Source organism: Ictidomys tridecemlineatus, chromosome 3, assembly GCF_052094955.1.
Source record: "Ictidomys tridecemlineatus isolate mIctTri1 chromosome 3, mIctTri1.hap1, whole genome shotgun sequence".
Lineage (NCBI taxonomy): Eukaryota > Metazoa > Chordata > Mammalia > Rodentia > Sciuridae > Ictidomys > Ictidomys tridecemlineatus.
In genome coordinates this window covers 97,596,003-97,718,358 of record NC_135479.1, presented here as the reverse complement: position 1 = coordinate 97,718,358, position 122,356 = coordinate 97,596,003, and the positions used below count along the sequence as shown (strand labels likewise).

At 39.7% G+C, this 122,356-nt stretch overlaps 2 protein-coding genes and 1 long non-coding RNA gene across 5 annotated transcripts; 2 read left to right on the top strand and 1 right to left on the bottom strand.

Annotated features, from left to right (window-relative positions):
- Nucleotides 1-4,345: 4,345 nt before the first annotated feature.
- On the bottom strand, nt 4,346-26,271 carry Slc33a1 (solute carrier family 33 member 1). 3 transcript variants are annotated; one of them, XM_005325697.5, is made up of 6 exons: nt 25,086-26,266; nt 14,840-15,030; nt 10,908-11,092; nt 10,553-10,670; nt 6,977-7,192; nt 4,346-6,167 (listed from the first exon to the last, which is right to left on the bottom strand). In XM_005325697.5, the coding sequence occupies exons 1-6, from the start codon at nt 25,858-25,860 to the stop codon at nt 6,000-6,002; spliced, it is 1,653 nt and encodes a 550-aa protein (XP_005325754.1). In that variant the 5' UTR covers nt 25,861-26,266; the 3' UTR covers nt 4,346-5,999. The 3 variants fall into 3 exon arrangements, with proteins under 3 accessions (XP_005325754.1, XP_040125894.2, XP_040125893.1); XM_040269960.2 differs by lacking the exon at nt 14,840-15,030 and having other exon boundaries at nt 25,086-25,367; XM_040269959.2 differs by lacking the exons at nt 10,553-10,670; nt 14,840-15,030 and having other exon boundaries at nt 25,086-26,271.
- Nucleotides 26,272-51,455: 25,184 nt separating this feature from the next.
- Nucleotides 51,456-57,050, top strand: LOC144376294 (uncharacterized). Its single transcript, XR_013436590.1, has 2 exons — nt 51,456-51,494; nt 54,455-57,050. It is a non-coding gene; the product is annotated as an uncharacterized LOC144376294 (long non-coding RNA).
- A 4,356-nt stretch (nt 57,051-61,406) lies between these two features.
- On the top strand, nt 61,407-106,388 carry Gmps (guanine monophosphate synthase). Its single transcript, XM_078043526.1, has 16 exons — nt 61,407-61,610; nt 70,027-70,208; nt 72,740-72,854; nt 80,227-80,324; nt 82,179-82,282; nt 84,820-85,013; nt 85,236-85,401; nt 88,224-88,375; nt 88,827-89,000; nt 91,542-91,647; nt 93,668-93,783; nt 98,505-98,630; nt 99,371-99,486; nt 104,128-104,258; nt 105,129-105,301; nt 106,266-106,388. The coding sequence occupies exons 1-16, from the start codon at nt 61,584-61,586 to the stop codon at nt 106,365-106,367; spliced, it is 2,082 nt and encodes a 693-aa protein (XP_077899652.1). The 5' UTR covers nt 61,407-61,583; the 3' UTR covers nt 106,368-106,388.
- The last annotated feature ends 15,968 nt before the right edge of the window (nt 106,389-122,356 follow it).

Sequence of the window (122,356 nt, the reverse complement as noted above, 5' to 3'; positions counted from 1 at the left end):
CCCTGTAGATGGAGATAAAGCCTCTAAGGGGTAATTAGGGTAGGGCTCTAACTTGATACAACTGTTGTAAGAAAAGAGATACCACCAGAGATACGAACATACTGAGGAAGGGTAAGGTGAGGACAATGAAAAGGCAGTCTTCTCCAAACCACCGGGCGGGCTCAGGAGAAACCCAACCTGCTGACACTGACACCATAATCTTGGATTTCCAGCTCCAGAAAAAAAATTTCCATAGTTTCAGCCACCTGGTCTATCATATTTTGTTTTGGCAGCCCTAGCAAATGAATTCGTTCTGGATTGTTTTATTTATTCAGTCATAATCTAACTTCAAAGACCTTTCTTTCAGCACAGGTCCTTAAATTAAAATTTGCTTAGAAAGCTAACTATAGAAATATATTTTCTCGGGGCTGGGGATGTGGCTCAAGCGGTAGCGCGCTCGCCTAGCATGCGTGCGGCCCGGGTTCGATCCTCAGCAGCACCACATACCAACAAAGATGTTGTGTCCGCCAAGAACTAAGAAAAAATAAATAAATGTTAAAATTCTCTCTCTCTCTCTCTGTCCCCCTCTCTCACTCTCTCTTTAAAAAAAAAAAAAAAAAAAAGAAATATATTTTCTCTGCATTTCCACACTTTCCTTTAAAATTGTAATCAAGGAGCCAATACAAATATAAATGTTTCAAAAATAAAAGATTTTGTAGTAAAATACCTCAGTGAAATTCTTCATAAAACCAAATTACCCATGTATCATCTCCTCTTAAAGGGAAGTGTCATATATCTACCTGCCCTCCATTTGCTCAGGTTATAAATGACACATAATAAACAACCGCTGAGGATGGCTTCATAAGAAAAAAAAAAAGGAAAAAATGATGGTTAACTGTATATCACTTGAAATTACTGTAGTTGGTCCTAATTAAATAATGCCAATCTACAGTAATTTTAACATAAATAAAGGTAAACTTAGCTATTACTTACAAATAAAAACAACATATTAATGTTTTATTTTTTAAAAAATTTTTTTAGTTGTAATTGGACAGAATACTTTTATTTATTTATTTAACATGGTGCAGAGGATCGAACCCAACTCCTTGCACATACTAGGCAAGCACTCTAATGCTGAGCCCCAGCCCCTAATGTTTTATTTTTAGAGACTGATTGTGAACAATCATTTTGAACATTTAAATAATCTTTCATGTAAAAAATCTTGAGAATTTACTCCAAATACTAAAATACTGCATAAATATCAAAGTTTAATGCATGATCTTTTATTAAATCAACCAAACATAATAATATTTCACATATACTCAAAACACTTAAAAAGCAATACAAGATTATTGAGACTAATGCTAGATCATCCCAAAATGATAATACAAACGGTTGTGTGCTACACATTTTATTCAAACTCTACAAGGGTGCAACTATTTTATAAAGGTTTCAATAATGACAGCCTTCAATATTATTTTTCTTTTTGGAGTCTTTTCTTTTCTTTTCTTTTTTTTTTTTTTTTTTTTTTTGATGTGTGTGTGGTACTGAGGATCAAATCCAGAACCTTGAGCATGCTAGGCAATGCCATACTTCTGAGCTATACCCTCAGCCCTTATATTAATTCTTGCAAGACAATGTCTGAGGACAATAGATACATATATTCTGTTAGTGATTGATTCACTGTAACTGAAAAGGGTATCAAGTTTTAAGAGACTTACAACAATTCCCTATGAAATGTACTGATACCTTCTCCTTGTTCCTGTCACCAAGACTGCTTTGTGGTTAATCATTATTTTTCACAAAAAAATTATAATAAAGTTGTATTGCCTATATTTTTTTAAGAGAGAGAGAGAGAGAATTTTAATATTTATTTATTTATTAGTTTTTTTGGCGGACACAACATCTTTGTTTGTATGTGGTGCTGAGAATTGAACCCGGGCTGCATGTATGCCAGGCGAGCGCGCTACCGCTTGAGCCACATCCCCAGCCCCTGTACTGCCTATATTGACAATAAAAAGCTATTCAACATTTCTTCTTCTTTAGTATACTGGGGATTGAACCCACTGAGTACACTCCTACCCTTGTTACTTTGTATTTTGGGACAGACAAGGTCTTGCTAAATTGCCCAGGCTCGCCTTAAACTTATGATCCCTCCTGCCTTAGTCTCCCAAGTAGTGGGATTACAGATGTGTGCCAAGGAACCTTTTTCTAAATGATGCAAAACATCATGAGTTGCGCAAATTAACAATGCTAATATTTTAACATTTCTTTAATTATATACTTGGGCAAAAACTTTTTAAAGAGTGTATATAATTATTACAAGTTTTCAGTCTACTACATAAATCTATTTTCTCTTATATACTGTTTACTCCCCTCCTCTACAATAAAACAAACAGATCTCCTAAAGGCAACTTTTATAACCCAATAATTAAACAAATTTCCTATTTGATTAAGGAAGAGTTCTGCACATTAATCTGTTCTTATTATAGAACCTGCTTCCACCAGAACAGAATTCTTGGAACAAATATTAGCTCTCTTTGCCTATTCTATCTTTGCTAACAAATTAGTGGAGTAAAATGAACATCCTAACATCAGTTTTTACTTGTATTAAGTGGAAGTCCCAAATCAAACAGTGATTGCATTAAAAATTTAGCACTGTCAATTCAAGCATATAAACTGAAATGAAACAGAATACTATGCTGTATTATAGCATCTCATATCTTCTAATAGGATATTGTGCCTTGTTATCTAATAAAAACATGGGGTTTAAAAAAAGTCCCAGTAGCCACAATGTACAATATCACCTTTTATGTAACTAAAATGGTTTTTATTAAATATGTTGATCCTACTTATAATGGAACTATTTTAAAGTTTATTTTCTTTCTCTAATACTATGGTAAAAAATACTTTGGAAATCTGCATGGGACGTTCCCAAGAGGTTGTTTCTTCTTCTTCTTTTTTTTAATATTTATTTTTTGATATAGATGGACACAACACAATGCATTTTATTTTTATGTGGTGCTGAGGACTGAACCCGGGTACCACCTGTGCTAGCCGAGCGCTCTACCGCTGAGCCACAATCCCAGCCCGTTTCTTCATTTTTAGCAGGGCCTGTGCTTCACAGCTTTACTCACTCTTCTAACTACTTGGGAATACATGATTCCCCAAAATGCAAAAACAAATTTGATCATCTGCTATGTGAAACAATGATTCAATCATTTAATATACAGCAACATGCAAAAAAGGGGAAAGGCTAGGAGATGCATTGTGGGACATCATCCACCACTGTGTCCTTTCTTCCAGCGGCAGTGCCTCATCTGCTCTCAGCCTTTCAAGGTTCAAGTTCAGCACTACCCATGCAGCCACCTTCCGGTTTTCATCACAGCTCTTCTCTTAATATTCTTTTCAAGATGATTTAAGCAACTTCACAGCTATTACTCCAGTTTTATGATTGTGCTTCACAGTACAGCCCACAATCAAGGCCAACACTATTACACATTTTTGGACTGCAGCCCATTCAAGATTTTAACAAAAGTTCTATCCATGAAAATTAAAAACTACACATTCAGACATTTGTAACCAATTCAAGGGTTTCAGGGCTCCACTGACATCTGTTTAGGGTAAAAACCCCTGCAAGAAATGGATAAAATCCAATAGGAGTTTTAGATTGCAGATGAGATTTCAAAAGTTTAATATAAAAAAGTTCTAGAGAAATCTGCTGAGGTGTTAAACTTTTTGCAACTGATAAGCCAAAAATTAAAATATTCACAATGGACAGAGTTTTTCAGTTTTAGTTTTAGCTAATTTATAAGAATTTTTCAAATTCAGTTGTATTCAGATTGTAAGCAATGCACATATGGAGATACTGACAAAAAGAGAGATCTATTCAATCCACAGTTAGCCAGTCAACATATAATGCACCAGCTGGAGGGTGTAATGTCCAGATTTGAAAGCAGGATCTGATTAGCAGGATCAACCAATCAAAAACCACACATAAAAATAAGGTAGCATTTTCTAGTACTATTCATTTACAATGAGATTCAGGTAGATCATTTATTTTAAAATGCTATTTGTGATCAATGTACACAACACAGTTGTTAATAGTTATGTGACTATTAATGAATCATTTTTGGTATACGTTACAAACATGTACCCAAATTATCCAAGACTATAATTCAAAATAATTTTTTGTTCATTTCTAGAACAAATGCAATCAATGGCTTTCACCTTATAAAGGTTTAAGATGTTTTAAAACTTCAAGTCATTAAAGATATATGAAAGTGTGTGTATGTAAAACAATATGAATATTAAGAAATCTGAGCTTCTTAATCCACAAATTAAAAATTAAAATACATTTCACATGTGATAGTTAAGTGGATTTTTCTTTATTCAAGTAAACATTTTGATTATAATACATAATAATGGACAACCATGTCACAAAGTACTGTCTGTAGTCCATGGCTTTGTGTAGCCTTCTTGCCTCCAGGGTGAGTATTTTTCCGGGTGATTCTTCAGGATCTGACTGTGATGCCCAATACAGGCTTTCCAATGGCAATGCATGCATTCTAGAGGCCACCGCCCCATCTTTCTTCAGCGTGAGCTGTTTTATCCCACCCAGTTTATCCTCCATTACTTATAAAAACCCCTTTCTAAAATTCAACCTATGTCATAAAATTAACAAAATCAGGAGTTAGTATATATTTTCCTACTAACATAAAAGTATTAAGATTTATAACCCAATCTATTTGCCCTAACCTTTAAAGAAATTTTGTAATTTCTAAAGAGTTAGAGTATCAACCCAACACGAAATATGCAAAGACCCTTATCACTGGGTGCACATTATAGATTGGAAATCACTAATGTACTTAGAGCTTAATTCTTCTGGAATAGCAACTCTCCACTGGTAACTATAGTGCACAAATAAGACTTTAATAAATGAAAATACAGTACCTGATTTGGCATAAAGTAATTATGAGATATTTTTTATTAGTAAAGTGCTTAAGAAACATTCAATTTTCTCCTACCACATTGTCAAAGGTACAAAATGTCTCTGTCTCTTTAAAACATATTACTCATTTAAATTTCAGTTAAGTGTAAAGTTTTACTGTCTTTCCCCCTCTTGCTAATTAAAAAAAAAAAACCACTGGAACAATAATATTTAATTTTTATTTCAAAACTTTGCCATGAACATACAAACAAGACTAAACTTGATCCCCTCAATAGCTGTCTGTGTGCCTTGAAGCACTTGTGACAAACAAAAATATTTAATTTTTAGGGTAAAAGTTAACAAGGAATCAAAATATTTCCCCCCAAATCAGGGTAGGAACAGGAGAAATCAATAAATTAAAAATCATAGCTTTCATTTTATAAAAAATAGTCTGAATAATCTTATAAATCTTTAATGCTTACAAAAGCAGAAAATACATTTAAAATAGTCTTTTTAACACAGATTCATTTGAACAATATGGATATGGTAAGGACAAAAAAAACCAAATTAAATAATGTTTCAGCAGTCTATATTCTCAGCAAATTCCACATAAAACTTAACCAATTTATAATTCCAAGTAAGACTTTAACTGCCAACAAATCAAACTAATTGTAGCTAGAACCTGAATACCAAGTTCTCTTCCATCTAATATGTTATACTGTGGTTTTAAATACAGCTCAATGACAGGTACTGAGAACAATACTTGACTGCATGGTTTCCACCGAAGACTACTGCATTGTAGTTTAAAACATGCTTTGGTCAGTAAATTAAAAAGACATAGATCAAATAAAAAAGGCCAGAGTAGCTGTTTCCCAACCAATTTCCTGACCTTAAGAAAACTTTAAATACATTGAAAAGACAAGGAAAAAAATAATCATACATAAAGTTACTACTTTTCAACATTTGGCATTTTATATTAATAATTTCCTTGCTTAAAATATTATTTTATACTCCTGTGCACTGATTATCATAGCTCTCTGAATTAAAACTAAACTATGGTTACCTTCTAGAATGTCCAATAGCATGTGCATTAATTGCCTCTTTTGCACTTCCATGAAGATGGTGCTTCATCCTGTAACTTTTTAAATTTTGGACCAAGAAAGAACCACCAACCAAATCCAATAAGAACACAAATAACGGATTCCACATAATAACCATCCAGGGTTGTAACACATGAGCCGCCAAGTTTTTTGCAAAGCTGTTAAAAAAGAAATAATCATGAGTGTTCCACAATTTCAAAATGGAAGGAAGCCAGTAATTAAAGTTTCTACTTTTTAATTAAAAGGATTAATCAGAATACATTTTGATAAATATGCTAATGTAACAGGATTAAAAACAATTTTCAGTTCTTGCTGTAAGCAATTCTTATTTTCAAAATGAAGTTTTTCATATCTGGAAATGTGAAGAAATTTTCAATGAACTTACTCTAGAAGTTGACTAATGCTACTTTGAAATAGTTTATCAACAAACCACTCACCATTCAGTTTTAGCTACAATTGTTATATGAATACCCAGTGAATTTTTCCCTTTCTTATTATTATAAAACTTAGCTATTACTTATGCATTTACTCAACATCTACTGTATAGGATCATTACCCTCATGGTGGGGAGAAGGAGAGAGATCGTCCCTTCTTTGCTGAAAAGCATCTTTAAAGTGATCTAGTCTGGCTGTCAGAAATTGTTATATAAGTTGTGACAGATGAACTATAGGCAAATTTCCTTTTTTTTTTTTGGTACCAAGGATTGAACCCAGGGCACTTAACCACATCCCCAGCCCATTTTTATTTTGAGATGGGGTCTTGCTAAGTTGCTTAGGGCCTCACTGTGTTGCTGAGATTGGCTTTGAACTTGGGATCCTCCTGCCTCAGCCTCCATTTACATTTTCTAGAAACTACATGCAAACGTGATTTTTCAAAAAGGATGTAGTACACAGTACTTCTAGAGGAAAATGAGAAAGTTATGTCTTAATATTAGTTTAATATTATCTAAAAATCAAAACATACTTACCTCAACAGCATCAGGTGTTCGACAATTCTGATTTGATGCTCCTACACACTCTTTCACTGTGAGGGGATCCACCAACCAAAGAGCAACTGTAGAGGGCCAATTTCCTCCCAAATTGGACACAGTGTTTAAAAGGGTCATGTATGTTCCTCCAATAAGTGGATCACTAACCTTTGCATTGAAAGCCATTATAGAAACATACATGCTGTACAATGTAATCTAGGGAAAAAAGTAAAACTTTTCAGTATATTGGGGATTGAGCCCAGAGCCTCCAACATGCTAAGCACATGCTCTACCTCTACACAGCACCCATATTTCCTATAATTTTACTTATAAAGCTATGATCCAAATTAAAGACATCAAAATCAGGCTAGAAATATAACTCAATGGTAGATTGCTTAGCTAGCATGTGTAAGGCCCTGAGTCCCATCCCTAGTGCCGTACACACATCCCCATATATGTATTTATGCACATACATGTATTATATAGGTAAACACTCAAAGAAACATAGTTTTTTTTATCCTATACACATACAGAAGGAAAACAGCAAAACCAAACCAAACACCATCAAAATCACGATCCTGAAAACTAATTTTCATTATCTTTATTGAACTCAATTCAACAAACATTTATTGAGCACATACTATAAGCCAGGCTTTAAGACTATGGCAATACAAGTAAGAAACAGTCCTTTTCTGCCTGAAGAATGTATGACAGATGAGAAAACGGAATCAACAGCTGTGGTAAGGTGCAGTGTTGTACACAGAAGTGCACACGTGGTACCACTAGGGTACAAACATGAGAGATTAACTCCACCATGAGCAGTCCAGGAAGCACAACACAGAAAGTGATGGGTGCACTGAAGGATGCATACAGCAAAATGTCATTTCTGTACCTAAATGCATACTATTTTGTTATGCGTGTGCATATATGTATTTATGCACATACATGTATTATATAGGTAAACACTCAAAGAAACATAGTTTTTTTTATCCTATACACATACAGAAGGAAAACAGCATTTCAAAATTTGTATAAAAAACTAAAGAGAGGGCTGGGGTTGTAGCTTAGTGGTAAAGCATTTGCCTAGCAAGTGCGAGACCCTGGGTTCGATCCTCAGCATCACATTTAAAAAATTAAATTAAATTAAAGGTATTGTGTCCATCTACAACTATATATAAAAAAACATATTAAAAAAAAAACTAAAGAGGAAAACCTTCCTAAAAGAAAAAAGAACTTAAAAGGCTTAAATAAACCCTCTATTTAGGAAGATGGAAACATTGTTTCTAAGAATATTCCTTGAAACACTGAGACACATTACATTATTCATTTATTCATTTATTCATTCATTCATTCATTCATTCATCTGTACTGGGGATTAACCCCAGTGTGCTTTGCCATTAAGCTACATCCCTAGCCCTTTTTCTTTTTTAAGATAGTTGCTAAAGCTGGTCTCAAACTTAGGCTCTTCCTACCTCTGCCTCTGTCACTTGAATTACAGGCAGGTGCTGCCACATCCAGCAAGTTACACGACATTTAAAAGGTTCCTTTCACTGCAGGCTTTCTGATTGTCATTAGGACATAACTTCCTTAAGGGCAAGATTTTGGCATGATTTTCTTAGCTATATTCAGTATTAAGAATTGTTCCTAGGCCAGGTGCAGTGGCACATGCCTGTAATCCCAGCAGTTTGAGAGGCTGAGGCAGGAGGATCTTGAGTTCAAAGCCAGCCTCAGCAAAGCGAGGCACTAAGCAACTCTGTGAGACCCTATCTCTAAATAAAATACAAAATAGGGATGGGGATGTGACTCAGTGGTCAGGTGCCCCTGAGTTCAATCCCTAGTACTAGAAAAAAAAAAAAAAAAACAAAGAATTGTTCCTGGCATGGATTCAGTGATCACTTAATATTTGTTGAAGGATGAGTAAGGCACTATTTACTACAGAATTGGTATGCATCATTTCTTGAACTTACTTGGTCTTGTACCTTTTTTCCCAAAAAGCATCTGGTTATCTGAATTTCTTTGACTACATTTGGGGAAAGTTTCTAATGAAATCTAAAGTCAAACAAATAATTTTGGGATGGTAACAACATAGGTTTTCTTTATCTGCACAGTGAAGCATTGACTGAGTTAAAACACTTCTTTTTGGAGATAGGAGGTACTAGGAATTAAACACAGGCGTCCTTCACCAATGAGCTGTATCTCTAGCTCTGTTTTATTTTTTGAAATAGGGTCTCATTAAGTTGCTGAGGCTGGCCTCAAATTGTGATCCTCCTACGTCAGTCTCCCACGTCACTGGGATTACAGGTGTGTACCACCACACCCAGGTTAAAACACTTCTTTTGGGCTGGGGATATAATTCAGTTGGTACCGAGTGCTTGCCTTGCATGCACAAGGCCCTGGGTTCAATCCCCAGCACCACAAAACAAATAAGCCACTTCTTTTAAAATACATATGTGCCTAGTATTAACTAAGTATGGGCAAACACACCCATACACAAAAAAAAGTGTAGCCAGATCTCAATGATTTAGCAAACTATCTGACACGATCCACTACTGGAATTCTCCTAAATGATTTAACTGTGTTCAAAAAGCAACACTACTGAGATTAATTGGTAGCCATATTTTTAGGTGTTTGTTAAAAACTACATTAAGAACTTAGTAAATATAACTTTGAAAGGGTTTAGACAAGGTAACAACGACTTTGAAATATATATTAGCAATAACTGTGTTGAATTCCAAAGTTACTGCTGGGGCTCTGCCATTTACTTGAATCACTTGCATCCAGAACAAAATATTTCATTCTGCAACAGAAGCTTAGGCAAGGCTAGAGCAAAGAGGAGATAGCTTCTTTTAGGGATTACAAACACAAGTAAGCAAGAAAACCAAGCTCAACATGCAGCTTCCAAAATCACATAGTAAACAGTAACTTTCAATACAGAATCTAAACCATAGCCTAGTGCCTTTAATTGAGTGACCATCATTAGTTTTCAATACTTTCAGAAAAAAAAGATATTATAAATTGAAGAAAGAAAGAACCCAAATCTAGGGATAGACAGGAATACTTAAGAGTAAAATTAACTGGCTTTGGAATCAGATCCAAAATGTCGTACATCATTTCTCAAATTTATCTGGCCTTGTGCCTTTTTCCCCATTAAAGTGTCTGGTTATCTGAATTTCTTTGACTACACTTTAGGAAACTCTCTAATAAAATATAAAGTCAAACAACATCTTTCTTAAAAGATAAATGAATGAATCAATGAATAAATAAGAAGCTCCTTATCATGAACAGAACTCTCATTACATCAAAAGCTATCAGTTATGTTGTTTTGTTTTGTTTTATTTATGGTGCTGGGAGTTGAACCCAGGGCCTTGTGCATGCAAGGCAAGCATTCTACCAACTGAGCTATATCCCCAGCAAAAAAAAACTTTAAGTTTTAAAATTCACAATCAACTAATTTTTTCAGTGTGAAACCTATGCTGAAATAATACCATGTATTATATTTTAAGGCAGCTAAAGAAAAATACTTTCTTTATTTGGCACAGAACAGCTCACCTCCAGGGAAAACCACAGAAAGCTCACCTGGTGTAAGGCGTAACTCAGCAGCACTATGACGTAGTAATACAGAGGGAATCCTCCCTGGTGCTCTACTTTAGGAGTCCACCACACCAGGAGCGCATACTCCAATCCTAGCAGCAATCTATAAAAAAGGAGCATTGAGTTGACTTCCATTTAAGATTAAAAAACACAAACAAAAATCCATGTGCCTATCATATGGAAGACGGCTGTATCTGAAACCCGTTGAAGAGATGAAAGTGCATATACATGACACTGACATGAAAGATGCTTTTCAAGCTTTTCCCACACATGCTAAATTCATATCAGTGATACTGATGAATGCTCCCACTTTAACCTTTACAAAGGTTTTCATTTTTACCTGTAGGGCATGGCCTTGTAAAATACATTTAGTGGTTGTGGACCTGCAGTATATTTGCTGATAATCAGAGGCAATATTATCTGTAAAGGAACCATTGGAACTGCCAGTAGAGCTAAATGTTCTTTGGGTACTCCCTCTTCTACCAATTTCAGTCCAGTTACTGCATCTGCTGCTGAAAAACCAATCTGGGGAGGAAAAAAAAAAAAAGTTACATAAGACACAGTTGATCTTATGTTTTACTAATAATATTTAATAAAAACAACAGAAAATTTAGTATCTGTAGTAATTATACATGGCTCTGATTATAATTAAGTCTCCACTTCAAAAAAGTCCAATCTGTTACAATAAACAGTATGAAAAATTCACACTTGGGCTGAGGATGTGGCTCAAGCGGTAGCGCGCTCTCCTGGCATGCGTGCGGCCTGGGTTCGATTCTCAGCACCACATACAAACAAAGATGTTGTGTCTGCCGAGAACTAAAAAATAAAATAAATAAAAAAACACCTCTCTCTCTCTCTTAAAAAAAAAAGTTTAAAAAAATAAAGAAAAGAAAAATTCACACTTACTGAATTGTATATTTTAAGTTTAAAAGAAAGACCTTTAACTCCAAGAAGTCCAGTTGAAATGAGGTGTTGCTGCCACATGTGTATATTTTTGATGATTTCTAATAGATCACAACAAAGCTTCTAAGGACATCTAATGTTTCACTGTAATGTCATTGAGAGAGTGAATAAAATTGGGGGGGGGGCGGTGATGCAGTTAGATTCTTTTTTTTTTTTTTTTTTTTTTAGAGAGAGTGAGAGAGGAGAGAGAGAATTTTTTTTTTTAATATTTATTTTTTAGTTCTCGGCGGACACAACATCTTTGTTGATACGTGGTGCTGAGGATCGAATCCGGGCCGCACGCATGCCAGGCCTGCGCGCTACCGCTTGAGCCACATCCCCAGCCCTAGATTAATTCTTAAAAACAACAACAACAAAGACAGGCGTAGAGGTGCACACCTGAAATCTCAGTGACTTGGATGGCTGAGGCAGGATGATCGAAAGTTCAAGGCCAGCCTGGGTAATTTTGTGCAACCCCGGCTCAAAATAAAAGATAAAAAGGGCTGGGAAGAGTTCAGTGGTAAAGGATCCTTCTTCAATTCCCAGTATAAAAAATAAATGAATATTAATGATAAACTGCACATATTGCACTATTGTGTTGCGCTGAAGAACACTAGCATTAGACGTGAGGCTACACATTGTATAGTCTATTTATATATACAACTTAAAAGCAAGAAAAATAAATCTATGATTTTAAAGCAACTCCTTACACATAGCTAGGCACAGTAAAAATTAGTACAACCTTCTGCAAAGCAGTTGAGTAATCACATTCTCTGACCTACTAGCTGCCCATTGAAGAATATTAGAAAAAATATTCAGAACACTAAATAAAAAGAAACACAAAAATGGTGCATTTTATAATTAAAAAAACATAAACAAACTGAATATATAACAGAAAAATGACTGAGTGGATTAGGGCAAACTGATATCACTATAGCCATTCTGTAGCTATAAAAAGCATGCTTTCAAAAACCACTTAATGATACTGTAATATATTTTGAATAGATTAAAAAATTACAATGATCCAATTCTACTTTTAAAGTATATGTGTAAACATATATATGAAACTTATTTATACACCCATATGTGTACACACATATGGAGAAAGAAAAAAAGGAGGGCTAAAAGAAAACATGCCAAAAATATTTATTTAGGACCCACGATTGAACCCAGGGGCACACCCAAGGAGCCACACCCCTAGCTTTTTTGTATTTTATTTATAGACAGAGTCTTGCTGAATTGCTTATGGTCTTGCTGAGTTGCTGAAGCTGGCTTTGAACTTTTGATCTTCCTGCCTCAACCTCCTGAGCCACTGGATTACAGATATGCACAGTAATATTAATTTCTAAATGATTACTTAGGTAATGTTATCTTGCTTGAACTTTTCAGCATTTTCTAAACTTTCTTTCCCTATCACTAAAGAGGAGAAAAAACTCACTATTTAAAATAAAAGTATTTTGACTGGCATGAGATGAAATCTTGAAGAGTAGTTTTGATTTGCATTTCTCTAATTACTAGAGATATTGAATTTTTTTTCGTATATTTGTTGATCAATTGTATAGCTTCTTCTGAGAAGTATCTTTTCATCTCCTTAGTCCATTTATTTGGTGTTAAGTTTTCCAGTTCTTTATATATCCTGGAGAGTAGTGCTCTATCTGATGTGCATGTGGCAAAAATTTGCTCACAAAATATAGGTTCTCTCTTCACTTCATTGATTGTTTCTTTTGCTAAGAAGCTTTTTAGTTTGAGTCCATCCCATTATTTATTCTTGATTTTATTTCTTGCACTTTAGGAGTCTTTTGTTAAGGAAGTCACAATTATCAAGAATACAGACAACAATAAATGTTGGTGAGGATGTTGGGGAAAAGGCACATTCATACATTCCTGGTGGGACTATAAATTGGTGCAACCAATCTAGAAAACAGTATGGAGATTCCTTAGAAAACTTTGAATGGAACCACCATTTGGCCTAGCTATCCCATTCCTCCACCTACACCTAAAGGACTTAAAATCAGCATACTATAAGAATGCAGCCACATTAATGTTTATAGCAGCTCAATTCACAATAGCTAAACTGAGGGAAAAAAAAACTAGATGCCTTTCAATAGACGAATGGATAAAGAAACCGTGGTATGTATGTATGTATGTATGTATGTGTGTATGTGTGTATATAGACACACACACACACACACACTATGGAATATTACTCAGCATAAAAAGAAAATAAAATTATGGCATTGTAGGTAGATGAAGTTGGAGAATATCATACTAAGCAAGGTAAGCCAATCCCAAAAAACCAAAGGCCAAATGTTCTCTCTGATAAGAGGATGCTGATCCATAAAGGGAATGGAGCATGGGAAAATTAGAGGAACTTTGGGCAAAAGAGAGGGATAGATAGGGAGGAGTTATGGGGGCAGAAAAGATGGTGGAATGAAATGGATATCATTACCCTAGGTACATATGACTGCACATATGGTGTGACACTACATTGTGTACAACCAGAGAAATGAAAAGTTGTGCTGCAATTGTGTACAATGAATAAAACTGCATTCTGCTATCATGTGTACCTAATTAGACAAATTTTTAAAAAGTCGTCACATTACTAATCCCTTCAGTAGCAAAGCTCCCTCCAATAAACTATACTTACCTTTCTTTTAACATGTCATAAAAATATTTCAGAACTATAAAACAGAGACATTTAACAGACTAAGTCACCAGTAATCAATCTCATGTATTTTATGATTATTTCTTTTCAATATTTTAAAAAACAATCCAATGGATTTTTAAACAGGCTTCTAATATTCAAACACTTCCACACCTTTGTAAAACACTCAGTTAATAATTTCACTACCCGAGAATTAATGGTATACTTGTTATAACAGTACAGAACTATTGCTGTTTTTCAAATATATATATTTTTAGTTGTAGGTGAACACAATATCTTTATTTTAGTTTGAGGTGGTGCTGAGAATCAAACCCAGTGACTCATGCGTGCTAAGCAAGCGCTCTACCACTGAGCCACAACCTCAGCCCAACTATTGCTTTTTTAAGGCATTCATTTCTACTCCCAGCATTAATGTTGTTAATTAAATAAATCAGCAGTTCTTTACACTGACATAAATCTTTTCAAGATCCCAAAACATTTATCTTACTTTGAAATTATATTTGATAACCTCGTTAAGTCATTTAAAATACATTTAATAAAAATGTTCTTTTTTGTTGTTAAATTATAATGGCAGTGAAAAGGAACTTATATGAAAAGTTATTGAAACTATTCCCTGATATTGGTAATTATAACAGAATGATACATTTGCTTTATCAGTTTCTTACCTTTGAAGTTAGAATCAGAAGGCAAAATGTCAGAACTGCTGGCATTTTTATAATTGTAAAAAGCAGCTTGTAAGTATCTGTGATCCCTTGTGTTTCTTCTTTTACTACCGATACTTCTTTGTTTTCTTTTTTCAGAAAGGCAACTAATGTCGTCGTTATTAAAAATATAGTTCCCCAGAAAAAAAGAAAATCTGAAATTAAGAATGTTTTAAATCTGTAATTAACTTTTGAAATGACATAACTTCATTGATGCTAAATAATTCTGTTTACAACTTTTCCTCAACTAAAAAAAAATTTTTTGATTTTTTAAAAAATCAAGTGATATAGGTGCCTATCTATTAGGCCCCACATGAGGCACAACAAGTAACAGTCCTACTTCTGCTAAATCTGCATTAAAATACCCAGATCCAGAATAGGCATGCAAGACTTTACCATGGAAAAAGCTTGACTGAGTTGAATAAAACAAGGACAGGGCTGGGGGTAGGAGATGTTCTTCATATCCCAGAAGATTCATCAGTTATACTTACACACACCATTTCAGCTCTTTATTACATTACAACAATGCAGACAATAAGTAACTGATGATTATTTATATTAGATTTTTCGTTTCTAAACTGTCCAATGTTTTTGATGTTTATTATTATATTGTGTGCATGTATGAATATGTAACAATAAATCCCATCATTGTGTACAACTATAATACACTAATAAAAAATGTGGGGAAAAATAAATTAAAAATTTTTAAAAATCTTCTTAAGGCTTGATGGAACATACTTATAATCCCAGAGAAAGAAGGATCATAAATTAAAGGCCAACCTGGGTAATTTAGAGAGACCCAGTCTCAAAATAAGCCGGGCACAGTGGAGCACACCTGTAATCCCAGCAATTCAGAAGCTGTTAAGTTCTGAAAAAAATACATAAAAATTCTCTGTGACTAGAAATTCCAATTAGTAATTTCTATATAAATCTTTAAAAATGTTTTCCAGGGCTGGGGATATAGCTCAGTTGGTAGAGTACTTGCCTTGCATGCACAAGGTCCTGGGTTCAATCCCCCATACCACATACACACACAAAAAAAAATTTGGCAAGTCTTACTGTATGTTAATTGTACCTCAATAAAATTGACATAAAAATTGTTTAAAAAATGTTTTCCAGTTATATACTACTTTAAGAGTTCTATTTCTCTAGGGGAAATAAACACCTCCTCCTCCTCTCTTCTTTTTGTTTTCTTTTGGCAGTACCGAGAACTAATCTAGGGCCTCACATATACTAGGCAAGCACTCTACCATTAAGCTACATCCTCAGCCCTTTTTTAGTTTGAGACAAGGTTCTGCTAAATTGCTCAGGTTGGCTTTGAACTTGTGATTTTTCTGCCTCTGCTCCCAAGTAGCTTGGATTACAGATGTGGAATAAGATCAAACAGGTTTCAGTAAAGCTTGCAGCTAAATTTATTCTTAATTTCTTTGTGCTATGAGGAAAAAATATCAGTACACACAAAAGGAGTACTGACGACAATGGATCATTTAGAGCCCAAATTCAAGGGCTTTCCATACCTCATACAAACAAGAGCAAAAAAAACAATAGCCAATGAACAGTTTAGCCTCTCCCAGAAGTTTATGAATATATTTATTTTAAATAATGACCACTAGATTATTTATTTTAAAATTCATGTATTTCTCCTTTCATTTATTGATTCCTTTTGTGGTGCTGGGGATGGAATCCAGGGCCTCCCAAATGCTAGGCAAATGCTCTACCACTGAACTATATATACCACCAACACTTTTTATTTTGAGACAGGGTTTCACTAAGTTGCCCAGGCTGCCTGTAAATTTGGGATCCTCTTCCCAAGTGGCTGGGATTAAAGACGTGCATCGCTGTGCCCAGCAAATCATTATTTATTCATATTACTTTGATGTTAGAGAACATCCATAGAATGATATAACAATCACTGTAAAGACATATCATTATTAAAAATACATAAATACTGCATCATTAACAATTTGGTTAATTTTGATACATGCATTTTATCAGCAAAAACATTGATATATAAACATATGATCAAGATGTCAAAGCTGATGATGTTCAAGTTTCATAAATATGATTTTTAAACAAAGACCTATAAAGTAGCTATAAGATCTTACCTAGTATACCCACCAATGCAAAAATTAAGAGCATGTAACATTCATCAGAGACCAAAAACATACAAAAACTAGCATCTGAGTGTCTATTAAATAAACACTGGGAAAAACAAGGATATCTCATTTAAATTTTAGAAACCTCTGACCAAGACAGACAATATATTATTCCTACTTTGTAAACAAACAAGATCATGAACCATACGTGCCAGAGGTGTGATTCAAACTCAGGTCTAGTCTCAAAACAAGAATGTTTCCATTACTTGACCAGATGCTCAGATATACCCACAGCAAGGAGACTCTTTTCTACCAGCCAGATACCCTTAAAAGAACAGGTATACATTTTAGTTAATTCAACCATGAGGTCTGGAACATGGATGCTACCGAACTTCTATAAACTGGCTACTTGTACCACACCCCCCCATCTCTTCCTCTCCATATGGTGGTGTGCCAAAGGGAATGCCAATCCATAGAATAAACAAACTTCCTAAAGAATTCATTCTATTTGTTTGTGTGGGTGGGAATACTGGGGATTGATTCCAGGAGGCACTCCCATCCCTTTTTATTATTTGAGAACAGAGTCTTGCTAAATTGCTGGGCTAACCTGGAACTTGAGATCCTCCTACCTCAGCCTCCACAGTATTACAGGCATGAGCTACCAAACCCACATGTAGCTTTCTCAATATTTATAGGGAAATACTGCAATAACAATATATTGGAAAAGGAAAATTTCCAAGATTTATGATAAAACATTATACTTTGAAAAAACTTTAAAGTTTTAAAGGCTTTCATTGAGAACTTTGGACTTTTGTGGTGTAGAATCACTCTTCCACCATTGGAAGAGAGAAAAAATAAGCAGCACTGACTGATACAACTGCCTTGGCTCAGGTCAGGTTCCTTCCCTGCAGCTCTAACAATTCGGAAATTAACTTCAGTCCCTCAGAAGCCAATGGTAGGAAAGCAACCTGATAACTTCTGATCTAAATAAACAGTTAGGCATTCCTTTCACTTTCTTGGTTTTGGTAACGTTCTACTCCACCAGTCAGGGCATGAAGGGTCTGGATACCCACCCAGTTCAAGGCTCTCATTTTCACAGCAGAGAAAACTGAAGCAGTAATATTATAGTCTGACCGTGGGCCCTCACCTGAAATTTAGCAGAAATAGACCTTTCTTTTATTCCACAAATCTCTCCCTTAAACATTGCTCAAAATAGCCAAGCCACTGAAGAGAACTCACACAAAACATTGTTTGGCTTGGGGCTTGAGATATAGCTCAGTTGGCAGAGTGCTTGCCTTGCATGCACAAGGCCCTGGGTTCGATCCCCAACACCAAACAAATAAACAAACAACACACTGTTTTGCTTATACAACGTACTCTTCTTACTTGAGGGGTTAGGTTTCTAAAAGTCAGCATGTATCTCAAATAAAGGGTAAATACAAGGTTAATTTGGAAATCATCCCAATTTCTTATATTTCTTAATCCAGCAGGAAGGTACAACTTATGCAATCACATGTTATTTCATTAATTCCAAGAATGTCGGGTTTTCCTCCAGAGGTAGAAGAGATTGTTATTTCATTAGTCAAGCACCAACTGAAGCAGCTGGCTTTCAATTAAGGGGCATGTTATTCCACTAGACTCAAACTCAGCCTACCACATAGGACTGAGGCTAAGAGGCCAATATACTCAATGCTTCCAAGTCACCTTAACTCTGGTGCTTTTATTACTGAATACATATCAGTAAATCACTGTTCTGGCCAGACACAAAATTCATTTATCTAAAAACATACATATCTATTCTGAAGCTATGACAGGAGGTTCTTGCATCAACTTTTACAACCTTTGTACAATATGACATCCCTCAATCTTTTGAGCTGAAGTTAGAGTTATAAAACTGTTGGCACTCACATCACATCAAGATTCAAGGTTGAAATCAGCAGTTGCAGTTTGGCAACTTCATCCTCTTCAGACAGTATTCATGTAATTATTCCAGTATTTTATTTTATTTTTTTATTTTTTTTAGTTGTAGATGGAAACAATACTTTATTTATTCATCTTATGTGGTACTGAGGATCGAACCCAGTGCCTCACACATGTGAAACAACTGCTCTACCATTGAGCTATAACCCCAGACCCTCCAGTATTTTATTACAACTTATATTGTGCTATAAAATTAACAGACTATGTAACTATCAGACCAACTAAAAGAAAAAACAAGAACACCAATGCTGGCAAGAATGGAAAGAAACTGGATCACTCATTCATTGCTGGCAGGAAGATTAAATGGCACGGTTACTATGAAAAATAGTTTGGCAAGGCCTTTCAAAACTAAAAATGGACTTTCCATACAACCCAGAACTTGTTATCTTAGAGATTTTTCCCAGGGAAAGGAAGACTTATTTTTAGATAGTAGAGTCAAAAACTAGAAAGAACTCCTTCAATAGATCTGTTACTAACTGAACTGAACTCCTTCAATAAATGTGTTACTAAAAAAAAACTGTGGCAAATACTAACAAATACTTCTGCAGGACTTGGTTGTGCATGCCTGAAACCCCAGCTACATGGGAGGCTAAGGTAGGAGGATCAATGAGTTCAAGGACAGCCTGGACAATTTAATGAGACTTTGCCTCAAAAAAGTTAAAGAGACAAAGGCTGGGGATGTTTTTCAGAGGTAAAACACTACTGAGTTCAACTTCAAGTACTGTTAAAAAAAAAAAAAAAAGTAAATAAAATTCTTTTCAGAAATAAAAAGAAACCATTAATACATACGACTTCGAGAAGCCTCAAAGAAATGATGCCAAATGAAGAGAGTCAGTTTCCAAAGGATACTGAATGATTTAATTTAAGAAATGACAATTATAAAGATGAAAAACAGATTAATAGCTACCAAGATTTAGGGATGGGTGGAGAGGAAGAGATGGATAGTTACAGAGGCAACATAAAGGAATCCTATAAGGAACCATCACAGCTGAGTATCGTTGGGACATGGGATGAAATTGCTCAAAACTACACACTTAAACACACACATACACACATACACACACACACACACACACCACTAGTGTATACATACTTAACTTGTGAAATCTGAACCAGGTCTACAGATTGTATCCACATCAATTTATTGGTTTTGATGTTATACTCTAGGTGTGTAAGATGTTGACAAGAAGAAGCAAGAAGGGTACATAAGATTTTCTAAAACACTTCTTTACAATTTCTGGTGAATCTATAATTATTTGAATATAAGTTTTAAAAAATATGTGGAAAGTTTATATAGGTGAAAGTTCTAAGACTGTGCTAGAATTCAAACAAAAAAGTTAGAAATCTCTAGGCATGTTGCAATCACCTATTCTACAGTTTAATGAATGACCATTGAATTTTAGCCAGTAGATGCAGTATTCCCAAAAAGAAGGAAAACAATGAAATTAAAGAACAAGTATAAAATGCAAGATTTATTCACAATTGTGTCTAAAGAATGGTAAAATTAGGGATTTTACATTTCACATTTTTAATTCTCTAGAAACAGAACAGCTCTTTGTATTAGGTAAGTCTATTTTGCCTTCTCAGATTATAGTTTTTTAGTACACTAAACATGAAAGTAGGATACTGCTTATAATTAGTCACTGTGATTCTTACACTGATAAAGTTATATAGTAAAGGCTAATACAATTGGCCTCTAAATAATTCTCAACATTAGAAGTGAAATTCAAACTAAGATATAAGACAAATAATTTTTAAATTTACAGTGTATTTTGTAAATGAATTAACCACACAAAAGCATTTTCTAGTTCTTTACTTGATCAAGAAAACACACAAGGGCTGGGGATGTGGCTCAAGCGGTAGTGCGCTCGCCTGGCTTGTATGCGGCCCGGATTCGATCCTCAGCACCACATGCAAACAGGGATGTTGTGTCTACCAAAGACTAAAAAAATAAATATTAAAATTCTCTCTCTCTAAAAAATAAATGAATAAAATATTTTTTAAAAATCAAAAAAAAAAAAGAAAAAGAAAACACACAATATCATTTCTTCTTTTCTTTGTATTTAAACAAAAAAAGTTTTAAGACTTTCCTTCTGGGTGTGGATTTTTGGTTTCTAATATCTAATTTCCCCTGAGTCTAACCCCAGCACTCCTCCATTTATCTCACTTTACCACTTAGGCCCCAAGATTTGAAAATAAGTTCAAAAAGATCCACCAGATTGATTACCTTGTTCCATTGAAGACAAAAAGGGAGCTAAACACAAGAGTTTTATATCATCATACTTTGAATGACATTAGCTTTTAAGATAATGAATTGTTTTCTAAATGTTTTAAAAAATAAATGTTACTTTTAAACTGTTATACATTAAAGTTGAACTTTTGCCAGGCGCAGTGGTGCATGCATGTAATACTAGAGGCTTGGAAGGCTGAAGCAGGTGGATCATGAGTTCAAAGCCAGCCTCAGCACTAAGAAACTCAGTGACACCCTGCCTCTAAATAAAATACAAAATAGGGCTGGGGATGTGGTTCAGTGGTCCAGTGCCCATGAGTTCAATTCCCGGTCCCAAATAAATAAATAAATAACTTAAAGATTGAACTTTTAGGTGTTTAGCTGTGTGAGTTTTAACACATGCAGAGATTTCAAATCACTACCACCATAATCAAGATACAGAAGAGGCCAGGTATAGTGGTGCACAACCATAATCTAGCTACCTCAGAGGCTGAGGTAGGAGAATCACAAGTAGGAGTTCAGCCTGGACAATTTACAGACACCACCCCCACCCCACTCCTGTCTCAAAATACCAAAAACAAAAAACATAAAAACCAAGGCTGGGATGTAGCTCAGTGTACAGTACCCCTAGGTTCATTCCCCAGTATGGGGGGTGGGGGAGATACAATTTCATCACCTCCCAAACTCCCTCATGCTATCCATTAATACTTACCTAACTTCTCCCCACCCACAACCCTAAGCTAAAAACTACAGATCTGTTCTCCATTTGTATATTTTTACCTTTTTGAGAACATAAGGTAAGGTTGTTTTTTTATTTATTTATTTATTTTTAAAGAGAGAGTGAGAGAGAGAGAGGGGCACAGAGAGAGAGAATTTCAATATTTATTTATTTTTTCTTAGTTTTCGGCGGACACAACATCTTTGTTTGTATGTGGTGCTGAGGATCGAACCCGGGCCGCACGCATGCTAGGCAAGCGCGCTACCGCTTGAGCCACATCCCCAGCCCATAAGGTAAGGTTTTAACCTTAGATGTGGATGCTAAATGATGTACTTCCATATATATAACTGGTCTATTTAGTAATGGGCCAATTAGTCCTGCCTCAATTCTAAAAAGAAGGCCTAGTTGCATAAAGGGAATTTCCAGCTTTTCTTGAATATATATATAAGATCTAGTAATCCTGGGATCCTACTGCCACAAGAAAACAATTTATTGGAATTGAAACTCTTACCTTTATAGGGGCATGGGTTTTCATGTCATCATTGTCCCCTCCAATTCATAAACTCTCGCACCAACTCAGTTGACTCATTTACATTATCCATTTACCCACTTCATCATTTTGGTTCACAAATCTTCACTATAAACTGAGTTCCTTGGGAACAGAAAATTCCCGGGGTTTATTAAATCATAACACCTACCACCTGGATAGCACCAAACTGGCATTTAGTGCTGAGTAAATGGCCTAGACAGTTAAAAAAAATTAACACAAAAACTTCAATCTGTCATTTCTGGAATAAGGCACTCCACAGCAGGTTGTTTAGACATCAGGACTTACAGTGTTTAGACATCAGGAATTACAGTGTTGCTTTTCTCTGGTAGGAACGTCCAGTCAGCAAATGATTATGTTTAGGTTTCAAGGTTTTTCCTAATGCCTATCCTACCAACTATAGGAAAAGCACCAGATAAGGACTCAGAAAACAAACTACCAGTACATGTCTATCTCTAATCAGTTGACTTCAGTTTCCATATATATTTCCATATATATATATATATTTATATATATATATATATAAAAGAATGAAATATATGAACTTTTCAAGTAATAAAACTTTACGTTCTTCTGGATTACTTTCATCATTTCTTGCAGCTTGAAAGGTCTCTCTTTGCCTCTAAGGATTCTTGAAAACCAGAAAGCCTATTTCTTTCTTTCTTTTTTTTTTTTTTTAACAAATAGCTTAAGTATTTTATTTGCAACTAAGCTTGTTGACACTATATAATGAAAATGTACAAAGAATAATGTTGCAGTTTTTGGTTAAATTTACGTCAGACATTCATTAATAAGGAATCTTGAATGTGAATATTCCAGAAATTTCTCTAAGCCATCTGATCAGAACAATTGTCTCTGAATATTACCTTACTTTGAAAGGTATTGGCATATTTGAATTAAACTCAAAAATTTTCAAAATAAGCTATAATTTAAAAAAACCTATTCTATGTTCAAACAAAACAAATTTAATAGAACTTTCCTTTCCAGAAACAATAAAGGAAACAAGGCATTTTGTAAAATGTGGTCCTGAACAAGTCACAGTAAAAAATAAATGTATACTTAACTCCACCTCCTCAAAACAGAGTCTACTTTCTGCTCTGCAGCCTTGAAACAAGGTGAAGAACAGCCTATAAGCAACTTCCGGTAGGGGGTTGCCAAAACAAAGCTCAAGCAGTTGAACATGGACACCTCAGAAGAATTTGGGGGAACCTGACCAAAGAATCTGAATTGTATTTTTAATAACTAATACAAAGGTGAAGTGGTTCCTCCCAAATAGCAGTGCTGCTGAGGTCTGGCCCAGTCCCTTGCTCAACTATACTATGCTCCCCAGGAAACCCCAATGCTTCTGCTCCAGGAGAGACTGTTTCCCTTTAGAGGTTCAGTGTCCAGGGAGCTCTTTGATTGTATGAATGAGTTGAGCAGCGACTCCAAGGGGTATTTTAACCAGAAAGCCTATTTCTTAAGTTCAGGATTATCCTGGATCCCTGAAGGTACAAAAAATGCCAATCTCAGCCTAATAAGGCTTTGTGTCTAAAGGATTCTACTCTCATCTTAGCTTTTCTGTTCTAAATTTACTTTTTCAAGTACTTCTTTGTAATCACAGAACATATTCAAAATTTTAAAAAATTATGCCTCCTTTTAATAGATTTTCTAAACAGTGCCTGTATGTTTAACTCTTCTTTAATTATCTAAACAATTTCATTTGTTTCATGATTTTTTCTTGTTAAGTTCCTCAAAATGATTGGTTACAGCAATGGACTTAGCTCAGTGGTACAGCACTTGCCTAGCAGTGTAAACCCTGTCCCCTGCCCCCCCCCCCAAAAAAAAAATCCACTGAAAAAAATTTGAAGAATAAAACTAAAATGTTTAAACCCCAAAATAGAAGCCCGCTAGAGGTAATCAAAAAGTAAACTATTTTTAGAATCTACTGGAGAAAAAAGTTCAAATTCCATAGTTACTAAAACAGCTATTCAAAAGATTAAGTAAATCTAAGCAAAAAATCCAGCAAAGAACAAAATAACTGCTATCTGCAATGCAATGCCCAACTCCAGCAGGCAGTCAATGGCTGGCAACTCTAGGCTCCCCCAGATGGACCATCTCTCCATTCCTTGGCACAGGGACTGTGTCTTATTCACAGGAGGCCCTTTGAATCCTGTCACATGAGAGACTCAATGATGTGTGAATGAATTAACCACCCTGCTCCATTCACCAGAAGGCTAGATGAGGTCAACCGGCACAAGACTGGGGTGGGGATGGATCTGAATGGAGCTGGAAATCTCAATCCCACAAAACCCAAAGGTAAAAATGTGAGCCCACGAGCTAGCTTTAAAAAAAAAAAAATGTGCATCTGAGACTCAAGCAAGTGCCCGTGGGTCCCTAAACTGAGAGTTTTGTTATTTTCTGGGTTGCTTCTCCCTATTCACTGTAGGGTACTGATCAACTACCACTGCTGTACAGCAGTCGTTCGGCTTTATTGTACTTTCAAAGCCCGCTTTAACCGGACAGAAAACACACCTCGAGTAATCTACTGCGAAGATTTCCAGCAAATTAAATGAGCTTCCCCGCGACGTCAAACACACTGTCCGAGGGACCCAGACACCTAAGATAAACTTAGCAGCGAAATGGTTTAAATACACTACCTGAAAGAGTAACAATTCCCCTTGGTTGAGGCTGAAACCGCAAATATTTGTTACAAAAGTCGGCTGATTCAAGGGCCAAAAACAAAACATTGCCCAAAAAGTAGCCAGCGGTTTGGCCCACGGAATTGCACGTGGAAGCATAGCCCACGTTTTCTCGGGATAACATAGTTAATGCCCAGCCATCCACCGCGATGTCCTGAGTGGCGGCCAAGAATTCAAACAAAAAGAACGTCACGGTGAGAGTGACCACGTCGGGGGTCCTACCGTCCGTATTCCCGAGCAAACGGTCCACCTGGGTGGACAAGTAGATCATGAAGAGTCCTAATATGTACTGTGTAGGGACCAGCCAGGATTTGCGCCGACCGAAGTTCTTAAAGTAGACCGCGTCCACCAACGGGGCCCAGAGCAACTTGAGACTGAAGGGCCAAAAGACGAAGCTGAAGAAGGCCTGGTCCGTGTAGCTGACGTTTTTGCTCTGCAGGATGAGCGGGATGCTGCCTGCCAGGCCCAGCGGAATGCCCTGGAGCACGTAGAGGAACAGCAGCAGCAAAATGCTGCTGAGCTCGGCCCGGCAGCCGCGCGGGGCTTTGGGGAAGTCCACGGGGTTGGGGTCCCTCAGGAGGGCCTCCCGGTCCCCCTCCCCGCCTGCTGAGGCCGGGTGGCTGTCCTCCCAGCTGCCCGGCGGCAGGGGGCCGCTCTTCATGTCCAGAGTGTGGTTGAAAGTCCCTGGCCGCCGCTGCCGACTGTTGTCCTTGTGGGAGAGAGTGGGCGACATGTCAGAGACGAGGCAGAGCCCCGCCTGCGGCGGGCCCGGGCTGAGCGTGTTGGCTCCGTCGGGTCCCAGGTCCAAGGCGGGCGCTGTGGACCCGGGCCTCGGGCTTCCAGGAGAGGCGGGGGTCCTTCCCACTGCGGTCCCGATCGCTCAAGAGCGCAGCCAGTCCCCGAGCCGGCACCGACGCCTGGGGACGCGCCCCTCGGAGCCGCTTCAGGGATCCCAGAGGAGCCCCCTGGGCGGCCGCACCGGGCTCGGGGCTGGAGGAGGCGGCCGTGGTGCTGTGTGGACAGACGGTCGGCACCCCGCCACTTCCAGCCCTTGCCGTCACCAGTGCGGCAGAGAAGACTTTCTCCACAGGACTCCCAAGAACAGATAACTTCCTGCCTCAAGCTTCAGGAAGCGGTCCCTCTCTCAAATAGGTCCCCTCCCCGCCTCCAGAACTAGCCAATCAGGACACGCTCCCGCGACCTAGCTCGGAAACAATGCTCCGTGGGAACCCTTATTCCCTGCGGTCCGGACCTTCGAGGGGCACTAACACCGGCGTACCGCGGCGGCTCTGTGAGCGCATGCGGCTGTCTGGACTGCGTGGGCCTCGCTCATTGGGTTGCGCCGCCACGTGACTGGCACGCCGGGCACGGGCAGAGCTGGCCAGCGATGGCCGCGGGGCGGTACTCTTGGCAGCATTTAAGGCTCCGTGGGTGTAGTTAAGTTCGCTGTGGGACTTCGCGCTGTGGGGTCTGCTGCTGTGTGGGCCAGTAGGGGGAGAGGACCCGAGGGTACAAGTCAGGACGCCAGGTTGCTCCGTGCCCTAGAGCAGTGGTAAGAAGCCTGGCCGAGTGGCCTTTATGGAGTGACCGCAACTGCCAGAAGACGCCAGGCTTGCCTGCAGCTTCGGGTGCGATGGAAGGAATATGTGAACCCTGATGATCGTCCCCAGCCCCCGCGGGCTGGGGCGGTCTGGTTCTGAGACATATCACACCTCTCCATGTGCCACTGTGGAAGATCCTGTGAGCTGTCACCATTGGCATCCTTGATTGTGCATTCTAAGTGGCTCCCCTTTCTTAGAATTCTTGGCAAAGCATAACAAGATCTTGGAAGTGGAGATACCGAGAAATCAGATTTAATAGTTGAGTGATGCCCAAGAATTTTATTAAATCCCCGATTGTGTAATTTTCAGACATCGCTTAACCTGTATTAATAATACATTGTTTTTCCACTTTAATACTTTACATTTTTACCTTAACGATTGTAATTGTATACATATGCTGCCCGTACATGTGCGCTTCCAACCATAGATGATTCCCCTTAACTGTTTTGCTGTTTACCCCACAGGAATTTGAGAGTCTCTTTTTTTTTTTTAAGCAGAAAATGACAACTATAAAATCTTCTAAATTTTGTCAAAGAAAAGAATAGCTTATGGTGTCATATAAGTGAGACCAATCAGGATTGAGTTTAAAAACCCATAAGTGGAGTATACAACATTATGGACTCAAATGCTATCTCTAAGAGTAACTGTGCCGTGGACGAATTACTTATCTTACTCTCAATTTCAAGGAATATGAGTTTATAATATTTACAAGACATCAGGAGGATTAAAGGAAGCAACATATGAGACCATGAATAGTCAGCAGATGGTTTTGTTTTCAAAGATAAGAAAATATTTAATAAGCTAGTGTTTCTTGCCCCTCACCCAACTCCTTATTATTTTAATAAACCTAGACTCTCAGAATATTGCAAATGTAGCAGAATTCCATGTACCCTTCACCTAGCTTCCCCTAGGACAACACCTTATATAACTACAGGACAATAAACTCAGGAAGTGATCTCTGTAAAACATTAACTAGACTAATAACTAGCTTTATTTAAATTGCACCAATTTTTACATGCACTGGTTGGTGTGTATGCCCCTTATGCTGTATTTAAAAAAAAAATTAGTTGTAGACAGTCACAATACATTCATTTAATTTATTTATTTTTATATGGATGGAACCCAGTGTCTCACACATGCCAAGCAAGTGCTCTACCACTGAGCCACAACCCTAGCCCCTTATGCTGTTTTTAAGTGCTGTGCCTTTATGGTGCCACACCTTTATAGTTGGACCAAAATGTTCCCATTCTTTGGAAATCACTAATCTGTTCCATTTTTTTAAAGTTGTAGATTTTAAATTATGGATGGATGCCAAGGTCTCGGCTTGGCACCAGAATCACGAGCCACCACACACCTTTGTAGGTTCAAGCAGCAATTCTTTATTCCCAATCTCACACCGCCTCCACACAGGTCCAGGGGCAATCGCGTTCTGCCGTCTGCCCGCACAATTCACCTACTCCACGGCTATCTCCAAATCCCATTTTAATCTCATGAGAACTCAACGGGAACAAGCAGCAGGAACACCCTAATCCCAGCAATAATCTTCAACCTCCAACTTCCCTAAAACCCATTGTCTTAAACTGGCAACGCCTTAAACTCAAGGAGCCGGTTACTTCCTCAAACCTGATCAGCTCTAAACCTGGATCCGCCTTGGTCCTTGAGCAAGGTCACCTTATTAAAGCATGCATGCAATGTCCCATCGAATGTCCTCTAAGCAGCATGGGGTACGCTTGACAAGGAAATTTCGATGCGTCATTTTTACTTGGTAATGGCCCTCAGCAGATGGACACAATGCCTTTATTTTATTTATGTATTTTTAATGTGGTGCTGAGAGTTGAACCTTGTGCCTCATATGTGCTAGGCAAACATTCTAACACTGAGCCACAACTCCAGCCCTAATCTGTTCCATTTTGTTCTTTGAATATGTTGCCTAAGTTGGGTGTAATGGTGCATGCTTGTCATGTTCCTGGCGACAAAAACACTCAGGGTCACTCCAGGGGAACTGTGCTGCATAAATAACCACACATGAGACAGAGATACTTTTTTCTTTGGGGGTCCTGTGAAGGCTCCTCTGATCTTAAGGGTCGGGGCGGGGGGAGAGCGAGTGAGTGCTGACCCCTTAAATTGAGGAGAAGCCATTCAAATGAGGCAAGTGGTCAGGTTTCAAGGGATTGAATCTAGCTTCATGATGTTTGCTGTCAGCAGGTTGACTGACATCCAGGAAGGCCACACCCAAAGGCAGAGCAAGAGAAGGGGACACACAAAGGGCATTTCCATGGAACATTCTGTCCCAAACAGAGCCAAGGGGTACTTATCACAAAGGACAGGCAAGTGTAGCTCGACCCATGGGATTGTAGGAATGCATGTCTATGCATGAAGACACATTTGGCTGCATTTTTAGTACCCTTAAGATCGGGGCTACTGTCTTCAGCCACTTAAAAGTAGCCAGATCACCCGGAGTGACCGACAGTGCCTCAAACCGATCAGGAGGGGAAAATGCTAGTCACATGAGATGGTGGCCTCCCACACATGCTTGTAATCCCAGCCACACAGGAGGCTGAGGCAGAAGGATCACAAGTTCCAGGCTAGACTGATCAACTTAGCAAGAACTGTCTCAAAATAAAAAGGGCTGGGGATGTAGCCCAGTGGCAGGGCACCCCTGGATTCAGTCTCAGTACAGGAAAGAAAAAAATATATATACAAGTAGAATCACATAGTGTGTGACCTCTGGAAGTAGCTTTTTCTTTTATGTCTTTAATATATTTGTATCAATTAATGTCCATTGTCCTTTTAAATTGTGTATTAGTAGACCTTTTGATGATGCATATCCATGTTGTAAATAAAGAATCTCTTGCTAGGTATGGTAGTGTACACTTGTAATGCCAGCTGCTCGGGAGGCTGAGGCAGGACGATCTTGATTTCAAAGTCAGCCTCAGCAATGATGAGGCTCTGAGCAACTCAGTGAGACCCTGTCTCCAAATAAAATACAAAATAGGGTTGGTGATGTGGCTCAGTGGTCAAGTGCCTCTGAGTTCAACCCCCAATAACCCCCCCATCTCTTTTTTTCAAATATTTCTCTTTACATAGAAGAATGCTCCATCTTTGGTGGTTAAATCTCTGGGTCCAAGTCGGCCAAAATTACAAATAATAAGATAAGTTACTAAAGCTAAATATTGGAAAAATTTTCATGCATTTACCCAAGTTAATGTGTATATATTATTCAATGATAAGGGAGAAAAAATTTAGGGACAAATAACATTATCTGTAATGCACAGAAAATACATCACCTATAGCAGGGCACCGTGTCGAATGCATGTAATCCCAGCAGCTCTGGAGGCTGAGACAGGAGGATAACAAGTTCAAAGCAAGACTCAGCAATGGCAAGGTGCTAAGCAACTCAGTGAGACCCTGTCTCAAAATAAAATAGAAAATACTAGATAAATTTATCTAGTATTTATCTAGTATTTAAAATAGGGCTGGGGATTTAGCTCAGTGGTCAAATGCACCTGAGGTCAATCCCTGGTACCAATAAATAAAACATCACCTATATAAGTCTTATATATAGGGCTGGGGATGTGGCTCAAGCGGTAGCGTGCTCGCCTGGCATGCGCCACTACACCTGGCACCCGGCTCTCTGTTATGTGTTTTTTGTTGTTGTTGTTGTTGTTGTTTTTGTTTTGTCTTTTTTTTTAAGTTGTAGATGAACACAATATTTTTACTTATTTATTTCTATGTGGTGTTCAGGATCGAACCCAGGGCCTCACGTGCTGGAGGTAAGTGCTCTACCACTGAGCTACAACCTCAGCCCCTCTGTTATGTTTTATAAGGGCACCGATATTCATAAGAGCTTCACCCTCATAACCTAATTGCCTCCAAATACCATTAGATTTCAAGATGTGAGTTTGAGGTACACAAACATTTAATCTAATGATTGCACCCTGACCCCTTTTTCACATGCAAAATGCATCATAATAGCCCCCAAAGTCAACTTGTTCCAGCATCACCTTTAAGTCTATAAGGCTAAAAGCAAATATCTAAATCTAATTTGGGTAAAATTCAAGTGATCATTCATTCTGAGGCAAATTGCTCTTCAGCTGTGAATCTAGGAGACCAAGCATGTTAATGTGCTTCCAAAATATGTCAGTGGGACAGGCATAAGGTAGATATTTACAATCCCTCAGGAATAGGAAAAGGGAAAGGGGTGACAGGGCCCAAGTAAAACTAAATACAAGGCAGATTACATGAGATTTTTTTTTTTTTAAGAGAGAGAGAGCATTTTTATATTTATTTATTTATTTATTTTTTGGTTTTCGGCGGACACAACATCTTTGTTTGAATGTGGTGCTGAGGATCAAACCCGGGCCACACGCATGCCAGGCGAGCGTGCTACCGCTTGAGCCACATCCCCAGCCCAGATTACATGAGATCTTTATCCTTGGCATTTAGAATTTTTACCACGATATATGAAGGGATGAATGTATATGCTTTTCTGTTAATTTTGTTAAACTTTTATTAGACTGTTGAGAGCCACAACCAAGTCAAGATGGTGCCTGGCATTTTGCCAGAAGGAGTGGGTGAGAAGTAACGCCAGCAAGCCATTAAGATGATGATAATTAAGTTAAGCTGTGTATAATTATTAAGATAATGACTGATTGCTGTAACTGGATGATGCTAAATTGAAACAAGCTGTGTATTCAGTTGTGTATATAAATCTCTGCTGTCCGGCAATAAGGCGGTTCCTGCTACCTCAGGTGCCCGCTACTTTTGAGTTCTTGCGGAGTTCCCGTAGATGCTGGAATAAAGTTCGTTCCTCCTGGAATCTACAAGTGGCTCATGACCTCCCAGTTATTTGTGCCCAGCCAGACTGCAGCATTAGACCATTTTTGAAGAAAGTTCCCAATCTTTCTTGAACTTAGGGAAAATTTTTAAAATAATATATTCCCCCACCCCCCGCTTATTTTTTGAGGGGGATGCTGGGGATTGAACCCAGGGCCTTGTGTGTGTGAGGCAAACACTGTACCAACCAAGCTATATCTCCAGCCCTTCCCCCTTTTTTTTGTTACTGAAAATCCTAGTAAGCTTATATTTTGTTTACTGGAGAATCTTACTGAAGCATAGTGATGGCCTCCCAGAATCAGTGGAAGGCCAGGACACCTGACTTGGTCAGAATACAGATGCCAAGGAGCTATAGGCAACATGGCAGGAGTGTCAGCTATGGGTTTACAAGAAATTTTCCAGAACAGGTCTCCAATGCTGCTGTGAATGCTCTCCTGGCCTTTATTACAAGCTCCAATGCCACCATCTAGTGGCTCACTCCTGTACTTAGGTCCGGTTTGATATTTCCCCCTAAATCCAAGATCACCTGAACTATATCTATAATTCTAAACTATTAACTTCCTTATAATTTTTATTATGCTTGTATTAGTGCATTATAATTATACATAATTTGGAGGTTTATTTTGACATGACCATACATGTCTGAAATTTGATTTGCTCCATTTCAGTCCCCGGTGCCTCTTCTCTCTCTTACTTCCTCCCTTCCTCTCTTCCTCTGTTTTCCTTCCTCTGCTCTAGTAGTCTTCCTTCTAGTTATTTATCTATTTATTTTTAATTGCTGGTATATAGATATACATAAAGGTGGAATTCACTGTGATATATTTATACATGCATATCAAGTGATTTTGTCAAATTCATTCTGCATTTTCTCCCTCCCCCTCAGCCTCCTTCTATTGTACTGATCTTCCCTCTATTCTCATGATCCCTGACCTCCCTGCCCTCTTCCCTTTATTTTGTTCTAGTTTCTGCATATGAGAGAAAACATTTGACTATTTATTTTATTTTATTTATTTATTTTGGTACCTGAGGATTGAACCCTGGGGCACTTAACCACTGAGCCACACCCCCAGCCCTTTTTTGTATTTTATTTAGAGACAGGGATCTCACTGAGTTTTTTAGGGCCTCATTAAGTTGCTGAGGCTGGCTTTGAACTAGCAATTTGCCTGCCTCAGTCTCCCAAGCCGCTGGCATGACAGGAGTGGGCCACTGTTCCTTGCTCAACTGTTGATTTGATTTTTTTTTTTTGGAGGGGGTGCTGGGGATTGAACCCAGGGCCTTGTGCATTCGAGGGAAATACTACCAACTGAGCTATATCTTCAGCCCTTTGACTCTATCTTAATTATTTTTTGTTTTCTACTGATTTGGGCATTATTTTGTTCTTCCTTTTCTAAGGCCTTGAGGTATAGCATTAGATTACTTATTTGGGAATCTTTCTACTTTTTTTAAATGAAGGCACTAAATGGTGTAAACTTTCCTCCTAGAACTTTCATACTGTCCCAGAGATTTTTATATGCTACATCTTTGTTCTCAGTTTCTCTAAGAATATCTTGATTTCTAATTTCTTCAATGATCCCTTCTTTATTTAAAAGAATATTGTTCAATCTTTATGTGTTTATGAGCTTTCTATAATTTTTCTTGCTGTTGATTTCTAGTCACAAAAAAATAATTTTCTTGTGTTTGCTAAGCCTTCCATTGTGACCTAAAATATAGTCTATTTAGGAAAATTCCCATGAGCTGCTGAGAAGAAAGGGAATTCAGCTGTTTTGGGGTGAAATATTCTATAAATGTCTGTTAGACCCATTTGATTCATAGTATTATTTTGGTTGGAAATCTTTTTATTAATTTTATGTTTGGACGACCTGTCTACTGGCGAAAGGGATGTGTTGAAATCACCTAGTATTATTGTGTTGGGGTCTATCAAGGACTTAATGTCAAGAAGTATTTTTAAAAATGTAATTAGGGGGCTGGGGATGTGGCTCTAGCGGTAGTGCGCTTTCCTGGCATGCGTGTGGCCCAGGTTCGATTCTCAGCACCACATACAAAGATGTTGTGTCCGCCAATAACTAAAAAATAAATATTAAAATTCTCTCTCTCTCTTTCTCTCTCTCCCTCTCTCACTCTCTCTTTAAAAAAAATGTAATTAGGTGCACTGACAGTTGGGACATAAATATTTACTCTCATTATATCTTCTTTGGATTATTCCCTGTATCAGTATATAGTGGCCTTCTTTGTCTCTTCTGATTAATTTTGGCTTGAAATATGCTTTGTCAGATATGAGAATAGTTACTCCTGCTTGTTTCAGACTGTGTGGAATGTTTTTTGTCATCTTTTTATTTTAACTTGTGAGTGTCCTTGCATAAGATATTAGTCTCTTGTAAATACCATACAGCTGGATCTTGTTTTTTTTTTTTTAACCCATCTGCCAATCTATATTTTTTAATTGGGAAGTTGAGACAATTTACATTTAGTGTTATCATAGATAGATATTTATAATGTCCTGACATTTGGTTTGTTTGCTGTATTTAATTTGGTCTTGATTTTCTTGTATTTAATTGCTCTATAGTGAGCATCACTTGGGAAGTATGGGATTTGTTTTTTACTTTTTATGTATGTAGTACAGACCTTTAAGTATTCTTCGTGGTCATGAATTTTTTTTAGTTTATCCTTATCATGGAAAGTTTTCATTTCATCATTGATTCTGAAAAATAGCTTGGCAAGATACATCAATTTTGGCTGTCAATTGTTCACTTTTAAAGCTTGGAATATCTCATTGTAAGCCCTCCGTGATTTTAAGGTCTGATTTGAGAATTCAGAATTATTGTTTTTCCTGTAAATGTGACCTGACATTTTTTTCTTGTAACTTTTAATATTTTTTACTTATTTTTGATGTTAGACATTTGGATTATGATGTGTCTTAGGTTCTTTTTTTGATTTTTGTCTATTTGGGGTTCTGCATTGCCAATGTCTTGGCTGGGCACAGAATCACGAGCCACCACACACCTTGTAGATTCAAACAGCAATTCTTTATTCCCGAACTCACACCGGCCTCCACACACGTTCAGGGGAAATCTCAGTTCTGCCAGCAGGAAAGCCCTATTCCCAGCAGCAATAAACTTAAACCTGGAACTTCCTTAAAACCCATATAGTCTTAAACCGGGAACGCCTTAAGACCAAGGACAGGATACTCTCTAAAACCTGATCAGCTCTAAACCCAGATCCGCCCTGGTCCTTGAGCAAGGTCACCTTACTAAAGCATACATGCAATGTCCCAGCGAATGTCCTCTAAGCAACATGGGGTACGCTGGCAAGGAAATTTCGATGCGTCAATCCTACTTGGCAATGGCCCTCAGCACTGCATGTATAATACATGTGAAAGTCGATCTCATTTTTAAAGTTAGGAAAATTTTCTGCTATTATTTCTCTGAAAAGTTTCTTAATGCCATTAGCTTATATCTCCATGTTATACCAGTGACTCTCAGGTTTGGTCTCTGGTGTTGTCCCAAAGTTCTTGTATATTCTTATCATGATCATCATCTTATTCAGATAACTAGATTGTTATAGCAAAACATCATCTTTTTAGACACATTTACATCTATAGGTGGCCCATTCAAGCCAAGATCATTCCCAAGAAACAATCTATAATATCAACACACTATTGCCCATGTCTTAAAAGTCCAGAAACAGATACAAACAAAAATACAATGACAGACAAACGGAGAGAATCTCCAATCTATGACTGACAGATGGGAAACTTTAAAATAGACCAGATGGGGGAAAAAAAATCTCCCCAAGTTCCCAACTCCCATTTAATTATGACTCCTACACCAATGGGCACTACGGATGTCCCCACAAAAGGCATAGATTCTCTGGTTCAGTCAGACCTCAGGCACAATCGTCTGTCTCCTAACTTTCCAGTAGTCAGCTCTCAAAAAAGTTCATCTTTCATTGTTGGCATCTACATATAAGTGCTCAAAGTGCTAAGCCTCCCCAAGAAAGCGGAGTGGGGGATGCTCTAGAGTCCCACCTGGGATGTCAAAATTTGTAACCAAAAGCTTGGTCCCTGTCCCCAAAGTCAATTAATGCCAATTTAATAAGGAGAACACAGTTTTGAGAAAAAGAAAAAAGAAGGTTTATTACTTTGCTAGCAAAGGAGAAACACAAGAGACTCTTGTCAAAAAGGCTGTGACTCTCTTGATCAGGAGGGACAAGGGGTTTCAAAGAATTTTTCAAGAGTTACGTTTCAGTAAGGGTTCCCAGGGCACCCTAATGGCATGTTAGGATTCACTTGTTAATTTGGAAGATATTTATTTCCTAGGTCCCCAGCAGGTATCAGCAGGTCCCCAATACCCAGCCACAGCTCTGGAGCTTCCAATAGAGAACTCTGCCCAGCTGGCTGCAGGGTACATCATGTGCCAGCCCCCATCTGTCCTATCCTGCTCTGGGAGCTGGAAGCTGAGAGCTACCACAACCAGCTCTGGCCCCTGCCCACCAGGTCTGGCAGGTTGCATAAAGAATGGGACTCGACAAACCCTAGTCCTTGGTCCCAGGGTTACAGAGCCCAAAACAAAACAAAGGAAGGCCCTAAAACATAAGCCATGCACAGCCGTCCTTGCCAACAGTTTGACTCCACAGTGGAAACAAGCCCTTTGTTCCTCATTAAGAATTTTTTTCTGGGCTGGGGATGTGGCTCAAGCGGTAGCTCGCCCGCCTAGCGTGCGTGTGGCCCCTGTTCGATCCTCAGCACCACATACAAACGAAGATGTTGTGTCCGCTGAGAACTAAGAAAAAATAAATAAATGTTAAAATTCTCTCTCTCTCTGTCCCCCTCTCTCTCTCACTCTCTCTTTAAAAAAAAAAAAAAAAGAATTTTTTCCTAATCCCCCTTTTCCTTTTTTAACTTATTAATTTTTAATTTTCTATTTTTTAAACTTTTTTCCAATCTGCCTGATTTTGTGACACGTGTGTGTATGTGTGTGTGCGTGTGTGTGTAATATAGATCTTTTTGCATATAATTTTTCTTTTATTTGCTGACTTCATCACCTGTTTACTATTTGGCCTTGATTTGACTTTGGTGGGGTAAAATTTTAGTTGGGTTTAATTGGTTTTGATCTTATATTTGTACCTTGTTTTTTGTTCTTTTTATTGCCCTTCATCACTCTCTTCCCCACTAATATTCAAATGTTCTTGTTCCATCTTCCTCTCCTGCTTTATTTTGTTACTTTCAGTTAATTTTTATTCATCCACCTTTTTTTTTTTTTTTTTGGTACCAAGGATTGTACTCAGGAACACTCAACCACTGAGTCACATCCTCAGTCCTATTTTTTGTATTTTTTATCAAGAGACAGGGTCTCACTGAGCTGTGTAGCACCTCATCATTGCTGAGGCTGAATTTGAATTCACAATCCTCTGTCTCAGCCTTGGAGCCTCTGGGATTACAGGCATGTGCCATGTGTCAGACTACTCCTCCATCTTTATAGCTATCATCTGCTACCTTTTTCCTGCCTCTCCTCTACTTTTTTAAATATTTCAAACTATCTCTTGCCTTCATACTCTATTTTCTCTTCACTTGAGAAGCTATAATTCCACTATCTGATAGAATTATGTAGTTGATGTAATTTCTACCCAATCGTACTGTGATTATTAATACAGTGGACTGCACAGCAGACACCTGCTAATTCATGATCTAGTTCATGGTGGCATAGTGTTGGTGCTGCTGTTAACTGCTAACCCCACCATTCCATTAAAGGTGGTATTTAGTGTCATAGATTGTGGGGAGTCACTCTGAATGGCCACGCCTTCTATTCCTGATGCACAAGGCAATGACCAACCACTACATTCCTTGTGGCTTGGGTGTAGACCCATCACAGATAGCAAGGCCATCTTCTTTATATGCATACCCCTGGGGTTGGGCTACGCTCAAGTTCCCTGGAGAGTGACTCCCATGAAAACTCAGCTGACTCTTAACATTAGAAACAAAAGAAAGTTTGACTTGCTTCATCTTAACACCTAGCAAAACCAGTTAAAATCAAAATACAGCCACTCCTGGGCATTTAAAGATAAATAATAATAGTTAAATATAACTTAAGAAATACATTTATGTTTGCCCCCCAAAATAATTAAGACTGGAGGCTACAAAGAGAGATTCTTAGGAAGGAATGGCCTGATAATTTTTAAGTGAAACTGCCAAGTCAGAAGTTTTGATCAGTTTAAGGTCTATAGCTCTTCCTAACCTCCTACACACGTAGGATCAATATTTGCTAACATAATTATCTAACCCCAAGTAACAGAAATAACCAAAGGGTTATGTACTAGAAACTGAGGTCATACCAGTAAAAATTTTACAAGATCAGATAACATTGAGTAGCTTAACTACATCTCATGGGGATGGACATCTGCAATGTTAAAAGTGAAATGTTGTGTTTGTGTTCCTGATAACTCTAAAGATGTTAAAGATTTACATTCCTATATAAAGATCTTGTTCCCTCTGGCCTTATTATGGGGACAGCTTCTCAGTCTTCATATCTCCTGGTGAGAAAATATTAACTTCCATCGGATTCATGATATTCATTGACATGTTCTGGAGGCTGCAATATTTATTTAGTATTCATGTTTTTTGTTTCTCTCTCATGGAAGCACCCATCCCCAGAGACTTTACAACCTGTTCTTCACCAACCAGACTTCAATCCAACCTGACTTCTAAAAGGGAACTATAAACTTCTTGCCTTTTCTCACATCACCACCTCTCAGCTCTGAAGCAGCCAGAACAGTCATCACTCCTTTTCCTTAGGGTAGTAGAAAATTCCCAAAATTAGAAAGGAGGAAATAAAACTATAATTAGATGGACAGACAGTATAGATGATAGGTAGATTGAATCAGGTCAGATCCAGGAGGCCAATTTTTGGAGATTTTCCCCTGAGGGATTAAAATTCCTTTAGAGCTTGTCCTCCACCCTATGAAAGATTTGAAAGGGACACATAAGACAAGGGGAGAATGATGAACCCAGCCTAATTCCATCTCAAGATTGGGAGTCATCTTATCACAAAGTCATGAAAAGTTAATTTCTGTTTTACTATAAATTACTACAATTTCTAAACTTGTTTGGAATTCCTGCCCATGCCTTGAACTCACCTGGCTCCCCCGAGCAGATAACAACCCTCTCTGAAACCTTAGCAGTGCCTCATAAATTCTGATGTTGGGATCTGAATTTACTCCTTACCTTGAAATGTCATGCCATTTAAATCATTAATCTGCTATCTGCCTTTGTATTATGCTTGTCAAAACGCTGTTATCTGTAAGTTCTCAAGATACCCCCCCTTTGCAACTTTTTGTGCTATGAAACCATGTTTCTGGAGAGCTGGGATCTAGCCCGGGATTTTGGGAGAGACAGTCCTGGCCAGCTCCTGTATACACAAATACAAGCTTGCTTTAGTTTGATGCAGAATTAGAGTTGATGGTCTTTTTTTACTTTGTGGTTAAACAAATTGCAAATTTTATTGGGGATTTATTTATATCATTTAAAGTTCTGTAAGTAGACCTGAATCTTATGTTACTTTTTACACTGGGGTAAGAATGTAAATATTTCTAAAAAAAATGAAAGCCTGATCTGTTCACATGTTAATTTTGTGAAACTTGAAAGCATTTTTCTACTTTTCCACACAAAAGGAAAGTCAAAAGCTCTCTCAGCCTTTCTTTGATTCATGCTTTAAATGTAATGTTGTGTTAGCTCACATTCATATACACTCAGGAAGCAATATATACTAACTTTGCAAAATGACATTTAAGAAAGGGGCAAATATTAGCTTCAGAACTAGAATATTTTACCTAAGATTTGTCAAGAGCCCCACCTTACCTGAGATAAGGCTCTCTCTCCCACCTTACTGCATGTTAGAATGCCTCCAAAATAGGCCAGACTTCAGCTCATTTAAAGTTGTGTTCAAAAGAATGATGTTTGTTGTAAAAATTACTGTGATCTCAAACAGGGTTACAATGTACAACTCATTCAAAATTCAAGACAGCTGTTACATAAACTAAATATGTTTTTACTTTTGTTAATTTCATTTTGTATTTTCCTTATAAAATTCATAACTGTTTCCTGTTAATGTTTTGCAGAGATACTGCTTCAAGAACACACAATCTGGGTTAATTTGAGATAATAAGCCATCACCTATAGGACAGATAGGATATAAGACTAATTTCTAGTACTAATACAGACCCAGTTAATTATAAGGGGTAAATGACTGTAAGGTTATGGACTTTGAATTTAAAACCCAGTACTCTTTAAGACTGCTGATATTGGCTTGATGGATGTTTAAGGCCAAGGCTTAAAGATTAAGGTTAAAATAAAAGGGCCAAGAAAACCAATATTTAATTCTTGCCCTCTGAGTCAGCCTGAACCCAGGGAACAAGAGAACTTCTCTAAAGGGCTTTACAACACTGGGCCACATGACTTCCTGGTTAGGGAGATTAATGAGACCACTGGAGAATGGAAAACTAATCAGTGCATCTGCTGCAAAAAGGCAGGTCATTGGAGAAGGGAGACACCCCGATGTTTCCAAAGGAATTCACCTCATCAAGGAGACTCTACCTAGCAGATAGCACTGAAAGAGTAAGAAGCTGCTCTCAAGTTCCTTAAGAGTGACCCCTGTGGAAACTCAGCTGACTCTTAACAGTAGATAGGAACAAGGTCAATTTGACCAGCTTGGTCTTGAACACCTAGCACAGTTATAAAATACAGCCATACCAGGGCATTTGAGAAGAAAAACAATAGTTCTAAATAGAATTTAAGATGTCCATTTGTGTCAGTCCCACAGCCCTGATACCCCCAAATTTCTGAGTTTTTTTCTTTGCAAGGCTCAAATTTATCCTTGCCTACCAAAATTAAACTGGCCTGTGTACCTTATTTTTCCTTACTCCTCTAACTGACATTTAACCCCACAACCGAAGCCTAGAGTCCCCCCACCCCAATTATTCTCTTACTCATAAGGCTGAAAACATCCACTTGGATTACCACAGGAGCAGCAGGATTATGACCTTGTATTCACTATAAAAATAGCACTGGTTATTGTAGCAGTCCAACAGGTCATCCATCCATTTGGTACTGATTTTATGAATCAATTGGACTCCCTGGCCTCTGTCGTCTTGCAAAACCAGTTGGGGAAGAATGCTATTTCTACGTAAATCAATCAGGGTGGTAAAAGACAAGGTTAAATGGCTCGAGCACCACCTGGAATAGGGAAAATAGATCAATTTACTATTTCTGTTAACAGGTTTATCATATTGATTCTCATAATAGTCACAACTATGAACATGGCTAATGGCACAGAGATTTATTGGGTAAATATTCCACAGCCTTCTATTGCTCACACAGTAACATGGTTTAATAGTCCCCCTTCAATATATCTTAATTCAACCACCTTTTTGCCTGGTCCTTTGTTACCTACTGGTCTACCCAACAATTTTTGTTTAATTACTCAGGATTGTCCTCCAAACTCCACTTTGTATTTCTCTCAATAACTCATATTGCTACCACACCAAGCCTCAAGCCTGGCCTCATCATGTCCCTAATCAACAGGATCAAGAGGCCAGGCTTACATTTCTCTCTGGCTCTTTTTGGGCCAGTTAAGGACTCCATGTTGTAAGTAGGTTTAACTCAGGAGCTTTTTCAGGTCTACAATGGTGAATCACAATATGATAAATCAAAAACTGTTAACTTTAACTTTTTCCTTCAAAAAGAATTCCACCTCACAGCAATGTATATTAAATCCATATGTTTCATTATCTGAGCCCATTCAAATACAGTATAATACCTCACAAAATATATATTATGTTAAATGTGAAAACTGTATGTTGCAGCATTGTGTCAATCAAACCATATGGCAGAGCCCAGGACAAACTATTATGATTCTGAAAAGGCCAGTAAGCCACCTGGCTCCCTGTAAAATTAAAAGAACTGTGGCAGGAAACACCTTCAGTAGCATTTATGCAAGAGTTGCTAAGACATTTAAAGCACTGGACTAAATGATTGACGGATGGTTAATAGCTGGCGGTTGTTTGGTTGGCATCATTGTTTCTGCCTCCATAGCAGACGTGGCCTTACACCAAACAACTCATTATTTTCAGCAACTCCATAAGAATTACACTGAAATACGGCAAACTCAAGTACATATTGATCATGAAATGCTGAGCAAGGTCCAGCAACTAAAAGATTCTGTTACATGGCTAGGAGAACAAGTACAAGATTTACAGTGGGCTCAGAGACACCAGTGCCATTATAATATTACCCACTTTTGTGTTACTAGAGTTTCATACAATGACATTGAGATTCAATGGCAAAGCATATGCAATCATCTCACGTGACTTGATCCTTTTCATAATGCTTCTTTGGATGTGTTAAAATTATAGTCTCAGGTCCTGGTGATGGTTAATGCCAAAATACTTACTTTTGATAATTAAGACATTCGGAGAAGTTCAGCTGAAGGACTTTCTTCCCTTAACCCTTTTAAATACTTTCCTACAAATATAGCTGGGTTACTAGCTATAACTGTACTGTTATTGTATCCTGGGTCTTATTTTACATTATCTGTCAAGCAGGGTGGAAACTATTAAACCATCAGAAAAGTATAATTCCAAGATTAATCATGCTTGCTATGTTTCAAAGGAACCGGATCCCTGAAATCATGGGGAGAACACCCTAAATTTGATTGGGCCTTAATTGAAAATAATAGAATCCTTAGCTATATCACATGTCAAAATCATTTTCCTAACACTAATAAACTAGTTAATCTTCGCCTTTCATGTTAAAATTATTCTCCTAACACTAGTAAGCTAATTAGTTTTTATTTTATATGCTACAATTGTTTCCCTCACCTGGCAAACCAGTTAATCTTTATGTTGTTATAATATCTTTTCTTCTAGTTTCAGTTTTACAGTTTCTTAATAAAGTGATTAGCTCAGCCACAACTGCTGGGAAACATCTCAAAACATCTGTCCTTCCACTACTCACTGCCTGATCTTCTGGACCCTCACGAAAAGAATTGACATTGCTTGCACCTCCCCCTCTGCTTGCACCCCATGTTTACTTCCAGGACTCTGAAAGAAGGGCCCCCTTAAGTCACTCCCTCCCAGCAGGAAGCAACCAGAGATCTCACCTACTCAATTCAATATCCCTGTCAGAGTCTGGAGTGTTGAATATGGAAAATGACAAACCTCAAAATAGTGTGGCCTGGGAAGAGGGAGTGAAGAGGAAAGCAGCACATTGATGGCATGGATACTTTCCCAGTGATAGAACAATCCCTAGAAAGGAAGCCAAAGCATTGATCCTTCCCCAAAGAAATCCTTTCCTAGTGACATATAATGGGACCCTGAAGGGAAAGACTTATGTCACTGAACACTGACCCCAGACTCTCCTTTCTTCTCCAAGTAAAAATATTGGCCAATAAGAACAAATTTTCAAATTCTCACAAACCTGTTTCCTGAGTGCACAAATTGACTGCTCACCCTGGATTCCCCATCTCACCCAATGAAACAAACCCTAAATTCCTAAGTGCCCCAAACTGACAAGCTTTTTCATTGTCACCTCTCAGTGTAACCTATGTAAGCATAGACTCCCCTTGGGCTGATAGCTCATTTTCCACCAGGAAATTGGGTCCCTCGAAGGCATGATTCTGTTCCTGAATAAAGATTTTGGCTGATCTGTGAAGTCTGCATCCAGCCAGGGCTTTGGTGCTAATACCTGCTGTTCTAGCCCAGGTGTCAGAGGTGTGGCTATGTTAGCCTGGAGGCAATCCCAGCTCCCTGCTAGCGAGTCATTCCAGCTGAGGCCTGGTGAGCCAGGTTGTGGATGTACCAGCTGCCAGGCTATGGATGTACACCGCATAGAGAAGCTGCCCCTGCTGAACTCTGTCCAAATTTCAGCCAAATATTTTTGCTGTTTTAAGCCATGGATTTAGAGGTGGTTGTTGCAGAGCTATAGATTACTGGAACCATGACCGGCCAGTTATTTTGTGGGATTTACCTCCATTTGGATGTGCCTGAGGTTTGCTCATTAGATTCAGGCTATGCATTTTGGGCAGAGAACTGAAAGGGTAAAGTTTCTAAACTGGAAAGCTTGAATTAAAATGTAAAAGATTAGGTATTATTAAGTTCCGCTGTTATACCCAGATTCCTGAGATAGTTAAGACAACGCCCTACTGGCCATTCAGCCTACGGCCCTGTGCAGTTTGTCACAGGGCCCGAACCAATCAGTTTGAATGTGTATCCCGCTTAGGAGTGACCAATCACCCCCGCCCACCCTGTTCCCGCCAATAAATGTACTAATCCCGTCTCAGAGTTGTTGTTCAATTTTCCGGTGCCTCATGATGATTTGTTCTGATGTATGCAAAGCCCACTGCCCTCTCCAGAAAGTGTACTTAAGCTCTGCTTGACCTCTGCTCTGGGCTCTGGGCTGCTCTCCCTTCTTGAGTGAGCACGGGGCCCCAGCGCGCTGGAATGGATCCCCAATAAATCCCCTTTTGCCAATTGCATGGAGCCAGTCTCTTGTGTGGTCTCTCCCTCCCATGCTCCGCCAGACCCCTTTACATACCTAATTTTAAATCTGGCTTCACTGTGAGATAATGTAAATAAAACCTGTTCCTCATCCCACTTTCATTCACTTATTTTACCAGTTTACTAATTTCATTGATGTTCTTGCCTGAATTTATTATTATTTTTTTCCTAATTTATTATTATTTTTTTCCTAATTTATTATTATTATTATCATTTTCAGTGCTGGGGATTGAATCCAGGGTCTCGATCACATTAGGCAAGCACTCTACCACTGAGCTACAGCCCCAATCTTTTTTATTTTATTTTGAGGCAAAGTCTTACTAAATTGGTCATGAACTTGTTATCCTCCTGCCTCAGCCCTTGGGTAGCTGGGATTATAAGTGTGTGCCACTGTGCTGGCCTAAATGTATTGTTTTCATTTAAGTTTTTGAGGTGCTGGCAACTGAACCCAGGGTCTTGTTCTTGCTGGGCTGGTGTTCTATACTCCAGCCCCAAACTTTTTTTGTGATGGTTGCAAAATGATGATTCTCTAGCTCATTTATTCTCTCTGTCTTTGTTAGCTGACATTCCAGTATAAGAAAAAGCTTTCACTCCTTTTAATCATTCATTTATTTATGTGGACATAAACTGAAAGGGTGAAGTTTCTAAGCTGCAAAGCCTGAGTTAAAATGTAAAGGACCAGGCATTGTAAACCTGCTTCTAAACTGCAAAGCATGGGTTAAATTCCTGAGGCAGTTAAGACAAGTCCCTACTGGCCATTTAGTTGATTTATGGCCTGGGATCCTGTGTAACTCCTCACGTAAGCATTCAAGACCCTGTGCTGCTTGTCACGTAGACATTCAGGGCCCGAACCAATCAGTTTAAATGTAACCCCCTCCTTAGGAAAGACCTATCACTCCAGCCAGCCCTGTTCAACCCCTGCTCTGGGCTCTGGGCTGCTCTCCCTTCCTGAGTGAGCCTGGAGCCTCAGCGTGCTGAATCGGATCCACAATAAAAATCCCCTTCTGCTTATTGCATGAAGTCAGTCTTTTGGCGGTCTCTTCCTCCGACGTTTCGCCGGTCCCTTACAAACTAATGGATTCCTAATGAATTCAGTGGATATTAATTACTGTTTATCTTGTTATATTATCTCAGATTTGATCAGCAAAAAACTCTTTTCAGCTGACTTCTGTGTCCTTTGACATATCCCCATCATTTTTTGGCATTTTCTTACTTCCTGGTACAACAGATCTTCCCTTGGTCACTTTGTCCCTGACTTGGTCTTTGATTCTGCCATTTCTCCAAGAAGCCCTGGTTTCTCTTACTAGAGAGTAGTATTTAGAAATGGGCATCTGGGTTCTGATTTTGCTTATTGCTGCTGGAGTGATAGAGCACTGTTTCCAGGGTCTGTCTGTGGCCAGAGACAAGTGAACACAGCAGCAGACACTGATGAACAAAAACGCTGGGGAAAGACTATGGGAGCACAGAGAGGGAAGAGACATGTAACCCAAGAAGTTGGGGTTGTGGGAAGGCAAATAAATGTGTCCCAGAGACAAAGTATTTATGGCAAAAGACCTGAGTCAAGAGAACATATCACAATTAAGGAACCAAAGTAGTGTAAAGTGGCTAGAAGCTGGAGTGAGGGGGCACTGGTAATAGAGCAGGCTTCAGGGCAAACAGGGACAGTGGATCCAAGTACCCAATGAGCGCTGTCAGATGTCTGGAGTTCACCCTGAGAGCAGTGGGGAGCCATTCAAAAGGCTTTCAGCAGAGGTGAGATCTGTGGTTATCTTCAATAAAAAACTTATAGACTCCCCTAAAAGAATTTTGAAAAATCACATATGTCCTTCCACATTTTAAGTTAATATCTAATATCTTTCTGTAAGGATCATCTGCCATAGACATGTTGGGACATGCTGGGACTCACAATTGCTGGCTGTAAAGAACAGCAGCCACAGGCAGGCTTAGTCATGGCTGGATGCAATTGATAAGGACCATCATCTATATACAGACAGAACAATTCTGGAGAGTGATAACAATGAGCACCAACTGGGAACTGCATATAAACCACTTGTCCTGCCACATCAGAGAGCTTCCCTCCAAGGACATCAGTGAGACTGGAGCCCTTACTGTATGTCCCCAGGTCGACTCCACCATTCCCTGACGTCTACCCGTTGACTGGAGAGAACCACTGGACAATGATAACACTTGCTTTTTGGCTAAAAAAGCCACGTGGCATTAGAGGTACTTTGGGGCTCGTGTTGCCCTAGGATTGTTATTTGCTGGTAGTGTTTAATTGCCACAGGATTATGTGATTTGCTTATAATGTTTAATTAATGTGCATTAAATGCTAGTTGGGGTGATCCAGCACACCCAACACTTTTTGCATTAATTGTTTGTGTTTGATGATTGGTGCGACCAATATACACTTGCATTTAAAGACAATCACCTCGGAGTAATTCATGATGATGCTTTCGTAAGTTGAAAAGATGTTAACTTATTTTTGGTTAATGGGAGATTGAAAATGTTAAGCATTTTGAAAGATGAAATAAAATTACTATGAGTTATATCTGAAATAAATATTTTATGATATGGTACAAATCTGAAGAGTCTTGTAAAAGTTTTATCTGTGGGATTTATTAAATGTATCTCGAAAAATGTTAGCATCCCATGGCTACCTTTATGAGTAACTCCATTGGACTGGGAATGTAGTAGAGTACTTGTCTAGCATGCACAATGCCCTGGTTCAATCTCCAGCATCACACACACACACACACACACACACACACACACAGCATTACTATTGTATGCTGCCTAACTTGAATTGTTCTGAATTCATCCCAATTCTCACTTTTAAATTTATCTACATAGTTGAACTGTTTTCATGACTAAGGAAAAAATTACTTAAGTAATATATAAATGACTAACCCACTTATAATCTTCTGGCTTCTTTATGATCAATAACTATGAATCTCAGTCCTAAAAAAATATCTACATGGCAGGTAAGGGAAGGAGAAACTTATACATTTAAAATGTTTCAAATCATTCTTTTTCTTTTTTTGGTACTGGGGAAACTCAGGGGTGCTCAAGCACTGAACTATATCCCCAGCCCTTTTTCATATTTTATTTAGAGACAGGGTCTTACTGAGTTGCAAGTGGCTTGCTAAGATGCTGAGGCTGGCTTTGAACTTGTGAGCCTTCTATCTCAGCCTCCCTAGTCGCTGGAATTACAGGCGTGCGCCACCACACCCGGCTCAATTAACTATTAAAAGAGATTTCCAGACTTCTGTGAAAATGTAATAACAGGGACTGGATTTACCCTCCTGGCTAAAACAACCAACTCATGTCACAGGAAAGCAGGGAGCTGAAACTCCAAACCTTGGCTCTTGTGTTCCCATGACAGAATATTTAAAGTCAGACACCAAAAGTCATGCAAGAGAACTTTATTAGAAGTGAAATTGAGGGGAAAATAAAGTAAAAAGAAAAGTGAAGCTTATGCAAAAAGCATCTTAAGGGGGCCATCTCCAAGCGGATTAGGACCCAGAGACAAGGGGTCCCCAATTTTATTACTGTTTGATGTTGTAAGGTGTCCCGTCCGGCAGGACACATCAACGTGGGCAGCGAACCTAGATGGGGAGGAATGAAGGGACAAGAGACACGAAAGGTGACAGCAAGATAAAAGTTCTGATCAAGCTGCAAACTTTTATTGTTCACACAGGGGTATTTATATGCTGGGGATGGGGAAGCTCTTCGCAATTGCTGGATGTGGGTGGGTAAAACTGCCAGCTGCAAGATGTCTGATGATCAGGGTGTTCCAGGGAGATAGGTAGCTGCAGGATGCCTTTAGGGCAGAATGTCTCCCAGGGGGCTGTCAGGCTAATCTTTGAAGGAGAATGTCCTTCTAGTTCCCGACAGTAAGGGTCCGGCGGAGCGTTGGAGAAAGAGACCACACAAGAGACTGGCTCTATGCAATTGGCAAAAGGGGATTTATTAATTCAGCATGCCGAGGTTCCAGGCTCACTCAGGAAAATAGAGCAGCCCAGAGCCCAGAGCAGAGGTCAAGCAGAGCTTAAGTACACTTTTTGGAGAGGGGGCGGGGGGGCTTTGCATACATCAGAACAAATCATCATGAGGCGCGGGGAAAATTGAACAACAACTCTGAGACAGGATTAGTACATTCATTGGCGGGAACAGTCTGGGCAGGGGTGATTGGTCACTCCTAAGTGGGGTATACATTTAAAGTGATTGGTTTTGGGACCTGGATGCTTACGTGCCGAGCTACTTGGAGCCCTTAGCTATTAAACAACCAGGGAACCAGGAGAAATATTTACTGGGCAGTTCAGGTATTGTCCTAACAGCTACAGGGATTATAGGTTCCGGGGATAGCAGAGGAATTTTAACAATACCTGGTCTTTTACTCTTTAGCCCAGGCCTTGCAATTTAGAGACTTTACAATGCCCAGTCTTTTACACTTTAACTCAGGCTTTTGCAGCTTAGAATCAGCTTAGAAATTTTACCTTTACAATGTTTACCAGGAGAACTGGGGACACCTTCTGTACTCTTTGCTCTTTGTTTATCTCCCTCTTCACCTTGGGTGGTGGAATTTTCGACTTTAGTTGGTCCTCTCTGGAACTGTCAGGGTGGCCATCCTACTTAGGGAACTTCTTCTACAAGTCAACCCATGTTAGTGTGGGTACTGGGGTCAATTGCTGGTCAGAAGTTACCTTAGTGACCTGTGCTACTAAAGGAATCTTTCTTCCCAGACAAAGGAGACACCTTTAGCCATAATTCCTAGCTTCATACCAACCTCAGTGGATTCTGTCAAGAATTAGTCCCATGAATCCTTTCTCTTGATGTGCCTTCCACATTAGCTTCTTTGCTTCTGTTTGTTTTCTACAAATTAACTACTACACTTTGCTTTCTCATTTACTTTGTGAGTAATTTAAAGAAGATCCTAAAAGAACCCTTAAAGAATACTTGTGACCTTGCCTGCATTTCACTGCTCATTGCTAGCTATTACCTAACATTCAGACAAAATATATGGAACAATGGTTTCAAGGTATTGAACAATAGGCAACAAAAGACAGCAATCCCTGGAAGGAAATAAAAAAGGAGAGCATACCTGGTACGGTGGCTCTGGAGGCTGAAGCAGAAGGATCGAGATTTCAAAGCCAGTCTCAGCAATGATGAGGCACTAAGCAACTCAGTGAGACCCTTTCTCTAAATAAAATGCAAAATAGGGCTGGGGATGTGGCTTAGTGATGGAGTGCCCCTGAGTTCAATCTCTGGTACAAAAAAAAAAAAAAAGGAGAGCACTTTGATTGCCCCAGCTGACTTCCTCAACAGTCTCCAGAGCACAAACATAACCCTTATTATATCAGTAATCATGTTAAATATAAATGGTCTTAACATGCCAATTAAAAGAAATTGACAGATAGGTTGAAAACAAGACCCAACTATATACTGCCTATAAGAAACACTTTAACCATAAAGATGCAAACAAGTTAAAGGAATGCAAAAGATACACTAAGCCAATAGTAGTCAAGAAAGCACAGCCTGGTGTGGTAGCCACCTAGGAGACTGTAGCAAAAGGACTACAAATTCAAGGCCAGTCTCAGCAATTTAGTGAGACCCTGTCTCAAAATGAAGAGGGTTGGGGAGGTAGCTTGTTTGCATAGCATATGGCATGTTCCATACCCAGAACAGGATCCAAAAAAAAAAAAAAAAGCAGGCATTGCTATTTTAATATTGAATAAAGTAGATATTAGAATAAATAATATTACCAGGGGTCAAGAACATCATTTCTTGATGATAACATGGTCAACAACAATGTTGAACATTTAGGATGCTAATAACAAAGGTTCAAAATAAATCAAACAAAAGTTGATAAGAAAAGTCACAATTACAGCTGGAGATGTGAACACTTCTCTCTAACCAATGAGTAGAACAAATGAACAGAAAGTCAGCATCTATTTTGAGCAGCATCATTAACCAAGTCAATGATGTTCTTGACCCCTGGTAATATTATTTATCTTTTGATTTCCAAAGATTTGGAGATTTTCCAGCTATATCTATATGTCATTCATTTCTAATTTATTTCTGCTGTGATCATAGAATATATTTTATACAACTTGAACCCTTTAAATATCTTGAGCCTTATTTCATGGCTTGTAATCCAGCTGATTTTGACAAAGGTACTTGAGAAGAATGTGCATCATACTGTTGTCTGGGATGTTCAATGAATGGTGAATGGATTGAACAACAACTCTCAAACATGATTAGTCCATTCATTGGTGGGAACAGGTCGGGCGGGGGTGATAGGTCAGTCCTAAGGAGAGGGGTACATTGAAACTGATTGGTTTGGGCGCTGAGATGCCTACGTGCCAAGCTGCACAGGGTCCAGGTTATTAAACAACTAAATGGTCAGTACCGGCCATTGTCTTAACTGCCTCAGGAATTTCAGGTTCTGTGTGCAGTTCAGAAACTTTACAATACCTAGTCCTTTACATTTTAACTCAGGCTTTGCAGCTTAGAAACTTTACCCTTTCACTGCTTATATCCATCTTGGATATAAGTACTCTGGTGAGTCCCGAATTCGAGCATAACAGATACACATTCAAGGGAGTGTGTGGGCTGTCTTGAGAGTGAGAAGCACCCCTCACTTGGACTGAGTGATAAACCCAACCTGAACTTTTATTAAAATTGGAAGCCATCTTGCCACAAAGCCATGAAAAGCTAATTTCGGCTTTACTATAAATTACTGCAAATTCTGAACCTGCTTGGAATGCCTGCCCGTGCCTTGAACTCACCCATGCCTGGCTCTCTGACCAGATAGCAGTCCTCTCTGAAACTTTAGTGACACCTCATAAATATGGGCCTTCCCTGGCCAGACAACGACCCTCTCAGAGGCTCTAATGGTCCTCATAAATTCTGATGTCGGGGCCAGCAAAAAATGTAAACTACCATTAGTGTGATGCTTGTCAGAGTTCTGTTATCTGTAACCCCCCCCCTTTGTGTAACTTTCTGGGCTATAAAGCTGGGCTGTAGGAAAGGTGGAGCGGCTGTTTTGTTCCCGCCGTTTTGGGAGGGAAAGGCAGCCCGGCCGGTTGAAATAATAAGCTTGCTTTAATTTGATTTTAATTGGAGTCAGTGGTCTTTTCTTTCCTCCTGGTCTAACATTTTGGAGTTCCCCAGCGAGATGACCCTGCCCAACCAGATCACAAGACCAGACTGCTGGAAATTCTGAAGCCGGCCTTCTCTCCAGGGCTCCGGGCTGGAGAGCCACTCTAGGGGGTGCGCAACTTGAGACGTTCCAAGGCCTTGGGGTGAGCCCTCAGTCCCCGGAACCCTGCAGTGAACTGCTGCACTAAAACTATTAGTAAGCACCTGGTGGAGGAGGCCTCCATAGGTAAGTGGTGCCTTTATAACATCTGATATCCGGTTAAGGGAGATCTCTTCTGATGACAGAGAGGTGGCCTGGCGAGGCTCACATATACTCCTGTCCGGACAGTAATGAGAAATCGTTCTGTTTTCTGTTCTGTTCTGTAGGGAATTCCTCTGGAAGGGTAGAGAGGTGCCGATGGGCATGCAGCACGCACTCCTACCCCGGAGCTTTAGCAAGACGTTGCATTGCTCCTCTGTTTTTCTGTTTCGGTGCCGGGTTTCTGTTTTCTTGTTTTTGTTCTGTGTTCTATATGTTTTTTGTTTGTTTGTTTTTGTTTGTTTTTGTGTGTTTTGTTGTGTGATTTCTGTGGTGAAAACTTAAGGATATTGAACGTGAATATGGGTAATAAAGCAAGGAAGCCTGACATCCCTTTGGACTGTGTTTTAAGGAACTGCGATGAACTTTATCCCCCTTTGTTAAGCAGGAGGAGAGAAGCCCCTGGCTGGCTGCTGGAGCACACCCACTGCAGAGGGCAATGCCTGCTGGGGATCTAAGAACTGAGTATCTCCCAGGTTAACAAGTGAGACTCCTTTAAAACCCCTTGTCCCTCCAGATCAAGAGAGTCACAACCTTTGGGCAGAGTCCCCGGTGTTTCTCCTTTGTTAGCAAAGCAATAAAACTCCCTTTTTCTTTTTCTCAAAACCCTGTCCTCATTATTAAATTGGCATTAATTGGCTCTAAGGTCAGGAACCGAACTTTCAGTTACAAATTTTGATACCCCCCCCCCGAACTTTTTGAGAGCTGACTACTGAAATGTTAGGAGATGGAGTGTGCTTGGGGTGGAATCCTGTAAGTAATAGGAGGGACTGAGGGACTCCCAGCAGCTGCTGAAGCCCTGTTGCTTCAGGGATTCCCTCCTTCTTTCCCTGCACTGTAAGGATTATGCCACCTCTATCTTCTTGAAAAGAGAAAAAGAGGGGCTGGGGATGTGGCTCAAGCGGTAGCGCGCTCGCCTAGCATGCGTGCGGCCCGGGTTCGATCCTCAGCAGCACCACATACCAACAAAGATGTTGTGTCCGCCAAGAACTAAGAAAAAATAAATAAATGTTAAAATTCTCTCTCTCTCTCTCTGTCCCCCTCTCTCTCACTCTCTCTTAAAAAAAAAAAAAAAAAAAAAAAAATGTCTTCCTGGGAAGGTTTTAAAAAAAAAAAAAAAAAAAAAAAAAAGAGAAAAAGAAAAAGGAGACACTTAATGCAGTAAAGTCGCCATGGAGACCCTTGATTTTATATTTCAGGTTCCCCCTCTGTGAAAACATCTGGTTCCCTTGTGGGGACATCTATGATGCCACTGGTGTAGGAGATTTTTCTCTTATCTGCTCTGTTTTAAAGGTTTCTGTCTGTCAGCCATAGTCTGGAGCTCCTCTCTGTCTGTCCTGTGTCTTTGTTTCTGACCCTTTAAGACATGTGCAATAGTGTGTTGATATTATAAATTGTTTCTTGGGAATGATCTTGGCTGAATGTGTGTCTAAAAGATGATGTTTTATTGTAACAATCTGGTATCTGAATGGGTTTTTGATGCATTGCACAATGCTGCAGTTAAAAGTTGGGTTTAGGTAATTGTTTAGTTTATGATTTCAGATAATTCATGCCAGATAACTTAAATACTTAGGATGGAAAACTAAAGAACTCTACTTCCAAGTTGGCAAGTAACTTTCCAATCATTCAGTCTTTTTTTCACCAATTTTGAATTGGGTAGCCTGGGAAAATGTTACTGTGTGTACCAGTGCATTAATTTGGACAAGGATAGTAAATCATAGTATGGTATCTGTTGACAAAACAAGTTGTAAAGATATAAAATTTTGTGAATTGTATCTTAAACTTGTATCATAATTTTCAACATTCGAACCTGAAAATTATGAGTTATAGTTAAAATGCCTTAGGCCTGAGGTGTCTGCTCAGAATAGCAGTTTTTCCCTGTTCTTTCCAGACCTCAGCCAGGACTTATGTTGAAATGCAAAGGAAAGAAGCCTGCAAGCTCAGTAGGAGACTGATCTGAGACCTAAGGAAAAAAAAAAAGTAAATTGTATGGTATTTACTAATTACTGGCCAGTCATTTTTACTAGGACTCTTGTTTTTTTCCTTAGATTCTGTATTTTTTTGAGCTCATGATTTTGTCCCTACAGACCTAGGTTAATGTTTTTCTGATCAGTCCTATCTTTGACCAACTGTGGAGTTTTTGAAACATTGCAATGGAGATTTCACCTGCGAAAAGCTACTAAGGCCTTTACTATTGTTATATGTGCACACTTTTGTTATGTGTTGTATGTCTATATATACACATGTCCGTATATTATATATATGATATACAAATTAACATATATAAGGAGCGCTCATAAAAACAAATTTAAAAAAATGGATCCAAAGATCTTTAATTCATGTGATTTAAATGGTTCAATTTAAATTGGATAAACAGATAAAAATAAATGTCTTTAAAATTTAAGCTTACAAGTTTTTCTAGGTGTTCAAAAACCTCATAAAATATTAATGTCTATAAAATGTCTAATATGCCTTGGTTCTATGACTTTTCCTTCAACAAAAAATGGTTTACACTGTTCAATACATTTGTCTAATATTTTGATAAATAAGTAAAGTAAATTTGATATGGGATTACTCATGAGTACTTTTGTTGGATATCTGATTGATTTACTAAGGTCTGTATAAGTTTGTACTAAAGTCTGTATAAGATTGTAAAAATCAGTCATGTGTTAAAGAGACAAAAACTTCGTAAAACATAAGTTTACCCATAGCATTGTGTTTATTAAGTTTTATTTTTTCTAGAGCAAGCAACCATAAAAATTAAACAAATGGTTAAATAAGAACTGTCATTTTAGAGCACTGTACTGCCATTTCTTTAAAAGCTAAACTTGGTTAATGTAGAAACATCAATGTAATTGTGATGCTATTAATGTGCTCATATCTTCCAGGTATACAAGTCTGTAAGGTAGAAACTTTGAAAGAGCATTATATCAAGCTGGTGTTCGGAAGTTGTATGGTAAAAAATATATTGAGGATTTATTTACCTGTTATCAATAAGATATGTAAAGTTTTGTTACTTCTTACATTGGGGAATAATTTAAATGTATTTTTAAGTTAATGAGAGCCTAATCTATGTAAAGGTTAAAAACTTTCAGCCTTTCTTTAATTCATGTTTTAAATGTGATATCATATGGTGTTAGCTAATGTTCATGTTACCTCAAACAATTTATGTAAACTTTGTAAAATGATATTTAAAAATACAAAGATCAGCTTTAGAACTAAAACACTTAAGATTTATAAAGAGCCCTGCCTTACCTGAGATGAGGCTCTGTGTCCCATCTTACTACATGTGAGAATGACTATGAAAGCAGTAGGCCAGATTTTAGTTCATTTAAAGTTATGTTCAAAAGTTTGGGGTTTTTTTTTTGTTTTTTTTTCTGTCAAGATTACTAGGATCTCAAACAGGGGATATAAAGTATAACTCAGCCAAAAATTCAGGGTAGCTGTTACACGAACTAAGTGTTTTTACTCTTGTTAATTTTATTTTGTAATTTCCTTATAAGTGATCTAAAGATTCCCTGTTAGTGTTTTACAGAAGTGTTGCTTTAAGAACACAACATGGGTTAGTTTGAGATAATAAGCCATCACCTACAAGACAGATAGGATAATACAGATCCCAATTAATAAAAAGAAGAATAATTATAAAGTTATAGACATTAAAGCCCAGTACTCTTAATATAAGGCTGTTAAAATTTATTTGCTGGATGTTTAAGATTAAGTTTTAAAATTAAAGTTAAATTAAAAGGGCCAGAAAAACCAATATTTGGCTCTTGCCCTCTGAGTCAGTCTGAATCCAGGGAACAGGGGACTTCTCTAAAGAGCTTTGCAACTCTGGGCCACATAACCTCCCGATCAGGGAGACTAATGAGACCACTGGAGAACAGAAAGCCAATCAGTGCATTTGCTATGAAGAGGAGAGTCATCAGAGAAGGGAGACATCCCTGGTGCTTCCGAGGGAAGCCACATGGTCAAGCAAGACCTAGACCCATCCTAGTGCAAATGGCACTAGCAGAACTGAGAAGTTTCCCCAGGAATGACTCCCATAAAAGCTCAGCTGACTGTTAACAATAGATAGAAACAAAAGTCAGTTTGACTGCTTCATCTTAAACACTTAGCAAAGACAGTTAAAACCAAAATACAGCCATTCCTGGGCATTTTAAATAATAATAATGATGATAATAATAATAATAATTATTATTATTTAAGGTATACACTTTATGTTAGCCTCCCAAAATAAGTAAGACTGGAGACTACAAAGAAGGATTCTCAGACAGAAATGCCTGATAACTATAAAAAGAGACTATCAAGAGGAGCTGCCAGAGACAGAAGTTTTTAGTTTAAGGCCTACAGTTATTCCTAACCTACACAGGTAGGCTTCGTGTTTGCTAGTATGATTATCCAGCCCTGAGTAACAGAATTTACTATTTATTTATTTTTAAGGTTTCTCTACTAGACACAGAGCTCATACTAGTAAAAGAATTTTGCAAGATCAAATGACATTAAATTATTAAACTGTATCTTATGGGGAAGGACATCTGTAACACTAAAAGTTAAATGTTATGCTTACAGTCCTGATAACTGTTAAAGCCTGGTGAGGAAACTTCTATACAGTGACACGTTCCAGCTGCTGCAACATTTACTCAGTACTCATGGTTTTTGTTTCTCTCATAGAAGCACCATTCCCAGATGACTTTACAACCTGTTGTTCCCCAACCAGACTTCAAATCGAACTGACTTCTAAAAGGCAACTCATGTCCCTCACGCTGTGCCCCCTCACGTCACCCTCTCTCAGCTCAGAAGAAGCCAAAATGAGTGACGCCTCTCTTCTTACAACAATGGAGCCAAAAATAAATAGATTATCAATATAAGTAATTAATTAAGTCAGATAAAATCAGGGAGACTGGTTTTGGGTGAGTTCTAAAAATTTGGAGACTGTTACCTGAGGGATTAAAATTCCCTCAGTGCTCTTCCCCTACCCTATCAAAGATTTGAAAGGGACACATAAGAAAAGGGGGGAATGATAGACCCAACCTGATCTTTTATTAAAATTGGAAGCCATCTTGCCACAAAGCCATGAAAAGCTAATTTCGGCTTTACTATAAATTACTGCAAATTCTGGACCTGCTTGGAATGCCTGCCCGTGCCTTGAACTCACCCATGCCTGGCTCTCTGACCAGATAGCAGCCCTCTCTGAAACTTTAGTGACACCTCATAAATATGGGCCTTCCCTGGCCAGACAACGACCCTCTCAGAGGCTCTAATGGTCCTCATAAATTCTGATGTTGGGGCCAGCAAAAAATGTAAACTACCATTAGTGTGATGCTTGTCAGAGTTCTGTTATCTGTAACCCCCCCTTTGTGTAACTTTCTGGGCTATAAAGCTGGGCTGTAGGAAAGGTGGGGTGGCTGTCTTGTTCCTGCTATTTTGGGAGGGAAAGGCAGCCCGGCCGGTTGAAATAATAAGCTTGCTTTAATTTGATTTTAATTGGAGTCAGTGGTCTTTTCTTGCGTCCTGGTCTAACACTGAGGATCCAATATTTATAGAAGGGTATACCAGGGGCTGACCAGAGGTGGATCCAAGGTAGAACTGCACAATTCTGCCAGTTTTCCCTTGCCGTTCTGTATTTTCCTCATTTTAAAAGGGCATGGGCCAAGGGCTTCTTGCTCAAGATTTAGAACTATGCTTTCTGCTTATAGGTGTTTCTTTTTTTTTTTTTAGTTGTCAATGGACCTTTATGATTTAATTTATTTATAGGTGGTGCAGAGAATCGACCCCAGTGTCTCACACATGCTAGGCAAGTGCTCTACAACTGAGCTCTAGCCCCAGCCCCTGATCCTTTAAGATTTCCTATTTCTCTTTCTTTATCTTAAATCCCTATCTCAGGCCCAACATAGACTGACCCTCTGAAACCCTAAGCCAAAATAAATTTTTCCCCTCAAAGTTATTCTTGTCAGGTATTTTGTCACAGTGACAAAAAATTGACTTACACAATTGTAGATGCAAAAATTCAAAACCAGAATTTTAGCAAATTAAGTCCAACATATAAAAATGAAAGTATATCAAAATGTGTTGAGGGCTGGGGTTGTGGCTCAATGAGTAGAGTGCTTTCCTAGCATGTGAAGGCTCTGGATTCAATTCTCAGCACTGCATCTAAATATATAAATAAATAAATAAACTCATAAAATAAAGGTTCATCAACAATTAAAAAAATTTTTAAAAAAAAGATGTATTGAAGTTTATCCCAAAAATGTAGGCCTGGTTTAATAGTCAAATATCAATCACCCTATTTACCACATTAACAAAATGAAAAACAAAACTATTTAGTTATCTGTGGCTACAGAAACAGAGTTGGACAAGGTCAATCTCTTTTGTGTGGCACTGGGGATGGAACCCAGGGCCTCTTGCATGCTAGACAAGTGCTCTACCTCTGAGCTACTTTCCAAGTCCCTAGTATTTTAAAATTTTATTTTATTTTTCAGTTCTGGGGATCGAACCTGGAAGCACTCTACTATGGAGCTACAGCCCCAGTCCTTTTTTTATTTTTTATTTTGAGACAGGGTCTTGCTAAATTGGCCAGGCTGTCCCTGAACTTGCAATCTCCTGCTTCCATCTCCTGAGTTGCTAGGATTACAGGTGTGTGACCCCAAGCCCAGCACAATATCCATTCTTGATAAAAACTCTCAGTAAGGAATACTCTCAACTTGATAAAGGGTCTTTATCAAAAATATATATTTCTTTCTCTTCCTCTCCCCCTTCTCCTCCCTCATCCCTACCCTCTCTTAATCTCAAGGGAAACAGGATTACTTTTCTTTCCCATCCTAGGCAAAATTATCTGTCCTTAAGCACACACCTAGCACTCCAATCAAGTAACTCAGATTTAAGAGTTGGCACCAGCAGATCTAGGAAATGACTACCTGTCAAGTTAACAAGTGAATTACAAATCTGGACAGGGAATATCAGGAATGTATCCTTTGAATCACCTCTTTAAAAATCCCCTGATCTCTCTGATGGAGAGAATCACACCTCTGGGACAGAAGTCTCCTGTGTTTCTCCTTTGCCTGCAAAGCAATGAAACTAACTTTATTTATTTATTTTTGGTACCAGGTACTTTACCACTGAGAGATATCCCCAGCCCTTTTTATTTTTTTGAGATAAGTTCTCCCTAAATTGCTTACAGCCTTACTAAATTGCTGAGGCTGGCTTTGAACCTGTCAATCTCTTGCCTCAGCCTTCTTACTCATTGAGATTACAGGTGTGCACCACTGTGCCTGGCAATAAAACTTCTTTTTCCTTTTTCTCAAAACTGTGTCCTTGTTATTGGATTGGCATTGGCTGAGCTTTTGGTAATAATATCATGGTGCCAATGAGAGTAGGCACAAAAATTTGGGGACAGAAATTAGTGTGCTGTATTTGTTGTGTTTGGGGTCCAAAACAATGTTGGGATATCCAACTGAGTATTCACAGTTAAATAGATCTGGAGCTCAGAAAAGAGATCTCAGGAGCCTCTTAGGAGTAATTTATTTTTTAAATAAGTGCTAAAGGGAAACAGGTGAAGAGTTAAGATGAGAAGGGGGCTAGAAATGCAAATACTGCAATGAATAGGGAGGATATGGATAAGGTAAAAAAGGCAATTAAGAGTAATCATAGTATGAAAAGATGCCACTATGGAGCACTGTAAGGGAAATAGTTTCAAGACAGCAGGGATCAACAGAGTCCAAAGTCCAAGAGGAACTTCAACAGGGATCCTTGTGTATGCTGAAATTCTTAATAAACACAAGTGACCTCTAGAAATCATTTAAAGTAGACATTATCTAATATGGATGAGAGCTAGCCAATCCTCTATGTCAGCACATCACCTCACATTCCATGCCCTCAGGGGTGAACATTTAGGCAAGCTGAGACGCTCCTATTGGCTACCAGAGTATTCTCCAGATTGTTCACACAGACTCACCAAGACAACCCAGTATCCATGACTTTGGAGGGCTCCAATATTTATTTTTCAGATCAAAAAAAGGTAGGTGGAATATTTTGAGTTTAAACCTATTCTTTTCCAGGTTGGGTAACCTTTACTTCTGTATTGAGAAGCATATTAATTCACTCAAACTTAATTTTCTCCTCTGTATCAGGGAGATAGAAATACCAATTCTCTTTTATTTTTAAAAACTTTTTTTTTTTGGCACTGGGGATTGAATGCAGGGTGAGTTAAATCCTCTATCCTTTTTATTTTTTAAGACAGGGTCTAGCTAAGTTGCTTAGGACCTGGCTAAGGTGCGAGCCTGGCCTCCAACTTCCTACTATCCTTTCTCACTCTAGGAGGTGTGCTCACAGTGCCAGGCTAAGAAACTCCAATTCTAGATTAAGGTGGATTTTATAAGCATGGGCATTTCTCTCTGAATCTCTCTCTTTTTTTGGTGCCAGGGATTGAACCCAGGTGTGCTTAACCACTGAGCCACATCCCCATCCTTTCTTATTTTATTTATTTATTTATTTATTTTTAAATTTTGAGACAGGATCTCTCCAAATTGCTGAGGCTGGCTTTGAATTTGCAATCCTCCTGTCAGCCTCCTCTGCTGCTGGGATTACAGGTGTGCGCCTCGGGTAGCAACGCATGAGCCCCCTGTATGGAAAGAGGTGGGTATTTGTAGAAAGGTTTTGTTAGGGGAAGAATTTCGAGAGTGTTAGTGTCAGTCAGGTGGCGCACACCTGTAATCCCAATGGTTTGGGAGGCTGAGACAGGAGGATGGCGAGTTGAAAGTCAGCCTCAGCAAAGGCAAGGTGCTAAACAACTCAGGGAGACCTCTCCGAATAAAACACAAAATAGGGCTGGGGATGTGGCTTAGAGGTCGAGGGCCCCTGAGTTTAATCGCCTCTACCAAAAACAAAACTGTTAGTGTCGTTTAGACCCCAATTTGAGTCCCTGGATAACGAAATTCAAGGCAATACTTGTTTTGATAGGTAGGCAGAGGACTGCAGCTCGCTCTCTCCAAAGATCCTAATAAAATAAAAAGTTTGTTTGCTATATAAATAGAGCTGCAAGAGCAGTCTCTTGGCTCAGCAGCCTATCCAAAAGCTGCTCCCCAACTCCATTCTTTTGGAAATGCTGCTCCTGCTGTGGCTACTTCTCCAGCCCGGCATCCATTGGGGATTGAACCCAGGGGCGCTTTATCACCGCACTACACCCAGAGCTTTTTATGCATTTATATATTTTAAAATATATATCTTTTTTAAGTTGTAGTTGGACATGTCTTTATTTTATTTGTTTATATGTGGTGCTGAGGATCAAGTCTCACACGTGCCACTGAGCCACAACCCCAGCCGCATCGCTTTTATTTTGAAACAGGGTCTCGCTAAATTGCTGAGGCTGACCTCCAGCGGTCCTCCAGCCTCAGGCTCTCGAATCGCTAAGACTACAGGAGTGTGCCACTGCTCCTGGCTATGGGCCTTTGGATGGATCGAATGGTCCAGTCCCACACTGATGCCCCCTGATTGACCACGAGACTTTTCGAAGCAAGCAGGACGCGGCCAGAGCCCCTCCGGTATCCGGCAGCCGCCGAGGGCCCCCAGTGCAGCTCTGCAGAGGCGTGCTCTCCCGGGCCCGCCACTCCGCCTGCGCCGGGCTCTGAGCGCTGCAGGGCAGCTCCCGGGCCTTGCGGCTGGAGGGGCCGAGGCGCAGGCGAGAGGGATCCTCCCCCAAGCCGAGGCGAGGGGAGTGAGGCCCTGCGATCTCTTCCCCAGGGAGGTGTAGGGACCGCTTCTTTGTGGCCGCGGGGGCGGTCCTCGGAGGTGGCTCCGCCCACTCAGGGGCGGGTCCCAGCGCTAGCCATACCCCGGCTCCTCCCCGTGCTCGGGCGGAAGCTAGCGCGGCGCGCGGCGGCGCTGCTCTCCCGTGGCGCTGGGCTCGCGAGCGGATCAGGCCTGACACTCTCCGCCTCCAGGCCTTGCGCTCGGCCTCGTTCCGCGGCGTCCGCTCCTCCGGCAGCTCACAGCGCGTCTCGTGCGCCTGCCGCTGCGGCCCCGATGGCTCTGTGCAACGGAGACTCCAAGGTCAGCCTCGGGCGCGCTCATCGCTTCCCGCCCGCTGCGGCGCGGGGCCCGACCCCGAGCCTCGGCGGCCTCTCACCTCCCGCGCCGGGCCTGGCTCAGGGCAGCCCCCCGTCCCACCCGCCGCGAGCCTGCTCCGGGAGCGGCGGCGCTTTGTTGGTTCCGCCTGCGAGTCGGGGCGGGCGAGCTCCCGCCGGCGGAGGCGCAGGTCCGGCGGGGGCCCTCGGAGGCCCTCGGAGCCCGAGCCCGGCGGGGTCGCCGCCTCGGGCCGGCCTCCTTCGCCACGCGCCGCCTGCCGTCCTCGGCCGCTGCGCCCCTCCCCGCGGCCAGCGCGCTGGCAGGTGAGCCGGGGCCGCCCCGTCCGCGCGCCCTGCTCGGGCACCGGCCTCCTGCCCGCTGCGAGCCTGCCGCCACCTCTCGCACGGCGTGGGGCTCAGTGGCCCGGAGTCGGCCCAGCCCCGCCTCGAGGCGTTTGGCCCGGGTGCGAGGTGCGCCTTTCCGGGGCAAGGTGTGCGCGGTGCACGATTGTGGCTAGGCTTTCGGAAGCACGTGGGTCAAGGTCGCTGGGGTGCGTGGAAGGCTGGCTTCGATGGACGTGACCTGGCCGAGCGGGCTGCGGTTTCTTGTCCTGGTTGCAGGTCCTGGTGGGGCGGCTGTGGGAGGACGGGCACTCGGTACCTGATCACGACCTGTTTGCTGAACGGACGAGACCGGTCATGAGGTACTGGTGATGCGCAGGCTGGCTGGAGCGCTTCCTCCGATCCTAAAGCCGGACGAGACGCTCAACCCTTTAGTTTCATACCTCAGAAGCTGATGTGAACCCGAGTGCAGTTCTCTCCATTTGCCCTAATTTTGATCGTTACAACTCGCGGAAAGATCCATCTTCAGGCTCACAGATGAATCAACTGTTAGCATTAGAAGGACTCAGGCCTAATTTTCTTGCTTTGGAAATTACCTAGTGCGTTCGAGAAGAGGAAGACTGACGTTAAGATAGGCCCCCTCCTTTTGTTTTGACTTGACCGGGAATTTTAAAGAGAATCTTGATCAGTTTGATAGGTTTGAGCCCAAGGTGAACTAAGTTTTATTTCAAGGCTCTTGATATCTTTATAGTGTAATGAACCATTTTACAAAAGTATTTTGAAAATTGGATGTGGATCAAGTTGGAAGCATTTTCAAGAGGAGCAATTGGGGAATTAACACATTTAATTGAATCTATAATTTTTATGTACTAAGGGCTAGGGAGAATCCCTGATGCCTGATTTTAAGTATTTAAAGTAAAGATATGTTAAATATAGGGAAATATGCACAGCAAATAATTGAAGTAAGATTTTCTAAGAGACCCACCTGGAAGTCTGAGTAGGAGTCACTTTTCCAGAGCCTACCACTGAACCACTGTCCCATGAGAGTAAAATACCAGTAAAATACTGAGGAACTTAATTCTGGCTTAAAAAAGGGACATTAATTATGCTTCTGTACATTATATGCACATCCTAGTTTATAAATTAAAAATTGGGAAAGGGCCGGATTTGATTTCTATTTCTGGTACATTTATCAGAGTTTTTTAAAATAGCATTTTTGTACAGTACAGACTAGGGAGTGACCTAAATGCTGTAAAATAATTCGGATATTTTCTTTGGTTTTGTACATAGCATTTTAGAGCTGGCAAGGAAGGACCTGTATGTCATAGCTGGGATTAGAATCTAGCTTATTTTTCTTTTCTCTTCCAGGCTACTTGGTTAACCTCAAGGCAGACTAGTTTGTTTATAGTTAAGGAACTGATGTAATGTTATTAAGTTAAAGATCTCATTTCATATCAACACAAGCATAGAGAGCGTTTCTCGAAGTACTTTTTCTCACTAAGGCAAGGTTGTATATAAAGAAGACAGCATTATCAGTGGGCTTGTTTGTATGACTTGTCTAGTTTCCTGCTGTTTGTTCTCTTGTGTAAGCTGAAGGCTCTTGATTGGAGTAGGGTGGTACCTTCCCTGAGATGTAATGACTGTGTGTATGAGGCTTGGATTAGAGGTATTATCTATTGGTTGGGTAATATAGACTCTTGAATGGTATCTAACAGTGTGAATTTTTTTTTTAAATTGTTTTTTTTTTTTTTAAAGAGAGAGTGAGAGAGGGGGACAGAGAGAGAGAGAGAATTTTAACATTTATTTATTTTTTTCTTAGTTCTCGGCGGACACAACATCTTTGTTGGTATGTGGTGCTGCTGAGGATCGAACCCGGGCCGCACGCATGCTAGGCGAGCGCGCTACCGCTTGAGCCACATCCCCAGCCCCAACAGTGTGAATTTTTGTTGTTTCTTCTTTGCTGGAGATTGAACCCAGGACCTTATGCATGCTAGGCAAACACTCTACTACCGCTGAGCTATATCCCCAGCCCTAATAATGTTAACTTTAAAGTTGAAACTTTCAAAACTAAGGTTTTAAATTTAATGGAGCTATAACTTGGATTTTTTATCTGGGATGTATTGGGAATCAAACAATTATCACCTTTTAAAAAATATTTTTATTTTGTTTGTTTATTTTTATGTGGTGCTGAGAATTGAACCCAGTGCCTCACAAGTGCATGGCAAGTGCTCTGCCACTGAGCCATAACAGCCCAGTTAATCACTTTTTATAATAATGTGTTATGTGAAAAAAATTTCAAAGTTCAAAGATGGATTTTTTTTACCTTCTTGTTTTGTTCTGTAAGTATATTGCAAAAAGAATGGTTTTTATTGTAGTATGTTCTTAGATTTGAAAGATTTTGAAAGTTTTCCAGGAACCTCAGATGACATTACCTTTAGAGTAGGCCAACTTGTCATTTAGGAAAAATAATTGTCTTTTTAAGAAAATTTGTGTGTATGTAGTGCTGGGATTGAACAAGAAGGGCTTTGTATGTGGTAGTCATATTCCTTTCCAATAAGCTACATCCCCAACCCAAGAATTTTAGGTTTTATTTTTATAAAATTATAGAATTTTGGGGTTTTATTTTATTTTTATTTATTTATTTTTGGTATAAGGGATTGAATTTAGACACTTTGCCACTGTGTTACATCCCTAGCTCTTTTTATTTTTTTGGTGGGGTACTGGGGATCGAGGGCCCCTGAGCCACATCCCCAGCCCTCTTTTGTATGTTATTTAGAGACAGGGTCTTCCTGAGTTGCTTAGTGCCTCGCTTTTGCTGAAGTTGGTTTTGAACTTGCCATCCTCCTTCCTCAACCTGTGATTAAAGGCATCTGCCACAGCTCCTGGCATATTTTTTAAATATAGACTTGTCCTATACTTATTTTGAGGATAAACTGAAGTATAATCTGGAGGATACTATTTGAAGTAAGAAATGATTAATTGTTGTGCAAAATAAACTCTTCTTATGGTACTTAAATTTTGTTTTTTTTGCCTCTATCTAAACTCTATATAGATGCTTAAAATGAGTGAAGCCCTCAGGGTTAATACATAATTCTGAATCAAGAAAGGAATTTTTTCGTAGAGTTTTAAATTTTGCATATATTTAATGACAGGTTAGGTAGAATTTTATTTTTTTGTGCTTATTGTGGAATAAAGACTTTTTTTGTATTCAAAATCACAGTGATTTAATAAATATAGCTTTGCTATAGTAATACCTTAACAGTTGTTTTTCTTGTTGGACCCTTGCCATGGCTTCAGGTTTATGTTTTGAGGATCCAGGTGATACTTTTTTGTTGTTAAGTCTTTATACTCAAGATTACTCAGTAAAATAATGTGCTAGGAAGAAAGTGGTTGTAGCAGCATGACTATATACTCTCAGTGCCTAAATGGAGATACAAGCATAAAAAGAAGTGTGGAAATAATTGATAAATATCGCTGCAAAATAAAATATTATCAAACAAAATAAATAATTGTGGCTTTAGGCAATTCAGTAAATGACAAAACACCTGTTGCAAGAGTGCTTCGTTTACTCTCTTCTGTACAATGCACAGGAGCCTTCAGCATCTTTATATCTGTATTTTCTCAAAATCTGACCTTTTCCACTCCACCCAGAATATGATGGCCTAGAGGGTTTGTGCATCTGCATGCTGTGGAATGGCTCTGCCACAACTGGCAGGGGGACCCACTGTCTCGTGGGCAGTGCAAATTCTCATATGTGTCCATTCTCACCTGAGACCAGGTAGCTAGCTACCCCTAGTGTAATGCCAGTGTCCAAGTGTGCTGTATTGTATACAGAAAGAGCTGTGTTGTCTGTCTGGCTCTCAGACTGAACCAGAAGTTAAAGAGGGCTGAGGCAGTGGCAGGAGGTGGAAATGTATAGTGAAAGTCCAGCAAGCTCCTCTCATCCTGCCTTAATGCAATTTTACATGATAATATGTTGTTAAAAATGGAAGATCTCAGACAAATGTTAAGTTGTGAGATACACTGGACAGTCCTGGGTGATTTGGTCTGCGTAGTCACTTCACTGTGGACCACTTGCGTTCTGAGTCTGGCTCTGGTTTCTAGTGAAGTGTATTTACAATTTGGCTAAAGTTCAAACCTAATGTATATATGTTAGGATTATTTTTTGAATTAATAATTGTGCTAATAACAAGGCTATTATAAAATTCTTGAAAATTGAGGTCATAAATTACTTGTTTTTTAAAATCAGTTTTATTGGTGTTATAATTAAACATGATAGTGGGATAGTTGTGACATATTCATACACACATATTTGATTGGTTTTATGCCGAGCTGCCTCCCCTTGCCCTTTCCTCACACCTCCCCAGTCCTCTTCCTCTATGGGCCTCCCTTCTGTTTTCATGAGATTCTCCCCGCCTTTCATACATTTTTTTTCTCTAGCTTCTACATTTGAGAGAAAACATACAATTCTTAACTTTCTGAGTTTGGCCTATTTTGCTTAACAGTGTTCTCAAGTTCTGTCCACTTGCCTGCAAATGCTACATTTCATTATTTTTTGACTGAATAAAACTTCATTGTGTGCATATACTTCATTTCCTTTGTTCATTCATCTGTGGACAGTCATCTAGGCTGGTTCCATGACTTGGCTATTGTGGATCATGCTGCATTAAACATAGTATGCTGATTTTAAAATTCTTTTTTTTTTTTAATAAATGGATTTTTTTTTCCTTTTTTTGATATGGGGGATTGTACCCAGAGGCACTTACCCAGTTACATCCTCAGCTCTTTTCATTTTATTTTGAGAGACAGTCTTTCTAAATTGCCTAGGCTGGCCTCAAATTTGGAATCTTCCTGTCTCAGCCTCCTGAGTATAGAATTGGAGGTGTGTGCCACTGCACTCTGCTTACTTAACATTTTTTGTAATATGTACTGAGGAGTGGCAGGGCTGGGTCATCTGGTGGTTTCATTTCTAGTCTTTTGAGGAACCGCGTACTGATTTCCATAGTGGTTGTACTAATTCAGGGTCCACCAGCAGTGACTAAGTGTGCCTTTCCCCTCTCATCTTTACCTGCAGTTATTATTTGTATTCTGGATTTTTGCCATTCAGACTGAAGTGAGATGAAATCTCAGTGTAGGTTTGATTTACATTTCCCTTATTGCTAAAGATATTAAACATTTTGGGGCTAGAGTTGTAGCTCCCTGGTAGAGCACTTGCCTGGCAAGCATGAGGCCCTGGGTTCGATCCTCAGCACCACATAAAAATAAATAAATAAAAGTACTGTGTCCAACTACAACTTTAAAAAAAATAAATAAAACCTCACAGTGTGCCATGTAATTTAAATCGTCTTCACCTCATCTGAAATGTGGAGAACTAATCTCAGGAGTTCTTTTTAGTCTCATTATGAACTGAATCTAGGACTTAAGGTTTCTTTCTTTCTTTTTTTTTTTCTTTTTGCCACTGGGGATTGAACTGGGGGGTGGGGGGGGGACACTCAACCACTGAGCTATATACCCAGCTCTGTTTTGTATGTTGTTTAGAGACAGAATGTCATTGAGTTGCTTAGTGCCTTGCTTTTGCTGAGACTGGCTTTGAACTCCTGATCCTCCTGCCTCAGCCTCCTGAGTCTCTGGTCACCATGCCCATCTAGGACTTAAGGTTTCTGACATCCTGTTTTGAACAAATTTTAGATGAGCAGCCCTTAATTTAGGAAATTTTAAATGAACAGAAATACTGGCAGATACATCATTGTTTTGATCTTATTAATAATATTGGAACTTTTTTTTGTTCTGTGATTTAAGTTAATAGTTACTTTTCTCTCCTTCCTTCCTTCCTTTCTCCTTCCTTCCAGGGGCACTTTACCACTGAGCTACATGCCAACCCTCCCCACCCTTATTTTGCTCTAGCTTCCCCTTGTGACCAGAAAACATATGACCCTTGATTTTTTTCTAGTCTGGCTTATTTCACTTAGCATAGTATTCTCTATTTCCATTCATTTACTGGCAAATGCCGTGATTTCATTCTTTATGATGGACTAAAACTTTATTGTGTATTTATACCACAGTTTCTAAATTCTTTCATCTATTGATGGGCATCTGGGTTGAAGCCATAATTCAGCTATTGTGAATTGTGCTGCTATAAAAATTGATGTTCTATGCAGGTGTGGTGGTGCACAACTGTAATCCCAGAGACTAGGTAGGATGAGTTAGGAAGATTACAAGTTGAGGCCAACTTCAGCAATTTAGTGAGACACTGTCTTAAAATAAAACATAGAAAGGACTGGGTATATGGCTTAGTGGTTAAGTGTCCCTGGTACTGAAACAAACAAAAATTGATGTTCCTGTATCACCATAGTATGGTAATTTTAGTTCTTTTGGATAGGATAATAGGATAAATAGGATAGTTGGGTCACACTACCATGATTCCATTCTTTTTTTTTTTTTTTTTTTTAAAAGCTCAGTTTTAAGAGAGAGTGAGAGAGAGAGAATTTTTAATATTTATTTTTCAGTTCTCGGCGGACACAACATCTTTGTTGGTATGTGGTGCTGAGGATAGAACCCGGGTCGCACGCATACCAGGCGAGCGCGCTACCGCTTGAGCCACATCCCCAGCCCAATGATTCCATTCTTAAGTCTTTTATTTTCTTTTTCTTGGTATCAGGGATTTGAACTCAGGTGCACTTAACCACTGAGCCACACCCCCTGCCCCATTTTGTATTTTATTTAGGTCTCACTGAATTGCTTAGCGCCTCACCATTGCTGAAACTGGCTTTGAACTCGCCATCCTCCTGCCTCAGCCTCTGGAGCCACTGCTCCTAGCTTTTGTTTTTGAACCAGGGATTGAACACAGTGGTGCTGAGGCTGGCTTTGAACTTGTGATCTTCCTGCCTCAGCCTCCCGAGCCTCTGGGATTTTAGGAGTGCGCCATTGTGCCTGGCTCCATTCTTAGTCCTTTGTAGCATTTTCGTATTGCTTTCCAGAGTTGTGGTATTAATTTGTAGTTCACCAGCACTGTATGAGTGTACCTTTTCCCCCCATATCCTTGCCACCACTTATTATTATTTGTATTCTGATAATTGCCTTTCTAACTGGAGTGAGATGAAATTTCCATGCAATTTATATTTGTATTTCCCTGGTTGTTAGAGTTGTTGAACATTTTTTGCATATATTTGTTGGCCATTGTATTTCTTCTTTTGAGAAATATCTGTTTAGTTATTTTGACCATTTATTGATTAGGCTATTTATTTATTTCTGGTGTTAAAAGTTTGGGTTCTGTATATATGGTGGATATTAATTCCCTCTCAGAGGAGTAGCTGGCAAAGATTTTTCTCTTTAGATTTTCTCTTCATGCTCTTTCCTTTGCTGTGCAGAACATTTTAAATTTGATGTTGTCCCACTTATTGATTATTGATTTTATTTCTTGAGCTTTAAATGTCTTGCTAAGGAAATCAGTGCTTGTGCCAATGTATTGGAGTGTTGACCCTATGTTTTATTCAGAAAGTTGCAGTTTCTGGTCTAATTCCTAGGTCTTTGATAACACTTTGAGTTGAATTTTCTGTAGGGTGAGAGATATGGATTTATTTTCATTCTTCTAAATATGGATATTCAGTTTTTCTAGCATCATTTGTTAAAAAGGCTGTCTATTCTCCAACATGTTTTTGGCATCTGACACTTATATTGAGTATCAGATGACTATAACTACATGGGTTTGTCTCTGTGTCTTCTGTTCCATTGGTCTTCATATCTGGTTTGGATGCCAATAACATGGATATGTATTCAAATCTTCCCTTTAAAAGATGGGCTGGGGTTGTAGCAGAGCGCTGGTCTAGCATGTGTGAGTGGCTGGGTTTGATCCTCAGCACTGCATAAAATAAATAAAGTATCTTGTCCTCAAAAAAAAAAAAAAGGAAAATAAAAAGAGAAAAGAAAAATTAAATTGGCAATTCATTGTCCTAAGAAAACAGTTCTGTGTGTTTTGGAGCTGATAGTGACCATCCCACCCCCCCTCCTTTTTTAAGTAGCTGTGATTTTCATAATTCAGATGTTTGTGTCAATGTTTGCAGCTGGAGAATGCTGGAGGAGACCTCAAGGATGGCTGCCACCACTACGAAGGAGCTGTTGTCATCTTGGACGCCGGTGCTCAGTATGGGAAAGTTATAGACCGGAGAGTGCGGGAACTCTTCGTGCAGTCTGAAATATTCCCCTTGGAAACACCGGCCTTTGCCATAAAGGAACAAGGATTCCGGTAGACTTTTCATTGATGTTTTTAAGAGGGGTTTGACTTTGTAGGATGGAATATTTTGTTATTAGTTTGCTTGGACACTGAATTTTTTAATGAAAACCATGCAGATTGATTTTACAAGAAATTTCCCATGACTTTGATTTGGGGTAAAAGCAAAGAAAAAATTGTAGATCTTTGTCTAATATAAGGGCCAATTGCAACATCTTGGTACCCTTGTGGTCAGGCAGCATTTGGTTTATATGTGGTTCCTTCCTTCAGTGCCTCACTCTGGTGAGTGCTGTGCCTTTTCTTATGGCATGCTCACCTTTCTTGGTCAAGAGTCTTCCAGAAGCAGGCGGCTGCAGTTCTTGCCTGTAACTGTCCATAAATCTAATATTGGAGGTGCTGTGCTTCTCCCCAAATGTGGTTTTTTTTTTTTTTAAGAGAGAGAGAGAGAGAGAGAATTTTAATATTTATTTTTTAGTTCTCGGCAGACACAACATCTTTGTTTGTATGTGGTGCTGAGGATCGAACCTGGGCTGCATGCATGCCAGGCGAGCGCACTACCGCTTGAGCGGTAAAAAATTAATTTTTTCAAGTGAAAAATGGTTCAAAGAATTTTTGAAGACCTCACCGATATGTATATGCTATCCTGTGAGATTTTTGGTTTCTGAAGTAAAATGAATTGGAAATCAAAAAGGCAGGCTTAAATTTAACTCTATTCTAGTTTTAGGATACAGATTAAAGATGACTCTCTCTGAAATGTATTGTAGGGCAAGAAGGAATCCTTGAATTCATCTAACTTTGTTGTCTTTGATTTACCAGTAAGAATTGAGAAATCAGAAACATTCTGTCAAACCCAGGCATCAATGTTCACCTCATTTGAAACACAGAAAAATACCCGGTTAAATTAACTCAGACTACAAAGGTTTTAAAATATGAAGACCCAAATGCTTGATCACCAAATTCTTAAGCATGCTTCCTAACAGTTGCTAGGTGCAGCTACCCAGCGATGCTCTCTGCAACCGGAGAGGAGCTACAGCACCTTGCCTTTCAGGTCACTGTCATCCTCCTGCTGGCATTGCTCTCTGACTACCCCTTTATACAATAAATGTTAGTTTTGTGGCATGAGAGACATTCTAATTGTTTTAAAGATCTTGATCTGCCTGATATATAGCATTGGTATTTATAATGACTTGTGGCTTGTTGTGCCTTATAATTGCAAGTTAGTTTCAAAATAGAGTAGGAATTGAGAACTCTGAAAGCTCTTCTCAAGATTTATTGAGATAAGACGTTTCATAATTGGTTTAAGTACTGCTTAAGTTTTATCCTGGCTTTAGGCCATCATATTTTTAATTGTACTAAGAATCTTATCTCCTTGAGTTGTTCAGTAAGTTAATGAAGGATCATGGATGGTCCCAGAGTGGAGGTTACCCTTTACAAAACTAAAAAGTAACTTACTAATATTATTGAATGATAAAAATGTTTTATAGAATTTAAGCTTCTATATTTTTAAGGATCTAGGTTACAGATCTACATGTAGGGCTAATCCTACACCCCTTCACATTTATTATCTGAGTAGGTTGTCTTGCACCTCTCTTTTACAGGAAACATTGAATACTATATCTCATGTTACCTACGGAGTTAAGAGAGTGATTTTTGAGCTCCCAAAGATTATTGTTTTTTAATATATATTTGCATGCCCTAGCTTGTTGAGTTGATTTAAAAAAATTAGTTATACTTGGACACAATATCTTTATTTTGTTTGTTTATTTTTATGTGGTGCTGAGGATTGAACCTAGTGCCTCATGTGAGGCAAGCGCTGTGCCACTGAGCCACAACCCCAGCCCACTGAGTTGCTTTTTTATGTTATTTTGAATTATTAGAAGCTTAGCAGTATATTTCATGTCTTTACATGGCTGGCAGCCCCTAGGTAAAGGGTAAATTTTAACCCAGGTTTATGTAGACTTTTGGTTAGATCTTGCAGTTTGTCTTTTTTAGATGAATTGGATGAATTAATTTAATTGAAACTGAATTAGATGAATTGGATTTATCTGCAAACCTGTTGGTACTTTCAGTTTCATACACTGAGCGTGTATGCCTTGGTTGTGAGTCACCATGTATGGCAAACCTTTACAGTGCAGTCTGAAGGAACAAAGCTGCTGTGACTACACTCTTGTCGCTTGGAGGAGTGGGGCCTGGTGTTGTCAGAAATATGAATATTTAAGTGATACTCATTATTAAAATGATTTAATTTTTTTGAGTGAACGTTGAGGGCCAAATAAAAATAAAAATAAGATCAGTGTCCAAGTGAGGAACATAGACCTGAGTTTGTATCTCTTCTTTATTCACAAAGTTCCTCTGCTAAGTAAAACCCAGAGGATGCTCTGCAAGTTGTATTTAGCCCAATTATTATACTGGCCTAAATTCTGAGAGCCCAGAAAATGGGGCAAAATTGATATTAGCGCCCTCTCCTGGATCTCAGGGGAAATTGCTGAGAATATAAAGAAATTGTTTCTACTGGAGTATCCACTGACTCTTCCTTAAATCTGCAGTGCCATTATCATCTCTGGAGGACCTAATTCTGTGTATGCAGAAGATGCTCCCTGGTTTGACCCAGCAATATTCACCATTGGCAAGCCTGTTCTTGGGATTTGCTATGGCATGCAGGTACATCTATAAATTTGCTATGATGTCCACTTATGTTTTATTCTTTTCATGATTTATATTTCTATTTAGTTGGGTTGCATATTACTGCTGTGTATGAATTGCTCTACTAGTGTGATAGAATGGACCTTATAGGGAATCTACAGAAAAGTAACTACCTTTTTTGTGTGTAAATATATTGACATTCACTTTTCTTTAGTAACAAATAGCATAATAAGGGGCTGGGGATGTGGCTCAAGCGGTAGTGCGCTCGCCTAGTGTGCGTGTGGCCCGGGTTCGATCCTCAGCACCACATACAAACGAAGATGTTATGTCCGCCGAGAACTAAGAAAAAATAAATAAATGTTAAAATTCTCTCTCTCTCTCTCTCTCTGTCCCCCCCCCACTCTCTCTTAAAAAAAATAGCATAATGATGTGAATATGGTGAAATCTTACAGTTAGCTGTGTATGATGATGGCAGGTGCCTATTATTGCAGTGACTTGGGAGGCTGACTCATGATAGTTGTGGTTTCAAAGGCAGTGTCAGAAATTCACTGAGGCCCTAAGCAAATTAGGTAGGACATATCTCAAACTTCTTTTAAAAAAGGACTGGGGATGTCAGTGTTTAAGCACTCCTGAGTTCAATCCTCCGTACAAAAATTAAAATTAAAAATCTATAAAATCTTCAAAAACACAGGTTAAAAATAATCAGGACAAGTCTTCCTCTGAAATAATGGACTGTAAGAATTAGGTTTCCTCCAATTTTCAAAAGTGAAGATACTTAATAGTCTTTGTTTTTTTAATATTCATTCAGAGATGAACTGTCTGCAGTATAAAATGAAATTTGTGAGCATTTCAGACACATTGTCTAGTGATATCTAATGAATTTTAAGCAAAAGTTAAAGGCAGTTAACCAATTTCTATATTTAAATGCCTTCTTTCTCTTAATAATTCTCATATACATCAAGATGTGAGGTCTTGACAAGGACTTTTTAAATTAAGTTTCAAGGTTTTGTCTTTGGTAAATATTTTGCTGTTGTCTAAGGCATATATTTTGGACAAATGCCTTACTACATTTACTTACATGTACGAGGTTTTGGAGGTTGAAGAAAGTTTGAAATTAAGACCTTATAGGAAGAATTAATATTATCAAAATGGCCATGCTACCAAGAGCGTTATACAGATTTAATGAAATTCCAATTAAAATCCCAATGACATTCCTCATAGAAACAGAAAAAGCAATCATGAAATTCATTTGGAAAAATAAGAGACCCAGGATAGCCAGAGCAATCCTCAGCAAGAAAAGTGAAGCAGGAAGCATCACTATACCAGACCTTAAACTATACTACAGAGCTGTAGTAACAAAAACAGCATGGTATTGGCACCAAAATAGACTTATAGATCAATGGTACAAAATTGAAGACAAAGAGACAAACCCACGTAAATAGTTATACTAGACAAAGGCATTGAAAACATACATTGGAGAAATTCAACAAATGGTGATGGGAAAACTGGAAATCCTTATGCAACAAAACTAAATTAAACCCTTATCTCTCACCATGCACAAAACTCAACTCGGAGTATACCAAGGACTAGGCATTAGACTAGAGACCCTGCTCCTAATAGAAGAAAAAAGTAGGCCCAAATCTTCATCATGTTGTTTTGGGCCTGACTTCCTTTATCAGACTCCTTAAGAAATAAAATCAAGAATTATTAAGTGGGATGGATTCAAACTAAAAAGCTTCTTCTCAGTAAAGGAAACAATATCGTGGAATTTGGATATGAATTCTCTGGTGTTTAGTAATGTTTCAGCATTGGCGTAAAGCTTTGTGACATTTTTTTCCGCTTGTATCATCTTTCACCAGTATGAATTCTCAGGTGTTGGGTAAGGTGTAAAAAGCTGTTGGAGACTTTGTCACTTTTTGAGACTTTTTTTTACATTGGTATAATTTCTGTCTGCTATGATTCCTCTCATGTGGAATAGGGTTGAACCATCCTTAAATGTGTTGGCATGATGTTCTCATTTGTAGAGCTTGTTTTCCCTACAAATTCTCTGATTCATAAGTCATGATCTTTGAAGTTTTGCAACATTTTTCACATACCAGTCCTTGTAACAGGCATTTCATTTTTTAAAATGAGAGTTCTGTGCCACATTTTTGCCAACATTTGGTGTGATGTAAAGTGTTCTAGATTTGGGCCTTTATATAGCGTGCTTTAAGTTTATACAGTATATGTTTACCAGGTAAGTTCAGTGTCATTGGTTAGGATGATAGAAAAATAATAATGAGTCAGTAACATGTGAAATTCTCACTTAACAGAGATGATATTGATCAAGATTTATTTACAAAGAGGATAGGAATATAAATTGATAATTTTACAAAAAGTTATTACTGGTGATTATAAGAAAAACGGTTATCTACCTAAGAAAACTTAACAATGTATCTTACTTCATTAGATCATCTGAAAATTGAGTTAGCTAGGAAACTAGTCTCTAAGTAATTTATTATTAATTGACATGTTACAGTTACATGTTTTGCCTTTTTCAAAAAGTCAGAAGCAAGATTTATTTTTTAGTTTTAGTTGAACACAATACATTTTATTTATTTATTTATTAGGCAGTGAGCTGAGGATCGAACCCAGGGCCTCACACATGCTAGGCTCTACTGCTGAGCCACAACCCCAGTCCATATTTTTATTTTTGGTACCAGGGATTGATCCCAGGAGTGTTTAACCACTAAGCCTTTTTTTATATTTTATTTAAAGACAGGGTCTTACTGAGTTGCTTAGGGCCTCGCTAAATTGCTGAATCATCTTCTAGCCAATAAATATTTTATAGTAAATATTTAGTATCCTCTGCCTTGTTTTTGGTAATATGGGAAAAATCAATCTAGGGGTGCCCAGCCCTTTTTTAAAAAAAGATTGCAACAGGGTCTCCCTAGGTTGCCTTGAGCTTGCCATCCTTGTGTCTCATTCCTATGTGCCACTGTGTACCCGCTATTTTTTTTTTTTCTAATTTAATGTTCTCTGAAAAGTCCATCTGTAGTCTTAGAAGAGTTTGCATCCTGATTAAGTTGAATATTGGAAATTGGCTGTTTTCTTTCTGTATGCCTTTGTCCCACCCAGCTTGTGATGTATTGATCTCGGGTCCCGAGTGGTCCACTTTAACTATGTAGTACAACTTGATAATTAAAGTGGGATGGCTGCTGGAATGTTGGGAGGGTTATAACATTATATAAGGGGGGCATTCATGAGGCTTTTAAAAAAAAATCTGCTTGTTATGAAATCTGTGTAGATCATTGGATCCCTTAATGTAAGCGACAGTGGCTTAGTACTTCCCCCTTACATCAATTTTCTGTATAATTACAAGACCAGATTTTTCTGTCATGGTGAGAGAAGCCAGGCCTGCTGATGTTAAATGTGTAAAAAAATGTTGTCTTGGGCTGGGGATGTGGCTCAAGTGGTAATGTGCTCGCCTGGCATGGGTGCGGCCCGGGTTCAATCCTCAGCACTACATACCAACAAAAGATGTTGTGTCCACCGAGAACTAAAAAATAAATATTAAAAAAAAATTTCTCTCTCTCTCTCTCTCTCTCTCTCTCTCTCTCTCTCTCTTTCTCTTTCTCTCTTTCTCTTTCTCAAAAAAAAAATGTTGTCTTTTATGATTATCTGAACTTCCATAGTATGATAATGGAATTAGGCTTTTGGGCAGAAATTTACCCATTCTGTCTCTCTCTTCCCCCTCCCTCCCCGCCCCCCTTTTCTCTCTCTTTCTCTCTTTGGTACTGGGGATTGAACTCAGGGCCACTTGATCACTGAGCTACATCCCCAGCCCTATTTTGTACTTAAATATTTAGAGACAGAGTCTCACAAGTTGCTTAGCACCTTGGTATTGCTGCTGCCTCAGCCTCTTCAGCTGCTGGGATTACAGGGGTGCGCCACCATGCCTGGCTTTTATTTTGTTTATTTTTATTTGGTGCTAAGGTTCGACCCAGTGTCTAACACTTGTGAGGCAAGTGTTCCACCACTGAACTACAACCTCAGCCCCCATTCTCTTCCTGTATAGCCATATTCATGTTTATATCTCTAAATAATATGTTTAGTTTTGTTCATTGACCTTTATATACATGAAATCATACTGCCTGTATTTTCAGCTTCAGTTTTGAGGTTTATTCATTTTAATACATTTAATTGTAATTTCATTTTCACTGAATTCATTTGAATATAACACAAATTATTTCTACATCTCAACATACAGGACAGAGTTGTGTTCCTGGTCATCTTCTAATTTTGCATTTTTTATAGTAGTATATAAAAATATCTTCTGTCTGTATCCCTGTCAACCCTTGCCATGACCAGAGCTTAGTTTTTTTTTGTATTGCACATTTAGGGAAGATATTGTAGTCCGAATGTTCTTTTCCTTATTTCTCTTTATTAGTGTATTTATTTGCCACTCGTGCTGCCTCTTTATTGTAAAGGCTTATTTGTGACTTTTGCTCATTTCTCTGAACTGCCTTTTTTTTTTTTTTAAATTTTTTGTAGTTATCTACACGGACAGCATGCCTTTATTTTGTTTATTTTTATGTGGTGCTGAGGATCAAACCCAGTGCTCTGCCACTGAGCTCCAGCTCCAGCCCTGAACTGCCTTTTTAATTGTCTTGTGGGAGTTCTTTGTAGATGCCCAATATGGAACTTTTGCTTGTTGTGTTAATTGTAATCCAGATTGCAATTTATTTTGTTTCCCCTCTCCTTTGATATTCCCACAAGGTTTTATGACATTGTTATGTTTTAGTTTTTTGATACTGAGGATTTGAACCCAAGGAGCTTTATCAGTGAGCTACATCTGCAGTCATTTTTACTTTTAAATTTTTAAAATTTATTTATTTTTCATTTTTTTATTTGTTCTTTTTAGGTGTACATGATACTGGAGTGTATTTTGATATATTATGCATACAAGGAGTATAACTTCCCGTCACTTTTATTTTTGAGGCATGGTCTTGCTCTGTTTCTCCGGCTGGCTTGGAACTTGGCATGCGCCATCAGCTGTGACGCACTGCTTTGTCCTGTTATTTTTGTTGTTAGAATTTCCCCTCCCTTTCTTTCCCCCATTCAGAGCCTTATTGTAGAACTTTGTCTTAAGACAGAGAAAAGGAGCTGACCTGAATTTTAGGTGGTAGACTTGGGGAACTATAGGGTTTCTTTGAGATGAAACCTTGATGTTTTCAGGAATCCATACTTCAAATCAGAATATTAAAACCTAAATATAACTACAAAGTACTTTTTAGTGTACATAGTTTCCCTGCTCCTCCAAATACACACTTTCCTGGTTGCTTGCCCTCTTCCCTTCAGTTCTGAGTAACAGAACCAGAAAGAAGCACAAAAGCTTTCTGCCAAGTAGAACAGTTTTAAGTGCTATTGCAAGCCCTGGGCTTTGTAGGAATTCCTGAGACTCCTGAGTTAAGTAGAGTTCCAACAGTCTTAGTTATTTTGGTTTTTCAATTGTCTTATAATTATAGTTGCAAATTATGGGAGGCAGAAGTACAATGAGGTTTATTGATGCTAAAGAAGAAAGTATTCATTCTCATTCAGCAAAGTTAAAGGACAGCTGTGGGCCATAAACTTTAATAGGCCCCTGGAATGTGAAGAGACCTGCAGACAATTTTACTAGTTTCAATGACTAGATTAAAGAATGGGGAAAATGAGAAGTGAAAGCAAAAATTAGATAAGTCAGCTTTTTGTCTCTTTGACCAAAAGACCTGACAAGAACAACTTAGAGGAGGAAAAGTTTGACTCTTGGTTTCAGAGTTCAGTCAATTCCATTGCTTTGGGTCTTAGGTGGGACAGCACATGATGGCAGAAGGGTGTGGTAGAGGAAAGCAGCTCCAGAAGTAGCACCCAGGAAGCAGAGAGACTCTGTGTCTGCTCCCTAGAGACAAAATAGAAACCCCAAAGGCACCACCAGTGTTTCCTAAATTGCATGTTAACCAGTCTGCTGTCAGTTTTATATGTCTGAGTTTTTAGTTTGAAAAATCCCAGGTTAGACAAAGTGTGTTCCTTTACTGCTGGATGTAATCTGAAGCTTTATTGTGGTCAGATTTAGTGTGAATCCCTAGGAGAGATTATAGAGGTGGCAGCATTTGCTCAGGGTTTTGAAAAATACTCCTCTCCGAGTTTTAGGAATGTTTCCTTAGCTTTCTGCCTGCTTCTTTGTGGGGGGCTGGTCAGCCTGTGTTTTGCCTTTCTCACCTTGGAGGGCAGGTATCTGTGGCTCGTGTCAGGCCACCATTTTAGGCTTCTGCTGTGCAGAAGGCAGACTTGAGTTGAAGCGAGTCTGGCAGTGCAGATTTGAGGTTTGCACAATCTTATGTGTGTTTAGTGTGGGTGGAGGGTTTGGGTTATATGGGAAAAATAAAAAGAATGCCTACCATGGTGGCACACCCTGTAATCCCAGCAATTTGGGAGGCTGAAGCAGGCTGAGGATCTTGAATTCAAGCCTCAACAATTTGGCAAGGCCTTAAGCAATTTAGTGAGATCCTGTCTCAAAATAAAAAAGGCTGGGGATGTGGCTCAGTAGTGAAGCACCCCTGGATTAAATCCTCAATACAAAAAAAAAAAAAATAAGGTGAACATAAGGAAGGGTGGAATGAAGAAACCATTTGAATTAAGGAAGTCTGTAGGTGTATGGGATTTGAACAGATGGCTGATTGAAAGGCTGGATTTTCTTGCTGACCCCATCTGCAGTACAGTTCCTGTAGCTTTAAGACGGCTCCTTTGGTGCCAGAGAATTAAAAGCTTGGAAGAATCTATACTTGTCTAAATTTGTGATTTCTGCTTTTCTTCTCAGCTCAAAGTAACTGTGTGTTTTTTTTTTTTTTTTTTAAGACCCAGGGATTGAACTAAGGACACTCAACTACTGAGCCACATCCCTAGCCCTGTTTTGGGTTTTAGTTAGACAGGGTCTCACTGAGTTGCTTAGCACCTCGCCATTGCTGAGGCTGGCTTTGAATTTGTGATCCTCCTGCCTCAGCTTCCCAAGCTGCTGGGATTACAGATGAGAGCCACCACCCCCAGTTTCAGTCACTTTTTAAATTAAAGTGATTTAAATACCAAAATTACTATTTTTAAAAGATGAATTAATTAAAGTATACTAAGTAGAAAGTCTTCCAGTGTTTAACAGAAATTAACCTCAGGTCAAATTTCTAATCCAATTTTGTTATAATCATGCTTTTTATGACTATATAATTATATGTAAAATATAAAGTTATCTACATTTATCAAACTCCCTGTATTTTGGGGGTACAAATATAACAATAATCTGGAAAAAGAATATGATTAAATCAGCATAACAATGAGTGTTTTTCTTTTCACATTAACATCAATTAATTTTCTCTTTGAATAGATGATGAATAAGGTATTTGGAGGTACAGTGCACAAAAAAAGTGTTAGAGAAGATGGAGTCTTCAACATCAGTGTGGACAATACATGCTCATTGTTCAGGTATTTTTAGAAGAATAACGGTTGTAGATTAACTAAAAAGTTGATATTATTGTTGTTCAAAATTGGAGACTGTGTAATTCATCCTCTGCAGCCCCTGTGCTTGCTGTGTGTGCCTCCCAGGTGAATGTCAAGGCAGCACAGGCTAGCTGGAAGCTAGTTAGGACTAAGAAGAATATTTAGGACGTGCCCTCAAGGCACCTGTGTGGTTTAGCACCTTGTCATGTGATGCCAGCATTTGTGGATCTTATATGTTAGTGTGCCACATGTGGCAAGTGAGTCATGACTTAAACTGTCCTGGGTCTACTGTATGCAGGCACAAACCTCCTTCTGCACTCTCCCCCCCCCCCACTAATTTTTTTGGTACCTGGGATTGAACCCAGGGGTGTTTAGCCACTGAGCCAAATCCCCAGCACTCTCTTACATTTTATTTATAGACAAGGCCTTGCTGAGTTGCTTAGTGCCTTGAGCTCATCATTCTCCTGCCTTAGCCTCCTGAGCTGCTGGGATTACAGGCATATGCCAACGCCCCAGGCATGCACTCCTTTGTTTCTTGATTCTTAACAAGCCATTCAATTCTCGACTCTTTATTCCTCCTTCACCTTCTTTATGTGGAGGCAGAACTGTGGCCTGGGTACAATCTTTTTAATTCGATGAATGCATTTGGTTTTGTTGCTAGGTGATAAGATTGCTGTAGTTCTAATCTATTTAAAACTTGATGAATGATGGCTGCTGGTGCAGCTTGTTGGTGAGGGGAGTGTGTGCTTGACATGCACAGGGTCTTGGGTTCAACCCGCCTTTCTCTCCCCGGCCCCACCCATCCAAAAGTGAATGAGCTGTTTACAAGTTTCCTCAAATCATTGATTGGCTTGAATTTTCATTGTTTTTTTAAAAGACCAGACACTTATATTTTAGACTCTCTTTTTCTTTTTGGATTTTCTATGCTTTGTGCCGGCACAAGAAGTTTTATACATAAATTAAGAAATCTTTTTTCCTGTCTTTCTGGTTCATGTGCTGTTCCCTACCATTATTTAATACCAAGTCCTCATTCAAATTTTCCTGTAATGTAAGCAGTATCTTTTCATATTGATCTGTCTAACTCAGGGTCCAGAGAAAATCTACACATTATATGTGTATAATGTTATGTAAGTCTCTTTATCTATAGTAGCTCCTCCCACCTTAATTGTCCCTGATTCACTTGGCACTGGAGGTCCATGTTGCTACAAGTTTGTTACTGTTTGTAGGACTTTTCAATGAATGGAGTGACGCAGTATGTTTTCTTTTAGAAAGAGAAAATTATCAGTATATATAATTTCTAATTAAAATGACAGATTATAGTTTTTACCTAACTCTAATTTTTTTAATCTCCTTACTCTTAAGCTGAACATTTAGATTACTGATTACAATAGTTATGTTTTTTTTAAACTGACAATACACATATATTTGTATTTATATACAGCTGTAGGATAGCAGTATCAGTGTTAGTACTGTCATTCTTGGTACGACTACCATGCTACTGAGTGAAGCATGAAGGTCTTTGAAATATTTCTCTTAAGTTAAACCCATTTGTGTTGTAATGTTGAAATTTTTGTTTTGTAGACTCCAGAAATTATTTTGTGTGTGGTTAAACTACCACTTCACATATTCTGTTTTTATGGATTTCCTTTTTAGTTTTTTGTTAAGATTTGATATCCTTTATTTGCCTTATATGTAATAAATTTGAATTCCAACTGTGTTGCACTGTATATATATATACTTACATCTATTTTCTTGATCCACGCATGTCATTTCTAAAGCAAAAGAGTCTGTTAATCACTTATAATTGAGATTCGTGATGTTTTACTTTTTTATGTTTAGGGGCCTTCAAAAGGAGGAAATTGTTCTGCTTACTCATGGAGATAGTGTTGACAAAGTAGCTGATGGATTTAAGGTTGTGGCACGTTCTGGGAACATTGTAGCAGGTAGAAATCTACATTTGTAGATCTCCTCTACATATCTGCAGAGTATGCATATGTTTCTGTGTGTTGTCCTCTTTGATCTTATTTTTTAAAGATATTGCAGATGTGGCAAGATAAACTGTTAATTAGTAGGGAATTTAATATTGGAAGAACTATCCAGAAATCACATTAGCTTACTTTAAAACATTTTGACAAAGGTTGTCCTAGTAGAAGCTTTTCAAATATAGATCACTGTATTGCATAACTCAGGAAACATTGCCTCTCCTCTTTTCATGCTGTTTTAAGTTGCTTGTTTTTAATGCCTTTTAAATGTAAGTCTTAGATTTTTACAAAATACCAAAGCACTCAAGACTTTTTTCTCAACCAGGATTGGCCAGCTATGACCTGTGGGTCAAATCTATCGTGTATCCTAGATTTGGGGGTGTCCATATAAGGGTGGTTTTTATGTTATTAATGGGCTTCAATAAAACACAGGAACCCTATATGTCCCTCAAGTCTTCATACTTCAATTCAGTGTTTTGTCCTTTCTAGAAACTATTTTCATGCTCGACTTTTTTTGAGGAAGAGGGATTTTGGCAGTTCAGAGTTTGGACTTCCTTACTTAAAATCACTAATATCCCTGAAAATCAGTAAAAGAAAAAAATGGGTTTATCAATAAAGCTCTTTTTTATTATATATATGTGTAGTTTTAGTTGTAGACAGACATGGTACCTTTATTTTATTTATTTATGTGGTGCTGAGGACCCCACGTGCTAGGCAGGTGCTCTACACTAGGCCCCAGTCCCAGCCCAATGAAGCTCTTTTTGTTTGAGTTATCAAACCTAATTGATAAGTTGAGAAATGATTTGTCATGGATGAACTGAGTCAAGTAATCTGCCTGCACTTACTCAAAGAACTCATACTTTAGCAGAGGAGTGATCAGGAACAGTGGTCCTCTTCATGTAAAAGCTGTACAGTGGAGGGTGAGCTCAGTGATTTTTATTCATTTAACATATTTGACTACCTATTTTGTGTCAGGCACATTCTAGGTGTCAAGGATCCGGAATGAACAAAATGGGCAGAAACCTGGGGAGTGGGGAGGGTAGACAACACAGTGCAGAATAGGTGAGCTGTTAGATAGTATGAACATCGAAAACAGGTGTGGGGGGGTGTTGCAGAAGGTGATTAGGAATGGTACTGTTTTTTTTAATGTGGGTGGGGGGATTGAACACAGGGACACTCAACCACTGAGCCACATCCCCAGCCCTATTTTTTGTATTTTATTTAGAGACAGGGTCTCATTGAGTTGCTTAGTGCCTCACTTTTGCTGAAGCACTAAGAAATTGAGATCCTCCTGCCTCAGCCTCCTAAGAAGCTGGGATTCCAAGCATGTGCCACCACCCCTGGCTTGCACATGACTGTTTTATCTAGGATGTTCAGAGAAGGTATTCCTATAAGACATAATGGACCTGAAGAAGATGAAGTGACCACTCTTGATATCTGATGAAGGAAGAAATAGTAGTAGAGAGGCCCTGGGATGGGACCACATTTAATACAACATAGAGCAGCCAGGTGAGGTTGTACACATCTGTAATCCTAGCAGCTCAGGAGGCTGAGGTAGGAGGATCACAAGTTCAAAGCCAGCTTCAGCAAAAGCGAGGTGCCAAGCAACTCAGTGAGACCCTGTCTCTAAATAAAAAAGAAAATAGGGCTGGGGATGAGGCTCAGTGGTCAAGTGATCCTGAGTTCAATCTCTGGTACCCCCGGACTCCCTCTGCAAGGAGGGAAAAAAAAGGAAGACAACATAGAGCACAGTAATGTGGAAGAAGTGGTACAAGGTATAGACTAGGTAATTGTGGTCCACAGCACAGGACTTTTGACCCATTGTAGTCTTCTACTCTTTTTAGTTAGGTGAGGCTTTGAACAAAGGAAAGACTTGATCTAATTTTAAGGTGACAGTGCAATGAGGGGAAGAGTGGGGGAAGGACTGACACTGGAATGGCATTCAAGAGAAACACTTAAAGTGTTCTGAAATGCTAATTGTGAGATTCCATTTATATAAGAAATTGGCCATTGCACATTATATGTGAAAGCCAAAGAACCAAAATTAAGTTATTGCATTAACTGCATGACAATTAAAGTATTGACGGAGGGGCTGGGATTGTGGCTCAGTGGTAGAGCGCTCACCTAGTATGTGTGAGGCCCTGGATTCGATCCTCAGCACCTCATAAAAATACATGGTTGAAGGAAAAGTATTGTATCCAACTACAACTAAAAAAAATATTAAAAAAATAAAGTATTGGTGGAGAAGTGACAGTACTGTGAAACAATCTTGAAGACTCATTGCAGTGTACTATAGCTTATTGTTATATTAAAGAAAAAAAACCTTAAAGATTGTGGCATTGTTATTTTGTTTTGTGTTTTGTCTTTCCATGTAACTATAAAAGTCCAGTGAAGTACATTAGTTTAAACATTTTTAGAGAGATTTTGAAGATGAATTATGGGTATCGGTTGAGTCTTTGCAACCTGAAAAAAAATTTGTGATTATTTTTTCTATAAAGGTATAGCAAATGAGTCTAAAAAATTATACGGAGCACAATTTCATCCTGAAGTTGGCCTTACAGAAAATGGGAAAGTAATATTGAAGAATTTCCTTTATGATATTGCTGGGTGCAGTGGGAACTTCACTGTGCAGAACAGAGAACGTGAATGCATTCGGGAGATCAAAGAGCAAGTTGGCACATCAAAAGTCTTGGTAAGCAATTATCATCTGACAATGCTACATGGTTATGTGGGTGATGTTGGAATCCATAGCTGGATTTCTTAACAGCCTTGGGTGTTGACTGGGTGAGTCGGGTGTACTGCTCGTCAGCACAATCGTGCTTCTAGGGATGATTTGGGGAAGGGATGGTGTTTATTTTCTTTCTGTTTATTTTGCTCAGTTTGATTTTTTTTCCCCCTTTATTTTCCTTTGTAGGTTTTACTCAGTGGTGGTGTAGACTCAACGGTTTGTACAGCTTTGCTGAATCGTGCGTTGAACCAAGATCAGGTCATTGCTGTGCACATTGATAATGGCTTCATGAGGAAACGAGAAAGCCAGTCTGTGGAGGAAGCCCTCAAAAAGCTTGGGATTCAGGTCAAAGGTATTAATGGGCCAAAGAAAAGTGAATTTACCTGTTGGGATTTGTTTAATGGGACCAAGCTTTGTGCTTAACGGAGCACATTGCCTTAACCAGTTGTAGTTTTCCCATAAGCTCGAAGTTGAAAATGTTTTGTATTTCTATATTATAATTACCTCTGGTTCAGGAGTGTTCCCTGTATAAATTTTCAGAAGTGTTGATTTCTACTAGTTAACCATTAGAAAGTTAACCATTTTGTAGCTGTCATTCTGTTCTCTAGTCATGCTCCCTCTTAAATTATATTTCCCCAAATGATTTTGTATTGTTATTCTTGGATGAGAATGCCCAAGCCCTCCTACAACAGGTACAAATACACAGATTATTTTGCAAACAGGAAGGCTCCTACAGAGAAGAAGGATTTAGGTGTGTAGTCATCCGGGCACTGTGGTATGTACCTGTAGTGTGAGCTACTTAGAAGGCTGAGGTAGGAGGATCATTTGAGCCCAGGAGTTTGGATCCAGCTTGGGCAAACATAGGAAGACCTCATCTTAAAAAAAAAAAAAAAAAAGGGGGGGGGCCGGGGTTGTGGCTCAGTGGTAGAGTGCTTGCCTAGAATGAGTGAAGCACTGGGTTTGATCCCCGGCACCACATACAAATAAACAAATAAAATAAAGGTATTGTGTCCATCTACAACTAAAAAGATAAAAAGATATTTTTTTAAAAAAATCCACAGTCTCTTATACTTTTAAAGGGCAATCGTAAATTTCTAGTAGACTTCTAGTCCTTAGTGATATTGACATTTGTGGATATCATTTATACTCAAAGGTATTATTGATGGTTACAGTGAAATGAGTTTAGTAGTTTAATAATACAAATTGTAAATATTGTTTAATTAATTAGAATTGAAGGCAAAAGGTTGTGTAAAATGAAGACTTGTAGGTAAGTATGAAGTAGACACAGTCTACTTAATAATTGTTTCTTTTAAAAACTTTTCAAAAAAGGTTTTTCATAATTTTATCTTTTCGAAATTCACTAAAATAGCAGTGCACACATAAAGCAAGTTCAAGTGTTGCAAGATAAGGAACAGGTATAGCAGACAGGATTTGTTGGACTGTAGAAAACAGGCCTTGCTGGATTCCCTCAGCTAAGCAAAAGGGAGTTAAGCTTGAGAGGCCCTGACTAGTCAGCCCTCTTGCAAAATCCTGCGGAGAACCCCAGCAGCATCTTCACAGGACCATGTTTTTGTGAAATTGGCAAATATTTTAGTAATTTGTATTTGGTTGACTTTATTATCTCTGTCCATTCAAATTTATTCTGTGGTGGGTGGTACAGGCATGGCTGGCTATAGGCCTTTTGGGATCAGGCTAAGAAAACATTGAGCTGGAGATATATTTAGTTTGGATTTAGTGGTATGTATATGATTTCTAATTATTTCTGTGTGCATCCAAGCTCTTGTTAGCCTTTCTAGTGTGATTTGTGATATTTAAGGTATCTTATTTATTATTCTCTTTCTTGAAGAAGGTCTTCAAATTGTAGAAGTTTTAATAACCCACACAAACCTGTCCTTGGTGGTTGGTGTAGTAGTATGAGGAATTCAGAGTCCTGGGGGAGGATATGGGGGAAAGCCTACAACAAAAGCAAGCAGGTCTGTACTATTGTGCCCCAGTCTGGCTGGACACAAATCTCAAGCAGGAACTCCCACCACGCAAGCACCCCAGGACACACCACACACCAACCAGAAAATCCCTCCTACGGCACTTCCCCAACCAATGGGAACTCTCCAGGAATCCCTGAGAGAACTCTAAAGTAGCAGGCTGAGGTGGACAGCAGGGGTCTAATATATAATTGAATACACAGCTTAACATAATCATCATCATCTCAATGGCTTGCTGGCATCACCTCTCAACCACTCCTTTCTGGCAAAAATGCCATTCATCATTCCAACTCAGCTGTGGCTTTCAGCACTATTGACTTTGGGGAGGCTCGGGAGTTGGAAGCCTTGGGCTTCTTTGGGACACAGGTCTCTGGATGAGCCTAAGTAGTAGTTCATTGAAAATATGAGAAGTACATCATTTTCCTGAATATAGGAGCAAAGTGTTGCTTTCCTTCCTTGTTGGAAGACTGGATTTTTTTCTCTGGCTTGGTGTACTGGGTATAGTACTGTGAAGAGGTTTAAGTAAAAATATGTATGCTGAAGACTGATTGCCTCCTAGCACATCCTCTGTTCCACAGCTGGAAGGCTGGTAAGCAGGAGTTTGGAGGTGTTTTTGCTTGGGTAAGGGACCAACGAAAGGGAAAGACCCACAGATTCATTGGTGAGGCCTGTGTGGCCTGCTTCTGTTTTTACTCCTGCTATGGAGCTGTGCCCTCCCCCTTTATTCTCTTCTTTCTGGTACTGGGGATTGAACCCAGGGGTGCTCTACCACTGAGGTATATTCCCAGCCCTTTTTATTTTTTTATTTAGAGACAGGGTCTTACTAAGTTGCCTCATCTGGCCTACCAACTGGTAACCCTCCTGCCTCAGCTTCCTGAGCCGCTGGGATTACAGGTGGTCACTACTGTGCCTGGCTGGCTTGATAGTTCTTTTTTAAAATATTTTTTTAGTTGTAGATGGGCACAATACCTTTATTTATTTTTATATGGTGCTGAGGATCGAACCCAGGGCCTCACACATTCAAGGGCACATGCTCTGCCATTGAGCCACAACTCTAGCCCCCGCTTGAAAGTTCTTGAACAAATAGGCAGGTTTAGGGGAGATCAGAGGAGCCACCTAGGTTTTCTGTTGTTTAACTTGTTACTTATAATTTTTAGTCTCTTGGTTAAAACATTTATCTATTCTCCCTCAGTGATTAATGCTGCTCATTCCTTCTACAATGGAACAACTACTTTACCAATATCAGATGAAGACAGGACCCCTCGAAAAAGAATTAGCAAAACATTAAATATGACTACAAGTCCTGAGGAGAAAAGAAAAATCATTGGTGACACTTTTGTTAAGGTACCTTTCTTTTTTGTGTCCCTGGGCTATTTTTTATGTGGATCTTGGTATTTGTTCTAGTTTTTTGGTGTTTTGGTTTTTTGTCATTGTGTCGTATAAAAAAATTGCTAATTTTGGATGTCTATTTCTGTGGCTGAGACTTTTATATATTGTTTTTATTATTAGAAACTGTGATGTTTAAAAACATGTATGTTGCCAGGTTATTGTTTAAAATTTAAAAATAGATTTTCAGGTGATATTGGATTTTAATTTATTGGGTATCTCTAGCTAGATTTCAAGCTCCTGAAGTTCACATACTTTTTGAATGATGAAGCGTATGTTCTTAAAGGCTGGTGAATTTAATATCCTGGTTGGTATTGCAAAAGACGGAATCATTCAGCTTAAGTATAAAATGTTGCTGTCTTTTTAAGAAGATTCATCTGTAAGGCTGTTTCACTCTTGTTGGTTATAGATTGCCAATGAGGTAATTGGAGAGATGAATCTGAAGCCAGAGGAGGTTTTCCTTGCCCAAGGTACTTTACGACCTGATCTGATTGAAAGTGCATCCCTTGTTGCCAGTGGCAAAGCTGAGCTCATCAAAACCCATCACAATGACACAGAGCTCATCAGAAAGTTGAGAGAAGAGGTAAGGTTGAGAGGACTCTTGACTTACAGTGATACCGGTACCTTCTCTGCCTCCTCCTGTCCTTCTTCCCTCCCAGTTCTCAAAGGTTGTACAACAATCATCACCACATCTGATTTTAGAACATTTTTGCTACCCCCCAAAGAAACCTCATTCTCAGCAGTTGACCTGAATTCTGCCTGAACCATTCCCCTGCCCCTTCTTCCTGCTCTAGACAACCACAAATTTATTTTCTCTCTCTACAGTTCCGTCCTTTCTGGATGTTTTGTCTAACCAGATCATACAATATCCAATCTTCTGTGGTTGACTTCTTTCACTTACGTTATATTTTCAAGGTTTATTTTCATTATTTTTATTTTGAGAACTTTATTTTCATTGCTAATATTCATCATGTAGAATTGCATTTATTCATTCATCAGCTGGTGGACCTTTGGGTCATTTCCACCTTTTAGTGTTAAAGTGATGCTGTGTACAGATTTTGGTGAATGTATATTTTATTTTTTTTAGGGTGTGCCCAGGAGTATAATTGCTAGGTCATGTGGTAACTCTGTTCCGAGTTCTGATGAACCGCCAGGCTGCTATCCAATGGCTGTTCCATTTTACCTTCTCCCTGGCAGTGTGTGAGGGTCCCAGTTTCTCCATATCCTCACCAAGATTTGTTCTTAAATGTCTTTTTTTTGTGTGTGATAAAAATACATAAAATCTACCATCTTAACCAATTTCAAGTATACATTTCAGTAGAGTTAAGTACATTAATATTATTGTGAATCGGATCTGTGGAACTTCTTCGTCCTGCAGAACTGGCATGATGTTCTTAAGGTTTATCCACGTGGGGCACAACAGCATCATCTTCCTCTTTGCATCTGGATAACACACATTGTGTGCAGGTGCTACATTCTGTTTATCTATTTATTCATTGGTGGTTATCTGGGTTACTCCATCTGTCAAATATTATCAGTTAATGTGCCATTTGAACACGTACATGTACATGCAGTTGTTTAGGACGTATACCCAGAATCGAGATTACTGGATCATGATAGTCATATTTTTAACTTTATTGAGGGACCTCCATACTATTTTTCATAGCAGTTATCCCATTTTTCAGTCAAACTAATATTATGGAAGGTTCCCAGTTTCTCCACATAATCACCAACATTTTTTATTTTCTGTTCTTTTGGTGGTAGCCATGGGTGGTTGCTTTTGATTTTAGTTATCCCAGTGGGTGTGAATTGGTACCTAATTGTGATTTTGATTTGCATATCTCCAGTTGCTGATGTTAAATACTTTTTCATGGGTATATTGGTCGTTTATGTATCCTGAAAAAATGTCTGTTCATTTTTAGTTGACCTTTTTAAAGTTATTGATTTGTAAGTGTTCCTTATATATATCCCAGTTATGAGTCTTTAAATTAGATATACACTCCCATTTTGTGAGTTGATGTTTCATCTTATCATTTGGAGAATCTTGGGTGGGGAGGCAGTAATGGGGATTGAATTTGGGCACTCGGCCACCGAGTCACATCCCCAGCCCTATTTTGTAATTTTTTTTAAACAGCTTGATTATTACAATACATTGTCATCATTAGTAATTGAAGCAAGTTTTCTTTTACATTAGTTAAAAAAATAAAAATAAAAATATCTGTGTTATCTTTCAAGCTGTGACACAACTTGATTTGTATTTTTAAAATGCAATAAGGGCTTCTGCCAATCAGGTTTTCTTCATTAGAAAATCAGGCCATAAATAAATGCACACCTGGACCTGGGTCCTGTGCAAGTCCATGTGGGTAGATCTGGGCCAGACCTGGGCTCCTGTGGTAGTCTTGAGCCTGTGTTAAGGCTTGAACCTCCCACAGTTGTCTGCTGGTCGGAAGGGGCAGTCCTGTGTCAGGCTGGGCCTCGGTGGGTGTCTGCCCCACCGGTAGAGGGGATGGACCTAGGCCTGCTGTGAGCCTGAGTCCTGCACAGGATGATGTGACCCCTATTTTGTGTTTTATTTAGTGACAAGGGTCTCACTGAGTTGCTTAGCGCCTCACTTTTGCTGAGGCTGGCTTTGAACTCAAGATCCTCCTGCCTCAGCCTCCGGAGCTGCTGGGATTATAGGTGTACACCACTGTGCCCAGCTTCATTTGGAGGATTTTAATATTGAAATATTGTAATATTTTCTATTTGCCTTGAGGGCAAGATGAGTGATGGTAGGTGTGTGATTTTTATTTTAAATATTTTAAGTTTTTAATGTATTTTAGAGAAAAGTACATATACCACTGAAATATTCATCTGATTCCTTGTATGCACATAGGAGGAAATACTTTAAGAAGTGAATGTTTTTGTTTGTTTTTGTGGTGCTAGGAATTGAACCCAGGTTCTTGCATATGCTGGGCAGGTGCTCTAACTTTGAACTACATCACCAGTTGAAAAGATGTGTTTTTAAAGACAATGCTTTAAGCTAAGGAAAATGCCAACAGGAACACTATTTACTTATTTCCCATTGTTTTCTGTCTCATTTTGATTGCTAACTATGTTGACTGGCTTTTCCACCTTCCTTTAGGGAAAAGTAATAGAACCTCTGAAAGATTTTCATAAAGATGAAGTGAGAATTTTAGGCAGAGAACTTGGACTTCCAGAAGATTTAGTTTCCAGACATCCATTTCCAGGTAAAAAACAGAATTGATTTTATTTGATTTGTCTTTAGATCTTCATGATAAAGAAAAATTAATTTTGAATAATTTATCATTTTGAGGAGTTTTTAATATGAGGAAGAAAAGGATTGAGAACAAATTCTGTTGCATATCTACTAAATTTATTTTATTAAATTCTCATTTTCTACTATATTTGTATTTAGATATTAAGTGATCCTTGGGAGTCCAGCATATTTTAATAACATTGCCACTCGATTCTTAATGGTTGAGGTAGGATTTATATGTACTTCGTACGATGTATCCTGATGTGTACTACAGAAGTGAAAATAAACTTGATTCTCATCATGTTTCCCAGGCTGGCAGCTAGGATGATAGGCATATGCCACTGTGGCTGGCTTGGTGCTCTTACATTATTATCCATGTCTGAATTGTCTGAATGGTTGGACTGCTTCATTCACCTGCAAAGCTCTTTGCACAATGCTCTGTGTAACTAATTCATGAATAATAACAAAATTCTAGATAGTCATTTGACTGTCATCACAAAAAAACATTAGAGGTATTTATTAGGACTGAGAGTCTTAACCTATTTTCTTTTGAGCTTGGGCAACTCTTGAAATCTCAGTTTTAGCTTTCTGTAGTCATGTGTAGGTGGTAAGTTGGGAGAATGGTCTAATTAAAAACAGTAATAGCTACTATTTCATGGGTACTTTTGATGTGCTGTGCACTCAGCTAAATACTTTAAACATTCTTATTTGATCCTCACAATAGAAAATAGTATTTATTACCTTGTTTTCCAGATGAGGACAGTAGGGATGAGGCTAGTTTGCCCTAAGTTACACAAAATAGAAGGTTTAGTATCAGGGTTATATCCTCAATAGTCTTTACATCAAATTTCTGTTCTTAATCACTGAACTGCCTCCACAAACAGTAATTAAAGTGTCTAACCTATGTGGTGAATAGCACATTATCAAGCTTAGCAATTTTACATCTTTAGTCCCCAACTTGTAGGATAGTGAAAGATGATTGGTTAATGTTAGTGGAGGGTAGTCAAGTGGTCCTGTGTCCTTGTCATTTCATGTAGGATCATTTGATTTTCTCCAAATCTACTTTATATTTTGTGTTTTCTGTCCTATAAAATTTCTCTGGCAAAAGGATTTTGCTGCTTTAAAAACAACTTAAAATAAGCTGAGGAATGAGAGTAAGGATGATTGATAGTTAATTGCTATGGTTTCACCTACAACCAGACACCTTAAGTCATGTTTTTTTTCTGTTGTAGAAAAGCAACAGAATCTAGTTTTTATGAGATCCATGTATACCTGTCTTTTTTTTTAATCACCTGTATTTGGTATTTAGTAAAATAGAAAAAAGAGAAAGTATTTGGTAAACTAGAAATACTACTGGTTCACAACTCTTGGAATTAAACACTGTCATTATTTATTTTAAAGAGCATACTATTTTTCTTTAGTAGTTGAATTTGGATAATGAATATCATGTGGTTCTTTACACTGTTCTCTTTAATTTTGTGTATGTTAGAGAATTCCTTTATTAAAAAATTTTTGTGATTTGAAATTTATTTTCTGGAACTGGGTATTGAACCCAGGACCTTACAAATGCTAAGCATGGGCTCTTTTACTGATCTATACCTCCAGTCCTGAAATTAAATTCTTTAAAAACTTTACTTGGGCCAGGGATATAGCTCAGTGGCAGAGCACTTGCCTATCATGTATGAGCATCTGCTTTTGATCCCCAACACTGAAAAACAAAACAAAAATTTATGATTTTCATTTTTTTTGTCATAGTTGGACATAATATCTTTATTTTATTTATTTATCTTTATGTGGTGCTGAGAATCGAACCCAGTGCCTCAAATGTGTTAGGTGAGCACTTTACCACTGAGCCACAACCCCAGCTCCCTTATGATTTTCATTTTATATGAATTTTATATTTTTGGAATAATGGCATTTTAATTTTAATTTTTTTTGTGTTTTTATATTAAATGTAAAAATTTATATTAAATAATATTGTTATTTCCTAGGTCCTGGCCTGGCAATCAGAGTGATATGTGCTGAAGAACCTTATATTTGTAAGGACTTTCCTGAAACCAACAATATTTTAAAAATAGTAGCTGATTTTTCTGCAAGTGTTAAGAAGGTAATAATTTGACATATCTATATGGTAAGGAAATGAATGTCATACTCTTGTATTTACAATTAAGTGGAGTTTCATTATTTGAAAATTGAGAGCAACAACATATATAATCAATAGTTTCCCTATACACCAATAACAAATCTGTTGAGAAAAAAACCAGGAAAACAGTCCCATTCACAATAGCCTCAAAACTCCCCCCCAAAGTTAGCAATTTAAAAAACAAAACACAACACAACACCAAAGAGGTGAAAGATCTCTATAATGAAAACTGTTAAAAGACTGATGAAATTAAAGAAGACACTAGAAAAATGACCAAGAGACTTCCCATGTCATGGATAAGTAGAATTAATGTTGCTGAAATGACCATGTTATCAAAAGCTATATACGTGCAATTACTATCAAAATACCAAGGGCAGAATTCACAAAACTGGGAAAAATAGTCCTAAAATTTATTTGGAAGAATAAAAGATGCAGGGATAGCCACAGTCATTCTAAGCCAGAAAAGCAATGCTGGAGGCATCACAATACCCAACTTCAAATTACTTTGCAGAGCAATAGTAACAAAAACTGCATGCTACCGGCATAAAAACAGACACATAGACCAATGGTACAGAATAGAAGACACAGAGTAATCCATACATCTGTGCATCTGATCCTTGACAAAGGTGCCAAGAATATACATTGGATAAAACCCAGCCTTTAAAACAGAGGGTACTGGGGAAATTGGATATCCATGTGTAGAAGAATAAGACTAAATTCCTATTTAACCCTGCACAAAAGTCAACTCAAAATATATCAAAGACCTAGAAATTCGACAAAGTTTGCAACTCTGGAAGAAAATGTAGAGTCAACATTTCAAAGTATGGTTGCAGGTAATGACTTCCTTAATAGGACTTGGGCTGAGGAAATAATATCAGGAATTAGTGAGTCTGATGGCATTAAATTAGGAAGCTTATGCACAGCAAAAGAAACAAGAATGTGGGGCTGGAGTTGTGGCTTGGTGGTGGAGCACTTGCTTAGAACATGTGAGGCACTGGGTTTGATCCTTAGCACCACATTAAAAATAAATGAATAAAATAAAGGAATTGTGTTCATCTATAACTATAAAAAAAAAGTGAAGAGAGAACATAACCAATTGGGAGAAAATTTTGCTAGCTACTCTTCTGGTAGAGTATTAATAATAATATTTAGAATATACAAAGAATTTTAAAAAAACTTAATACTAAAAAACAAGTCAGTCAATAAATAGGCAAATGAAATAATTAAACATTTTTCAACAGAAGAAATAGAAGTGACCAACTTACATGAGAGTCAAAGAAATGCAAATCAAAGCTACAGCCAGAGCCAGGTGTAGGGGTATATGCCTGGAATCCCAGTAGCTCAGGAGTCTGAGACAGAAGAATGGCAAGTTCAAAGTCGACCTCAGCAACTTAGTGAGACTCTGTCTCAAAATAAAAAAGAAAAATGTGCTGGGTATGTTGCTTAGTAGTTAAGCATCCCTGGGTTCAATCTCTAGTAAAAGAAAACAAAACAAAACTACACTGAGATTTGATTCACTCCAGTTAGAATGATAGCCGTCAAGAATACAAAAAACAGCTTGATATGGTAGCACGAGAGGATTGTGTGTCCCACGCCAGCCTCAGCTACTTAGCAAAACCTTATCTCAAAATGAAAAGGTCTAAGGATGAAGCTCTGTGGTAATATGATACCCTCAGGTTTATTCCTGTCCCATCCATACCCAATACAATGATAAGTGCTGGAGAGCATGTGGAGGAAAGGAACATTTTACACTGTCAGGTGAGTCTGTAAATTCGTACACCCACTGTGGTTATCAGTATGGAAGTTCCTCTAAAGCCTAGCATGGAATAGCCTTGTGACCCAGCTTCCCACTTCTCCGTATTTATCTAAAACAATCCAAGTCATCACACTAAGGAATGTACACATTCTATGTTTATGGCAGCACAATTCCCAGTAGCCAGACTGTGGAACCAGCCTAGATGTCTGTCAGTGGGTGAATAGCTAAAGAAATTGTGGTGTGTACACGCATGGTTTTATTCAGCCATTCAAGAATAGTATGGCATTTGCAGGAAAGTGGATGGAACTAGAGAGCATTATGTTAAGCAAAATATGCCATCCTCAGAAAATTAAGGGTGGTATGCTTTCTATCCTGTGTGGAAGCTGGAAAGGAAGGAAGGTCATGGAGCAGGAGCAGGGTAGGTTTTCAGAAGGAAGAACAGGACAGAGGGAAAGGCCATTAGGGGAGCAAAAGGGGAATTACTGAGAACAGTCTTGACCAAATTATATTGTCATGTATGAATATATAAAGACGAATTCATTATGTGTATAATCATAAAAATGGGAAGAAAGAAAATTTAGAGTAATATGTCTGAAATGACTAAGAAAGTATTCTACAGAGACTTAGATGCAGATAAAATGATTTTCTGAAATACTGAAGCATTTTAAAACATTCTTTCATGTGTATTGGAAAAAAGTAAGGAAAATACTTTGAGTCAGGAATGAATTGGAAGCATCAGTTCAAGCAGCCAGAGCTGTTTCCTTCTCTGAAGGCAGCCAGTAATCCCTTGTGATCTAGGGCTTTGGCTGATTGCTGCCATTTATGAATTTGCGTCTCAATGGGAGAACTGTTCCATGAAGGCTGGAAAATGAATCAGGTCTTCACACTGAGCAACACTTCAGCTCCAAATTGAGGGCGAGTGGAAGAGTCTCCTAGTCCTGCAATTTTAGGGTGTTAATTTATACCTCTGTTCTGAAAACTGCAAGATAAGAATTTTAATTTGAAGTGGACCTAGATTGGTAGTAATTTGAATTCTCCTTGAAATGGTCTTCAGCTAGTCGCTGAAAAATCCGCATAGACAGAGCTCCATACTTATCAAAAAACTACCAAATACATATAGAAGTAAGGCATCATGAATAAGAGCAGAAATACTAGCAGAATAAATGATACCAAATTAGCAAACAGTGTATAAAATGAATAGAAATAAAAGAACCCATTGCTGATAAGAAGAGGGAATAAGAGGTTGGCTACTAAATATGGGCAGATTAAAAAGAAAAACAAAAACCCCAGTTCCAGGAGTGAAAATAATAATTGGGATTATAACAGAATTCATGAATTCAAAGGTTGATATTAGGAAGTTGCCCCAAAGTAGGATTAGTCCTCAAAAAGAAATATGGGTAGAAGAGAAGGAGATAGTAGACAAGAATTAATTAATTTTTCCAAGCTGATGGAAGGCAGTGTCTCAGATTCAGCATCATAACACATTTCAAACAGAGGTGACACCCAGGAGGCGTGTTCTAGTGAAGTTATAGCTGCCAGGGAAGAAGCTGCAGAGAAGATGAGACGGTTACAAAGGCAAGACCCCTTTACTGAAAGCCAAAGTGACAGCAAGACTTATTAACTGATATGCAGCTAAACTGCCTTATAAGAAGAGAGCGAAGTAAAGTCATTTTCAGATAAGAAGAATTTCTTACCAATAGTCCCTTAGTTGAGGAATTAAAAGCAATGTTTTCAATCCTGGCTTTATATTAGAATAATTTGGGGAGAACTTTTGCCGTATTCTTTGGCCAATCTCCCTATGATTTCTTATTTAATTGGTTTGGGATGAGACCTGAACATCCCATGTAATTTGCCTCTGCAGTGGTGGTTGGGAACAACTGATCTAAAGTAACTGAGTACAGAAGAAGCAGAGGGATGGATTCCAGTAGAAAGATCTTAGATATGCAAAGGATTGGTAAGCAAAGAAATTGGAAAATGGGAAAGTTGAAACAAACATGGTCTGTGTAAAAATAAAAATCTCTCTCCTTTTTGTTGTTGATTTAAAAGTGTGTAACAATATTCAAAGCATCAAAAAAATACTTGAATTATTTGCCAGGACTGAGATGACTCTCTTTTTCAATATACTGTTAACACTTGAGACAAAGTACTAAAATAGAGGAATTAACCTCAATTCATTTTGTTCCATTGTCCCAGATGTAGAACACCTGTAGAAACTTAAATCAAGCAACAAATCTGCTACTTATGTCAACTGAAGTAATATTTGAATATTTATTATGTTTATAGAATTGAAAATTTGGGCCTCGGTGGGTTAAACCTAACTGGTAAGGGCTGTGAACCCTGCTGGGTGCAAAGCTCAGGGTTTGATCTCCATTACCCACACACACCAGTTCAGTGAATGGGAATCAGCCAAGAGGAATCCCCAGTTCAAAGGAGAGTGAAAAAAGGGAAAATAGACATAAAAATGGGACAAATGTGAACTGCAGGATAGATGCTTGAATGAATGATTAATCTCTACTAAGTCAGTTATGGGCAATAAATCTGAAAAGTATAGTGTTTATAAGATATTACTAATTTCTGGAGAGGAATGAAATTAAAAAGTAGAGAAAGACAAGCAAATAAAAGAATTGGACAGAGCTATATTTAAAAAAAAAATTGATCTTGTTGCAAAAGTTATTAGGGATAAGGTACAAGTTGGACTTAGGTGTTTCACTTGCTGGTGACTTGAGTGGTGTAAATTCTGTCTGTGTTTCATACCTGAGGCTTCCCTCCTTCATGGCCCAGCTCTCAGGAATGAGTTTCTGGTATAGTGTGTGGCATGTGCACGTCAGGAGATGCCCCGCATGGGCCCTGTTAGGAGCTGGTCAGTGTAGCTGCGTGAGGGACGAATTCCTTATTGATGGAAGCCTGAATCTGTGTCTGCTCTTCTCAGCCTCATACACTATTACAAAGAGTCAAGGCCTGCACGACCGAGGAGGATCAGGAGAAGCTGATGCAGATTACAAGCCTGCATTCCCTGAGTGCCTTTTTGCTGCCCATTAAAACTGTGGGTGTGCAGGTGAGTTGTTCGAGTTCCCTGACTGGCAGAACTTTTCTGCCATTTGCTGCTTATACTAATCCTGGAGTAGGAATTGCTTAGGAAAATGAAATGTGAAAGTATTACACCAGGTTTAGAAACCACTGTTCTACTCTCAACTGTGATGTGAACTTTTTAAGTAAATGTTTATAAGATTTATAACTTTTTATTTTTAAGTAAATGTTTAAAGTTTTTTTGGTCTACCATTTAAATTCTTAATCTACCTAATAAATGTTGGTAGATGTTGTCTTCTAGATTAAGCAAGCTGGCTCTCCATAATTGTGCAGGCATTTGGAATTAAATCCCAGTGGACCTCTGGCATATTTCAGTTAAATTCTTGAAATTACCATGGTGCTCTCTTTAAACTGGTGGAATTTAATATGGGATTTATTCACATCATTTTTTTCCTTTTCCTTTTTCTTTTCTTTCTTTCTTTCTTTTTTTTTTTTTTTTTTTTTTTGTGGTGCTGGGGATTGAACCCAGGGCCTAGTGCATGCAAGGCAAGCACTTTTTTTTTTTTTAACCAACTGAGCTATATCCCCAGCCCCCAGATTTCTTCATATCTTTAAAGAACCATCTAGAATGTACTTTTATTTGTAAATATGTTCTTAAAAAACAAAACCAAAAAATGTTGTTAGTGTCACTATACATAAAACATTTTCTGGCTTACTTTTTGGCTTTATAAAGCTACTAGAAATGATGGATTACATTTCTCTTTTCAGGGTGACTGTCGGTCCTACAGTTATGTTTGTGGAATCTCCAGTAAAGATGAACCTGACTGGGAATCGCTCATCTTCCTTGCCCGACTCATTCCTCGGATGTGTCACAACATAAACAGGTATCTTCTGCAGGAGGTGGGGTTGAGGGAAGCACAGAGATGTACGTGGAAGGACAGTGTTTTAAGGTCTTCTTATTAGATGAAAGACCAAAAGGTTCAAGTGTAGATAAAGAAAAGCTAGTGACTCTGTTTATATTTCAGTTATATGCTTTGGTTAGGGTTAAGTAGATATTGAGTATTATCTCGTGTTTTGATCATCCCAATGTAATCATCTATCTATTTTTAATATTTTTCTTTAGTTGTAGTTGGACACAATACCTTTATTTATTTTCTAAGTGGTGCTGAGGATCGAACTCAGCGCCTCACATATGCTAGGCAAGCCCTCTACTGCTGAGCCCTAGCCCCAGCCCTCATTTATTGTTATTTAAAGTAGAAATAGGAAGGATTTTAATTTTAGTATAAAATATTAAAGGTAGTTTTAAAGCATGTTGTTTTAGTCAGCTTGGCATCACTGTGACTAAAACACCTGAAAAGAACAATGTAGAGGAGGAAAAGTTTATTTTGGCTCATGGTTTTAGAGGTTCAGTCTATGGTCAATGCCCTGGGCTCAAGGTGAGGCAGAACATCATGGTGGACAAGGGTGGAGGAGGAAAGCAGCTCAGGACATGACACTAGGCAAGAGTTCTGCTCATGGACATAACTGCCAGCAGCACACCCTGCAGTGATCTGCCTGCTCCAGCTACCCCCACCTGCTTACAGCTACTGCCCAGTCCATTCCTATCAGTGGGTTAACTGCTGAGTATTGAGGCTTGCACACCCAGTGAATGCTTCATCTCCAAACATTGTCACATTGTCTCACACATGAGCTTCTGGGGTACACCTTATGTGTGGACCACAACATGGGTCTCTATATTAATGGTATGAACTCAGTTTCATGGTAACATGCTGTTTTCAAGGGAGATTGCAAAAAAGTTTGTTGGGTTCTAGAATTACATACCAGATTGGAAAGTTAAAAGAAATAGGCTTGTGGCAGATATCATTAAATAGTAACATTGAAGTGTATGATTGGCAGTTTTCAGATTTTTTTTTCCTTTCATTTTACATCAATGTCTTACAGTAGAAATACCAACAGATGGTTTATAGACTATTCCCGATACTCCTACAGTTTAAAATTGTCACTTGTTTAGTGCTGGATTGTTAATTAAATGTTTTTATTTCACAGTTGTTAGCACTTTGCAATTTTTTATGGGTATTAGGCAGTTAACAACCCAAAATAATCACTTGGGGTTTCATTTTCCTCAAGTTTGCTATAGAAGTGAGAAAACTCCCCGTTAGCACTAACTTAGCTGAGTCTGCATAGTTATGAGGAGTTATAGGGAAAGTTGTTTGGGATATTATAATTTATCTTCTGAAGCATGCTAATAGTCTCCATAAACTTTGTATGTCAGAACATTTTATTTTTTGGGGCGGGCTGGGGATTGAACTCGGGGACACTTGACCAATGAGCCATATCCTCAGCCCTATTTTGTATTCTTTTTAGATACAGGGTCTCACTGAGTCACTTTGTGCCTCACTTTTGTTGAGGCTGGCTTTGAACTCTCGATCCCCTGCCTCAGCCTACCAATTACAGGTGTGCGCCACTGCACCTGGGGAACATATTTCTAAGTGTCTTCTGATTGCTTTTAATAAGTAGCATGTTTTTTATTATGTCTTGTGTTTTTTTTTTTTTATCTACACATGACATTACAATGATCTTGGCAATTCATATCATTGGGGTATAATTTCTCATTTTTCTAATTGTATAGATTACAGAATCACACTGGTCATAGAGTCACCTGTATACATATATCAATCATAATGTCTATTCTGCTGCCCTTCCTATCCCCCCTATTCCTCCTCTCCCCTCCCATCATTTCTCTCTATCCCATCTAATGTGACACACTTTTTTTTTCTTTTTATCATCACAACATCATATATGTATTCTGAATAACAATGAGGTTCTCCTTCCATCTTCCGTGCAGTTCCCCTTCTCCCTGTTTTCCCTCCCACCTCTCTTCCCTATTTAGTGGTAGTCGTATTCTCATGCTTGTGTTCTTTGCTAAAGCACATTCACTTTTACTTATAAGCTTCATCCTTTCAGGTGCTACTTTTTCCCTTATCTATTTCTTCCTTTCTCGACCTTTCTTCTCTCACCCCTCAGAAAAAGAAAAAAGGTCAGCAAGTTAACAACTAGATCTTAAAACATGAACCCAGCAAGCCCTTGAGTCTCAGTGGGCTTACATGCTTTGCCAAGTTCCTTTTTGGAAATTGGAATTTTAAAATATTTTTCTGTTTTCATGATGTTTTTTTCCTAATTTGGAAAGGGAACCTTTGCCCATGGAGGGACTGTACCAGTTTTACTCATCTGCACAGTGTGGGTATCTATTTTCATGTCCGTTGTTGCAGCCTCTCCTGTAGGAAAGGAGAAGATGAAAAGTGCAGGTTCGAGGCTCTCAACCAGTTCCCTTCTCCTTTGTGATATTTTACGGGCTTTAGGAGTGACAGTGTTTACATGAGGTATGGCTTACTTTCTAGGGACAAAACCTTCTTCTACAGTGTGTTTGGAGGGAGTCAGTGAAGTAGTTGGGTAGCGATAGTTTTCATCTAAAGTTTTCTTTTGTATATTTTGCTGCATGTGGATATTAAGCAAAGACATTATTAAACTTTTGTTTTCTTTGCTAATGGTAGACTGGCCTGAGAACCAGTTATCTGCTGGCTGTGGTTGGCATAGGGAAAACTGGGTGCACTCAGATCTCTGCCTGATTCCCTCTTGTTTTTCTAGTAAAGATTGTGACTTGGCAAGGCACACTTTGGGCTGTTACAATTTTCTGGTCCTGATTTCTTCAAGTTATGCTCCAAACCCTTATTAACACTTGCAGCGTCTTCATGTCTTTCAAACAGATATTTCCTTAAAGTGTCAGTAAGATACTCTTCTGGGAAAATTGTAGCAGGATACTAAGTACTATTTGAGTGACATTTTTAATAGTGTAGAAATTATGGGGTTTGGGGCTGGGGATGTGGCTCAAGCGGTAGCGCGCTCGCCTGGCATGCGTGTGGCCCGGGTTCGATCCTCAGCACCGTATACCAACAAAGATGTTGTGTCCGCTGAGAACTAAAAAATAAATATTAAAAATTCTCTCTCTCTCTCTCTCTCTCTCTCTCTCTCTCTCTCTCTCTCTCTCTCTCTCTCTCTCTCTCTCTCTCTCTCACTCTCTCTTAAAAAAAAAAAAAGAAAAAAAGAAATTATGGGGTTAAAAAACGTGGGCTAACTAGGTTGAAGAAATTGGTCTTACCTTCGAGCTTTTCCAATGCATGTTAGCATGTTACAATTTCTGAAGTCTTACCATAAAGAACTTATGCTAGGTTTCTGTTCACTTGACTAAAAGGCTCAGGGGTCACTCCAGTTAAATTGGGCTAATTGGGCTGCGCAAAATAACCACACAAGAGACATAAATACCTTTGAGGTCGCTGTGACGGCTCCTCTGACCTTAAGGGTCTGTAGGAAGAGAGAGCGAGAGCCCGCGCTGACCCCTTTTATCGAGGAGAAGGTATTCAAATGAGGCAAGGGGGTCAGGTTCCACTGTCAGCAGGTTGACTGACATCTGGGTAGGCCACACCCAAGGGCACAGTAAGAGAAGGGGATACACACACAAGGCACTTCCATGGAAGATTCTATCTAAACAGGTCGAGGGGTTATAACAGGTGAGCATAGCTTCACTCATGAGGCTGTAGCAAGAGACACCCATGCACGAGACATCGACCCTCAAACCCAAGAAGGGTGGGGAAAGCTCTGCCACATTTCTGTGACTGAGCACCTCAGCAGCCAGTTGGGGGGTGTGACTCAGTCACGTGTGAGGTTGGTCTCCCACAAACCTATTTATTTGTTAACTATGTGTATTGATTTCCTGATGCTACCTGTAATAAATACCACAAACTGGGTGGGCTTAACCTAGCAGATACCTATCCTTTTAGAGGCCAGAAGTCTGAAATAAGGGTGCTTGGCTGGACCATGTTCTCTGTGTTGATTCCAGAGAAAGATCCGCTCTTGCCTCTTCCAAGCATCTATGGTGGTCCTGGATGTGGTGGTGTCTTGCTGGTCCTCAGCTTGTGACAGTAAAGTCCAGTGTCTTTCTCCATATTCCTGTGGCACACTTTAATCTGTGTGTGTCTGTTTCCACACTGCTTGTTCTTGGGCGGGGAGGTGGCTCACTGGTAAAATGCTCTCCTACCATGGTGAAGGCCCTGAGTTTGATCCCTAGCATTGTAGCAAAACAACAAAACCCCCCCAAACAACACAAAACCAAATTTCCCTGTTCTTATAGGACACTGGTCATTGGATTAGGGCCCACTGAAGTCTAATATGACTTCGTCTTGGTGACATCTGCACACCTGTTTTTACCCACAGGTTCTGACTGGTCATGAATTTGGGGGGACATTCAAACCAGTACATTATGTGAAAAGGTTGTAGTGGTCACATAAACCCGTGCACACGGAGTGCTGGTATCCAGGCGGCACACTCCGAAGGAGGTGTATTTGCGCCTGTCCTGGTCCTGGCTATTGGGAGCTGAAGCCAGTCGGAGGTCGTAGGCAAGTGGAAAAGTGGTGGACTGTGCCTCCCTTCTCCTACTGAACTCTGATCGTGAACTTCCCCTTTCCTTCTAGAGTTGTCTACATCTTTGGCCCACCAGTTAAGGAACCTCCTACTGACGTGACGCCCACTTTCTTAACAACAGGGGTGCTCAGCACTTTGCGTCAGGCCGACTTTGAGGCTCACAACATCCTCAGGGAGTCTGGTGAGTTGCTCCTTCTGCTGGCCGCTGCACTCCCACTGTGTTGGGAAGCTTGGCCTTACGGTATCTAGCAGGAGGATGTAGCTTTTGATTTTTAATACTTTTGTTTTATGATTTATTATTGATAGTTCATTGATGTTGCCTTTAAATAAAATGTGTTTACTTTAAATAAAATGTGTTTACCTTTGTGGCTATTTGCAGACACAGCCAGAGCAGCTGAAAGTCTGAATTGCCTGCTCATGCCCAGAACAGCCAAGGTGTGATGGAGGCAGAGCGCTTCCTGCCTCCATTCTCAGGCTGTAAACAGGTGTCCTTTACACTGTGACGGTGCCATGCTTTTTACATTTTCGTGCTTTGCTAAATGATTTTGCTATGTAAAGTCACCCTTGAGCATGTTGCTTGAGTACTGTCATGGTACTGAACCCAATGAAGCTCTGATGTACCCTATAAGAAAACCTTTGTGCTAGGTGGGTTAGTCAGGCCTGAGTTACAGTGCTATTGGTTTTAAACTACAATAATGAGGTGTCCTGAGTCGATGGAGATGTTCCCAGCAGCTTGGAGGCACCTCCTGGTTTTTCCCAGGAGCACCAAGTCCTTGTTTGCGGATTCAGGATTTGAGGATGGGACATGGCGTGACTGCCTTGGATGAGAATCCACTCTCCCTCTCTAGATGTCCCTTCTCTGGAACTGTGCTGCACGGGTTAAATTTGGTGAATTTGTATTTGTGGTTGAGTCTGCAGCCCTGTGGGAGGAACCCAGTGCCTGATGACTATCCTGCCTGGGGGTGCCCATGCTGACCTTGTCTGGGCGGAGTCACAGAAATAGGTTCTTTTCCCTGGTGTGTGGATTGGTTCTGCATATCTGTTTCCCTAGGGTATTCTGGGAAAATCAGCCAGATGCCAGTGATTTTGACCCCCTTGCACTTCGATCGAGACCCACTTCAGAAGCAGCCTTCATGCCAGAGGTCTGTGGTCATTCGAACCTTCATCACAAGTGACTTCATGACTGGTGTGCCTGCGACACCTGGCAACGAGATCCCTGTGGAGGTATGCATGTTTCTTTCTAATGTGCATTTCAGGACCTCATGATTCTATGATACAGTGACTTGAATAGGCTGTGCTGAAGTTGATATTTTTGGGATTGGTTCTCTTTTTTTTTCCTGTCTTCGTTTATTTGACCATTTAATATTTGGCAGCAGAAAAGGCCCTTAAATTTAATATGCCCTGCAGATGTCTGATTGCTATGTAGAAAGTCACCAACTGTAATTTACAGTTTTATCTAATCCTGCCAGCCCCTGTACTTCTCCAAGTGCAGGAAACCCTGGGAGTGAAGAGGAGTTTGTAAGGATGAGGTTTGATGGTGCATGGCCAGGTGTGAACCTCCTAAGGCTTTGCCTGTCATGCTTCCAGTTCCAATTTTGATCATTTTCTTTCACCCTCTGTCTTTCCACCACAGTGGGCCAAAGGAGCCCCTTACATAATAGCAACTGAAAATCAAACTCAGACTTTAATGTGAGGTCCTGGTTCTAGCTGAATAGCTGGCTTGTGGGGAATGTGGCTTAAATTTGCTGAATCTTTGGCCAATCAAGTGACCAGGCCATCCTCTCTTCCTGTGCACTTTACAGTGACTGATGATAGTGCATCAGTGTCCCCTGCGTGGCTGAGTTGCACGTGTAAGCCACAAGTGACTTGTAGAGCCATTTACTGGGTGCCGTGGCAGTGTCAGGTCACTGTATATGTAGGCACTTGTGGACTGATGGCGGGCATCTCTTGTCTTCCAGTACCTGTCCGTGGACTACACTGAGTAGTACTGATTTGAAGTCACTAATATCTATTATAGAGTGAGATAGGTTCACTCTGTAAGATTATTCAGAGATCATTCCATGTTCATGAAGGATGGTAGTAAAACTAGATGACATCTGAATGTTAAATTGCAAAGCACGCCCTCTGGGACTGTTGGATGTGCAGTGGAATCTGACTCTTGTGTTTGTAATCTTTCTTTTTATCACAGGTGGTGTTAAAGATGGTCACTGAGATTAAGAAGATTCCTGGTATTTCTCGAATTATGTATGATTTAACTTCAAAGCCCCCAGGAACTACTGAGTGGGAGTAATAAACTTTTTGTTCTGTTAAAGTACTGTGTGCAGTTTAAATTGATTAGAAATCATTCTCATTATTAACATTCAGTACTGTGAAAAAAGTTACTGGAGCAGCTCCATCACATCCAAGTTCTCCACAGCAAAGATCTGCAGCTCTAGTGCGGAGTTATGGATAACCAAAAGGTACTGAAGAGTGTGGCTGGGCACTATTGCCCACACCCAGACAGGCCAGTGCTGCTTTTGCCTCTGCCTTGTGCATTCTTAGTATAGAATCACAGTTGCTATGATGTCTCTATCTACGAAGGTGGATGAGGGTGGGTGATTGGCCTCTTGTCTCCTTGCCAGTTTCTAAGAGGAGTTAGAAACACCCAGTGATTATCAGTGTGACTGTGTGTATCTTTTGGAGAATTTGGGTTTCCCTGTGACATTATTTCTGTAAAGGGTAAGGAAGAGATAAAACAAACTTCCTCAGACAAAGACATAAGTGGGCTGATCCAGTAGCCACTTTTACAAGATACTGGAGCTGTTGAACGTAAGCTACGGTGGGTGAAATGGGAAAACCACCTGGAATTTATGGAAGCACATTAGGATTTTATGACATCCCAGCTATGGGCAGGAAGAAACTCTGAATGTTCTCAAATGTATATGAACCATCTCACTGTTTTTAACCCTTGTTCCACGTCAGTGCCATGTTCCTCATGCCAGCCTGTTAACTGATAAGGAACTCTCCCAGCCTGTGCAGCTGCTCCCAGAGCCTTGCATGGAGTTTCTGCTCCATCTCCTGAAGAGTCTTCTGTTTCCATGATGTTGTGGTGTCCAGCGTAACACAGGTGGAGCTCACGAGGAGACTTGAAACCCTTGTTTTGTTGGTCAGAGGAGTCCCAGGGCACAGAAGCCGTGATGCATGCCTGCAGCCCAGGAGGAGAGAGGAAGATGCTTTCATCATCCAGTAAAGAGTTGTAAAATGACCTCTTAGGTCCGTTCTTTAAACAGATGCAATACTTGCTGCTCAGTCTGTGACCACTCTTGGCCCATGCAAGCTATTTGCCAAACCTTGTAATCCTTTCTCCCATCTAATCTGTGTGCTTGATGGCCATTGCTGCCAGCTGTTAAACTGATCCTTTATAGCATTCATATAAGCATGACAGAAACCTACAGTCATAGGCTTCAATTCTGCGTCTTACCTAATTTAGGTCTTGTCTAGTAATCAGGTACAAATTTTGTTTGGGATTCAGAGTGAGAAAAAACTTCTGTGTGGCAGAAGTCATATTTTCATTCTGGCTGGTCCAGAGACCCTTGCCAAATTGCTGCTGGACCGACAATGGCAGGTTCTGTCTGTCACAGCAGACACCCTTGCCCAAGGCCGTGGAGTGTGCATCTCCTGCAGAGCACAAAGGGTCATTCTCCATCCTGCTGAGGAGTCAGTCATAGTAGCCTTCCAGAAGGGAGGATATGATAGTGACCTGGTCTTAAGAAATTTTAAAAATGAATTTAGAGCTAGAATAGACCAGCTATCAAATGCTCACCAGCATGCATTCATACAAGTTGATGTTTTTTTAAAAAAAAAACACAAAAAACACTATTGCAGACATGTTCTATGGTTTTTGTATTCAAGCACACAGTGGGAATTACAAAGAATATATAGTAAGATCACCTCCCCTGCTGGTCCCACAGAACGCTGTTCCACTGTGATGTGAAAATGGCCAGGTGACCACAGAGGTTGGATCCTGGACATTCATAGTAAATGATGTTCAGAACCCTTGAGAAATTTGAAGTTAAAAAAATAGTTTTTTAAGTTTGCCTCACTTTTGTGTTTTTGTGATATTTTCTTCATAAACACCTCTTTATATAAAGCCTTCAACCTCTGCAGTACTGGGAATCCAGCCCAGGCCCCCACACACTGGGCCAGTGTTCTAGCACTGAGCTGCGCCCCACCCTGTGTAATCCTCCTCAGTACTAGAAAGATGGTTTCCCCAAAACACCTTCATGTGATGTGATTTAGTTTTTGAAAATATTTCCTGGAATTCAGAACTTTCCTAATATTTGATGTCTGTCTTCCTTTGCACAACACCTTACTTCATGCCGTACAGTGTTCCCCAGACCTCCACGGTATTCACCAAGCCACCGTGAAAAGGAAAGGTTGCAGTTCCATTTACAGCTGAGGAAATAAGCTCAACTCAGGAATGGTTACCTAATACAGTTAAGATTTTTTTTTTTTTTAAGAGAGAATTTTAATTTTAATTTTTTTTTTTTAGTTTTCGGTGGACACAATATCTTTGTATGTAGTGCTGAGGATCGAACCCGGGCCGTACGCATGCCAGGCGAGCCTACCGCTTGAGCCACATCCCCAGCCCCCAGTTAAAAATTAAATGTCAGGTTTCCTTAGTCCCATTAGTCCTTTCATTAGTGTTTTCTGACGCCTAAAATTACATAAACGTAATTACTTGATGGGTTGTTTTTGGCCAATGCTAGGGTGACTTCCTGCCTCCAAGCATGTCACTAGTTATCCTGGGCAGATCATAGCCTCATATCTGTGCTCACCTCAACCTGGGACACTTCCCTGGTGTACACACACGATACCTATTAGAGGATGTCAGGTCAATGACAATATAATTTGCTCCTAAGATTGTCAGACAAAATCATTTTTAAAATAAATACAAAGTACCCAGTCCTGCCCATAGAGGATCATCAGCTATGTTAGCAGTAAAACCTGGCGTAGTTTCTGAAGCTGTGTTCAGGTGTGCCTGGGAGACAGGTTTGCTGTCTTCTCAGCTTCCATAATCTCAAGTAGCTGCGTGCATGTGGCCAGACAAGCACGTGCTGGTTTCCTGGCTGGGTCTCAGCCTCCCTCCTGATGACCTGTTTCAGAACACCTGGACTTCCTTCTCAGGTGAGGCCATTCAGGGGGAGCAGGCCACTCTGCCATCAGAGTCGGAGTAATAAACTTTTTGTTCTGTCAAAGTACCATATGCAGAAATCATCAGACAGTTGTGTCAACTTGGACAAGTCATTTGTTTCTTTTTTGGTCATTTTTTGACGATTCTGTATAGACCAGCAACACATGACCACTTGGGAACCCATCAGAATGTTCCTGGTGGCAGTGTGTTTTGAAAGCATGTTTTTGAGAGGGTATGCTTGGGCCTTGGGACAAGTAAAATTCCCCCCTCCTCAGCACCAGCCCTTGGCACAGCCACAGTCCAGGCTTTTGGTTTTCTGCATTGAAGAGGTAACTTTGCAGCCCTTAAGGCAGTGCTTGGAAGGAAGCTCTCTGTGCAGATGTCAGTCACAAATGCTTTGAAGTGAGAGTCCTCTTTGGACTATGTGAGTTTCATGAGATTGCACTCTTCTAGAAGTTTCTCTGATATCTTCACGCCCAGTGTCAGAACCCTGCCCCTTCCCACCTTCCACACCAGTCCTGTACACTGCTTGACAAACTCACTGTTTCTGGGATTTTCACTGAAATCTGGTGAGACTGGCCTTAGATAGCACCCCAGTGGATGCTCCCTCCCCTGTCTCATATCACAGATGTAACTGGAAACAGCACAGATGGATGCATCCCCTCTTGGATGCACCCTTTTGTCCTTATGGAGGTGACTTGGCTATACCAGGTGGTTCAGCAACCAGGGTGTCTTCCCCACTGTGGGGAAATGGCAGTGGAATGTCAGGGCCCTAATACTCCTGAATTGCTAGTCAGGGATCTCTACCTTGGTTGCCTGTTATTACTACCTGAAAAATTAAAAAAAAAACAAAAAATTATCCAGACCTCCAGTTAGACTAACTTAGAACCTCAGGGTGAAGCCTAAGCATTTGCAGTCATAAATCTCACAGTTGGAATAAGTTGTTATTGACGGACACACCTGGCCTGTCTAGTTCTGGCTTCAAATCCTAGTCAGACCTATAAGTGAGAAATGTAGGCTGCTGGGACTGTCTTCCCAAAGGTCTCAGCTAAATCCATTCAGATGAGGGGCCAGATTCTGGGTGTTCTGCCTATGCTATGTCATAGGGCAGACTCCTATGGTACTTTTGGGACAGCTTGAGATAATTACCTGTGTGAATGTCAACAATTGAACAGGCCTCTTTGAATCTCTTCCTACTCCTTTTACTTTTCCCTCAGAGGAGAGTCCATTCCTGTGCTGCAGCCACCCCAGTTCTGACAATAGCTTGGCCACAAACCTGAGCAGCTTTTCCTGCACCAGTGGAGAAAGTCTCCTGTGGCTGTCACCTGAGCATCTGTCTGAACAAGAGATTGCCCATATGAAACCCAAGTTTCCTGAAGTAGAACTGTGGAGCGCACTTTGTCTTTGTGGTGAATCCTTGGGCAGCTTGGGACCTTGTTATGGGCCCTTGGTTATGTGACCATGAGACCTCGGGGAGTCTTGGGCATATTAGGCTCAGCAACAGCAAGGTCCTGAGCTGTCCAGGAAGCCTGAACCTTGAATAAATCCAAGTGGAATTCTTGTCTTTGCAGAACAGATTTTTTTCCCTTTTAATATTTTTTTAGTTACACAGAATACCACTACTTTATTCATTTTTTTTAATGTGCCGTGTATTAAACCCAGGGCCTCACATATGCCGGGTGAGTGCTCTACCGCTGAGCTGTGAGCCCAGCCCCAGAACAGATGTTTAAGATAAGTAATTTTCTGTCTTTGCATCTACTGTGACCATTGTTACAATCTTATAACACATGAAGAAGTGAATGTAAACCTCTTGCACAAATTTTTATAAAGAAATATTTTGTTAATTGGAGCAGGTAGTAGCTGTGAAATCACCACTGTGCTGTACTGCAGTGTCTGTTATAACTGCCACATAAAACAGCTTTGCTAAAATGAATGTGAAATGACTGATCTTTTTTGTCTTCAGTGTGCTTTATAAAGGAGGAAATGACGACTTATATTTTGTCATTAGGCCTCAGTGTTTATCAGAAGGTGAGAGAAATAAGAGCAAAGAAGACAGATGTTTTCAGAATATGTGAAATAAATCATACCCACTGTCAGGGATTTCTTGAAAATAAACCATCTGTTTCCCTTACCTATGTGGGAGGGTCAGCATTTTGCACATGTTAGCAGTGGACAGAAAATACTGCATAACTTTTCAACTTAGTTATCAGCTAAAAGTGTTCTCATGCCTGTGTGATTTCAAAATCAGTCATATATGCATATATATGAACAAACGTGACTTTCCTACATGTCATGTATATTTGATCACATCTTTTCTCAGTTTCTCAAAACAAATTACTTCTATGATTTTGGTATATAACTTAAATTCTTTTAATTGGAACTGTGTTATGTTTGTATGAGTGAAGATTAGAGGAGATAACCATGCTTATTTTTAAGTTTTTAAATTTTTTAATATGAGGGATGGAACCCAACCATGCTTAACCACATAAGCCACATCCCTGGTCCTTTATTTTTTCTTTCAGTTTCTCACCAGGTTGCTTAGGGCCTTTGCTAAGTTGCTGAGTTTGGCCTCAAACTTGCAGTCCTCCCGCCTCTGCCTCCCCAGCTGCTGGGATTACAGGTCTGCTATCACGCCCAGCAACAACCATGTTTAGAAACCAAATTCATTGATTATTTTCAGGCCACACATTGCTCTGGCCTGTTTTCTTTAAGATCAGTGACCTGGTCAGGCATTCTGAGAAGACTAGTTAATTCAACTGTATTTTGAAAGTTTTTTTTTTTTTTTAAAAAAACATAGCTTAAGATAAAAATATTAGTTCTTATCTTCAAATCTTAGATAAAGCTATAATTCTACCTTTCAAAAATACTTCTATAAAAACTATACCACACAAAATTTTAAAATATTCTATGAATTATTCTAAAGAGTTTATGTAGAATAGATCCTAAGAAAAGTAGTTAGAAATCTGATCACTTTGATCTTGCTCTTGCCAAATAATCTGTTAAATTCTAATTATTAAATGCTTTTTTAATATTTCAAGGTCCTGTTCCATATGCATATATTACTGTCCTTTTAGACATATAATCTGTCAAAACAATTTTTTTTTTTTTAGTCAATTTTAAGTTAATGTTAGGACAGTGTTAAAAATTCACACTCTGGGGCTGGGGGTATGGCTCAAGCGGTAGCGGGCTCGCCTGGCATGCGTGCGGCCCGGGTTTGATCCTCAGCAAACAAAGATGTTGTGTCCGCCAAAAACTAAAAAATAATTATTAAAAAATTCTCTCTCTAAAACAAATTCACACTCTGGCTTTATAAAACAGTGGGAACACAAGGGCCTTTTGTCAAGATGCTGAGGTTAGACTTAAACTTCCAATCCTCCTGCCTCAGTCTCCAAAACTGCTGGGATTGGATGTGTTTTTGAATGCAATTTGCTATCAAATTAAGGATTTGGGCATTTATGTTCATCAGGGATATTGGTCTATAGTATCCCTTCCTTGATGTATGTTTGTCTGTTTTGGTATCAGTTATTATACTGGCTTCATAGAATGTATTTGGGAGTGTTTCCTTCCTTAAATTATTCAATAATAATTGAATAAAGACTGGTGTTAGTTCTTTAAAGATCTGCTAGATCTTAACTGAGAATCTTTATGGTCCTGGACTTTTCTTTGTTGGAAGGTTTTATTTTATTTTATTTTCATGTCTTTAAAATATTTACTTACTTAGAATGTGTTAGAGGTTTTTAATTGCTGTTCCACTACTTGATACTGGTTTGTTTAGGTTTTCTATGTCTTCCTGGTTCAGTAAGGGCAGGTCATATATGTTTAGAAATTTCTTTCATCTTTTCTCTCATTCTGCTCAGTCTAATGAGGTTAGGTGCCAGGAGGCAGAATACCATAGGACTCTCAGGGATTTACAGTCTTGACTGCAGGTGGTCCAAACAGTTGCCCTGGCTCTTATGTCCAGACCTGGCAGTTCAGGTTTCATCTAGAAAGTCTCTTTAATTCTCTGGACAGGCCTATAAATAGTAGTCTTTGTCACAAAGGTACATTGAGTTTTAGGAAAAGGTTAGGCAATTAAATCTCAAGATTTCCAGGTTTCAGCTTTTGTAGAGGGGAATGCTACTCAGAACAGTGAAGCTGGATGGTGTTTATAAGGTGTATCTTTGAGCACTGAACACTGTAGAGGGGCCTGATAAATGAGGCAGCCACAGGCTATGTTAATTTTGTGGTTAAATAGTAGAGGAGCAAGAGATTTGTTGTCTATCATGATTGCACGCCTTGCAATTGTGTTTCTCAGTAAGGAGTAGGTGTATATAACCTGACATTTATTACCTTCCAGCTGCCACAAGGTCATGTGTGGCAGGTGCTCTTGGTGGCACCTCTGGCTGGCCCCTCTTGCTCCACAGAGAGCAAGGCTGGGAGTGGGAGGAGGGCCTGTTGTGTTTGACCCCAACATGTGTTTAGGTTAGTGTTCCTTCTCCAGCACTTGTACCTGTTCCTTTCCTAAGATGTGTCCTTAGCCTGCTCCTTCTCCAGATTCCCCCCAAGTCCAGGCCCTCAGCTGCCCCCAATCTGGCTTATGGCAAAGGCAACCTTGGGATTTTTCTTCTCCTCATCTCTTCCAGGCTGGTATGTCTACTCCAGAATACAGACTATGGCCTGTGTCAGTTGTGGTCTCCTCATTCCTCTGCTCAGAGCACCTTGGTGACCTATTGCCTGTGAGATGATGCCCAGGCTTCACTGGGATACAGCTGTTCTTCCAGCTCTAAGACCCTGCCCTCTACCACTGGGTCCTTCAGACTTCAGGCTTCTCTCTGTTCCTGTGTGTGTCCCCAGCCGTGCTCCCTGTAGGCTGTAGTTACTCCCCTCACCCACATGATGTAAGGCCACCCCAGTCTGCCTTTTGAAAGCTCCCTTTATTTGCTCTAAGCCAGAACACTGGCTGCTTACTTTCCGGAGCAGATCCATATCTGGTCAACATCTGTCACAGCATTTATGTTCTGCTTTGCCTTGCAGTTCACCTGCTTCCCAACTCAGTTGCAGACTGTGGGGAGAGCGCCGTCTTCACTTCTTTTGGGTGCTGGCAGCACCTGTCCTGTGAGAGGTGCTCGGCAGATCCTCGATGCTGCATTCTGTGTGTTAGGTGTCAGTGCCTGCCTTTGGTCACAGACCTAGTTTTAAGCTGTCAGTGATTACCAGGGAAACTGGGCTCGTGCCATCCAGCCTTGCCAGGGGTGGGTCAGGAAGGCTGAGGTAGTCAGCAGGGCAGACGCCCCTGGGGTGCGAAGGTGGAGAGCAAGGTTGGTCTCCTGGACCCTTTCCCTCACTTGTGACGGTGGAAGTCACATCATCAGGGAGGTCTATAGCCACCCCAGGCACCAACCTCACACTCACGGAGTCTGTGAGGATGAATCACCCTTCTTTTTAGGTGTAGCCGCTGGCACACTTCAGTGAGTAGCAGTCACGTGAACTGCCAGCTCCGTGTGGGCCTCTGCTACCCCAGCAGATGGCTTTGGCTTTGCGTCGCTGTGCATGTGCTGTGCAGCAATGACAGGAACAGCCGAGCTGGCCGGCCATGGGCGCCATGACCTGAGACCTAGCTGGTATGCAGTGCCTGTCCAGATAGAGCTGATTGTTATTTCCCGCCTTGGGAGTTGGGCTGGGGTGTTCTGAAAAACAAAATTTTACAGCAAATGAGAACTAAAACCTTGAGTAGATGAGAGGGCCCCAAGGTTGTGCTGGCACTGTGCGAGGTGAGGCGTGTAGTACAGTGAGGGCAGAGGAAGCAGGGGCTGGAGCAGGGGTGCCCAGGGGAAGGCGCGGGTTTCCTGCCACCAGGGTAGATGGCATATGTGGCATGTGGGCTCTGCTGCTCCTGCCTCTTCCAGGGCTGGACAGCTAGCCTCAGCGGGTCTGAGCTGGTGCCTGGTGTGTGCTGTACACCTGTTACCAGGGGACCCTCAGGGGTGTGACCCCAGAGTCCAGCTGCCCCAGCACTAGGTCCTCTCAACCCTGGAGGGGTGTGGCAGCAACAGTGTTTATTCCCCTGTAGTCTCTATTGTGTCACTGGGGCACCATGGCACAGGGTGCTGGATGGTAGGTGCTGGTCATGACTCCTGTGATAGACAGGAGCCTGCTATCGGTACCCAAAGAATCTAGCCAGGGAGCAGGGTTCACAGTTGATGCTGAGTGAAGGAAACCAGGCTGGGGGGTTGAGAAGGAGCCACAGAGAGACTGCAGCTTGTCCTGCAGTGCAGGCAGTGACACCCTGGCCAATGAGAGCCCTCATCTGGGCTTTATTTCAGAAACAGTGTTGAGGTTTACCTGAGGCTCTGTGCCCGACAAAGGCCCAGCACTCCCACCGGAGAGGAGGGAAGCCCACTCGCTGATGAAGTTCCTATTTTAAGTTGTTTCTTTTCTTTTCTATCCTGTAGCACAACGTCAGCCCGCTTCAATATAAAATATATTTGCAGCCAGATATTGGGGTGGGGGGGTAAGGTCAATTTTTCTTTGTATTAAAAACTTTTCAACACTTTTTGGGAAACTCGTGGCTTCCCAGGACAAACTGAAATAAGATGGTTAGTGCAGTCCCATGAAGCTCTCATAGTGTGACTTGGTCCAATGACAAGTGAAGTTTAAGAGGCTTTGATGCCCCTCAGTTGCTCAGCTGTGTGTCTGGTTCACCCCCACCCCACCCCCGCCACCCTGTCTCTGTGCCTTTTATTATTTATTTAGCTGTCAGTCTGCTTCTTACCTTTGTCACTGGGAGAGAAAGGCAAGGGAGCAAACTGGTTTTCTTTCATAACTTCAGCCTAAAACAGTTCAGTGTTGGGGAAAACACTTGGCCTCAGGGAATTTCAGGCTTATCTCTTGCTGTACGGATTTCTAGAGGATGAAAGTGACAAGGGTCCAGGAAAGTGCTTTCCATTTATGTGATCATGTGGGCAGCAGAGGCTCCAGCACAGTTGGCTAGTGTTGAAGCAGCATGGACGCCTGCCTCAGGACTCCTGCCTGGGTGTACCTCCCACCACGGCAGAAGGAGGTCAGATGTACCAATCGTGGGCTTGCCACTCCCCTCCTGTCCCTTGGGCAGGCTTGTCTTGGTTCACTGCAGCATCCCCATCAAGGTGGATAAAAATGAGACACCAACCTGCTTCCTCCTTAGGAAGCAAGCCCAGAGTCAGCAGCCAGAACGGTGCCTGTGACAGCGTTCCTCTTCCAAGTTGGTCTGATGGCCTGACTTTAGAGCTGGTTTTTTAATCTTACAGGTCGTTTTAGAAAGAGTTTAGTTTTTTGTGGGGGTGGAGTGGGGCAGAGTACCAAGGATTGAACTCAGGGTCACTCAACCACTAAGCCACATCTCCAGCCCTATTTTTGTATTTTATTTAGAGACAGGGTCTCACTGAGTTGCTTAGCACCTCGCCAAGTTGCTGAGACTGGCTTTGAACTTGCGATCCTCCTGCCTCAGCCTCCTGAGCCACTGGGATTACAGGCATGTGCCACTGTGCCTGGCTCAGAGTTTAGCTTTTTTAGTTGTATGAAAAAAAGACAAATTTTAATGCCTTTAGTAGTCAATTCATTTATTTATTTAGCTAGCCATTGAATGCTCACTCTGTGCTTCAGTCTTCTATGAGACCGACAGAAGAAAATTTTAACACGACTTTCAGATACTTTGATTCTGCTTTCTGTTTTCATCAGTTTCTGGACAGCAAGAGTTTAGCGATTTTTTTAAACTTATGCAGCTTTTGGTGAGCCCTCCTGGGATCTCATGGTAGGTCTGGAGGAAAGAGATGAGCTTCTAATATGAGGGCCAGGATTAGGAAACGTAACCTGGTTTAGGTTGGTCCCCAAGCCCCACATGTCCATGAATCTAAGCCTTGGTATAGTAGGTGGTCTCTGGCTGAAGTGGCCCCCCAAGCAGGAGAATATCAGATCCCGTAGTGGAGCTGCAGAGAGGCAGGGTATTTTAGTGGTTAGAAGCAGGCTGACTATGTGTGGTGGCACACACCTTAATCCCAGCCACTTGGGAGGTGGAGACAAGAGCTGGAGTAGATGAGCCCCTGTACACATATGTCAGAAAGAGCAAATGAATTATGGGGTCTTTGAACTGCCCAATGACAGGCGATATCTCCCTTGGGAATTTCTCAGTGCAAAGGCACCCATTAAAGATTACCCAACCAATGTGGTGACGCCCTGTTCATAGGGGGATTCTGTGCCAGTCCCGGAATTTATTAGTTCATAACCTTGTGTTCAAATGCCTGCTGCCCAGAGGTAGAGAATTATAGGCACAAGCTGATAAGCCCTAATTGGGCTGCTTTACCCTCAGCTTCAGCTCTTTATCTTGGAGAAGCCTTCTCACAGTAAGTCCCTCTGGGGTTTAAACTATTCAGTAGACTTGCCGAGCTCCCTCTTGGTCAGGCTTCCTCCACCAGGGCCAGGCTGAATCACTGTGCCCGGCTTTTTCTCTACTTTTGTGTCTGTTTGTCTTTTCATAATCCCCTCATCGATTGGTTCATGGAGCCCTGAATGAACTGTCACGCAGGACGACACACACATGTGCAGTTGGGGACTGTGTCACTGCTTGCCCTCCATTCACACCTACACTAGACCACACCAGTCAAATATATACACATCTGTAGTGTTTTGGTACCTTTCCGTATCTCTCCACTTATCATGGTTGGAAGCAACATTACTTTTGAATAAATACATTGTGAGCTGGGCAGACATCTTAAGAGAGGTTTAGTGCTCTTAGCAAGGACAAGGCGGAGCTCCGTGAAAGGAAACATGGCTCCAAAGCATCCTCCACCTGATGTTAGTCCCCCCTATTCCCCATTCAGCCCGAGTGCACTCACCCTCCCCATCACCTCGGGGCTCCTGTTCCCAGGTCTCCTCTAGGTGCAAGTCACAGTCTAGGACCCTGAGACAGCAGCATATTGGTTAAGTAAATTTAAGCACCTCTACATATAACATCATTAAATTGGATGTTTTAGAAAATTGTAATCCCAAGATAATACTTTTTTGCCCACAAAACATTGTGTGCCAAATGAACCTTATTTCTATAAAAATGTTCATGTGGAAAATTTTTTATAAGATTGTTCCCTAAAATGTTATTGGTGAGTATCTCAGAATGATGGAATCAGAGGGCAATGTAATTTTCTCCATTTCTGTATGGATTTCCTGTTTTCCCCACACACATGCTACTTTTGTAGGAGAAAACATTCCTTTCCAACAGCAGATGCTCCTCTGAGAGGCAAGCCTAACAGTACTGTAATCACACCCTAATTTGCTTACCACTAGCTGTGGGAGCCAGGAGGAGGCTCTTAGAGGAATAAATGGGTTAATGATAGTCTGCGGGGCCTGAGAGCCACGGGAGAGGACACGTCTTGATAAAATCAGAACTTTTGGTTCATGGCAAGGAAGCCTTCGTCCCTGTCAGCCCAGGGAGTGAGAAGCCTGCGAATGTGCCATCTGCCCGACAGGAACCCACAGGCTTGTGTGTGGCCCAGCGCTTTTGTTGACCAGGTCCTTTGAACAAAGTACCCTCGGGGCCTGGGCCCCTCATGAAGTGCAATGGGCTCCATGCTGTTGATGCAAATGCACAACAAGAGCCACACAACTGGGCACCTGGACCAGAAAAAGGAGAACCCTGCATTACTTGCCTGTGGAGAGAGAGCTCAGGCCTCGGGGTACCATCGTGAAGAAAGGCAGTGTGTGTGTGTGTGTGTGTGTGTGTGTGTGTGTGTGTGTGTGTGTGGTCTTATATGTAATGACATTTTGACAAGCACTCTTTTATCTTAGACTTCTAATGTAGGGTCATTGTCACTAACATCTGGCTAATAGTTGCCCTTGAAAGCTGCTCTTGTTTGGGTAAGTGTCTCCAAAGAGCCATGTGTTAATGGCCTGGCCACCAGTCTGTGGAACCCTTGAGAGGTTGGCCCGATGGAGGAAGCTGGGGACTCCCTGGGGGCTTGCCCTTGAGGGGCATGCTGGAACCTGGCCCTACTTGCCCTCTTCCTTCAGTCCCCAGCAACCACGGGGTGAGCAGCTTCGTCCACCGTGTGCTCTACTGTGATGCGCTGCCCTACCACAGGCCCCAAAGCAGGGGGCCCAGCACCATGGACTGCACCCTCCAACCCTCAGCTGAAATCAGCCTGTCTCTCTTTATCTCATATATCTATTGCAACTACGGAAAACTTAAAGAGCACATAAAAGAGATTTATTTAGAAAACACTAACTGGTTTACAGTTGAGCTAAATCAACCTAAGGAAGGTAATCTCACTTCCTATCCTAGATGTCTGTTTTTGTGGTCAGATTAAAGTTAAAGAGAGACTGGGGATGTAGCTCAGTGGTAGAGTGCTTGCCTAGCATGCGCAAGACCCTGCATTTAATATCCAGTAAGGAAAGAAGGAGAGATGGAAGGAAAGAAAGGAAAGGATAGATGGAAGGAAGGAAAACAAGTTGAAGAGGAAATGCCTCAGTTCCCTCTTCTGGCTAACTCCTAACTCATTTAGGTTTTGTATTTCTGATGATATTTAAAGTCAAGGTTTAAATGAATATTTTAAAATATTTCTCTGTTTCATTAATTTCAACTGTGTACTTGTTAAGAACAACTATGGTTGACAGCAATTACCTGAATACTTGAAAATAGCTCGTAGGGAGGATTTTGAATGTTCTCAACACCGAGAATGATAAATGTCTGAGGTGGTAGATATGTCAGTTACCCTGCTCTGATCATTACACATTGTACATGGGATTTGAAAACATCACACTGTGCCCCATAAATTTCTACAGTTGCTGTGTGTCAATAAAAGTAAGAACATTTTTTAAAAAGAGCAGGGGCTGGGTTGTGGCTCGGTGATAGAGTGCTTGCCTAGCATGCCTGAGGCACTGGGTTCGATCCTCAGCACCACATAAATGTAAAAGATACGGTGTCCACCTATATAAAACAAGTACTAGGAAACTTGCAGACTGGTACAGATGGCACTGAGCAGGAGGTTTAGTGCTCATCTCACCTCTGCCACCCTCTGGTGCACTGGGGGCGGTGAAGCAGCAGCTAAGGGAGGCTGGAGAGGCTGTGGGTGGTGGAGGACAGGAAGCGGGCTAAGCAGCTGCTCCATGAGTAGGTGCAGGGCCCCTGAGAGTGGCTTCACTTTGTGCAGCCTCAGCAGCTCCAAGGAGTGGGTGACATTGTCCTCCCGATTTGCAGATGAGAAACAGGCGTAGGTATGAAGCCTGGGCTACAGGAAGTGCTGTGTAAAAGCTGCCTAATACACAGAAAAGGAATGGGAGACTTGGCGAGCAGTTGAGATCATGTCGTCCATGACCTGACCTGTGCCTGTAACCACGTTTCCAAATCCCCTAGCCTACAGGGAGGCCCAGATGGTTAATGCAAAGGTATTTTCCAGACTAGTAATTAAAGTCAGATCTTTAGCTGATGCATGGTCCCTGGGCACTGCACATTTTTCATAAATTCAGTCTAAAAATTTCCAGTTTGGTGATAGGGATACCTGTCCCCCATGTCTGATCTCTACCTTGGCAAAAAAGGTAATGTGTGTCTTATTCAAAGTATATTACAGAAGTTAGAACAAGAGTATTATTTGATGAATTTTAACTTTCTGTTCTTAAAATCTGCAAAGCCATCTAAAAATATATGAAAGTACCAATGAAAATTGGAAAAAGTAGAGGCCTGGAGAAAGTTTATGCTCCTATATTTTAAGTAGAAATTCTTAAACTTGGCAACTTCACCTATTTTTGAACTTTCAAACATTAAGATGCAATGCAAATCAAAACTACTTTAAGATTTTATCTCACTCTAGTCAGAATGGCAATTATCAAGAATACAAGCAATAATAAGTGTTGGTGAGGATGTGGGGAAAGGGCACACTCATACATTGCTGGTGGGACTGCAAACTGTTGCAACCATTGTAGAAAGCGGTATGGAGATTCCTCCGAAAACTTGGAATGAAATCACCGTTTGACCCAGCTATCCCACTCCTCGGTTTACACCCAGAGGAATTAAAATCAGCATACTACAGTGACACAGGGGGGATAGGGAAGTGAGGGGAGGGGTGGGGTGGTGGGAATGGTAAGGACAGTAGAATGGGACAGACATTATTGCCCTATTTACACGTATGATTATACTTCTGGTGTGACTCAGCATCATATACAGTCAGAGGAATGAGAAGTTATGCTCTGTTTGTGTACAATGTGTCAAAAAATGCATTCTACTGTCAGGTATAACTAATTAGAATAAAAAATTAAAAAAGCAAAAACATTGAGATCTTTATTTTAGAAAATATATTGTTGAGTGTATTATTGATACTGTGCACTTTAATTTGAGGGTTTTTTAATTTGTCTCTTCTTTCTGCCTCATTTCTCCTTCCTATTTCTCTTTCTTGAACTGTCTTCCTTGGGCACACTTGAGAAGTGATGTCCGCTGTGAAAGTTACCACCATATGTTTATTGAAAAGTATATTTCTAGGTCTCAATTCTCTTCAGAGAGGAAAACTATTTATCAAGTCTATTTTAGTTTTGCACCCCACCTTTTTTAAGTTTATAAAATGGTTCATGGACATATTGCCCTTGTCTTATATAAGGAGGATCATGGAAGAATGTTATTTTGTTTTTAGTTGTGGATGGACATAAAACCTTTGTTTATTTTTACATGGTGCTGAGGATCGAACCCCGTGCCTTCCACATGGAAGATGAGCACTCTACCATTAAGCTACAATCCCCGCCCCAGAAGAATGTTTTTAATAGAGGATAAGAAAACAACCTCATCCATTCAGAGTTGAGTGGCCAGATAAAATAGGGTCAGTGTATAACCCTATGTCGCTATTTAAAAGAAGAAAAATGTTGTTCTGCTGATACAAAAAACATACATAGCATAATTATTTAAACTTCAAAAAGCCACATCAAGGATAGAAAACCAAGAACTTGACAGTAATGAGTCGCCTTTGGGTGAGTGGGCTAGGGAGAGGTACTGGGCTCCAGTATTGACCTGTATTTTGTATGCTAGAAACTTTCATGTGGATAAGTTAATATTTTATTTGTATTTATGTATTATTATTTTTAGAGTCCACACTGGGAAGACAGCCTTCCTTACCTTT

Bases quoted from the DNA above. Each gene is read 5' to 3' on its own strand.
- Gmps (XM_078043526.1), top strand. From the start codon at position 61,584: ATGGCTCTGTGCAACGGAGACTCCAAG. The intron at 85,014-85,235 runs GTAAGCAATTAT...TTTCCTTTGTAG, and splicing joins TTGGCACATCAAAAGTCTTG to GTTTTACTCAGTGGTGGTGT. The intron at 104,259-105,128 runs GTGAGTTGCTCC...CTGTTTCCCTAG, and splicing joins CAACATCCTCAGGGAGTCTG to GGTATTCTGGGAAAATCAGC.
- Slc33a1 (XM_005325697.5), bottom strand. From the start codon at position 25,860: ATGTCGCCCACTCTCTCCCACAAGGACAACAGTCGGCAGCGGCGGCCA. The intron at 11,093-14,839 runs GTAAGAAACTGA...TTTCCTCCCCAG, and splicing joins TTCTGATTCTAACTTCAAAG to ATTGGTTTTTCAGCAGCAGA. The intron at 6,168-6,976 runs GTAAGTATGTTT...CTTTTTTAACAG, and splicing joins GAACACCTGATGCTGTTGAG to CTTTGCAAAAAACTTGGCGG.